The sequence below is a fragment of the Melozone crissalis genome, unplaced genomic scaffold, assembly GCF_028551555.1.
Source record: "Melozone crissalis strain CALT ecotype California unplaced genomic scaffold, PUWL_Pcris_2 ptg000007l_1, whole genome shotgun sequence".
In the NCBI taxonomy this organism is placed as follows: domain Eukaryota; kingdom Metazoa; phylum Chordata; class Aves; order Passeriformes; family Passerellidae; genus Melozone; species Melozone crissalis.
Window position 1 is genome coordinate 4,934,278 of NW_026535785.1, and position 144,179 is coordinate 5,078,456.

At 40.2% G+C, this 144,179-nt stretch overlaps 1 protein-coding gene across 1 annotated transcript; it reads right to left on the reverse strand.

Moving 5' to 3' along the window:
- Positions 1-39,864: 39,864 nt before the first annotated feature.
- On the reverse strand, positions 39,865-96,603 carry CDYL2 (chromodomain Y like 2). Its single transcript, XM_054269489.1, has 7 exons — positions 96,436-96,603; positions 64,227-64,821; positions 55,964-56,181; positions 49,387-49,559; positions 44,714-44,924; positions 43,875-44,018; positions 39,865-41,785 (listed from the first exon to the last, which is right to left on the reverse strand). Exons 1-7 carry the CDS (start codon positions 96,457-96,459, stop codon positions 41,627-41,629), a joined length of 1,524 nt encoding a protein of 507 aa, XP_054125464.1. The 5' UTR covers positions 96,460-96,603; the 3' UTR covers positions 39,865-41,626.
- Between the last annotated feature and the right edge of the window lie 47,576 nt (positions 96,604-144,179).

Sequence of the window (144,179 nt, forward strand, 5' to 3'; positions counted from 1 at the left end):
TGGTAGTTACAGGTGTAAGAGATATTTTAGAAAGAGCTGTGTTGTGCCTTAGTACAGCCACTCCTGTTTTCCATAGTTCAGCAGAATATTGGAACTGGCTGATGCACCTGGCTCTGGAAGCAGCCAGGAATAAAAGATCATCCTCAAAGATAACTGGCATGGATGAAGTTTTGATTTATTAGTGATTCATTTTGTGTAGCTTAATGATTGGTTTGTCACTTGCTCTGGGTATTCTGTAATATTGTAATTATTTATTCAGTGGCACCTTAGACCATGCATGCAATGCACAAAACAATCCACCTCAGCTGTCTGTTAATTGAAAACTGCAGCTTTTAATTCTTAACTTTCCTGTAGCTTTCTGAGCTACATATTTGTGTGGCTTATTTAGCTGTGTTTTGGTTTGGTTCATATTCTAACATTCCTGGTAATGAATATATAAAGTACTTTGTGTCTAAGTGGCATTAGTTAGACAGCTGCGGTTACAAACAACCCACATAATCATACTAAATCAATATTAAATGTGTGCTACTGAATAGTTGTCTTTGGGATGCTGATGGTCCCAATTTAATTTAAACTTCATCCCACTAGTGCTCCAAGAAAACCTCAGAGGAAAACAAATCAAAAATCAAATCCCCAAATGAGTAACTCCGAAGGGAATAACAGATCTTTCATAATTGGTCCACAGTGGCTTCATTTAGGTGGATGTACAAGTGTGTGGTGTGTGGCAGCAAACACTCCAAAACCTCTTGGCTGTTCACTGCAAGAGAGGGAACAACTGTGAAGAATGGGTGTCAAGATGCTTTTTTTTTTTGGTGATAAGTTAGTTTATTTGAACTAGGAAAATAGAAAAGGCTCATTTGAGTTACGGTATTTAATGTGATGAGAAGATATAAATACTAGAAGTTTCTTCAGAAAGCCACTTTGTCCTCAGTGTGATGCAGCTGTGCTGCTGTTGGTTCTGTTTGCAGGATGGCCAGGAATAGATGGTGAGGGCTGGAGAGGGGCAGCAACAAGGAAACCTGACACTTTCCTCTGGAGCTGCTTGGTATTCAAAATGGAGACTCTTAAGTCATCTGGTTATAACAATAGCTAGACATTCTCCCTTGGATTTTTTTTTTTTTTTTTGTGCTGGGCTTGTGTTCATGGGCCTCTGTTTCTGTTCTTGGGGCTGTGTTCAAGGTGAGGGCAAAAATGATTTAGTTGATCTAAATCTCCTGCTTGGGAAATTGCAAATTATTGCAGGGAATGCGCATTGAGTGGAAACCAATTCCAGTGTCCAGTACTCACTGGAAATGTTGCAATCTCTTGTTGTTAATTAGGTGTTAAAATGTTTTAGAAGAGACTGCACACATAAGTTGTGTACTAGATGTATTACAGGAGAACAGAAAGTGAAGATACCTGCAAGGGAAATGAGAATTCTGCCTTTGAACAGAACAGCAGGAGGGGAGCCTGGCAGTATGAAAATATGTCTTTTAATAGATTGAATATCTGAGGAGGAACTTGGGACATTAATCATCAGGACTTTTATTTGGGGCTTGATGTAGTTACAGATCATCAGGCCAGTTCTAGTGTGTTGTGGTGCTGCTAAGGTGAAGTTTCCTTGTGTTCTTACACCAAAAATGATGTTTAAGAGATGTAGGTGATGCCTGGCAAGGATGAGTCAGGTGGACCTGGGTGTCTGCTGTGTCCATTCCTTAGTTGTGTTCCTTCCATTTGTGCTGCTCCAGAGGGTGCCCAACAACCCCTGTCTGGTTTATTCAATGGAGCTATTAAAGAATGGGAAGAGGAAAAGGAAAAGGCAGAAGTGTTGGATTGTTGAAATTATTAGTAGCATCTCCAACTAGATTTGGAGTGGTGCTGTGTGTGTGCCTGTGCACCTATATCTGTATGTGTATAAATGTATAAAAATGGAAAGAAAGGAGATGACCTTTTAGCCAACATTTCCAGTTTGGAAGGGTTTTGGTCCTTGTTCTCTCAAGCTGTCTGATGGATCAAAGCCCAGCAGTAACACAACACTACAGCCTTGGTGAGGGTGTTGCTTTTATTTGGGGATTTTGATTCACCATATGAAAAGTGAAAAAAATACTACCAAAAATCAAGAGTGGAAACAAAATACATTAATCTTTCTGTTGTCTTTTGAGACACTGCAAATAGGCATTTTAATTTAGGTGTGTTTGACTTGGCTTTGACAGTGAGAGAAGCTAAAATAGCTTAGCAGGAGCGAGAAGTTTTGAATTCTCATCTGCCTCTGTGCTAACCTGCATTTTAGAATTATTTCAGCTAAGTGCAGAATTATGTTCTGAATCTTAGCATTCCCAAACAAATCAGATCACTGATGTACTGACAGATGTGAATAGTGTAAAAATACAGCAAATAAGAATTTTGCTGTTTTTCAGCCCATGGGAAAGGATGACTGACTAGTAGATTTGCATCTAGACTACACAGATGCTAAGTTTTTTTCCTTAAATAATTACAATAATTTCTTATAACAAATACCTTTATTTCAATTTGATCAGCAATGAGAAGTAATGCAAGTTATTTTTGTCAATGCTATAAAATCTTTTAAGTTATTATGGCTTACTCTTCAAAATTAAATCGCCATGTTTCATCTTCATTTGAGCTTTCTGCAGAAGTGGGGATGGATAAATACTTGAGCACAGCCCCTTGGGCTCTGTGGTACATTGCAAAGATCCAGTATTTGGCAGATAAAGCCAAAATCAGCCCAGGGAAGCCTCAAGTCTCTTGAGTCCTTTAGATTTGAGCTAGTGATAGGCTGCTCCAAAAGCCATGGTATAAACAGCTGTGAGCCTAAGTTCAGATTCAGATCTGGTTCTGTTTTACAACTTCCTCTTATCTTTGTAAGCAGAACCAAAACCGTGGTTTCAAGTCTCTTTTGTCCTGAAGATTAGATGCATGGGCTTGAAACTTAAATCCAGATTTGGTGGTTTAGGTTTATGCTAATTGGTTTTTTTTTTTCTTTTTAAAATGAAACCAAAGTATGAACAACCTCAGCAGCTGGCCAGACAAGCTGCCATCTTACCATACCTAAATTGGGATTCTCAGTCTAAGTGTAAAATTGGCCTTTAGGAAAGGGAAGAACACAAGGTGCTGCCCTGAGACAGTTGGCAGGTGGCAAACACAGAGAATTTTCCTCCAGACCTGTGCTGGGCCCTCAGTCTTGCCTTGAAGCTGCGTCCTGGAGTGATTGTGTGTCAGTGGTGCTGAGCAGGGAGTGCCTCCAGCACAGAGAGCAGCTGTACACACACAGAGTGGGGGCAGGAATCCAGTACACACACCAGCCATTTTCTCTTACAACGGAGAATGTAGCCAGGGAATTTGTAATTGCTGTTGATTTGCTGCAGAAATTGTCCTCTGCTATCACATTCTTTTCACAGCAGTGTTAGGGAGTTCTTTCAGTTATACATCTTTTGAAATTGGTTTAAAAAATTGTATTCTTCTTAGTTTACAAACAGGCACTGGCACCAGACTAGTGGCTTTGTTTTTTGCATGGTTGTGGGGAATTGTTTCATTCTCCTTTCTGAGTCCTCTTTCTCTAGGTCAGCAGCCAGCAGTGAGGAACATCAAGTAAAAATAAAACTCCTATTTTTAGTTCAGCTACATAATGTCCTATTTATAATTCTGAAATTTCAGCTACTACCTGGTCCCTTTCAATTCAATGAACCATCTCTTCTCTGTTAGCCCTCATTGCTCTTTTGTCACATCTGCCCCTTTTGATTCTCCTGCAATGATTTTTGTAGGTTTGGGGATGCTTTTCCAATGGGGCTTTTAATTCTGCAATTCTGGACAGTGCTGAAGTGATCAGTTCAAGTAATTTGACTAGAAATAAGGGCAAGTAGCAGCTAGCAGGGGATACTCAAAACTTGACATAATTCATCCTCAAAATTTTAACACCATGAAACTCTTGGGCGGGGGGGGGAAGCAGCTGCAATCATAATGGTATATCAGTTGATCCAGATAAATATTTTCTTCTGCTTTTAATCTCTCATGACTATGAAAACATGATACTGTAACTTCATTTTCCTTAGAATGATTCATGACAGTCATTTTCTTCTTTCTCCCCCTTTTGTTTTGTATAAATTTTAACACAGGCTAGTGAGAGCGAGACAGAGAAGAGCACATACACAAACATCTCCTGGCTAGCCAATAAAGTGCCCAGGATCTGGAAGTGAAATGGTTAAAAGTGTGTTGAAAACCTCAGAGTGTAGCTGAAGTCTGGGGTTTTGGCCAGTAAAAGATGGCTCTCAACACAGGACCTTAGGAAAATGCATTTGTCCAAAGGCAGATTTTCCCTGCCCGCAGTCTTGGAGATAAGGGGGGAATTGTAACAGGAATAGTTCCAAAATACATTTGTCAGCTCCAAGAGCAAGAAGGAAATGTTGCTGTGCCACTGGGTGAGGTTCTGCTGCCATCAGAGACTGGGCTTCAAAATGGGGATTTCACTCCGCTTAAACCAAAACTACTGTAGAAAAATTCCCAGTTAGAAGCAGCTTATGAAATCAGATAGACCCTATTATCCACTGGGGACCAGGCACTGAAAACATTTTATTTATTTCCTCCATATGATGCATCTCACTTGAAAGAAATGAAATGACTTGTAAACCTCCAGCTTTTCAACAGGGTTGAGTCATGCTGGAGACTGATGAGAAGTTGGATGGGGGTGGAGGAGGAGGGAAAGTAATTCTGGTAATGTGGAGACCTTGTCATTGTGTGGCAAAGTTGGAGTTTTAAGAACCATGATTATGCTGGAGCAGAATTTCTGCACGATGTGTGTGATACTTGGTGCTGAGCTGTGCTGGAAACTGAATAAATAGATTGAGCAAGTACTGAGCCAGGCACGGTCACGTTGTTGTAGCAGAGGTAGCAAAGTCTGATGGCTGCAAACAGCCGTTCTTCAGGAAAATGGGGAGCTCCTTTAAAAGAGCAAAATAATATAAAAGCACAATTTAAACCCCCGAGCAACAAATCCTGTAACCCACAGCATTCAGTGGCAGAGCTGCAGAACACTTTATGTAATTAGATTCCAGGTACAAAGAGCTCTGCATTTCACAAAATTTCAGTTATCTTCTGAACAATGACAAAAAGCTATTGTTTCTTCTTGTCCTGTTTCATCTCCTTGTTTGAATATAAATCCAAAGAGAGTTCCTCCTTCTCAGACAGCTCTTTTTTTCTCCTTCTTTAATATGCAGAATAAACAATACAAAGTGGAAATAAGTGAGGTATAAATAAAGGAAAAATATCTATCTTATGACTGCTCTGTCTCAAAATCTTCATCTGTATTTGGGTAAAAGATTCTTTTTGGAGAGAAAGGTGATGGTTAGAATGAGGTTAGGTGGGATAAATGTGTAATTCCATTGTTATATTTAGTATTGCAGTGTCTGTGAGCCAAGAGAAAGGTAGCAGGGTGCAGGTGTGCAAAAGAGGAATATTTGAGGGTTGTCAGTTCCTGCTTGAGGAGAGGCCATATGAGTGAATGAGGTCGACAGAAAGGTGAAAATAGGCAATGTGAAAAAGGGATGGAGTGAGAAAAACCCCTTGGAAAATGTCCCCAGGGTGTGAAGGCAGGAGGAGGGAGAACAGGGCACTGAATGGAGCTCTAAAGAGAGGGGCAAGGAGGAAGCCCAGGGTATAAACTGTACCAAACTGAAGTTTTAGGGAGAGATGGGGAATTGTGATGTCCAAGATATCAGTGGGGGTGTGCAAGAGATTTGGAGCAGGCAGTGCTGGGTCTGGGATTTACAAAGGTCAGCAGTGATGCCTGGGACAGCTGTTCTAGCAGAAGCTTGAGACTGCATTTCTGTAGACATGAGGTGGAGACTCACAGCAGCTTCCTGAGTAAAGAGATTCCCATTTTTAACCTTCTTTACTTTTAACAAGTTGTGATAATTTCATGTCTTGTAACAGACATCCTCCAGCTTTTCATCAAGTGACTAATTCTGCACTTTCTACAGTCATAAATGATGTGTGTTAGATGTGACCATTCCTGGCAGAGCTCCTGGTTCTTTTTCCACAAAGTAACATTTGTTTGCCTTTTACCTAATAACAATCAAAGCAATGAAGACACTGCTGCAGTATTTTTGAGGTATTTGGAGTGTATACTGCCACGCAATACATTCACTGCTCATTGCATTCTCCAAATAATTTATTTTAAAGACAAACACCCACCTCTTTCCTGAACTCCCTTCCTCCATTCACCTTTCACTTTGACAAGAATCCTTTCCAAAGCAATCAGCTGGATCTGACCCAAGTACAAAAATGCTAAATTATGCCATTGTTCTGTTTTCCTGAAGTATTTTTTCCACTCCCTGCCCCTTTGTTTAATGCAAACACATTTGATCCTGTCCCCGTGGCTTTGTAGTACACAGCACATACATTCAGTGTAGCCTTGCAATTATTTCTGTGTATTTAATTTCAGTATCACTTTTTGTAATTTGTTTTCATAAACTTTTAAGCAGTTTCAAACTGGTAAACTTTTCAAAGCTCGTGCTCTCCATGTTTCTGGAGCCTGAAGTGGCACCTTGGTATATTTACATCCACACATGCAATTAAACTTCTTCTCTTAGAGACTGGTTTAGGACAGGAGAAAAATAGTTTGGAAAACTTGTCATTCATAGACCCCATGGTAATTTCCTCCATTCATGTTAGGGAAGAACAGTTCATGGAGGCAGTGATAGCTTTAAATATTTTCTCTTAATTAAATGAAAAGCTAGAAATTCTAGAACATAAAATGTGACCACTGCACACCTGTGCTCTGCCTGCTGTGATGAAGGGTCCTGAGAAGTAATGACAAAAGTGTGTGAGAACAGTTCACATCCCTGGATCTTTGATTCTTTAAGGTCACCAGTGCACTGAATGGCAATGAAAACACTCTCCATAAGCAGAGAGGATTTAGGAATGCAGCTGATGAATGATTTCTTATGGTGATACAACTGTTCAAGCCTGTCTCTCTTGGGCAGTAATGGAACAGATTGGGTTTGTTCCCTGGGAAAAGGGACCAGTGCCTGTCTGTTGGGCTGGATCAGCCACAGTTATCAAATAAAACTCAAAGTGAAATTCCACCAGGAAGGCAGCTGATCCTCTTTTTCTGGCATGTGTGAGAATTATGACTGGAACAGTGCTTCAGTTTTTGCCTTAAATGTTTTTTTTTTTTTATTAATATGCAAAAAATCACTAAGATACATGAGAAATACAGATTCCTTTTGATATTTGAATATGTATGAGAAAGAGAAGGCTATTGTAGGGGACATCTTCATATAAGAGAGTCTTATTCACAGGAAATTGGGAGCATAGTTCAGAGAATATACTTAAGAATGCAGCATTGAAACAGCCAGAAGAGGATGTGTGATGAGAGAGTGCTGCACTCATAATAAATAGAAATACAATGCCACTGCAGCCAGTAATGACATGGAAAACAGTATGGAACTGTCTTCCCCTGAGATGGAGATGATGAAGGAGAGATAAAATAGGAATTAAGCCTGAGATACAAACTGTGCCTTCAGAATCCAGAGGTTGTTCATTAAGTATGTTGGGTACTGAGAGCCTTTGAGATACTGTCTCTTCCTTGAATGGTTGAGTAAAAATTATCACCAAATGATTGCAGAGAAAACTGTTCTTCTTATTTTGTCTTTAAGTGAGGAATCTCAAAAATTATTTCCTAGATGGAAAACAACTAATTTTTATTCAATGCTATTCGATAAAGAATAAATGAAGAAGAATGTTGATAGAATTTAATGGTTTGCCAGTACCTAATTTAAAGTCCTGTTTTAGTGTGCATCCTCCAGGTTTTCAATTCTAAATCTGGTATTCCTGAATAGACCTGTTTTTCTGGAAATCTGAATGATTGCTGGAATTTGGCAAGAGCAATTGTGTAATCACATTTTGCAAACTAGGTGGTAAAAATTTGTTTTGTGGAAGCCAAAGCAGAGTATGAGTTTGTTTCAGAAAGGCTTTCTTTCTGTCACTGAATATCATCATATTTGTATAAAAATAACAAAACATCCTGAAGAGAGACCTGCATAAACCTTTGGGCACATACAGAGGACCTGGTTTTCATCTGGGGCTCCATGTAGAGGACTGGGAATCCCAAGGTCATTAAAATACCATGAGAGCTCTGGCTTTGAGTACCATTTTGGCTCCTCTAGAGCCAGAAAAAGAAGAAATATGAGCAGGCAGGACTTGCAAAAGTTTGATCCTCAAATCTGTGTGTGATGGTTTAAACACCAAGCTCTTCACTGGCACATTCTTGCCCTTTCAGCTGAAATGAGGCTTGGGAGAGCTGAAGACTGCTCTGGGATTCCTGAGTGCTCTGCCCTCCAGGACCCATCATGTTCCTTTGTTTCCTGGGTTTTTCTCCCTTTTGGGAGGAAAAAAATCCCCTTAATTCATACTGTGGATTTCTGCTTCCACATGGAGATTTTGTGTGCTTGAGCTCATGTTTCTAAGGGAGTAAACTTGAACAAGAAGAAAGCAAAGACTTATGTATCCCTCTTGTGTCAAAGGCTCAGTCATCAAAATGCACTTAAAACATTTTCTGTGTGAGAATATTGTGATATTGTGAAGCAAGAATATTTCTTACGTGGCTGAAATGACCTATGGACTTAAAGGGTAGAAACCCACTTAACTAGAAAAGCTTCCAGTTGGTTAAAATAGAATATTTTTCCCCTTAAGAGTAGTTGTGAATCTGGTCTGTTCAGCAGATCCTTTTTTTAGCATTAATTCATGTTTTGTGTATGTGTAAGTAGGACTTGTCTGTTCTGGTGTTGGATGTCCCAGGCTCTGAAGGTTCTCACTTCAGTGGAGAAACAGAGAAAAGCAATAAAATTATCAGGTATGTCTCTCCTTGAATTCAGCTCTGGAAAATCTGACTTGTTCCATCAGTCTGAGTGACAGCTTTGGACAAGAAATGATCATGTTTATTTTACTCACAGTCATCTTCCTCATTGTTAAAGGACAGGCAGGGAGATATTGTTTCACTGCTGGTAATGTTCATGGCAGCATAGAAAATTAGCTTTAAGTAGGTGTATTTCTGAAATGAATGTTTTTCAGTCCCTGACAGGGATTGGAATCTATTTGCTGTTATGGGTTTAGTTGCTAGTTAACATATTTTTGTGCTTTATTCCTGGGACCTGTTTCACAGATGTCTGTGGCTCATCAACAAGTGCTCTGTGCATGTTTTGCATGGTAAAATTTGGTACAAAAATTAGGCTTCTCTACAAACTCCCATTTGTTGTGGGGTGTTTTTGGTTTGAAATGAGAACAGAGTCATGGTCCTAATAGTTGTTTTCCTGTTTGCAAATGGTTAAAATTAATTTATTCTACACAGAAATAGAATTAAAACAGATAGAAATCCTCTTCATCACTCCTCCTGTTGAGTTGTCTGTTAATGATGGCACATTAAGAAAAGGAGGAATGTGCTATTCATTGTTTCTTTCCTGTTAACATAAGGCAGTTATTCTTGATGGGAATTTTGAAAAAGCAGTGACATTTCTGGGGAATTATTCCTGAAAATCTAATTTTCATGCAATCTCCTGAATTTTCTAAACTCATTTAGTTTTGACCCTTTCTGCTTTTTTTTTTCTTTTGTTTTGTTTTGCTTTGTTTTTTTGTTGTTTCTCCATTACTGTGTATAAACATAAATAAACACAAATCAGGGTAGTAAGTACTGTTTGATATGGATATGTGCAATAGAAGACTTCCTATGTTCCCTGACCCTTTAAGGATTATATCCCACTCCTGATGTTGGCACTAAAGATTTGGAGAGCAGTGTGATCCATTTTGGTTTTCAAGCTGAAAGCAGTGAGCTGTGAGGTTCCCCTCACTGCTTTTCTTCTGCCTTAGGACCCCTTTTTAGAAAACTATAATTCCCTGTGAAGGAGAGTTTTTACATTCCCCTCCAGTGTGTGCACATTTTAGAGGTTTATGAACCTTCCAGACTGACAGAACTTTTCCAGAGCAATGGAGCACACGGTGTGGAACAGCAGAGGCCAACCTGTGTAAGCTCCTTTTTCTAGGAATGAACTCTAAGGAGTGTTGGCCCTTTTGTCCTGGCTCTTTGTGTTGGTGCTGCTGCCTCTGTCAGTGGTCCAGTATTGATCAGAGCAGCCTTGGAGGCACATGAGGGGGTCAGTGTAAAGTGCTGAGGGCACAGTGTGTGTGGCTGTGTCACTGCTGTCCCTGCTGTCACTGCTGTCACTGCTGAGGGCACAGTGTGTGTGGCTGTGTCACTGCTGTCACTGCTGTCACTGCTGAGGGCACAGTGTGTGTGGCTGTGCTTGTGTCACTGCTGTCACTGCTGTCAGTGCTGAGGGCACAGTGTGTGTGGCTGTGGCTGTGTCACTGCTGTCAGTGCTGAGGGCACAGTGTGTGTGGCTGTGGCTGTGTCACTGCTGTCAGTGCTGTCAGTGCTGAGGGCACAGTGTGTGTGGCTGTGTCACTGCTGTCACTGCTGTCAGTGCTGAGGGCACCGTGTGTGTGGCTGTGCTTGTGTCACTGCTGTCAGTGCTGAGGGCACAGTGTGTGTGGCTGTGGCTGTGTCACTGCTGTCACTGCTGAGGGCACAGTGTGTGTGGCTGTGTCACTGCTGTCACTGCTGTCAGTGCTGAGGGCACAGTGTGTGTGGCTGTGTCACTGCTGTCACTGCTGTCAGTGGTGAGGGCACAGTGTGTGTGGCTGTGGTTGTGTCACTGCTGTCACTGCTGAGGGCACAGTGTGTGTGGCTGTGGTTTGCCTCCATGCCAGGCTCTCCTCTGACACTTCCAGACCCCTGGGACACCAGGCTGGGGAAGCTGTTTTCCTTGGGTACTTGTGCATCCTACCTCATTTTCTCCCTAATTTTCCCTGAGCTGGCAGTGATTCCAGAGGCAACAAAGCAGCTCATTGGCAATCATCCAGGAGGTATTGCTTTGTTTTCTTTATTAAACTGTGAGTTTAGCAGACAGAGACAGGAATGGGCTTAGTTGTGGTAAGTTAGAACAGCCTGGAGGGCTTTCTGTGCTACCCCAGCAGTCTCCTGTGTACCACTGGCAATGTCCCTACTGCAGTGTAAATCACTGGGTAACTCAGCACACCTTTTATTTAGCTGAATATAAATAAACAGCAGGATACTTGAAAGAAATAACACTCCAGAGAAAACACAATCCTAGTGCAATTAGAGCATTTCTATTTAGATAATTGCTCACAGAAATTATAAGCTTGGATCTAATCCTCAAAGGATACAGAAAATTGGCAGTTCCAGGATGATCTGCTTCTTTCACTCTTTTTTCCCCCTTAATGCATTGATATCTTTATTTCTCAAACTGTAAATGCTGAAATTTTTGGCCTTTTTTCCTGCTATACTGAGAGTGATACTGCAAATGACAAAATAGCAAAGGATGCCCTAGAGATAATCTAATTTTTGAGAGAATCTGTGTAGTGAGAGGAGTGATAACAAGCATGGTAATTTACTGCTGCTTGAAAGAAAAACATGACCTCATGCAGTTACAGAGGGGCTTGCCCTAATTATGGGTGCAGACAAGTTGGTCCCTGGGGTGTTGGTGAGACAAGCAGTAATCTCCACAAACAAGTATTTACCTCAATGAGGCTGCTCTCTCCAGTGCTTCCTTTATGGGAGTAGGCTTTTTGTGAATATTTTTTTCCATTTCTAAGAGCTGTAGCTTGGTGCTCAGTTGAGGAGGGAGAATTAGGGCTCTGTTCCTGACTGTCCTGTTGACTTGGGCTGTGAGTTTAGGCAGGTTAGCTCCATCCCTTTGCTTTAGCCATGTCTGTGGAGTGGGGATTACCAGCCATGGGTAAAGTGCTTGGACTTACTTCCCAGGCTTTAGTTTGGTTCTTCTCTCTTCTCTCCTCTCCTCTCCTCTCCTCTCCTCTCCTCTCCTCTCCTCTCCTCTCCTCTCCTCTCCTCTCCTCTCCTCTCCTCTCCTCTCCTCTCCTCTCCTCTCCTCTCCTCTCCTCTCCCCTCTCCTCTCCTCTCCTCTCCTCTCCTCTCCTCTCCTCTCCTCTCCTCTCCTCTCCTCTCCTCTCCTCTCCTCTCCTCTCCTCTCCTCTCTCCTCCCTCCCCTCCCCTCCCTTCCCTTCCCGGAATCTTCCCGGAACCTTCCCTTAAATTTTCTGAGACTGAGACCCTTAAAAGCTGGAAAATTTGGAGTACAAAGAGAATTCCCTGTTACACTACTCAGCAGAGTGCTCCAAAAGAATAGAGCTTTGGCCAGAAACAAATATATAAAACACTGATATATAAAACAAATTACTCCTGAAATCCAGGTCACCCCTTTGTTCAGTTGTGTTTTCTTAAATATCTCCTCAATCTTCTGTTTTCAGTGCATTCTGTGAGACATATTTGTACTTGCAGTTTATGGAAGCATTTTCTGCTTTGAACACCTGCCAAATAGTAGATTTCTAAAGGATGAAACTGAATAAAGATCTTAGTTTATGTTGCAGTTTATCAGATAAAATCAGAAGTTTTTAAAAATAAAAGCCCAACAGATTAATTGTTGAAAAATGATTGACTTCATTGATAAAGCAAAATGGGAAGTCAGTTAAGATGTGTATGAAATACTCTTACTGGTATTGGAAACTGGCTCGGTATTTATACAAGAAGATTTCAGATCAGCAAAATAATATCTTGTGTATGAGTTGGAAATACTTATTGGTTAGAGGGGTGAAATATGCCTTGAAGTAATTTGTTCTGTATGCCATTTTTTCCCTGCATTTTCCAGAGCTCAGATTTTTTTCACAAATACATGAAAAAATGGGTAGGTATCCATATGCAGTTTCTGTGCATGAGGCCTCTTCCTCAGCTCTTTAACATTTAAGGGAAGGGAAAAGTGTGGGTGTGAAAGTATGGGGGCAGATTGAGAAGGCACTCTCTAAATGGTATGGGATTGTGTCATTCTCCCTCATAATTTACATCCTCAAACCATCATTTACTTCTTAATCCTACTTTGAATAATGAATATTCATCTAATCTGTTCTTGGTTCTCCTCTCCTGTTCTTCTTCTCTAACTCCCATTGCTGAGGAACACCTTCCCACAGCCACAGAGAGTCACTCTGGATTTCCCTTGTCAGGACTGCTGTGACTGGGGCTGCAGGGGCTGCTCTGGGTCTGGGGCAGGAGGAGGAGCTGGAGCTGCTGGAGGGAGCTGGGGTAGATCTGTTCCACCCCCAGAGGGAATCAAACCCCATACAGGCTGAGCCTCTGCCTCACTGACTGGCTTTATTGATTCAGAACTGGTAAAGTACAGGGACAGTCTGCTCCCAGTCCTCCCCATTCACTGTCTGTGACACTCCCAAATGGGTGCAGAGGAAAAGCCACAACAATTGAGGATTCTTCTGAGCTGAGGAAATGCTTGTTGACAAATTTCCTTGATTTTAGTTTTGAATCATGCTGTTAGATCAAGGCACAACAGACTTAATGGCTGATGAAGTCATCTACATTCTCCTTTGTTTCTTGTGGTCAGCTGAATGTTCACTTGTGTTGCTGCAGGACACAAGTTTATGAAGTTGATGTGTTGTTATCAAAGCCTTTTAGTGTGGCCATTATACACCTCTTTTTTTTCCTCCTCTTTAGCAGTCAGCCATCTGCAAGAGCTTTTTGTTGTATCCAGATGATTGTGAGAGGATTCAGTGAGGTTATCAACAATGACAGAGCTGGTTTCATTAGCAAAGGCCGTGCAGAATCAGTGTCCAGGTCTGATTTCCTCCTTCCTAAACTTGTATCTCTGTAATTCACATTGAAGTGCTTAACTTCTGATTTACTTGAGCTCACGTAAAAATAGATAGAGGTCCACACACTGGCACTATTCATGTTGATGGGAAACCATTTATATTGCTGCCAAATTGTTGGGGTGTTTTATTACAGTGGCTGTGAATAAAAACCAGAGTAAATTTTGAATTTCACTACCTATTATATGAGAGAAACTGAGCTGTCTTGTAGGAGCAGCCCTAAACTAATTCACAGCATCATTTATCTTCTTTGTTTTCTGCAGAGATTGACTGAACTTTTTAATACACATAGTTTTATATGGGCACTGATTATAAAATATTGTTACATTTCTCATTGTTAAAACACTTCTCAATGATTATGTAGTGTTTGTCCCAGAGAGGAAAACAGTAGAAGGGCTCCCATGTAAAATTTTTATTCCTCTTGCTTCTCAAAGAATACTGAAAAAAATTCTGCTGTATCTGAGCCTTGGCTGTGAAACTTCCACTTTTCTGTGGGGAGTATATAGCAGATGAAGCAGGCATTCTCAGGGGGAATTACACCTCATTACTTGGGAAAGTTAATTGCTACTGCAAACCCCATAGAAGCATCTTAGAAGATACCTGAGCTGTCCACAATGACCTCATTTTCTTGCCTTAAAAAGGAAAAAACCAGAAAGCCCTGTGCGCTTAAATATGATAAATTTAACTAGGATGGTGCTATAAGGTGCTGAAGTGAGTGATCCCACTTGGGGCAGTGCTGGCAGGGATCACATTCCCTGTTCTCCTCATGCTCCGTGGCTGCTCTGCCAGGCAGCTTTCACATGGAATCTCCTTGGGGCAGGGTCACTGCACAGGACTGAGGAGCACGTGCATGGACATTGCATGGGGATGTTCAGGGAGGGAGTCACCACCAAAACCAGCTGCAGGCTTCTCTGTGTCACCAGATTCCTGTGAATTCATGGCAAGGACAGTGGGGCTGGAAGACAGTGACTTACCTGTATGGAACATATTACAGAAGGTGTGAGTCAGAGGAACTCAGACACACCAGCATCCTCTGCCCTATCACAGAACAGGCTGCCTAATACTTAAAACAATGCACCTGATTTTCCATTTGCATAGGCTTTTCTGAAATACAGAAATACAGTTTACTTTTGCTTTGAATCTCCTTTAATGCATATACTGATCTTGTTACAGGAACAAACAGAGGCCTTTTATTTCTGTGTGTCTGTGAGGAAGCTCCCCTTGTCTGTTCAGTGTCCCAGCTCAATGGATGTTAAAACTGATCCTGACAATATCCTGTCATCACCAGTTCTCTGGAACTCACCACAATGTTGAGTGTTTCTTACAGTACTGCATTCTAGAGAGTGTAAAATTACCAGTGCAGGAAAGGGGCTGGATTCTGTGTGAAAATAAAAGCAAGATTGTATTAAAATAACACAACATTTACAGCAGCAGAGGCTTCTCAGCATTCACTGCTGTAGCCATTGTTGCCTCTTAGAGACAAGTGGCTATTTCACACCTGGAAAGTCTGTATCATCCCTCAGGGTTTTTATGGTTTTTCTTACTGCCAGTGGGTAGCACACATCGATACCTAAAGCTGTTCTGAAAATACCCTTGTTCAAACTGTTCAATCAGGAGAATAACTGCTGATTTAGGTACTTCAGACAGGTTTTGGGATACAGGAGATGCTTTTGTGTGAAAGCAGTTTCAGGAAAGTGCCATTCTCTGCCCTGAGTCGTGGTTCCAGCACTGCCTGCTTTGTACCTGTGCAAAGTACAGGTAGAATGTCACTGAATCCAAAGGGCTGCTGCTTCCACAGGGACAGATCCACTGAGGAGGGATTGTTCCTTACCTCCACCTCTACTTGGCATTGCCTCTTTGTGTGCTCTTCATGGTCACATAAGCAGCTGTGTAATTCCTAGATCCACACTGCAGCTGTGTCTGCCTTTATATCATTTCATCTGCTTCAGAGGTTTCTGTACCATAAAATGAAGCTTATTTTTCTGAGCTACAGGGACAGTTTGGTGATGTCAGAAACTTTTCTTTGTCAGAGGTTTCTGTATTGCAGTAGAAGCTGTGTGAACATTCCCTGGATAATTCTTCCTAGAGGTGTTAATCCACCTTTGCTGGAGGGCACAGTCCTGGTGGATATTGATGAGAAGGTAGAGATGGGTGTAGACTTCAGCTGAATCTGGCAAAGATGTTTGTCTGTGATTTCCAGTGGTTTGTGGACAGGGGGCCATCTTCCAGCCCTGCAACCTATTTCTGTCAAGTTAGAGACCTCTTCTACAGCTTTTTCTTGTACCATGTCAGATTTAGTTGAAACATTTGGGGCAGTGCTTGCTAAGTGTGTCTGAGGAGATGGTGGTGCTGGCATGGTGTTGAAGGATGCAAATTCCTTCTAGACATTTGTGTGTTTCAAGGTTTGTGATGTCAAGCCTGTGTATGCAGATGTAGCCTGTGTTGGTTCACACCAACAAAAAATGTAGCCTATAGTCCTGGAGAAGCAGGAAAAACAGATCACAGTGAGGATAAAGGGACTTTCAGTGGTTTTTCTCCTTTGCACCACTTAGGTCAGGCTCTTCTCTGCTGGTATCTATTGTTGCTGTTCTTTGAGACAGTAATGTAGAGAGTTTTGGTGTTAAAATATAAGGTCGGGATTATCCAGGATAGGAAGAAAGGTAATGTTATATTCCAGCAATAATAAGGGGGCTGGAATAGCTAAAGAAATGAAATGCTGTGTCACCTTAGCATCTCTCATCTTCCCTCCTCTCAGCTTGCACTGGCACTCACAGCTGTGGTATAAAGGCTCCAGGGCAGGTTATCCATTGGGAAATGTGAAATACCACCCAAGCTCAGGGGTGAAGAGCCAATGCTGTGCAGGGGGTCTCAGTTATGGGACTTCAATATTTTCTTTGCTCCAGCACCTAAACCAGCTTGTGGTGGGAGAGCTGAGCTAGAGCTGGAGTTCTGTGCTTTGAGGGGCCACAGATCAATACACCAGTGTTGGTGACAAAGGAAGAGCTGACTCTGGGCTGTCACTCCCATCTGGCAGCCGAGGTCAGGGAGGGTTTCTTGTGTGGGGAGGGACCGGTTCGTTCTGTGGAACCGCAGCACAGGGCGGGCTGGCAGCGGTGCTGATGCTGATTTGAGCCACTGCACTGCTATCTCCTCACAGCCACTCCGAGGCACTTTGGCTTCCTTGTTTCCCCCGCTGCCCCTGTGCAGCGCTGGGCTCGCTTTGAAGAGCTCGGGAGAGGAGGAGGAAATGCGCACACGCGCACGTAAGCACGAACACACACGGGGAAATCAGGAGGAGTCAGCACAACAAGGAAGAGTCCCCAGCCAAAAGTCATAGCAGTGAGGAAAGAGAAGCCTCTTGAGGAAGTCTTATAAGGGGTCCTTTTTGAGTCAAATATGTTTTAGTGATGAACCCAGCAAAAGGTTTACTTATCTTAGAACAAAGAGACGGAAAAGGGGAGGATTCTGGATGGTGCTTTTTTGGACAAAGCAGGCAGTATTTGGATGAAGTAGACCTTTATTGTTTTGACAATAAAGTAGTGCTTAAAGCCATATTTGGTTTAGTACTCTTCTCTGCAGTATTAAAATGCCCCTACCTTCTGCCCTGAGGAGCTTACAATTATATAGGCCAGGCAGAGGAATAAGGAAGTGTGTGAATTTGTGAGGACTTATTGTCATTTTTGAAACAGATGGAATAGATCAATAATTTTCAAGACTCTCTATGGTAGTGATTTTTTGAGGGAGGGTGTTGTTTAAAGGGGCTACTTCCATCAGGGCCAAAGAATACATTGTGCCAGGGCACTGTATTTGTGAAGTGCCTCAGCTGCCAGAGATACCTGTTGTATTTAGTCTTTGTTATTGTCAGTGAGCTCAAGCAGACTGATCCTCAGGGATGTGTTCTGCTCTTGTCCTCTGGACGTTATTGATCCTGCTGCAGTGCTACTTGTACTTGCTCTTTTGAGGTATTGTTTGACTGGCTGAATAATGCACTTCTGGCTTAATACTAATATTTTGGCACTTAAAACATTTTAGCTAGCCAGCTTTCAAGGAAGGAGAATGAGCTGATGTTTCTGGAATTGAATACTTGGAGTAAGGATATAGATTAAGCTGTTCTGGGTATATGTCTCAGGAGGAAAGATTAATGTTCATGCTGGAATGAGAAGAGCTTGGACTCCAGGTATGGAGGGAGGGAAGAGGGACTGTGAGTGAGTAACCCTCAGTGCTTTGTTTGCTACTTGAATTCACCTCAGCTGTGCCTGAGCTGTGTGAGGGGACAGGGATGGGCTGTGTGGGGGGCTCAGCTCCAGCTGCCATTTCAGTGTGGAAGGGATGAGACATCTCTTCTTGGTTCACATCAGTTTAATGTCCAACCTGGTGTTTTTGCCATGGGTTACAAACACGATTGCTCAGGCCTTACCTTCTGCAAGAAAAGCTCATATTTGAGTTCTGTGCAGGGCAGTTTAGTGAATGGGTTCAGTTTGTCACGGCAAGATTTTTACTTGTTTCTTTAAAACATGTTAGTTATGACCAACGCTGCTGGTGGGGGTTATCTATGCAGTGGGCAGGAGAAAGTGAGGAGTTCAGAAAGTTTTGGTCTGAGCTTGTTGTCATTGTGTTGCAGAGGTGCACTTGCCATAGCCAAGGTGGAATTAGCTTTTAGGCTAATTTAAGGCTTTTGCATTACCTTCCCTAAAATCCACAACAGTTCTTCCTTTTGTTTTCTCCTTGCCCCAGATTAGACACTGAACATCAAAAAAATGCACTTACATGCAGAACACACATGCACTGTTTTTTCTCCCCCTTTTTTTTTAACCAAGCAAGCACTTTAACTCAGACATAAAATTAAATGCAGGACAAATGTATTTATTATTTGCATAAGCAATAAGTATAATTTTGACTATGACAGCCTTATCTGTTGTACTCCAAAGCAGAGAAACTACATCTTTTCTACTCTGACAGAAGCAAGAGTAAAGGTTAAAACATCATTTCCCAGGTTCTGTAAACCAAACTGACTGATGTGCTGTCTGTTGAAATACACATTGCTTCAAAATTGATGTTGCTGTTAGTTTTTATATGTCTAAACTTTCAGTGATTTGTCTTCCTCAAAGACAGAAAAAAGAGGTGGAGGGAAGAGATTCCTAGCATCTGCCCATAATTTTTATTGTTTTTAATAAAAAGAAGATTCTTTTTATTCTGTATTTCAAATCTTTCTTGATCAAACCCATGCCATTCTCTGAACTGCTTCTCAAGAAGGAAAAATAGTGTTTAGCCTTAAAGCAAGAATTAAACAGCTTGCCCTAGAGGGCCCTAAAGTAATAGAAAGGGTGAACACTTGTAATTATTCATTTTGTGTTTCAAGTTTGAAAAAATGTAAGGTAAACCAATCTGAATAGTCTTTCTAAATGGTGAGCAGTAAAATATTTCCTTGTCATGAGAAGGATTGAAGATTGTGATTCTAAAGTAGAGGGAGACCTAGGATACTTTAGACCTGTCTTGCAGTATATTTAGTTTACACTTTGCTGGCCCATTCTGTGTTTTATCTGCTAAAGAGGAAACATTATGTTTCTCATTAAGTGAAATAAATTAACCTTCCTTCTCCCATTTGTGTACTGGAGATAAAGCCACAGCTTGCTGGTTACTTTAGTTCAGAAGACACAAAGCAGGCAACTGAAGAAGGCTTTCCTACTTTCCCCCTTCTGCTTTTTCTCCTGTTCAATAAAAAAAATCATTATTTGTCTATTTAGCATCCTGTGATGCCTGAAGGGGTCAGTTAAGTGCTGTTGTTTGCATGGGGGAGAGGATGAGTGGATTGCAGGGGGAAGGGCAGGGGGTGCATTGCCAGCTTTCATTGGCATTTTTCTAACACTATTGAGAGGCAGATCTGTGCTAATCTGCTTTGTTTTGGCTGCAGTGGTTTTGGTTCTGGTTAGAGGGGACAGCTGGGAGCTGCTCTGAAGGGACAGAAACCTCTGCAGCTGATGGTGATGAACAGCTGGGGATAAACCTTTTCCACCAATGCAGTCACACAGAATCACAGAATCACAGAATTTCTAGGTTGGAAGAAACCTTTAAGATCATCGAGTCCAACCCATGTTCTAACACCTCAACTAGATCATGGCACCAAGTGCCACATCCAGTCTTTGTTTAAACACATCGAGGGATGGTGACTCTACCTCCTCCCTGGGTAGATGATTCCAGTATTTGACCACTCTTTCTGTAAAATACTTCCTCCTTAATTCTAGCTTGCATCTCCCTTGGCGCAGCTTGAGACTGTGTCCTCTTGTTCTGTCTGTTGTTGCCCGGAGAAAGAGACCGACCCCAGCTCACCACAGCCACCCTTCAGGAAGTTGACCTCACAAGGTGGGTGTTTGTTCACACCCCAGATTCTTCTCTGCAGGGCTGAAGGAAGGGTCTGGTGAAGGAGAGGCCTGCAAACCCTTGGGTGCTCACTTGGTGTGTGAAGCTCTCCATGTTCATTTCCCATTCTCTCTTTTCTTTCCAGTATTATTAGTTCATTGGAATACAGAAGCCAAGGAAGTCTTGCTATGAAATATCTCAGGAAAACACTTGAACATACTGCCAGTTAAAGGATTGGCAGAGATCCTTCTGCATGCTTGCAAGAAAATGTTGAGAATATATTGCTCTTTACTGTCTTTGTTTCCCATTAGTTCAATGACATTTCTTCAGGAATTAACAGCCCCATTTTCCTTCTCTTCTCATCTCTTGGTCAAGGCCTCTGAGGATCTGTAGCAAGGTAAAGCAGGGAAGAGCTGATGGCAGAAGTTGTGTTTTATGGTATTGCCAATCTGGTGCCCTTAATGAGGCATTGATTAAGAACCTGTGACTTTGTTTTTTTTTTTTAAAGAAATGAGATTGTAACAAAGTGTGAATTTTATTTCTTGTCTCCAGCTCTACCACCAAAGTTTTGCAGGGAACTTGGCTATGAGTGAGTGTTGGCTGTAGCTCTCCTCTGCTCTGGAGCAGCAGCTGGGGGCAGCTTTTGGCTGTCCGCAGGAGCACTGGGACACTTTCTGTGTGTCTGCAGAGCAAATCTGTTCCTTTTCTAAAGATTGGGAGCAATGTCCGTAAACAGGAATAAATGACAAATGTTCCTTTATGTGGTGTCTCCTGTGGGTGTATAGAGTGTACTTAAACTTTGAGTTCTTGATCATGTCAAAAGATGAACCAGCATCTGTTATGAACATTCTTATTAAGAGAATAATAAGTAATTGATATGAACTCCTGTCATTGCAGGATTTCAGTACACACAATATACACCACACTTAAGGCAGGTTAAAAAAGATAGAAATATTTTCTTAGATCATCTTCACCATCCTCTTGGTTGTCATGTTTTTGTTCTTGATTTTCATGTTTTGAAAGTACTGTAAAATGCAAAGTACTGTAAAACAGCACAGAGCTTGGAAATTAAAACTTGGATAAGTGATTATCTAGTGCAGCAGAAACTGATGTATTAAAAATGATGGAAGCAAATGTCTTTTAATAAAGCAGAGTCTTTGTGCAGATCACAGCAGCTGAAGTTGGTTATTTAGCCTTTCAGAGAGCTGGTTTATATTTTATGGTAGGAGATTAGAAACGTTATTGAAATGTGATAAAAATCAGCTGCATGTTTTGAAATTAGTGACACTATTTCATCTGGATGCTTTTTTTCAATTCAGTGCCTTCTGTAGTGTAGTGCTCACTAGAGGACCTGCAAAATGAAAGAATCCTAAATTTGATGTTTGTATCATGACCAAGGGACAAAATATTTTAGGAGACATATGAAATGAATAAGATTCTCCATGGATGTAAATTAAGACAGCTCCATACATTTTACTAGATAATCTTATATAATTTAGGACTTAGGGATCTTGTTCTGAAGAATTTCCTTTCCAATATTTGATGCCATGAATATTTGTCTTTCTGGCAGCCATGATAATCTAAATGATTTGCAAATATCTACATTAAAAACAATACAAGCAGAAAATACATTATTTGAGAAGTTTGAGAGAATAAAGAGCCAATCCAAGTTCTGCCTTTGAGCTTCATGCTCCATTCAGGCTGTGAAAATGACAGAAGTCTTAGCTGGGACATGTTGGTTTTAAAACTGAGAAACAAGTTTGAGCAATTGATGTGATCTCAGCTTCCTGCTGTGCTCACTGACACCTGTAAAAGGGTATTGAGTGGTGGTGTGCTTGGATAGATTAGTGTTGTTTTTAGCAGATGATACAAACTAGTAAAAATCTGATATTGTTTCCTAGAGATCAATAAAAAGCAAGAACTGGGTTTAGAATTTATTTTAATATTATATTCTTTAGCTTTGCCTTTCCTTGTATAAAAATATTATGACAAAGTACTGTGGTTACCAAATCCACCAGCTTCTGCAATGTCATTGCCATGTACCCCACCTCTCAATTTCTGAATTAAAACACAAAGAATGAAATAGGTGAAATATGTACAATGAGCTGCATTTTTGATCATGTCAATGCTGCAAACAGCTCAGGGTCTCCCCAGCAGCTCTGTTTGAAAATTGGTGCTTCCCAGTAGGTGTGATGGAGTGCAGCTGAATGGAACAAGAGGCTTTGGGTTCATTCTGAGCACTGCTGAAGACCATGGGGTTGGAATGCAGCAAGCTTCAGGGCATGTCGGAAAGGGAAAGTAAAAATCTTATATTACATGAGGAATATCTCTGGGAGGCTGAAAAAAAAATCAGTTTAATTTTATCTGTGGTTGTAGGCTTTGCTGCAGTAATCCTTGCACATGAATGCATGCATTCACAGCTGGTTTTTAACATAATAAGCTGTGCACATACTTCTTCTGTTCCACATTGTGTTTCTTCCTCTTCTTTTCAGCAGCAGTGGAAACTGTTCTTGCAGATGCTGCTAGTACCCAAATACAAAGACTGGAGTAAGGAAACTGGGGCTTCCAGTAATAAACACATGGTTCTGCAGGAGACTCTGTGTTTTCTGAAGTAGTTATAGTCAGAGTTCAAAAGGAGCAAGTTATTTTTGGAGGCTTTAGGGTTACTTCATGGCTAATTTCTTCTCTCTAACAGCAAGAATTTGTCTGTACTTGAACTGAGTGCAATAGAAAAATAGGTTCTGTTAAGAAAATAGTGATATTGAGGGAGATCTGTGATGTAAAATACTTTGCAGCCTCCTTTGTCATTCTCAGAAAATCAGGGAATTTCAGAACATGCATGACCCCATCAAAAAGCTGAAGGTTTGATTGCTGCTTTCCAGCTCATTGTAGGTTTATATGTCAGCTGAGTTTAATGATGAGTGGTATCCCTTCTGTAAATGTTTTATGCAATTGGTGAAAGCACATTGTCAGATTTGCTGGAAAGGCTGCCCTTTCAAGAGTGAAATTTGTGAATGAACTCCTTGTACATTAAAATGGACAGGAACTTGGTATTTTGGTTTTTTTTCTGATTTTTTAGTTGACCTTTATACAACATTCACACTCAACCACATAGACAAGTAGATTAATTCCTTCAAAGGCTTTCTTGCATGTTTGTTCTTGGATTATCATTTTTATTTCAAAACAGACTGAGATGTGTGTAGCACCTCCATTTTACAGGTAATAGCAAAGGAAATTAATGACAGTTTGTGACTGATTCTGATGGCCTAAATTGTGACACCTAGAACTCAAGTTTCCTGTTTTCAACCCTCTTGTGGCCCATCACTCCATGATCAGGGAGCAGCTTCCAGTGCAGGTGGTCAGAATCATTGTATCCAGTCAGAATCCCTGAAACTGTGGGATGTTTTTGAGTCGAAAGATTTTCCAATGATGAGAAGGTAAATTAGAGATAGGGATGAAATCCCATTCCTTCTGCAATATACAGGTGTCCTACCATGAGACCTGCTTCTCTTTGCTTGCCTTTCTCTGCCCACTTTCTGCCATTTCAAATATGCTCATGACCTTGGACAGTAACATGGGAGCCTTCTCCTCCAAAACCAAGCTGCATGTTTCTGTCCTGAGCACCAGGGAGTGTGGAAAAGAATATTATGAAATGACAAAATCTAGGGCCATGTGGTACTACATAATTTATGGGATGTTTCTCCAAATACTAGTTCTGCTGGCACCTTGCACAGCACCTCCCAAGTTCTCTGCCTTCCCTTCTCACTGAAAAGTCTTATCCTGCCAAATGTGCTTTAGTTCTCTTCTCTATTTATCTGCTGTTCTCCTCCATCCAGACAAACGACTGGCATGGGTGTGTAAAGTCTGGCAAAGGCATTGGGAGCTGGAAGGAGAGCTGCTGAGCTGGGCTTTCCCCTTTCCCTTGCTGGGGCTGCCAGGCCAGGGCTTCCTGAGCTCAGCTGTGGCTCCCTGAGCTGCTGCTGGGCAATTCCCAGGCATGGCACTGGGCATTAGGCTTCAGGTGTAATGATTGGTTTACTTAAAGAATAAAGCAAATAATCAGATTGAGTATCGTTCTTAAATGCACTCACAGTCACTTTGTGTAACCTCTCACTACTTTTTGCAATGAAACCTCTTTAATAGACAGACTTGTTCTGGGAGATCATACCTTGGACCTGGAACAAGAACATTTACCTGCTTCAGTAAAGGTGCTCTTCACTTTGAGTGTGCAAGACAAGTTTGATTTTTGTTCCAAATGTGAAAATTCAGTTTTCCCTGCCTAGTAGGTATGGTTATATGTTGGGAATTTAGCTGACTAGAGACTGGAAAAGTGCAAAGCCGTGGCTAATTCCAGGTCCTACACCTGCAAGATAACATGTCCTTGGGCCTAGCTGGGTATGATAAAGAAATAGACAGCGAGACGTGAGAAGTAGAGAACGTAGGCCCAAAGGAATGAGGAAGAGTTCATGGTATAGTTTAACCAATAGATTGCTTGGCTTACAGAATATTCATAAGCTTATTATTTGCTGTATAAGTGTTTGATGCTTTCTTCAATAAACTGGACCTGTGATGAACCAGCTGGTGTCCTGGTCCCCTTCCTTCCACAGTTATATGTTGTACAGAGTCTCATATGTAGAACGTGCTACCATGTTGACCCTGCAATTGTGTATAAAATAAGACTGTTTTAACCTTTGACTGTATTTATATCCCTCCACTTTCTTCAGTGCATAAGAATAAAGAGGCATCCTAGAATTTTAGTGTTCAACAGAAAATCTCTACTGATTTGGAAGTTTTACTGTGGGTTATGACTGTAGGAAAAAATACAGTGTATCTGTGGGCATTGTATTGCATTGATTGAGGAACTGTATTGAAGCCTTAATCAGTGACACAGAAAAGTGAATTTTTCTACACAAATATCCTTTGGCAATTATTGTTCTCAGAGGTAACAATAGAAAATAATTATATTTTAACAGAAGTTAATATTTCAAATGTATTGAGTATATTGTGGGACTTGTGACTTTCTGCAGTTGTCCCAGAGCATCCCAAAGGCATGGTTAAGGTGCATTAAGCAATTCCTATTTAGTGTTTATTTTAAAACACTTCTGAGAGGTACAGCACAATAGAAGAGAACACTGGCCATGATCTGTGGTTTCATTTGCCGTTTATTCAATGGAGAGTCTGTAGTTTGTGTTACCCTTTTCTAGAACAAATTGACTTTGCTTGTGCTAAATGTGCAAGTATGTGCAGTTGGGCATCTGTAGTCCACAGAATTCCCAGAATTCACAGAATCACTGGGTTGGAAGAGACCTTCAAGATCATTGAGTCCAACCCAGCCCCAACACCTCAACCAAGCCCTGGCACCCAGTGCCACATCCAGGCTTTGTTAAACACACCAGGGATGGGGACTCCACCGCCTCCCTGGGGAGCCATTCCAGAACTTTTCCACACTTTCTGTAAAAAACTTTTTCCTGATATCCAACCTGTATTTCCCTTGGTGCAGCTTGAGTAATTATGTTTTAATTTGTGGACATTTTTACTTGTGTGTATAAGTCAGGAGCTGCAAACTAGAACTCGGAGATTCACGTGCCCAGTTTTGAGGACATGTATCTCCAGTGCTGGTGATATGAGCACCTGAACATTTTAAAGATAACAGAGAGAAGAGGGATGATTGGGACTTGTTGAAATGTGCTGGTGGAAGGGTAGATTGAAGACTGTGAATAGCTTTACTTTCTTTCCCCTGAGTGAATTCTGTACATTGTAATAAAAGGCCAAGTGTGTGTTGGGATGAATGGTTAACTCAGGGAACTGTCATTTCTCTCTTCCACTCACCAGCCTGTGGAATCCACACTCAGGGGCAGTCAGCAGGTCTCAGCTGCAGGGCAGGACATGGGAAGCTCCCAGCTAATCTGACACACACACAGTGAGTTAAAAATGTTTATTTACTGCTTCAAAGGCATCCCAGTGAACTCTCCCAGCAGACATCAGAAAATGTTACTGCTCCTGAATGTGCAAACACAAAAGGAAAAAGGCTCAGTAAATAAAGCACCAGTCTGGCAGGTGATTCTCAGTATGGTGTTTGCTTTATGCACTTGATATTCTCAGGTATGTTCTGCTTGAGTGTAACTTCCTTCATAGGTCGTACCAAAGCCCCTGCAGCTGTTCAGTTCTAAAGTTAAAATAGGGGTTGATGCTGCAAGGAAGCAAAGTTTGAGATCTAGAAAGACAGCCTGGATGGAGTAGGTAACCAGCCTTCCCTGGGTGTGATGTGTTTTAAATGTGCTTGGTATTAAATGCTGTGATTAAACTTAGACTTGCACAGTAAGCCTGATTTACAAACTAATTTATTTTCAGCAGATTTTTTTTCATCCTTAAGATTTTTTATGATTTTAGATTTTGAGAAAGATTGCAAAATCTCTCTTTTCCTTTCTTATCCCCATGCCTCTTATCCATATTCAGACCAAATAATAATTTCTGAGTGCTTTTAATATTCATCAGGTTCACGAGCCAAGCCACATTTCTGATCTTTTTGGAACATTTTGTTCCCCCAAACCTCACCCCATTTCACTCTTGTGGCTTTCTTCCTTGTCCCTGCTTTCATTTCTCTTTCCCCAGGGTGGCCTCTCTCTGTCTTGGACACATTTCTCCCAAACAAGGAACTGCTATTACCCTTCTGGAAAAGAAAAACTGTGGAGAACTTAGAAATTCCTTAGCTATGTAAAAATGCAAGCCATGGACTAGAATGTCTCCAGTGATGTAACTGATGACATTTGAGTCTCTGAAATTTCCTGACAGTGACAGGGAAATGGGGATTTGGTGTGCCAGTAATAAAATAAAAAAAAATTAAAATAAAATAAATAAATAAATAAATAAATAAATAAAATTGGTACACGTTTCCCAGGAGGCTGTGGCTGTGCCATCCCTGGAAATGTTGGATGGGGCTTGGAGGAACCATACCAGATGTAGTGGAAGGGGTCCCTGCCCATGGCAGGGGGTTGGAATGAGATGATCTTCAAGGACCCTTCCAACCAAAATCATTCTGTGGCTCTGTGAAGCTGTTGGTGGACCAGGGTTATTCATTGATTATCTGATTCAGGGGATTGCAGTGAAAAGTGCCTGAATATTTTGCAGACTCACACCAAAAGCAGTTCACATGTCGCACCCCATGTGTGGAGCACCTCATGCTGGAACAGAGGATTGAACCTGGGTTTCATAGAGCTAAACTCACCACCTTGACCCACTTATTTCTCTCTCTCTAAGCTGTCTGATTCATTTGAATTAATTTGAACTTCATTTAAACTATTAACTGATTTACTGGAATTATTTGAATGCACTGATTTATTCAGAAATATGACCATGAGAAAAGGAAATAGCAGATTGCAACAACTGAGCATTGCAAAGAAAGGGAGAGCAAATTCAATCTGCTGTGATGAGTCTGAGTTTAACTGTATTGGCTGGAGTTTAATTTGGGGAAAATATCACAAATATGATGATAGAGCATCTGATATTTTTCTGGGAAATAACTGGTCATGTAGGAAAACCTCTGAGTCTTCCACCCTCACAAATAATTTAAATTCCATTGTTCCTTGGGGTTTTAAAATTACTTCCAGTATGTTTAAAAGGGGCTGTTGGCTAGAGATGAGTAAGCAACCCTTCTCTTGAGATAAAATAAACTTTTGGCTGGCAGCCCCTAATTCATTTGTCTTGCTATCAGTCACAGTGGAAGAAGTATCTTTGTTTTTTGAATCAAGACTTCATAGCAATGAACCCAAAAATCAATCATGTGATACCCACTAACAGCTTGTTTGCTTATTAATGTAATTGTGCACTCTGAGAACACTCCATTTTCAGTATTTTTAAATTTCTGCGGTTATTTTAACAATTGTTGCTTCAGACTTCAGAATGCTGTGTAAATCAGCCAGTGCATTACTCTGTCCCTCATGTTCAGACTAGTCCTTACTTCCCTTCACATCACTGGAGCCCTCTTACCCAGTGCCTGTCACTGTGCAGGCTGACAGCAAATCCATGGAGTGATTCCAAGTCCCCATTTTGAGAGAAACATTTTATTTCCCCTAACTACCTTTATATAAAATGGTCAACCATCCTCTTTTCTTGGAGTGAAGCCCCATTTTCAGTCTCTTCATTCATTGTGCTTTACCCTGTTGGTTTCCAAACCCTGTGTTCATGAAGATGTTTCAGGGTTCTCCTGGAGTTGTAATGATTTGTATCACCTGCTAACCTGTGCTATTTCCTCCTTGTCTTTTGTCTCATTGTCTCTTGATCCCCACCTTCAAACCCCATTTTTACATTTCATACAAACCTACTGTGTCTGTTTCTCTTTTGTATTGATCTTAAAGACCTCCCTCTGAAGTGATGATCGTAATAAATGAGACTGTGCAAAGGCTAGGTAGAGGCTGATGAGCAAAGCTGGCACATCTCCCATCTGTGGGCTTGATCCATTCAAGCTGGTGAAAAATCTCTTACTGTTTTTAGTGCAGCAAGGTCAATATCAAATTTCCATGTATCTGTATTTATAACTGTATTTCTGATGGTGAGTTTTCCTCCTCCTTGGACAGGAACTATCTTTGTCTGCTTTACCACAGCATCTTGGCAGCGGAGACAAATCTGAGTTTAGAATCTCATCTCTGTTTGTAGAATCATGAAATTATTCAGGTTGAAAAAGACTTCTAAGAGCCATAACACCAAACCTAACATTACCAAGTCCACCACTGAAGTGTGTCCCTTAATGCCATATCTGCCAAAGACTGGGAAAGAAAAGGGGAAAAATATTTGGGTGTTCCTGATCACCTTGCTGTCACATTGGAAGCAGTGAATTTGCCCACTGTCTGTTCAGTTTTATAATTCTTAATTCTGTAGATCAGTGAGAGAGAGCAAACCCAGCATTGGGATTTATGGGTCAGGACACTTGTCTGGCAGTGTGGGAATGAAGTTCCTGTGGTGCTTCAGCAGTGTCACTTTGTGCATTATTACATCTGGAAACCAAAGTGCTGTACAAGGGCAGCTCTGAAGAGATTGAGGTGACTGTGTGCAAATGGGTTTGAGCACAGAAAGGTGCAGGATTGAGCAGCAGTAGCTGCAACCTGGTCTCTGTTTCTTGCCTGGTGCTGCTCAGCATTTCCTTGATGACTCAGTTCCATGGTGAAATCAGCTTTCAGAATCCACAGAACAGAAATGCCTTTTAGGACAAGGGAAGGCTCTTTCTTGGTAATCTGTTCACAAAGTAGAACATTAACCTGCTGAATATCTTCCTCCCTTAATACAAATGTCATCTTTCTTAATGTTCAAAGCACAGGTTACACACAGGGAAAATTGGGAGGTCTTGCAGAATAGAAAGGAGAACATTTTAGAGCATTAGTTGGCTTACAGGGTGAGAACCTCACCCCAAGCATGTGGGTTCAGCATTTTGTACTTGCTTGGTTATAATTCCTTTTATATCAGTTGAAGATGACCTATTTTTTCTAGTTGTAAGATTTGAATCTCTAAAAAATGAATCCTTCTTGTCAAATGAACAAGACCTTCCTCCTGTTTTAAAAAGTAGTTATTTAGTTATTTTCATGCATGTAACCTGTGGTCAGCTGCTTTAATTAAAAAAAAACCAGACCAATGGTTTAGTGTTTTTGTAGATCATCTGCAAGTAATACAAAGGCAAAAATAATCCAAATCTCAGCTTGTTTTTTGAAAGGTGATAGGAAGGTTTGTGACCAAGAAAGAATGTTTTTAAACACATGGACATGTTAAGAATGTCTGAAAGGTGCATTACTGAGCACATGCTCTCTGGCCATGCTGGGCTCAGGCAGTGCTCACAAAAGCAGGAGCTTTGGGATTTTAAAAGGGATTATTGGCACAGTTCTAGGTGAGTAAAAGCTTTGCCAAAACACTGAAATCTTGCCAGGGCAGACACAAAAGACAAGTTCTCAAAGCTGCAGTGTGTATTTGGTACCTAGTTTACAATGATGAAAATTTTGAAAAAATCACAGAAGGAGATGCTTGGTCTTTGACTTGGAAGGAGCCCCATGGCTGCCATGATTCATTCCATGGATTCCCTTAAACACAAGTGCAGCTCTGGCCTTGGGAACTCAGAGGGGCTCAGTGGTGCAGAGATGTACTCTGTTAGTTTGCAAATCATAAAATAATTTATGTTGGAAGGGCCTGCCAAGCTTTAGCTTCACAGACACAGTAAAATTAAAATGTTCACAATTATTATCTGTATTTATAAACTATTTGTCACTGTAGTAATTATATGAGTGACACTTAGATTTGATTTAAGAACAAACAGGGTCTGTTTTGGAGCAGGGTCCCATGTTCCTGGCAACCTGTTATTAATTAGTCTGAAAGATACCAATGGCTGTTATGGAGGAACTTAAAGATTTATAAAGAATATAAAGATCCTGCAAGCAATTTTGGGACCTGCTAGATTGTCAGCTACTTACTGCATTTATACACAACTTGAGAACTACTGTCATCACAAGAGGAGTTGTTAGAAAATCAAAATATCCCTGTACTTGGTGTTACTGGTTTTTATCTTCTAGAGATAATAGTGTAAATTATATCTAAAATATAAACATTTGTCTGTGCAGTGCTTTTATTTAATTTCTCCTCTGGTGGCAGTCTTGTGCATTTCAGCTTTACCCTTATGTGTTTTTTCCACTGAGCCTTTGTCTTCATTGACACATTTTAAGGTCTAAATATTTGCATTTTCTTTTGGTTGAAATTCATTCTGGCTATGCCAAGTTCCTCTTGCTTACTGCATGTTTTGCTTACCCATGAAGAATTACACTTATCTCCCCATAGCTTGCTGCAGCAGAACAGTTTGGTGCCTTCTCCACCAGGTGTAGTTTTGAGTTGAGTGCCTCCCCCTTGGACAGTTCCTGTGGGGACGGGTTCCTGCTGTGTCCCCCATGGTGAGGTCAGTGAGATTATCCTTCCTCACAGGCTCTTCCTTCTTTTCCTGCTGGTTTTCCATCATGGCCCTGCAGAAGAGCTGCTGGCCTCACTGTGACTGCATGCTTATTTGTTCCTGGATGTGTTAAGAATATTTTCTTTTAATTTCTGTAGTTTCTGTGAGAGAAACTTAGAGTGTGCTTTTAAATAAAAGCTTCTCCTCAGTGACTGAGAGTTCAAGTTTCACAGCTTGCCTGTGTGCTGGCCACTGAACAGTGGACATGGGAATCCTTTCTGTTTTCAGATGGATTTGTATTGTGCATGAAAACTGAATGTGGTCTGTTGCAGAATGGTTTTGGCTCTCTTTTTTGTAATTATATATCATTATACTGCTATTAAAATGCAACCTGCCTAAACATTTTATTAGTATTTATTACTTAATTACCAACTATTGCTGAAAACAGTCCCCATACTGAGACTTATTCCACTTAAGCATCCATATTAATGAAATGTAACTCCCCTTTTGAAGGAATATATGACATTCTGGGGAATGTTTTTTCTTGGTTGGTTCTTTAAAGCGAGCCACTTATTTAGTGCTGAGTACTGGAAATTATTTAAAACAGTATCTGCTAATGCTTTCTGCTAAACAATTGGTAATTATATAAATAAAATTCTCAACAATTATTCACATTATCTGGGTGAAGAGCCTTCATACAACAAGCCACCAAGCTCTGAAGTGTTCAGGTATTTCTAGTGCTAAATCAACAATTGTGTTAGCCTTGTAGTGTCACTGCATGTGTCATTTCCTTTGCTCTCTCACTCTCCTGGTGTGTTCCATTGGTTCCAAGCAGTGTAGAATGGAATGACATGGAGATATTGTGATTTCCCAAGGAGGTCACAAAGAAAACCAAAAGAGTGTTTGGGTTTGGGAGAAAAAGTTGAAGAATTTCCTATTTGTAAATGGACTCTTTTTAAAAGTAATTTTTAATGGAGGGGTTCTGGCTATATAAAATAATGTTCTAGAGAGTTCTGGAACTCTGCAGGATTTCTGAGAATTAGTGTTATTATAATTATGGAAGATTACTTAGAGCCTTCTGCATACAACAAAGATGTATCTTGATTTTCTTGCATAGACTGCAAGCTTAATACTGCACACTGACAATCTTTTACATTTCTCTTTTTTCCAGAATCTCAGATGGAGGAATTTAGCAGCATGCATGGGGAATTTGCTTTCTAAACTGAAGATCTGCAGGACCTGATTCTCTTCTCACACTTCTGTAGGTCAAGTGCAACCCGTGGCAGAATCCTTCACAGTGAGTGACATTGGTTTTTAATGAAGTTATTCTTTGGTCATAGTTCTGTATTTCCAGTCTGTAAGATGATGGAGGGGAATGTGGTGTTTGAAGAGAAAATCTCCTTCCTGCTGCTGTGTTCTTCTGTGGGACATGGCCATCTTTTCATGTCCTAGATTCTGGTCAACCATTTGAGCTCACTCTCAGCTCAAATTTATCTCCTTTGGCTCAGATGTGTCTGTGTGAGCTGCAGCCCCTGCTGCAGTTGTTAACATCTGGCAGAAAGAGCTGAAGGATGGGGAAAAGTCTCTCTGGCTACTCCAGCAGGGTTTGTCAGGCCTTGTCTCTTAATGCCATAGGTGATGGTTTTTTCTAAACTTTGAATTAGACTTTATGAGGGCCATTAGATGGGAGAAAAGACTTTCATAGATCTCTGAGGGGACACTCACTGTGTTTCCACCCTGGACATAACCAGGTGTCTACACAAACTGATTCTCATCTCTGCCATTTCACAGCCCAGGCTTCATCAGAGCAGGACAAGCTAACACTAAGTGGTTGATAGTGGCTGTGAGTTCAGTTCCTGGAGGAGATGGCTCTGGCCATGGAGGTCAGTGGGGCCAGATGTGTTGAAAAAGCTGCTTTGTGTAGGCATTTGTGGGCTCAAGCAGCAGAGGTGGCTGTTCTCAGCCATAACTGGGAGCTGTATCTGTTCCCTAATGGGGGCAGGCTGGAAATTCACAGCTGCTCTATAATTACCCTTAACTAACGCTCTGAAAGCAATAACTGCAGTCTTTTCTCCCCACTCCTTTCCCCTCCACCCCAGGTGTCCAGCATGGTTATTTACACCTGTGAGGAGTGAGGAAGAAAGGAGGTATAAAATGCTGTCATTCAGGTTTGGCAGTGTTTAGCTACCTTGTAAATGAGTGTTCAGATCTTCAGGTGGATGATTGAGTACTCTTTCAAATATATATATATTTTAATCCTCACATTTTGTGCTCTTTTTCCATCCTGAATAGAGTACCTAGAGTGATCATGCACACTGATGGAATTCAGTGGGGAATTTTTTACGATGGGCTAATTTAAAAATGATTTAGGAAATCTCATGATTTCATCAGCCACTCCACAAGAACACTGTGAAGCAAAGTCATGTGCACAGATACCCCTTTGGGAATAGGACAGATGAGTTGAACTGTATTTTCACTAGGAAAATGTACTCCTTTTTTGTCTGTGAAAGTATTAAATATTACCAATTCTAATGCTCTTGTGAAACCCTTCAGCATTCAGTCTTACCAGGGTTATCACTGGGATTTTAGTCAGAGTAAGGATTTTAGGGTTGCACTGATATGTGTTCATGAACCTCTTTCTCATTAGTTTGCTGTTTGCTATTTACTTAAGTGTTTGTCCTAATTTAAAAGTTGAGAAATTCTGTAAAGTTGGAAGAAAATTGAGACAGTTGCCTGTATTAGTGGTTTAAAAGTTCCAGTAATTTTTTGCATTTTTATGGTGTGCTTTCATTCTGTTAGTAAGAAGAATGTTCTCTGAGTGAGGGTTAAATGCCTTGATTCCCTCCCTGGCTGCTGACTCACCATTTCACTGGCACACAGCCATGGTGCAGTTGTGGACTGTGTTTACCAAGTGCTTGAGTCACAAATGGAGAGCTGTTGGATTTTCTCATACTTGAAATGATTGGGAAAACTTTTAGCCTTTCAAATCAGCCACATAGCAGACTGTTCCTTTAAAGCTCAGGTTTAATTTTTGAATACATTTTCAGATGAAAAGCATTTATTTAAAAAGCATCATTTAGAAGGAGACAGTGTCTTTGTGTTCTAACTGGTTACAGCCATATTTGGAAGGTGAGTCCTACCAGGTCTAACTGCTTTGGGATATTTCTTTCCAACTGGCATCACATTAGCATCCAGGAAAATAAGCCTGCTTCATCCTGCTACATGAAAAAGAAAATTTGCTGTTTTTCTGGTCTGATGAAGGCAGGTGCTGGGGGTGGGGTGGTGTTATCAGCACCATGTCTGGGGCTTTTGTCAGATGCCCTGGCCATGGGCATAGGGAGCTTGTGGGTTGCTTTATAGTTAATAAATGTCATGGCTGCAGAGCTCACTCTGGGAGCAGCCCTGTGCAAAGGAGTGATAAAAGGTCATTACATGAAAACTCAGGGCTGCACCACTGATCTCAGTGAGGCTTGCTCTCAGAACCAAAGGGAAACTGGAGCCCACAGTCCAACAGTGGGATGCTGCTGGAGCCATCAAAGCTGTGCTCCTCTGCCCTTTGCAGCAGGAGCATCCCTCAGCACTGCAGCCATCAGGAGCTTGGAGCTGTTGCTCATTTTGGGTCTAATGGGCAAAAGATAGACTTGAAGGGAATTGTTTATCAGAGTCTGAGCCCCTGACAAAGTTGCTGCAGCTGCATAGGAAATAAACAAGTGAGAGGCTGAAATAATTAGGCATGGGATGAGTTTAGTGTGAATTCCTGTATTCATTCAATGCAAGTGAATTGGTGGGCAGCATTTGGAGTAAGCAGGCATCTGGAAGGACAGCAGTAGGAAATTGTTGATCTTTTTTGGAGTAATAGATAGTGTAGTACTTATTTACAGACACATCAGAAACACATTTCTGGATGACTGGGAATAACTTATTTCTAGATGATAGTAATTAACTCAGCTCTAACGAGTCAAGATTGCTGCTTAGTGTTGAAATAATTTTTCATTCTAGAAACTCCAGTGTTAGATGAAACTTTTTATTTCATCTTAGGAAGCAGCAGCAGCAGTTTTACAGCCCTTGTTTCAAACATGACTCCTGGTTGCAAAGAGCATTTTTCACTTTTCTCTTTACAGTTGTCCACTAATATATTTCTATCTATGACCAATGTATAAAATCAGTTTCACAGATGTGTTACACAGTCATCCACAATTCAAGTTGATAAATGTGACTGAAAAGTTGAGGAAGGTTAAAACACAGCAGGGCATGACTTTCTACTAACAGGAGTCAGCAAAAACATTGAAAATGTTTCTTTAGAAGCAAGTGAAGTCAGGAGGATGATCTCTATTGATCCGTGGGTTTAGTTCAAGTGACACCAGTGTCATGAAGTGATAAGGAAAGGTAATACAGTCCAACATAGAATTTTTAAAGTTACTAAATATGAAATGTTTAATTTTCTCAAAATGAAAATTGCCTTCTTTCTCCCATAGTACTCTTAACTGTTCCAGGTGGAAATTACTGAGTCACCAGACAGACTTAATAATTGGAATTTAACAAAGTTTTTAACAATTCTGTTTTTATTATATATCTGTAATGAGCAAATTTGTAAAACCAAGGAAAGAGTATAAATTAAAGCAAAGTGGTGCTAACAGAGTTCAAATGGTTTGAATTCTAGAGGGGGTTGTAGTCTGGCTTTTTTAGTAATCTGAAACTCTCCATGCTATGACTGGAGACTGGTTTTGAGGTTAAGTCTCAGTTGTGAAGAGATGTGTTATGTTTGATTAAATTTTACTTCTGAGGGGGTTTCATGACAAATAAGACAGACACCCAGGGAGAGGTGAATTCCTGAAGTTAATATGTCCAGAATCAAACCTGACTTTTTCCTTTGCAATCAAACTGTCCCCTAGTCCAACTTCTGACAATTGTTTTGCTTTGAACTCCTCCAGTGTTTAAAATTGTCTTTCTGGTTTTTTCACATGCTATCATTTCCTCTCCTTGTTCTTGCCATATGCAATATTATTTCTGTTATTCAAAATAAGAAGTGGCACATCTTAGTGTATGCAGAGCTTTGACCTGTTTTTATACCTTAATTGGGATTAATACCTTCTTGTTCTTTTATACATGCAATTATTTCTTTATATCTACTTAACAGATTCCTCTTCCATGTAATCTGTGTATTAATTTGCTGCAACAAGGATTGACATTTGAAAAAGCTTGAAACCCCCCTTCTCCAAATATTTGGATGAAGTTTTTAATTTTAAAGAATTTTGCTTTCTTTTAAAAATGAGTTATGTAAAATTAAATTCACATGTTGACAATTTGTGTCAAAACTAAACCAAACTTATCAATAAAACTGTTAGACAGGAAAGGTGTCACACCCTGTTCATCATGTGCATGTTGCTCACACTCCATTGGATGCTACATTAATTCCTGACAAGAGTCACTGTAATAAATAATTGGATTTGTTGATAATGAAGCAAGACTAAATTGCTCAATCCTCTGCTCCAAATAGCTGACCACAGTTTTTTACTAGCAGTGCCTTTAAAGCCAACCCAATAATTGCCAGAACTAATTGTTTCCTTTGAGTGGAGTGTAGGTAATTTTTTCAGACCTTGTTGGATAACTGGGTTGTCTAACCCTGGCTCTCTGTAAAAATATCCTTCCTTTCCTGCCCCAGGCAGAAGTAATTTACAGTTACTCTTCTAATCACAGGAGATCCATGATTGCAAACAGCATTTGTGGATGCTGTGGGCAAAGAATCCCCTGGAACACAAGGGCCCCTGGCAGGAGTGTTGTCTGCAGCCATGGGGGGCCCACAGGCTGACCCACCTCCTGCACCAGGCTGGGGCTGGGCTGGGTCTGGCAAACACCACTTCAAAATCAAATTCCCTCACGTGGAGCCAAAATCCTGCCTGGAGCAGCTGGGTCTGGGCAGGAATGCTTTAGGTGCTGTGCACGTACCAAGTAGTGGAAGTGGTAATGGTGTCCTAGAAGTGCTTTTGTGAGACAGTTCTTGCTAGTTTTCTTGGACTTGATGAAGAAATGGTAATTGAAATGGATCATAATTGATTTCAGAGAGTTCTTCATGCAGTGTCTCTTAGTGCCCTGGGTTTTGCCATTTGAAAAAAATTAATTTTCTTTTGAAAAGCCCGCTGTGTGCCTGGTCTCTTTGGAAAGGCAGGAGCCTGCGAATAGCATTATCATATATAATGGCTACCACTTACCACATTCGTTCTGATTATGTAAAACTGAAAATCACTGCAGTGAAATGAAGTTTCAATGTTTTTATTCAAAGCAGCTTCTCACAATGTATAAATACTGCATATTAACACACATGAAAAATACAACTTCTAAGGCACCCAGAAATGTGTCCATACACTAGTTACAGGACCATCAACAAATAAATTGTGTACAATTTGATCTAGACAGTCAATATTTGATATATCAGAAGATACAAGTCCCTCAGTACTGTACCAGTTTCAGAAAATATTTACAACACTGTGATATAGGGGTGCCTGTACCCTTATAATATTATAATATGTACTCATCATTACAAATATTAGAAACTGTTTTAGTCTGTTCCATGGCATTCTGACAAAATAACTTAAGGGCCTAATTTGCAAAGTTCTATAATTAATTATTTGTGCAAGTTCTGAAAATAAATTTACATTGACATAACTTGTGAATTTTTGGTTCTTTGCTTCATCTCAGAGGTTTGGTAATAAGCCTTACCAATAGACATGCCATCCCAGCTGAACATCACTCCTTTCCCAATAGCTCAGTGGATACATCTTTCCCCCTTACACCTGACATGGATGAGGATGCAGTTTTGAAGCAGAAAGAGACTGTTTGATCTTCGGTACAAATGTCAAACTAGTTCACTGGCAAGGAACTAATGCTTGATTAGGATAATGCAATTCTTTGGTCCTTTGTTTTTATGGAAGGCATAACATTTTTATTCACTAAAAATCGAAATCCTGTCTGTGAGCAAGCAAGCTAGTGACTGACTTTCAGTGTAGTATTTAAAGTAGCAGTAAAGAGATTTAATATGGCTTAAAACATATGGTTAATTGGGCAGACACAGATAACACATCGAGGAGAGCGAGTACCCAAATGTACTATGATAAGATTGTCTATAAGTCTCTTATGTAAACTTCTTTAGTGTCTCCTAAAGAGTGCTGGCTTTAGCCAGATTTGACTTTTATAGACCCAGCCACACAAAGCCTGAGATTAAACCACCATGGTTGGGAGCACAAATGCACAGTTTATATATAACAAAGCCCATGCTGACAAGTCTACCTATGTTGTTCAAAGAAACAACCCGTATTATCCTTTTCACAAGAAAAACTTAAGGCCCTGTACTCTGATTTGCTAACTTTCTTACAGCAATTATTTGGGGAAGTCCTTAGTGCTGCACAAGCAATTATGCAGCTTTAAAGATTTCTTGTACCTAATGGTAAGGCTTATTCACAAATGCAATGCATTTATAAATTATATTTAAAACTGTAAAGGCTGGCAAAATAATTAAAAAACCCAAAACCAAAAATAAAACAAACCCCAACCAAAACTGTTTGTTCATCCCTAACATTAAAAGAGCATTTTATTCTAATGAAAAACTATTGGCACAAAACCATTATATTATAGATTAAAAGAACAGTTCATAGTAGTGAAAAAGATTGCCTAAAACGCATACCCTAACCTACCACAGAAATATAAAAGTTTATATTTTGAAAATATATACTGTATTAAAGTTTGTAAGCTTATTTATTTAAACAGAAATGTACTGAAATAGTAAACTAAGCAACACTTATCTACAGCAAAAATATACATGCAGGACAACACAAAATAAATTGTTTACCTTTAATATCTACAAATGCAAAACTGTAGAATTTTAAAGATTGTACAAAACAATTTACACAAGAATAAAATAACATACTTAAACAACAAATTGCATTTTTAATCTTAAATACTGTGAATATTAGTAAAGGTACCCAGACTAATATGTACAGTACATCTAGACATCTGAATACCTAGTAAGGATAGAAACACAAGAGAAAATTTAGATTCTGATATTTAAATACTGGAAAAGAAGCTTTCAACATTGTTATTACTCTTTTTTGAGGGGAAAATAGATTCCATGAAAACTAGATTGTAACTGTATAGATATGAATAATTAAAAATGTTAACTATGGTTAGCGCTTGCTTTAATGGAAAAATAATTATAGAAAATGTATTTCAACCATTCCTTTGTCATAAAAAATGCTAAGATACAGATATCTGAAAATTCAGATGAAATGGTGCAGTTTTAAAGATCCAACAACATAAGATTCTTCCTTGTTTGCAAATCTCTTTCGGAACGCATTCCTTCACATTGCTGAGCAATCTTGCTATATTTATCTACAAAAACTAAGCATAGTATTGAAATAAACTTCCTAAAATCTTATTAACACATGACTAGGAGTTATGGCTCTCTGGACGGGAGTAAAGGAAATAAAGGAAATTGAGGAATCGTGGTACTTTCCATTGCCTTTTTTCCTTTTTCTGAAGGTGTATGCTGGAGGCCTGACTGTGCAAACTCATGTGTGTGTGTGTGTGTGTGTGTGTGTGTGTGGTTTTCACTGGGGTAACCCCTCTTTTTCCAGGTGACTCTGTGTGCACCTGCCCTGCTGGGAGCCCAGGACATTGATCCAGCCTGCCCCATGGTGCTGCTGGCAAGTTGTGGACAACAGCAAGGGTTGGTATAAACCAAGTGGTGCACCCATCACTTCAAATAGTTATTGAAAGAGTTCTCTTTCAGTCATTTTAAAATAAGCTAATGGTTTCAATAAGTTCCTCTTAAAAACATTTTAAACAGGCTTATTAGAAGCCAGATTCTGTCTTTTTAATGAAGAATTGCCATGAGAACTTCTGCATTTAGAGTAATGATTTCCTTAAAATTCAGTGGTACAATTAGGGCATAAAAACAGCACTTCTAATTATTTGTGGAAAAAGAAATGTTACATTAATATGTTGAAGGCTACTGTTTACTGTAATCACCTGTTTGTTAACTTTACAAAGGCTTTGTTGAAACTCTTTATGGAAATGCTAAGAGAGAGAAAGCTGAGCAGCCTCATTTGCAGAGGTTTAAATCATAATAAGTCACTGAGCTCAAGGGTGGAGAGCAAGTGCACAAATTACAAAGCAAACAAATGTGCAAAGCTTCTGCTTCAAGAGGTTTCAATTTGGGCGTACTACAATGGCAGGTGAAGTCTCAGAGCATGCTCCTGTCCTTTCCACACAAACTGCCCATGGCAGGAAAGAACTGAGAGACATCCAGTGTTCAGAAGTCTGTCAGTGTCACTGAACAGTACTAGGATCACATTCCAAAAGAGCAGATAGGATTTTCCTTCTTTATTGTGGACTGCTTTTATGGATAGCCAGAAGTTCTTGTAACAGGTGCTGGGGTGGCCAGATGTGGAGAGCTGGGAAAAGCAAAACAAAACCTCTGCCTCCACTGAGTTCAATGCCTAGCACCTTGTATAAACTGCTGGCCCACACCCAAAGGCCTCCAGAGCAGAAATTATCTCACACCTGAGGAATCAGGCAGCTAGACTAAGGCTCATAAGGATTTGCTTTTAGACTTCAGACCATAAGGGGTGTTCAACCCTGAAAAACAGTACGATGCCACGCAAGGGCACCACTCACCCTGTTACTGGTATCGGCTAACAGGAGTATAGTAAACTTAAATAAAGCATCTGGTTGGTGAGCCCTTCAGTGCTCCTCAAGAAGGCAGAAAGTGAAGAGAGACTTAAGGGGGACTCACTGTGTCAGAACCCACTTTTTTTTCTCTTAACCCTGGCAAATGAATCTGTTTTCATACATTTTTTTGTACAGTTTTACACATAGAGGAGCATGCACGTGGCTGTTTCATTTACTGCCCACAATATTCTGTGGGTTTTCTATATATTCTTTATTTTTCTACTAGTTTGCTGCTAAAAATGTGTTTGCATTCTCATGTGATACCTTTAATTCAGTCAAAAGGGTAATATGAAAATAAGATCTGTGATCAATAAACAACTGAATATGAACACAAAATAAATAAGTTAAATAAATTTAACAAAGAAAAAAAATTCTAGAAGTTTTTGTAAACTAACTTTACATATTATACATATAAATTATCAGATTTTTCCATTAAACTGTTAGAACTTAGAAAAAAATAATTAACATATTTCTAATGTATGGTTTTTGGGTCTACCAAAGGTCACGCTGACCCGGATTTTAGACTGAGCCCTCTGTGTCAGCCCTGGTGTGCTGCAACAGCAAGAATAAGTTAAGAAGGACAGACAAAATAAACCCTTACAGGGGGGTGAGCCTTGCTGGGCCTCAGTGGTGCTTCTCAGCATATGGAATGTAGAGTTGGATGTGGATGAGCAATGTGAAAGATGCAGCCTCTGCACAGGTTACGTGCACTCAACGCCTGCCCACGTCTTGGTTACACAAAATCAAACCAGCTACGAGCAGCTGTGCAGCTCACACAGCATTGGGATCACTGTCACAAATTCCTCACTGATGCATTGCCTCTGCTTCTCAAACATGGTCATGTCTGACTCTGGTCACTACTGGAGCAATTTCTCTTTAAGTTAGGCCAAGATATCAGACTTCATAAATTTTGTCTTGCAAGTAGCTGAATAATGAATCCAGTCCTTTGGAAGAACTCCACAGCTGTTTTAACATCTGACACTCCTTCTCGTTCACCTCTTCAAGTCCGGATTTCAGGAAGCTCCGCACGAGACATTTGGACTCTTCCAATACCTAAAGCCAAAATACAACTCAGTATTTTATTCTGAATCTGAAAAAATTACTATGGATACTGGCATGACCAGCATTTTTATACTGACTCTGTTTTACGATCTAAATAACTCCTCTGGGCACAGAAATGACATTTGATTTCTAGTCACAACTCCACTTGCTGATAGCCAGCATCTTTAAGAATTGAGGTTGATGGGTTAGTGCCAGGTTTTTAAAAGAAGAAGGGATTCTAAAGTACCTTAGTTTGTTGAAGGAGTGCCATGAAGCACAAGGAGCTGAACTCCCTCACATTGAAATGAAAATGTGTGAGGGACAATATACTGGCTACCTGTTTTCTGGAAGGTGGCTTTTAAGGGTAGACATGTTGGAAACCCAAATGTGGATGTCCATTATCTTTGAGAATTTTCCCTCATGTATTATTTCCTTATCAATACAGAATTTAATGCTGCAAATCCCTTTCTAAGCCTATTTGCTTACATTTTTATAAAAGTGGAATATTTTGTAAAAGAATGGTACTAAGCATAACAAGCATCCTCTGACTGTGTTGTGGAGTTAGATTTACTTGGCAGATACATCAAATCACCTGAGATCTTTGCAATAGAAAGCCCAACCTCAAGCTCTTAGTAATTGTTGCAAGTTCTGAAAGGCACAAACTGCAGGTCCATGGTTGCTCCCATAGTTCAGCTCCTTTCTCCCAGGCCCATTTTTAAACACATTGAGATTGATTCCTTTAAATTAGTTTTTAAATACACACCACCAGTCTGTATCTCACAAGGAAATGAACTGGTCAAACAAACCCAATAATAATTCCTACATTACTGATTTGCTGAGGACAGGAGATTTAATATAACTAACACAGTGTTCTGTGGGAAGGGAGTTGCATTCTCTTCATTCAGCTTTGTCCAGACCTTCATGTTAAGCCCAGTTCCTACATGTTGTGGGTTTCAACACTGCTATTGCAAAGTAGTATTAGTCTTTAACTCAAGTAAATGGTGTTAATAGCAAATCAAGGGCCCTGTGCATTTTTTGTGGTCTGTTTGTGAACAAGTCTTTGAAGGTTTATCTTTGTCCACAAGTCAGCACTGGTCTTTCCAAGGCGTCTTGAGAAAATTTCTTTGACAGCCACTAGCAGTGAGGGAAGGAAGAATTCACAGTAAAGCCCAGAGGTTTTCTCTACTCAAATAATACACATTGTATCAGCATCATCAAATAAAATTCTGCTACATTTCCAGAGAGTTTCATTCTCAATGTCTTCTGTGAGTTCTAATCTACACTTTGTTTAATTAAAATTCTCTTGTGTCTCTACCTACTTTTATAGCAGATCTTTCCAATGAAACTGAAGGATGCTGAGACAGATTCAGACATAGGAAATACAGCAAGAAACTATAACAGTTTTCACTTTAATTACTGCAGTTTTATTGCAGCCAGTATCACTTTCTTCACTGCATGTTTTTTAAACAAGGATGTGCCCAGAATAGGAGTACATCTGCCTGAAGGGAAAAACCTCTAGGAAGACAGGAAAGGATTTTCTTTCAACTTTTGTGTACACAAAAGGAAAAGTTATAATCCACTGTGACCAGAATGTGTTCAACTCCCCCTTGTCTGGATCTCACCTCTCCTTCACAGCAGAGCTTAGCTGGCACTACCCTACCCTTCTGTCTGGAACATTCTGCACCAGCAGTGCAGGTGCAGAAAGAAGGCAGATACAGCTGAAATCCTGTCCTGTAGGCCAGGACAAAGTGAAGGGCAAATCTGTTTTCTTACAGGTTTCCCAGTACAGTTGTAGAGTTTCAGACTGTTACACCTTCATGCAGGAAACCTGTGCTGAAATCCCCTTTCAAAATATGAGGCAAGGAGGTGCCAATCATTGAAAAAATGCCAATATTGTGGAAGGAAATAACTCCTCCCATCCTGATCCCTGAAAAACGAGAGACTCCATGAGCTCACTGATTCCTATCCAGGTTTTCTGATGTCAGCCTCCTTTCACAGGTATGGTTGTGGAAACTGAGGTCCCACATGTGACAAGCCTTGGGAGCTCACCTTACCTCTGTGAAATGTCTGTGAAATTTAATGAGGGGGTTTGATTTCTTACCACTGCACTGCAGGATGCCATTTCTTTCACTCGTAGCATCACTTCTTGGCTAAATGTTGTTGGCCAAAATACTTGTGACACCAGTCCTCTGCTGCAGGCTTCCTGTGCTGTCAGCTTTCTCCCACAGAACAACATTTCATTTGCCTGTGAAACCAAAAGACTCTGGTAATCTTGGGTTATAATTCCCTTCAAATTTTTCTCATACTTGCCTGCTATTTTTACGATTAAATTACAAATGTTCTTCTGTATCTTTCCGTACTGCAAAATACTTTAAAAGGAGTTTCAGTAGCTATTTAAGGATTGTGCAGGTGGCCAGAGCACAGCATGGGTTTAATTTAAGAGAAATGTGCTGGCATGCATGGTGAATCTGTATTGCTGATCTTACAAGAGTAACTATCAGTGATACTGTGTGGAGACTCATGGAACCCAGTAGGGAATATCTGTGAGACAAATTCTGATTTATTATACTGGTAAAAGCTAAGCAGCCTTACTGGAATCATTGTGGATTATCTTTAAAGAGCAGAGAGCAGTATCTGCCTGTATTACTGCCCACTCCTAATATGATACAGACAACTGCTCTGCAAGGTTATTCTGCTAATATATTTCTTCTCTTTTCTACCATGCTGTTGACAATCTTTGCTTTTTCAATCTTTCTTGTGTACAGCAGGTGTTGTATATTGAATTCCAAGATTATTTCATGATAAGAAGTTGGTAGTGATTAGATGAACTTTCCACAGATTTCATTTTCATTAAATTAAGAAAATTGTTTACTTTTTAAAGAGAGAAAGAATCAGGAGTTTATGAAAGGTTCTTCAGCAATTTGAGGTGGAAAACCTTACCAGTGCAACACCCAGAATTTGTGGGAATGTGTATGATGAGCAGCCAGCTGGAGTGAGTCGGATTGTTGCATATGGTGTCTGAAACCAAGCCTTCTCACTTGCCCAAACGATATCACAGAGTGGTAAAATAGAAGCTCCTAACCCCAGAGCAGGGCCGTTGATAGCAACCACAATTGGCTTCTTAAATTGAATAAAAGCTTTTACAAAATCCCTAAAATAAAAAATAAAAGAAAGATCTTGAATACAGAAGTAACACATAAATATCCAAGTTTAAAGTACTTAATCTGAAAACAAATTAGAACCACAGAAGAACACAACAAATGCCCAGTTTTATGAGGTGAGAACTGCAAGATACCTTCTAGTTTGCACATGGAAAAGTCTGCTTATTTTTAGTTATTTAATCTTTCTGAGTACCTGGGCTATTGCATAGTTTTGTGTATGTTGTATATGGTCTGATTAAGTGGATTGCACTGAGTGTGATACTTTTGCAGGAAGGTTTGGTTGGGTTAGTTTTGCTTCTGGACCAGTAACTCCCGAGTTTGAACACACAGCACTTCTTGGTTTGCTCCACAGTGGCTGGGATGGACCTTGCTTGGCTGCTGATGAAATATAACAGTCTGATTTTAAAATTTTTTTCAAAAAGTTTTCCTAAGATCCTGTGTCAAAGGTTACTGCAAGTCCCATCAGTGAATTGGGAGATTGTAATGTTTATGGCACCAGCAGAAAGAACAAGACATGCAAAGAGGAGTCAGAGAAAGTCTGAACATGATGAGTGATCTTCAGTTGGATCTTCATTGCAAAAATCTTCAGCAAAGCCATTACACAGCAGATGCCCTTGCCTGACCACCCCAGTAATGTGATGAGAAATTACAGGGAAGTTAAATGTCATCGGATTCATCTGGATGAATGAACTAGAATATGTTAAATTCTGTGCAATGAGGAGATCTTTTAAATAAGCTACCTACCAGCAGCTGTGGAAAGACATCTGTTGAATGGAACAGCCTTTACACCAATTAGGAAAAAGCAAGAGTGTAATTGTGGGCAAATGATGGGCTCCAGCAGCTCAGTGCACAGCAGGTATATGGAGGCAAACGAGATGCTCAGTTACTTTAGAAAAAATACATGGATAAATCAAATTCCAAACAAAAGAGGAGATTCTGTCCCTGCACTGGGCATTTATTAGATCCAGAGTGCATCTTTGCTGACAGATTTTAGAAAAGAACATTTTGTCAAATGTGCCCTTGATGAGCTGCTGCTCTCCCACTGAGGTCAAAAGGATCCAGGCCTCTGTACCTGAGCACAGGTGGGCCTTGCAGGTAAGAGAGCACATGTGGCAGCTGGGCTGAAGTGCAGGGGCACTGGCTGTGTTTTACATGAGGACAAAGAGTCTGAGATGACCCAGCATTAAATTTTCAATTAATACATTCTGGTTTTGAAGTCCTCTAGTAAGGAGGACCATGGGAAAATAGAGAATTGATGCAGCTCTGTTCACAGTAGTAAACCAGGAGATCACTGTCAAGACAAAGAGAGTGAAATAAGGAACATGGTTTTTGTCTGTTCAAGACCATTTCTGTCTAGAGGAGAGCAGGGTTAAGGAGAGTTGTGATTAGTTTTTGTTGCAGATACAATGCTGTTCCCTTATCTCATTATTTCTTTGGTTGTTTATGACTGAACAGTGACTGTGGATCACTGCACCTCATTAATTCCAGAATTTTGAGAACCTCAGTAGTTACGTAAGTCTTTCAGACAGGACTGCAGTTGTGAATAGGGATGTGATGAATGATAGGTAAAAAGAAAGCAAACCAAGGATAAATGGTGGCAGTAAATCTGAGGATCCTGTGGAGGCAGATAAAACCAGTGTTGTGTAGAGAAGCAGGAATCATGGTGATAAACGGGACTGGAAGTGAATATGGAAAAGCAATTTGGGATGTGGAGAGGAAACATAATGTGGAAGAAGAACAAAGCAGAACACATTAATGGAGGGGAAGAGTTGAAGAAGTCTTCAGATGAGTGAGCAAGGAAGGGAGGACCTGGAGAGAGTGGAACACAACATTGAGAAGACACAGTGAGCCTCTGTCATGAGGGAAGAATGGGGAGCACAGAGGATGGTAAAATGGATGGGTATAGAACATGCTACCTCTAGGATGGAGTGGAAGGCTACAGTACTGGGAGATGATGAAGGGAACAAATGCCTGCCTTTGGTCTCCAGAAGCTGCTGTGACCAGCACTCCATTTGTCTTTGTTTCCTGTTTGGTGCCTTGTTTCAGTGGGTTGTCTCTGTACCCTGAACTTGGCACGTTTCCTTGTCTCCAAACTATAAGTTCACCCAGGGAGTTTCTGGGCTACAGGATCCTTGTTTCAATTCAAAGCAGTCTTTGAAAAGGATTTCACATTATAGCTGTTGTTGCACAGTAGATCCAGATGCTTAAATACAGGAAAACGTGTCTGCAGGAGGCTTCTGGATTTGCTAGAGCATATCCAAAAGGCTGACCATGGAATACCTGCTGGGATGCTCAGACACTTCTGCACTGTTCCAGGCTCTTGCTGCTGGTCAGGGCTTGTAGGCTTTACATCCAGGGCTGTAAAGAAGCTGAGCAAGTAAATTTGTCCTTGTCTGTTTTCTTCTGAGCACACCCAGAATGTTGTGGCTCAGGTCCCACAGCGCTGCCCAGCTGGTGGTGTGAGCCCAGTGTGGGAATGCCTTCCATGAGTCCATCCCAGGGCTCTGCAGGTCACACTGGGCAGCCTCTCTGCCTTTTCCCTGCTCCAGGACAGCTTGTGGAGGGTGGCAGCTCACTGGTGGGACTGGGATGGATCTGGCATGGATCTGGGATGGAGCTGCAGTGCTGCACATCCATTCATTGCCAACACCAGTGGCTGAGGCACCGCACCAGTGACTGATCCATTGATGGGAGAGGAGTCTTGATAGGGATTGAAACTTCAGCTGTAACTTGTGACCGGTACAGGAGAGCCACGCTTGGAAAGTGGAAACACATGGTAACCAAGACTTCAAATTCACTTTGATACAAGTCTAACTTGATGTAAAGCAGCAGAAGCAGAGATCCATGGATGTATTTTAGGACATCCAAACCATTGAAAAAAGCAATGGACATTTTTTCTTCTCTTATTACAGTTTATTTTCCATGAGCTGAGTCCTTTGTTCACAGAAAGCACAGAGAGTGCTAAATGGAAAACGTAGGGTATTGTTTCCAGAAGTACAATAAAAATCTATTTTCAGTGGGCCTGAAGCCGACATTCTTGACAAGGTACAAGCAGTACATTGTACCAGTATTTCAAGAGTGTTCTGTGAGTCCAAGGGTGGAAAAACTGAGTATCACAGTCTGGCTTATACTTATTTAAATGTTGGATTGATAAGTACACCTGTATATTAGATGTATGCAAAGAAATGTAAACTTATATAGCAACACTTAACTGCACAATTTTTACAATAATACTAAATTTGTATCGTTTGGTGGGTGGTGAGTGTGCCTGTGTTTTCAAACAAGAATTGTGATTTTCTACCCTCACTTTTTTTTTTGTTCTACATTGTTAAAAAACCCTCACATTTAAAAAATAAACTTAGACGGTGTCCTTCAAAGGGTTTCTCTTTTAAAAAATATCACTCCGTGATATTTGAGCATATTTAGGGTCTTATAAACAGCTTGTAACTTACTACATTTAAGAAGTATCTTTTAAAGTCTTTCAAAATAATTGCTACTTTGAGAATTTCACAATTTTTAAACCTGGAATCCAAGCTGATCTGCAGCAGTTGTAACCAAGATAATTGGTGGTTAATATACTTTGTGTAATATCTAAACCTGATCTTACATATACTAATAAATCCCAAGTAGACATATCTTGTAAAAAATTCTTTAATATTCCTTCATAGTATTGTTGCATGAAGTTTTAAAGCCCTCAGAAGAATATTTATTTGTAGAAAATGGAGGGAAAAAAGGGACCAAATTGTCTCCAAATTGGTGAAATACCATTGGCTTTAGTGGAATAATATTGATTTATACTGGAAAATCTGCCTAGTGGATAATGGAACATTTGGTGATGTGTTGTGCAGATGATTTGCAGACTGCATGTTATAAACCCTGGAATTCTATTAAGGTGATGTGATATATATATATATATATATAAGGAAAGTTGCATTTTAGTTACAAAAATAAAATTACATTTACATATATATTAAGTAATTTAAATTTAAGAAGAAGAGTGGAGACCCTTCTAGTAAGGTTCTGAAATACAGTGGCAGATTGCTATTTCAACAGAATATAAGCCATGGATTCCCATTTGGACTGAAATTAATTAAAATGATGAACATTAAAACAAGTAAAAGATCTGCCTTTCAGGAACCACTTTAGAACATGAAGCAATACTGAATTTGGAAAAACAACAACAAAGTTGTATTTGATTTTAGAGGACTGATTTGAAATATTAAATACAGAGAATTAGAATAAAATAAATCCCTATGGATATTAGCACTGGAAGAAATGTGCTTTCTTTTCTAATATGGAAAGGTCCAAGTTTCTTTTTACTAAACAAATTTGCAGGACTATAATTGGAATGCAATCAACATTTAAATATACAACATTTTTGGACCTGATAAATATCTTTATAATCACACACTGCATTTCATAATTTAGAGATCATAGGTAAGCTTGGGTCACCTTATAGCTTCTGCAATCCTAGTGCTTTCCTTTCTTCTGTCATTGGATAACCTGCCAATTAAATATGAGTAATCTAGGCCACTACAGAATACACTTCCCACTGCGCTGAGAAGTAAGAGTTTACTGTCATCAGCTGATGCATTGCACAATGCTCTCCGAACTTCCTTCATGATCTGTGGATAAAGAAAAGTAAACAATTCGACATGCATGCCGTGGCAATATCATTTCCCTACTTTTACAAACCTTATTGATTTTGAGAGACTTAAATTTTGGGCGCTAGTAATAGTTACATCAATTATATATAGAATTTTAATATAGAATGATATTAGAATCATTAGAATGATAACACTGAGAGTTTGCAGAATAATTTCTATTTGGCAGTGCTTTGTTGATGTTTTACTAATTGCAAGAGGTTTTAGGACTTGGGGATTCTTTGTTGTATGGGAAATTCTACCCAGCTTATGCTATTTGATTGCAATTTAATAATTTCAAATATCACTTTTTAATTTTCATTGTGTACATCACTGTATCCTCAGGAACATGTTTATCATAGCAAAAGCCTGTTATTAACCTCAACACTTGAAAGCAAAATTTTTAAACCCCAGTTTTCAGTACTTCAACTACTTTGGTTTGTGTGACTACAACCAGAGCAAAGCAGGACAAGAAGACATCATATACATCAACATGACAAATATATTATTCATTTTTACAGTTTACAAAAGTTAAATCGTAGAAGTCCCTTGAAAAAGAGACATTTTGACTTTGTTTTAAAACTGGATCAAGCTATTAATTACACCATGAATCAAACCTAATCAAAATTTATATAGAATTGAGCTGCTGGTATTGTAGGAAAATGGCCTTTCACCTGCACAGAGAATTGTTTCCTAATGATTTTTAAAAGGAAATTTTATTTCATAAACTTCTGATGGGTAACTTCTTGTTTGGTCACAGTTGGGCATGGTTTGTGAGCTGTAATGAGCTGTAACTCATTTCAGGCCCCTCTCCTCTATAATGTGCTCCTCATTTTAAATAATTTGCTCCTCACTGCAAGGGCCCTGATTTCATCTAGTGTGACACCTCTGTCCTTCATCATACCCATGTGCCAAAGTATTTCCTATAGACATGGTCCTGCTGTTTCAAAGCTTTCTCTTTTGCACCAAAAGCTTTGCTGTTGGTGTAAATTTAGGTAAGAGAGAGCTAAATGTGGCTGGGGATTTAAATAGAATTTCCATGTGAGAGAAACCCAAGATTTTTTAGCCTGTGATTATTTCTGTTCACTACTTTCTGTTACCAAAACTTCTTTAGATCTCTGAAGTGCCTTGTTTAAGAAATGTCCCTGAACACTGAAGTTTTGTTGATGCCACCCCCTGGTTAGCCTTTTAATAGAAATCCTATGGATTGTGCTGCTTTCCCTGTGGGTTTGTGTAAGGATGAGTATTACTGGCTGCTGGGACTGGCCATGAGAGAGCAGCTGGTGAACTTTCAGATGCTTCACTTCCACAAGAGCACTTCAGAATGTCTGTAATACTGAGTGTGTGACAGTGGGTGGAAGTGAAGTAATTAAAAGCTGCAGAATTTGGAAGTGTATTTGAAATTCTTATGCAGGTACAAAAATGTCATCAGCAATTTTAGGAGCACTGTTTATTCTGACAGTCTCAGAGGCTGTCTCAGCCCTCAGCTTGGAGAAACACAGCAACACTGCACATAAAATGGGGAAACAAAGGGGAAAACCCCCTAAAACCTTTAATCAGTGTTAAAAGAGAAACTTTAGAATGTGGTAGATATTGAAATTAAAAAAAAGAAAGTATTTTGGTTTTCCTAGTTCCATCTGAATGCAATGTTATCCTCTCAATTCACTGGAAAAAATCTCACAATCTGCTCTTTCTTAGGGTGAATGTATAAATAATATTAGGGAATACATTTTTCTATCCAGTGAGGAATGCTGCATTAAGTATGATGCCATGATGATACCCATTCAGCAATTGTGGAGACAGTATTTCTTTCTGAATGCATTTGATGAAAGTTTCTGAGGCAGTATTTACACAACAGAATGGGCCAGTTATTTAGGTTATGGTAGTTGACTGGATTGTAAATTTAGACCAGACCTAGTGCTTCGCTTACTGTTTTATTGAAACACAAATATATCATAAAATTATCACCTTCTCAGAAGTTGCTTATAATTTTAATCCTGTCAAGTAAATAATCTTGTTAGTTCTTGAACAGGACGTCTTATATTGCAAAATAAACATGAACCAGTTAAAAACTTAATTAAACTTCTAAGAGCTTATTTTAATGCTTTTTGCTGGAAGTAGGAAATTTCCAAAGGAATTTGGTGCCCTTTGCTTTCCATCTTGCTTACATTCTGGGAAAATCAAAGAGCTGGGAATTTATCACCACAATTACACGAAGTATCTTGAACAGAAGTCTCTTGTTCACATAAATAGAAACACTAGTTAATAAAAGTTAGCTTTTCTGAATCTCTGAGGATTCACTGTGATATTCTTAAAGGTAATTTAGGAATATTCTTAGAGATAATTTAATTTATTCTGTAAATATTACTGTAAACCCAAATTTTAAAGCCATTCTGTTGTTCTTAGAACCTCTTCCCCACTTGTGCTTTTTTACATAAATAAATTTTGTGTTACTGATTCTGAGTCCTTTCTGTCCAGCACCTAAAGGACTTGGGAACCTTGAAAGCTGAAGGCACAAACACTGGCCCAAACCCACAATTTACTTTTGTGTAGAGAGCAGAATTACACAGAACAGTAAACTTGTACCTGCCTCTTTTTTATTATTTCCAGGGTAGGAAAAGTGAAGGCAAACCAGTGCTCCAAAATGTACCTGGGAGAACTTTAAACATTGTTATTCACATTGAAATTTGAAACTTGATTCTTGTGTATGAGAAGGTACTTGAGGTGGTTCTGTCACTCCTGGGTGGAAGCACTGGCTCTTTAGAGAATGTTTCACTTTAATTCAGGGGAATATTAACTCCTAGCTCTGTTAATAGTGTTAAATGAGAAGAGCTGATGGGTCTATTTAGTCTGAAACAGAATTTGGATCCTTGAGATGTGCTGAGTTAAAACAGCAGCAGCACCACTGGAGAAAGAACATCAGGAGCAGCAAAAGTCCCACAAGAAAAAAATGCCCTAATGGAATTCATAATTAAATATTTCAGAAATGTATTTAAAAAACAAAAGTAGCAAGCCTAAGCTACTGAAATAAGAACAAACTGTGCTATTTTGTGACAATGTCTTGGAAGTTTTATGAGCTCTTGTGAAAAATAAGAAAGAATTTCTATAGTGCCCTGAACATTTCTGTAGAAAAGACTCAATTACTAAAGAAGCACCAAGCCAACATCAGTCAGTGCAAAGGCTGCTGGAAAGAGCATTGGCACATTTCATGCTAAAATCACCTGCACAATTGGGGTTACCAGTAACACAGGATGAAGAGTCAGGCAGAGTTCTCTAGACTTTATTTTTTTTTTTGGGTATAGATAAGTTCTTTGTTATTTTAATTGGCATAAATACCAGGGGCCAATGGTTGAACACAAATATTAATTTCATCTGAAGATTCCTATAAAGCCCAAAGGGAAGCAGAGCTATTGAGGGGTGAATGGGATTTTGTATAAGCTTAGGTTTAAATGTTTGAAATGATTGTTTGCAGTGCACACCTTTTTTTTCTTTAACACTGATGGCCAAGTATAACCAGGCCACTACTTAAGCACATCAAATAAACCTGCTCTGAATAAATGATTCATTTGCTATTTGGCAAACATAATTTACTGAATGTCTAATAAAGCTTGAAGTTACCACTTTACACAAAGTGAAACACACTTTCTTCATTTTGTAGGAATTGTTTGTTTGTATTTCATATTCACTAGGGATAAAAGGCATCAAAACTGAAAATGCTCTGAACATCCCTAAAACACTTTGTCAGTTTGCCTCACCTATGGCTATGGGTGACAAACTGCAGGAACAAGTCATTCAACACCTTCCTCCTTTCAGTTCCTGGGTTTTTGCTGTAATTGCCAGCAAGAATGTGAAATTGCCAGTCCTGGAGGTGCTGGATTTTGTGGTGTGAATGATCATGGGCAGCAGCCTGGACTGAGGCCAAAGGAGCTGTTTCATGTTTACAGCCATGAGTCTTCCAAGGGCAAGAGCCTGTGATTGCTCTTGGCCTGGATGAGGTTTAAACAGACAATCTCCATGTGGAGAACTCAATACCTGATTAATTCCTGACCATCCTGGTCAGTAAAGTGGTTTTCTAAAATGCATTTCCTGGTTTTCAAGTGAGCTGCAGTAAAGGTTCTAGAAATAGTCTGTGCTGGTGATGCAGGGAGAGGACTATTACATGCTTATCATTTATTCTTCCACAGAGGTGGGTTCCTGGCTTATTGAAAACTCTCAAAGGATGAAATGGATTGGTTTGGCAGATCCAAAGATGCTGAATTAATCCCCTGGTTAGAGCATCTGAACTCTGCTGATGTGGAACAGCACAGCCAGCAATGTAAAGGTACGTCTGCTCTTACTGAACACAGAGAGTCCATGATTTCATATTTTTTCAGGTGCTTGAGCTCCTTCATCTAAATTACCTGCAGTGTCAATTAGTGGTAATGAAGACAGAGATGGAGTGATGGATTTGATGCAATCTAATGCATTTTAAGAAATTAGTGTTAAAAGCAAGTGTTGGGTGTTCTGTGTTAATTACCAAGACAGTCCTTCTAAATATTAGATAGTTTAAAAACTAGGAGTGATAAATGTTGTGTACCATCGGTTTTAGCCAGTTTATATCACTCAGTGCATTACTGCCCATGTGTATGTGTGCATTTGAGAAAGGGACTCATCATACCTGCCCACAGTAGGTAATTAACTTCAGAGTTGCTCCTTTTCTTATTGAATGACATGATTCCCCACAGCTACAATCTACTCTTCCCTCAGGTGCTGCTCAAACTGGCATTTCATACACTCTTGAAGTTGCTGTGTAGGACAGAGGGGGCAGAAAAGGCCGAGATCTCCCCAGTGAGGGCAGCCCCTGGAGGAGCTCTGCCTGCAGGAGCCTCAGCCAGGCCAGGCTGGTGCTGGGAGGCAGCTCCTGCTGCTCCCTCCCTGCTCCATGGCAGCCCTGGCCATCCAGCAGGCCCTTACTGCCTGGGGAACGGGCTCAGGTGTGAACAGGGCTGAAGTGTGAACAGGCTGAGGTGTGGGACAGGCTCAGGTGTGAACAGGCTCAGGTGTGAACAGGGCTAAGGTGTGAACAGGGCTGAGGTGTGGGACAGGGCTCAGGTGTGTGACAGGGCTGAGGTGTGGGACAGGGCTGAGGTGTGGGACAGGGCTGAGGTGTGGGACAGGCTCAGGTGTGAACAGGGCTCAGGTGTGAACAGGCTCAGATGTGAACAGGGCTGAGGTGTGGGACAGGGCTGAAGTGTGGGACAGGCTCAGGTGTGAACAGGGCTGAGGTGTGGAACAGGCTCAGGTGTGAACAGGGCTCAGGTGTGGGACAGGCTCAGGTGTGAACAGGGCTGAGGTGTGAACAGGGATCAGGTGTGGGACAGGCTCAGGTGGGAACAGGCTCAGGTGTGAACAGGGCTCAGGTGTGAACAGGCTCAGGTGTGAACAGGGCTGAGGTGTGAACAGGGATCAGGTGTGGGACAGGCTCAGGTGGGAACAGGCTCAGGTGTGAACAGGGCTCAGGTGTGGGACAGGGCTCAGGTGTGAACAGGGCTCAGGTGTGGAACAGGCTCAGGTGTGAACAGGGCTGAGGTGTGAACAGGGCTCAGGTGTGAACAGGGCTGAGGTGTGGGACAGGCTCAGGTGTGAACAGGGCTGAGGTGTGCCCTCTTCTCTCCAGGACATCCATGCTGATGCCAGCACTCATGGACACCCTTTTTCTTCTGACATGGGAATGGTGTCACAGGGCATTGCAGCCACAGGGAACGGAAGGAAAAGCTCCTCAGCCCTTGCAGTGATCCGTGTGTGTACTGGGGTAGTACAAGCTGCAAGTCTGAGTCTGCCCCTGTGTGTATAATGTTTGGAACAAGGGAATTCATTTCTATCTTTTACATGTTGTATGACTTTATGCAATTCAGCTGAGGATAGAGTCCCTAATTGGTTAAGATTTCATAAATAAATACAGTGATTCAGAGAAAAAGTAATTAGGGATCAAGATGGAATTTAGAAAGGCTGTCTCAGGATATAGACTGAAATTCTCTGTATACAACTGGAGCACTATTTAAATTAGTAAAAGGAAAGAGAGCAGATTTCTCCTAGGATAGTAAATATCAGTAACTTCAATGTGTGAAAAGCAGCTTCACACAATTCCATGCTGGAAATACTAATTCTGCCATTCCTTTAGTTACTTTTATTTTTTTCAGCCATGTGAATTAAAATTTAATTTCCATTGCATTCTTCTGGATAGGAATCCCAAGTGTGAAAGAGTCAGATATGTCTGTACTCCAGACTTCTTTTCTAAGTTCATCAATTAAGGAAAAAAATACATAAAATCGAATTCAAGTGCAGTGTTTGCAAGATAACCCACACATTGGGATGGCTTTCTTTGGCTTTTAGGGCTAAACACTTACCTCTGGGGTCAGTGCATTGTTCTCTGAAGTCTGACTTGACAGCAGAATATGAGTGAAACCATCTTCTTTGCGGACCACAATGTCCCTGAAGCGACAGTTACTTTCATTTTGGCGCACGCTGTATCTCAGTCTCTTATCAAACACATAATCTTTCTCTCCATCAAGTTTCCTTTTCACAGTGCTGTGTAGATTCAAGCTTCCATTGGCCAGAGAAGAACCTTGCAGATGGAAAGAATTGAAGCATAATTACCTCTATACCATCAAAGAAATGGAGTGATACTCTCTATTAGCTTCAATGAAAACAGATAAATATAAAATAACAGGAAAAAATAAATTTTCAAAAAGTGCCTGGCTCGTCAAATGTGGCCTCAAGCCATTGTTCTTATTCTGTATTCCAACGTGCAGAACTTTTTGTTCTCTGATCAGACAACCTCTGGACCCAAGGAACTGATGCCATTTTGGAGAGTATCCAGCAGTAGGGAAAAAAAGAGAACTATGAGAAGAAAGATGTAATTCCTCCTTAAAAACAAGTAAGAGCAATAGTAAGTCAGTTTTAAAAGACAGTTTATTCTGACTTACTCTGTGTATGAACTGCAAACCACTCCTTTGCTGATGTCTACAGTGTTTCTGTAATAGGCAATAGATGATGATTGGTAACAGTGCTGAGTGGGGGTGTTGAAGGAGCTTTATAAGGTTTCTATGTAATAATCCTTTTCTAATTACAGATATTTCACACTATTGCCATTAAAAATAAAGCAGAGACAGGCTGTTGAGGGACAGAGATTAAAGTCACTGGTTTTTGTTTATATAGATACCAGCCCACAATGCAGTATTTTTAAGAAAGGCCAAGAGAGAGTTGAATGAAAACACCTTTGTTTGCTCTGTTCTTTACTCCTGCCAAAGCTGACCTGTTCCAGCTCCTGGTTTCAAATATCCAGGAATTTTTAAAGGGCAGATGACATGAATATCAGAATACAGGTTTAAATTTTAGAGTTTAAGTGACCACCATCCAATTAAAACTGCTCTGCTGGAATAGAATTGAGCAGTGAATTCATGACAGATGCCTCTCAACCAAAATCACTTACCCTCATTTTGGATTAGCTGTGTTTCAGCTGATGCTTACGTAGGTAACTGATCTGTCTGACACCTCCCAGTTGGCAGTGGCCTGTGGAATTGTTCACAGTGTGTGAAATCCTGTATGTGCACTGCAGTCAGGAGATGGGATGTGAGAACACAGCCAGTGCTCAGTGGGGTGTGCATGTGGGTACTCACACATCTACTCACAGGGATCCACCTGGTCCAGGAGCCTGTTCAGTCAATCAGGAAACTCTTTTTTCTTGTTGAATTAAGAGATACCATCTAAAGCATTGCCTGGGTTATACTGAATAGAGGATTTGCCTGGTGCAATGCAAACATGGCAAAATTCCATTAAATCATCACTTTAAAAAAATCATTTGAAACCAAAAGAATTGGAAATTTGTTTTCTTGACAAAAAGTGTCCACAAGTGTAGAAATTACCATGTGCTTGAACTTTAAATGCTATGAATAATTTCTTATGGCATGTTTCTTCTTTTTCCTAATTTTTTTTTTTTAGTGTATTCTTACAACAGAAATCATCTTTTGATATTACTAATAGAACACCAATGTCATTGGGAATAATGTACTGAAACTAATTAACCCTTTGACTGAGGCAAGCTATTAAATATTACACTTTTATCTATTCAGTACTTAACAAGCAATAAGCTACTGAATTGTGATTTCAAACTCCCAAAAAAGTGTAAAGAACTTCCAAAATCAGAGGCACAAATGCCCATAGAATGGAAGTTGTGTCAGACTAACTGTACTGATTATCTACCTCGTGTGGAAGATTATGCCACATCTATTTTAAATACTGATGGTAAGAGAATAGTAGAAGATTAATTCATTCAGATAATCCAGCTCAACAAAAAGCCTCACAGTAATTTTTTTGGTTTGTTTTATTCTTTCTCATGTATTCAGTTTGTAAATGAATGCATGATGTAAGGAACTATAGATCTTATCACAGTATTTAACTATCTGGATGCCAGCTGAAAGAAATTTAATCAGAGGAAAGATCTAAATTCAATATGAAAGAAACATAAATGAAAAAGTGCCATTTCCAAAAGTGGATCATTAAGAGAACAATTTATAGTGAGTAGCTTGTTGTTTCTGTGTCTCCAGCGCACCCCTGTAATCGGGTTTAATCCGATAAACTGGAGAAAATGATCAGCACACTCTAAAGACAGCCCTGCTGTGGCACCAGGCCAGTTGAGCACTGTGGGAGGTGCTGGAGCTCCTGCTCTGGAGCCACTGGGATTGTCCCTGCATGAGGGGCAATATCAGCACACAAGGGGAGCAGCACCTGAGCATGTCAAGGTGAAAAATGACTGTGACAGGCAAAAAGAGACATTCAAAGACACAAAGCAATTTGTACTGCACGTGGAACAAATTAAGGATGTCACCAATTAACTAAGGAAGCTTTAGATACATCTAAGAGTGGTTTTCTGGCTTAATTGTGAGTATTTGGTGCTCGGTCTAAATACAAAAAGAAAACTGAAAAAATCAGAGAAAATGCTCTTTACTGGGAGTTTAATCTAATTATTACTTTGTATTTAATCAGCAGCAGAACTTGCTGAATACCTAAGCCAACATTTATATTTGTAAGAAGCTTCAGTATTTTTTAAGGCAACCTAAGAAGTTCCCAGACCACTGCTGCATGCAGTAATCCTCCTCCAAGAATGGCAGTAAAAGAGGGCAGTAAAGGATGCTATTTAAGGACAAAATGCAAGCTTGGTTGCTTTCTGCAGTCCTTTCCCATAGTATCATCCCTAAATGTTGTATAGAAATATGAGAGGGCTCATCCCTCCTGTTTCCTTCAGTGTTTGCTTGTGGACCTTTTCATGGATTTCTCTAATCCCCTTCTGAGCCTGTTGATGCTGTCTGTCTCCACGCTTCCTGTGGTATGAGTTTGAGAAGTTGGGTAGCCACTACACAGAGAAGAATTTTCTTTCATCTGTGCTTTTATCTGATGTTCCACCAGTTTCAGTGAGTGGTCCTAGTTCTGATATCAAGGGATTTCAGGAGCAGCAGTTGTGCATTTAGTATATCCAAGGCCTTGATGATTTTGTAAACTTTGATTGTGCTGCCCTAAGCCACCCCCTCTCCAAGGCTCTTTTATTCCTGTAATCCTCTTCATTTTAGCTGCCCATCCCTGCATCTTCTACAGTACTGCACCACTGCCAAAGGCTCTGACACTGGGGTTCCATTCTCCCAGGGATTGAAGAAAACACATTAGAAATTTATATTCTAAAAGGCTGAGGCAGACAAAGAGTGGGAGAGGAAAGTGAGGAAAGATTGCACTGACCCTCAGTGCTCTGGGGGAGCTCCACATCTCCTTCACTGCTGCTGCCCACTGCTGGAGGACACCTCAAGCTACTGTAATTTTTTATTTTCAGATACATTTTTTGAGTACATTAATTTTCTGAATGTTTCATCAGAGCCAGTTTAATGGTGCCACCACCCTCCACAGCAACCCCAGTACTGGTAAGAGCAGCCACACCATGAGTTGGTGATGTGTTCTGCCTGAAAACTCACCCTGCACAACTGGTTAATTTTCAAACAGATGCAGTTCACCTTGTAGCCTCAAAAGTATTAAAACTGGTGCAGAGGGAGGGATGGGAATAACAATCAGGGTGTCATGGGAAGGAGAGCTGGACTGCTGCTTTTATTAGCAGTATGCATTTATGCTGGATGGAAAGGATGATGGAGCTGAGGCTTTAAATTTTCTAGGTGAAATAAGCCATGCTCCCTCACTCTCCCTGGTATAAAGCAGTTTGGCATTCCTCAGCCTTCCCAACAGCCTCTAACTGCCTCTTTTCTGTCTTTCTTGTGGGTAATGGTTAATACTGTACATACTTAAAAACTGTGCTCTGTTGATAATTTACTAATAATTTCTGACTTCTCCAGCTAAGGGAGCATCTGTAAGATATCTAAAAGCAATGAGTTTTTATCCAAAGTGAGAGAGCAAGCCTATTTGCTTGTCTTTTACTGCTAGTATTCTTTCAGAAGAAATAAAACAGAATGAACTAAAAAACCAAGAGGAAGCAGTGACTAAGTCACAGAGAGTATTTAAATCAAGGGCACCAGGAGACTACAAAGATTTTTGTAGCGGAGAAAAACAGTGGTTAGTGATACATGACAGGCAGAAATTCTTCAGCAGATGGTACACAGAAAGAGAGATGTAGAAAAAGGAAAGATAAAATTAAAAGGGGATTTTTTTGATGCTGTCAAGAAACTTGACAAAACAATAACTCTCAATTACAATATCTGGAGAAAAACAGAAATGTGATAACAGAAGACAACAAATATCATCAGAAAGACCACTGTTGTTAGCTCCTGGGAGCATCAATGGATGCTGTTCACAGAGTTTTTCAATATTTTCCAATTTGCAGACCCTTAAATAACTGTCAGTAAAGATGATTCTGCTCTCCTTATGGCAGGATGTGTAGAAGACAGTTTTTGGTATTAAAGATCTGTCCCTATTTCCACAAGGTCCCAGGCCTCCACTGGGACATTTTGTGCACACACCTGTAGGTACACACTCATCCTTCTGGGGTAAAGAGCTTCCTGATGGGAGTTTGTCTAGAGCTGAAGAAGAAACACTTGTACCCAAGTGGATTTATACACAAAACCAGAGAGACTGGTGGATATTCATTTAAGGAGTCATCAAAAGCTGGTTTTCAAAGAGTGTTATTTGTTTGAACAGAACTGCCATGGACAGACAAACAAAATACCTATTATTTGATTATTTCTAGTTTTAATATTACTGTCTATATTGCTTGGTTCAATGCATTGGTGGTTAAACATTATTATAATATGAAACAATACTGGTTGAGGTTGGTGGGTTTGGAGACCTTCAAGCACAGGCCCACACTGGTAGCAGAGCTGGGCCTACAGCCAGGTTTGCAAATTGTAGGGAATTTTTGACTTTTCCAAATCTAGGCTTTATGTCATGACAAACCTTAAATTTCTATACATATTTTCTGTGCAGTCTTACACTTAGCTGAGAAATGAATCTGACATTCATTTGGGTTCCATACAGGCAATCTCCAAGCTGACACAAATGTCTGCTCGCTCAGATTCTGAACGGGGCTGCCCAGGAGCCACAGCTTCTGGGAGGCAAACCAGGTCCTCCAGGCTCCCTCTTTGTTCCACATCTAGTGCCTGGGAGCCCTGCAAGCACTGATGGAGCATGCCAGGCTTTCAACTTGCGGACTCAGTGGCAGACTGCCTGAAACCTCTGGCATAGCTGGCTGCCTCCAAGCTAAACGTGGGAGTCCTGCCAAGCAGACTCCACACTGCTCCTGCTCCCTAGGGACACAGCCTTAGGACCTTGGCTCAGATTTGGAGAAAGTTTTGAAACCCAAAATGTTTGGAACAAAATTTCAGTTATTCAACAAATTGGGCATTTTTCTCTGAAACTTTCTTCATTTGTAATTTGTAAAATTTCAGCCTGGTTTTCGTGTGGGTTTCTGTGATAATAATGGGACACAGGGCAGGATCACACTGGCATCCTCTGTGTGAGTGTGAATACTGAGGGAGTTGAGGAAATTGTTGGACTTGGTGAAGAGTAGTGCAAGTTACTTCCACTTGATGTTTCAGACCCCTGGATCAGGAAATGTGGCTTCTCTCAAGCTTGCAGGGCAATATTAAGAAAAAACCTAGTGATTTGATTTTGACCCTTCTTCACCAATTTCTGTCTGCTATTCCTCAGACAGTCTCATCTCTCCTCTCTGTAGCCTTCTCCACTCTGCATGTGCTGGGTGTCCCACAGCAGGACTCGAGGGATTCCTGACCTTGGCAGAGCTGCTGAGTTTGGGCTTTTCAGAAAAGAACCAGACAGAGATTTAAAGATCTTTTCCTTTTGCCTACAGAATGCAAGGGGAAGAAAATACAGAACACAAGTGATGGATTTGGAGAACACAAAAATTGTAATGAAGAGCTGTGTGAGAGGAGCTGCAGAGATCAGCTCTTGGGCCAGGAGAGAACACCTGGCTGCTCAGGAAAAGCAGCTTTCCCCTGAACCAGAGCTCTCTGCCAGAGATTATTCAGTCAGGGGTGATGGAGGCCACTCCTTAGCTCTTGTGGGGACAAAGGAGAGGCTCATTTGACCTTACAGTTCTTTGTGACCCTTCAGTTCTTCATTAAACAAAAAAATTTAAAATATGGCAATTAATGCATTTCAAAGATACATATTGTATCAGAACTTCTCCACTTATAAAATAAAATATTAGAAAAACTTAATTAGAAACAGTAAAAAAAAACCCACCAAAACTTTATACACATGTGTAATTAGATATGCAAATTATCTTAAAGAAGCAGGTAACTTTTAAGCATTCTTACATGAGCTCAAACTCCTCACAATGCAAAAGCCAAAATACACTTTTAAGTGATTTAACTTCAATTTTCATTGGCTTCATCAGGAGTACTTATGCATTTAAATCTGACCATGCATTTTGCTGGTTTGGGAGTTTTTAATAGCATATTTGATGCCTGGTTTGAAAGATTCCAGTAGCTGTCACATAGAGCCAGTAAGACTGGGCAAGGTCAGTTCTCTTTCCCAAATCAAGGAGCATTTGCCAGGCTGCCAGTAGGCTGGAAAATGGAAAGCAGGGTGATATAATTTATGTTGACTTCTGAAAAGTTTTTGGCAGGGCAATTCAGCAGAAGCTGTTAAGGAAATGAGTACTATCATGGGCTATAGAAAGTAGCTAATAAAAATAAATAATTGGAACAAATGGTTACTTTTCATCATGTCAAGCTGGCTGTCCCAAGGACCTGCAGGAGGATTAGTTTATTTAATGTATGCATTAATGAGCTGGGAAGAGAAATATGAGAGGAAAACTTGAAGGCAATACAAAATAAGTAGAGTGAAAACTAGGAAAGATTTTGAAGAGCTTCACTGAATCAAAATAAAAAGGTGAATTGGCAACAGTAAAGCAGATTAAATGCATAGTGAAAGGGATCATACATAAAGCTGTGTTCTAAATTAACTGTAACAAGGAAGGAAAAAAACCCCAAGAGCAACTGTGGATCACTCAATGAAAACCTTTATGCAGTGTGTAAGAGCAGAAAAAATAATTCTCCAAAGGTTCTATCATCACTGTATCAGTAAGCAGTGGGAAATCATTTGGAACAGCTCCTGCTGTTTTCAAAAGGTATTAAAATCACCCCCCACACCAATGGCACAAGGAGATACTCAGAACTCTCAGGAATCAGCAAAGCCTTCCAGGTGGCAGGGAGGCTGAAAAGGCTGGGGCTGCCCACAGACTGACAGGGCACCCTCCACCCCATCCCTTCATAGAGGGACAAGAGGCCACTCAGTGAAAGGAAAGGTCAGCTCCCCCCAACAAAATCCCAAATCCCAAAACCTGATCAAATAAAATGTGCATCTTATTGTTAGCTCCTAAAAATAACTGTCACAAAGCACCATTGAGGCTGTAAATTTGGTAGGATTAAAAACAAACCAAAAAGATTGGACACATATAGATAATGAGAAGCTATTTAATTTCCTGTAAGTTGAATAGTTTTTATAGAGAATATAAACCTTATTCTTGGAGAACTAAGCCAGTCAGTAACTATGATGATTAGAGAGAAATGTCTCTTATATCTTCTTGTTCACTTCAAGACTGTTTCTACCTTCCTCTAAAGTCTGTCTTAAGACTTGTGATGTGTCCAGTCACTGTCAGAGACAAGGACCTGGCTGTTCTCAGTGTTCCTGATTATGACAAGCATTAATACTGAGAACTTGAATGTTATTCAGCCACACTTACCAGGGGACTTTAGCAAGGGTGGTATTAATTCTAAAATAATTCTGGTTTCTCTAGACCACTGGGTGTGAGCACACCTGAGTAGTGATTTGTTAGGTGGTGATACACAAACCCAAAGCTGCAGCACTATACACATCTCAGTTGTCATTCCTACTCCATGCCCTGTCCTCACTTCCCATGGGGATTTACACTGCAAATCTCGTGACAGAGCCCACACTGCTTCACCATCACTCCGTGGGAAAGGGAAGAGAGAAGCCAACTGATAAAAAAAGTGTATAATATGTAGGGAAAGTGTGGAACTTGTTTGTGTGCTTCTCACCATAGCACTTGTGTGACAACAGTTTTTCCACGAGTGGGCCCTACTTGCAATGAACACCCCCTCCCTCCCGCACAGAGGAGTTCTGTAAATCACATACCAATTCCATTCACCACAGGGGAATTGTTACTGACTTCCAACACGCTGGGCAAGTTCTGTTCTCCTTCGTGATCATTTAAATCCACGTTTTGCTGCTGTGAGCCATTCCCAAAATGTCTAGAATCTTTCTCATGGCTGCCATCTCCATTCTGCAGACCATTGTGTGGCTTTTTCAGTGGCATAATCTGTAAACCGCTGGGAGTAGTTCGGTAAGTCACAGTTTTAGCAGCCCTGTCATTTGCAGATCCTGGCTTTGCTGCATATCCTCGTTTCTGTTTTTGATGAGATGGATTAATTCTCTTCCTTTTGTGTGTTGATCCTTTAGACTTCCCAGATTCAGAAGGTCTGTGTGATATTTTCTCCACGGACGAGCCTCGGCTTTCTCGCAGCAGTTTGGGAGCACTGCCCTGTTTGCCGTGCCGGGATCGCTTCTCTCTGGTAACGTGCAGTCTGTTGAACTCATCAATAAATTCCTCACAATGGAGCAGGTGGTGTTCAGGTTCCCAGGTGTCTTCATTGCTCCCATAGCCTTTCCACCTAATCAGATATTCCCATTTGCCCTTCTTGTTCTTCCTTTTGTCTACAATCCTCTCTACCTAAAAGGAAAAACCAAAACTGTGTTAGAAAGAATTCCCATGAACAGACCGGGCAGTACAGGAGTGAAACACAGAGCCCCAGTGGTATTTTGACAGCAAGGCCACTGCCCCTTCTGAAAACATTAAAAGAGACATAAACACATCCCCAAAGCTGATCTGGGCATTTTCAATAGCTCTGATGTGAAGAAACAAGAGAGAGTCTGAGATCATTAATGAAAGCACAATTTCTTTGAAAATCTGGTTGCAAAATGAGACTCTTGCTTTACATTCCTCAGCTACCTCTTGTTTCAAAGAGCCAAATAAAGTGGCTTTTGCTGCTTTGTTTGTTCTGATCCTGAATCCACACATGTATTTTGTCCCTATAACATTCCCCAGTCTTCTTTGTGCCTTGAGACTACCTTGAACAGAAAACTAATGACAACAAATTGCAGTATTTTACAGCAAAGATCTTGTCTGCAGTAGTGTACATCCACTTTGCTGCCTCCAACTTACACAAATTTTTGAATGCACCAATTAAAAAAAAAACAAAGAAAGGGCATTAAGTCAGGATTCTTACATTGAAGGAATGAATTTTATCAGCCTGTGCTGGAGAATGTCATTGTAAGGAACATTTCTACACCAAGGGCTAATGGACTGTATTGGGAATGCACCCTAAATGTGAATTAACAGCAACATTATACTGTGCAACTTGGATGCTGGTCAAGCCTCAAGTAGAGGGAGAATGCAGAGAAAAATCCAAACACCACACCAGTGGTAGCAAGTAGGGATTAAACTGAACCAAGTGAAATTCAGATCAAGTCATTGGGAAAAATGTTGTAATGGCAGTAGGAATTAAGTATTGGAATAATACTTGGTAATGTGGGAAAGGTAGGGAGAAAAACCAGTTTTTGTTACATAAATCTGTCATGAAAAGTCAATGCTGGAAGATCAGTTATGATAAGGAAAATTTCAAAGACTCTCCCAGGTTTTCTTTTTTCATTGTTTAATTTTTAAATTTTGTTTTTAATATGTGGTTTATGAAGGATAAAGATGCCACTAATGAAAAAAAATCATTATCATTAACCCAAAGCAGTATTGTTAATTTAGAAGAATAAATAAGTGGACAGATCATGTAACAACTTTCACTGCTCCTCAATGAAAAATCATCTCATGTGAAGAACAACAGTGGAATCTGTAAGGAGAATTTAACCTTGAAGGAGGGCAATCACAGCAGTGTAAGTAATTGTTCATTTTGGGTCCCTTGTTAGAGCAAACCAATGGATTAATTCTGTCTGTTCACTGCCTGGAACTGTACATTCATAGAAATCTTGGTGGGTTCCCCAAAGGAGTCTAAATGTAATTAGCAACTAAACATTATAGTTCTATCTCAGTTCATTTACATGGGAACTGTGCTGAGATATCTGTCTCTGAGTCAGAGTGGGCACCTTCCTCCATCTCCAGGGCTCCCACTGCAGCATCTCAAACAGCTCCTTCCTGTGCTCTGGCTTATCAAATATCTACACAGAACCACCTCAGAAGCAAAGCAAGGCATCCTCTTTACTCTGAATTTAGCACAGTCCCCTTCAGGACTGCTCAGAGAGGCAAAACAATTAACTGAAGCTCAGGCTGGGCAAGTTTGAGATCATTTGTCTAAAAAGAGGGAAAAGGCTTCAAAATGAATGAACTGGCATTTTTTTTTCCTCGTGTGGGATGTGTGGCTTTCAATTGTCAAACTAATAGCAGACTTATTATGATCTGGTTGACTTTATAGAGAGCAGCTGTCCAAATTAGCCTTGGCTTTAAAATACTTTCATCTTCCTATCAGGGACTAGCCAGAAAAACTGTACATTGAACCACGGAACTCTGTGTGGGCTGCCTGTGGATTTGTTACCTTAATTACTGCAGCTTGCTAAAGCAAGGAGCAAAACACATACATGTGTGTCCTGGGGAAAAAATGAAATTGCTGCTAAACTTGGTAGACCACAGCTATCAGTACTGGAGAGTGTGGGTTCCTGCTTTTCTGTCTGCACCAGATAAACAGTGTACAGGCATTCCCCTCCCTTTTGATTCAGGACTTTCACTTGGAACACAAACTCTGTGTCAGTTTGGTGCAGCTTGAGAGTTACTTGTCTTTGTTTTGGGGGATTGCACCAGCTTTGTTCCCCAACTTGCTCACTAAGGGAAGAACCTCAGAAAGGATGGACAAATACCTTTTTTGGGATCACATACAAAAACCATCTCTCCACCCTCACCTTGTTTCACTTGGGCACATACACAGATTTCTTATTTTGACATTGTTGCTCTATGTGAAGAGGTTTTGTGGAGGGTGTTGTTTAATATGGAACACACTCAAGTATTTTGGTGATGAGGCATCCTGCATTTCAATTAGGAGGATAAAAGGAGAAAATATGAGTAGTCTTTGTTCCTGGGAAATAAAATAATGGCAATGGAGGATGTGATTAACCACTTAAACACATCATGAAGGGAGAATAAAAGCAGTCATGAAATTGGGTCAAATTTAATAAATAGTTTCTGAAAAAAAATGTTCAGAAAGCAAATATATTTGGGTAAGACAACATTTTCAGAACAAAACTATCAATGTTCAAATTTAACTTACTAAAATGAAGACTAAACAAACTGAAGACAAAAAGTTTTGTTTCTGGTCAACCTTCTTTTCAGTTTATTGTTTTGCTGAAGAGGAAATGAAAAAAATGTGGTATAATCCAAAATTAGTTTGTTTTCCTTGATTTTTTTAGTTCAACCATAATACCCAGTGGCTTGACTAATGATGCATAAAAAGTCTGAGTAGATATTTTCCTGTCCTCATTACTGCCTCATTGTTCACTGAATGCATCTGAGGGGTAGCATCAAATATACTTGACCTCTCAACATGGTCCTTTTTCTACCACAGGGCTTTAAGTTCTTCAGTAATATTTATCCCCTTTAGGTGCCACTGGGAAGTGCTTTAGTGGAGGCATAAATATCAGGGTTTGAGCCACACCTGCTGCTGTCTGTCTCATTTTCCTTCTATCCCGTCCACAGTAACAACAAACATCACTACTTTGTTTTTTTAATGATGTGTATTTGTTTTAACAGATACTATGTGAAATAATAATCTGATTGTATTTACTTAAGGTTGCACAAATCATATCAGTTTTCTTAATGAGAAATAATTCTGTGACAGCTAGTGATTAATAGAAATAATACTTTAAATCCTCCCCTAGAATAAGCAACACATTTCTGAGAATATGCCGCAAACATCTAGGGCTTCAGTGTCTGATTTTCCATTTCCCCCCTTAGTTCCAGCTTTAATCAGAACTGAGTAACATGTTCCCAAAAGTGACCCTGGTAGTTAAAGTTGCCAAATCCACGATTTCGCTATATTTGCTTTGGAAAACTAAGGAGTTAAATTTAATAAAAGTGCAATGACTACAAACAAACCTTGTAGAGGTATCACAGTTAAAAGATCTTCAGAAATGTCATGTACCATCACTTCCCTGGATTCTCTCTCTCTCCCTGCCCCTGCTGGCCAATTCTGGATGAACTGAGGTTCTGATATGTTACCATATAAATACTTTTAAAGAGAACAAATAGAATAAGAACAAGGCATCTGTGCAAATGCATTTGCAACAAACTTTTTAGCTTCCAAGTAGTCTTAAACCTTTCTCTATACACAGCTGCACAAACTAGGATGAAAGTCATAAATAAAAAGCCTTTAAAATATATCTGCATTCTATACTTCATGTGAAATAAAATAATACATTAGTGGATTAAAGTACAAATATCTAGAGCTTCATAAACTTTAGTGTTTTGTTTATATATGCAGAGTACAACAACCCCACCACCCTTCCTTCACAGAAAATTCTGGATCAAAATCATTTAACTACACAAAGTTATTGTTTGCTTATCGAAAAAATTAAATCTAGGCTAAGTTTAAAAAGGGCAATTCCTATGGAATTATTTCTACAGCTGTAACTATAATGCCAAAGCACAGCACACTCATCTCAGTTCACAGCTCTGAAGAGCATAAATAAAAATCCTTGTGTTCCCAGAAACACCTTCTGGGAGATCAGTAAACTTCTAGAAACATTTGGAAGGTTGCATACACACTTAGTGATTTCCAAAATAAACACATGTCATCTCCTCTTCTTGCCATGCACATGCATGGAAGCAACTGAAACTGTAATCCCTGGTGTTCAGATGGTCTCTGGTAGTGAACTCCTCAGAGCACCAGAGCAACTGCAGGACAGACACTAGAAAAACTGCCTTTCATTACTAAGATTACAGGACTTGTACTGGTTTATGTGGGTTTGTTTCATTGGAGGTCTTTGTCCCATGTTGTGCCTGAGGGTGTTGGAAGTGTGTTTGAAGAAAATGCCAAAGAAGGAAAGGCAGTAAGATTTCTGAGAGAGATAAAGGCCATCTGATTCAACATGTTTGTCTTTTAAAAATTCAGTATTGCCCTAACGTCCCCCTTGTTGTTACCTTTGCTTTGAGAAATACTCTATCACATTAGCAGTAAATCTTTTGCCTTCTTGTCTTTGTAACTTGTTTTTGTTTTTCTTGTTTTTGTATTTGATTTCACAAAATCTGGTAATTGGAGCATTTGTTCCAGATGTACAAAAAATATGGCAACATATCTTCTGAAGCAGCCAGTATTCATGTTAGAAAAATAACAGTGGAATGGCTGCTGGGACTCTCTTCAGAATCTGACCCATGGAGTAGGTCCAGCTAAGAAAGCCCCTCAGTACTAAATCTGTGCTGCTACCTGGAAGGTCACAATGAAATAAAAGGGCTAGAGAGTCTTAAAAACAAAGGGGAAGCCTTTCTTCATTGGAATTACTCTTAGGCAAAACATCAAATGACCTCTTCCCAAGAAAACCAGTGGACACCCCATTAATCTCAAAAGACACTGCTACACTGCTTTTCATTCAGTTCCTTTTTTTTTCAGCATATGGGGTTTTTATTTTCTGTTTTCCAATTTCCTTAGAATCAGAAGAGATCGTAAAACTTAGTAAGGAACTCCTGGAACTTCTGCATTTTCACTGGGAAAAGCCTATCATGGTATGGAAACCACTGCACTGGGTATATGTGTCCTTCAAAACAGGCATGGGAAGACTCAAAACAGGACAAATGAATGCTGTGACATCTCCTGCTGCTCCCTGTCCTGCACCTTTGATGTTCCCCTCCTGAGAGACAGAAACACTGCAGAGGTGTCCTGCTCTGAGATTCCATGGTTGGGGTTTAGACAGAAAACCAGGAGTGCAATGCCATCAGTTGTATTTACAGTAGTGGTGCAGCCATTAGAAGTTACTGCTCAATGTGGTGTTCTCACATTGCTCTTTTCTGGACCCAACACTTTGCTGCAGAAGTACAGTGTGTGAGTTACCTTCCCTGAGCAGCATTTGTCTAATGGGCCTCCTGGCAGAGGGAGTTTCCCCTCATTAGCAGCAGAGATCCAATCTGAGGGCCTGAACCAACCACACTTCCAAGAACACTCATATCTTCAGTGGCCTTATGCCAGCTTCTGGGAAGTCTCATCTTTCTGTGAACTTCAGTCTCATTGAAACTGAAATTCTGCTCTGGTCTCTCTTGTTCTTTCCTGACTCTCTTCAACCCTGTCCTAGTGCTGCATCTCCACTCCCACACTGGGGCCCTGGTTCCCCCTGGTCCCATCTGTCATGCTGCTCACTCTACCAACAGGACCCATTTTCACAGCCCTGTCCTCTCTTGTTTTGTTTCCAAAAGATTTTTCCTGGTCAGAACTTGAGTGCTCAAATATCTCAGTCTGTTAAAGCCATTTCCCTCTCCCACTATAAATTTAAGGATGTAATCTACATCACTTTCTTTTCTTAGGATATGGAAGTGTATATCTGTGGGGGAAGTGCCACAATCATTGTGGGTTTTGGAGCAAACAGGAATAAGAATATACACAAGAGTCTTGCACTGGAGGGAAGGTGTTTTTGTACAAACTGATACTGTCCCCTAGAACAGAAAACTTAACAGATGACAAAAGGATCAGAAAGAGACTTTTTGGTCAACTGGTGTAGTCCCTGTCATTGTAGGCAATTGCATCACACAAACCCTTTCATACTGGACATGTTTGTGATACAGAACATATTTCTGTCCAGGCTTATTGCTCATAGGTTGCACAGCAAAGAGCTGTTTCTTCCTAAATGCATTGATTTTGTTAAAATGTTTTAGGCTTTCATTTGGCAGGCAAGTATGTTTTCAAAGTTGCAAAAGAAGTGTATGAAAAAATCAAGATCTTTTATAGCAGCAGGTTAAGTAATCTTGAGAATATTCTTTATAGAGAGACAGAACAGGAGTTTTTCCTTTGCAATCAAAGAGTGCATCCATGTCACCAAAAGCTGTCATGCAATATGGGGGAGACCTCTCTGGATCTGTTCCTCCATAGAAGGTTTAAATACTTTTGACTTACAGGCATTATCACCACATACCACATTTTGGAAATCCAAAAAACATGGTTCTGTTTATTTTAAAGCACAGTGACACATTTTATTTATCAAATCTCTGTTTTCTTTTCTACAATAAATCAGTTTGCTACTGTATTTCATTGGTAATAGTCGAAAAGAAAGCAAGAAGCAGGGCATTCCAAATTCTTGGTGTTCTTTATGCTAAAAAGTGGTCAGTTCTGAACACACCCACAACAAACTTGCTGGAACAACTAATTTCTGCCAAATTTACTGGGAATCTCCAGTTTTCTACTATCTGAGAGCGTGTGTGGGAAATGTGTGCATTTATCAGCAAAGAAGGGCTCAGCACAACATAGTATGGTTCTGATTCTGCCTGTACTTCCTTTAAATACTACAGGTCAGCACAGTTATTCCCTATTTACTTACATGCAAGTAAAATCTAAGTAGGAATCCCTGGGATTTAAACCATGAAGATTTTAGGTTTTTTATTTTAAAACAAGTTTATAGGAACAGGAGCATGATTTGAAGAGACTTCTAAGCAAACCAGTGTTTAGATGAATAGATCCCTGTTCTCTCAATAGAACTGCTTGGAATTTGTTAAAAATACTCATGTTTCCAAACAGATTTTGAAATGTGTTAAGTAATACTTAAAAAATAAAAATATGACTATCACTAAAGGTGCTCCTCAATGTTAAAGCAACTCCAGAAGTGCAGGAAGCAATTATTAATTTACATGAAAATTTTACCTGAAATCATTAGAAAAAGATTAATTCTGTTTTCTTTTATATTCATTGGCAGTTTTTTCTTCTTTGTCTTGTTCAGTTATGGCTTTTTTTGGTTTTTTGTACAGTTTACACAGTATTTTTCTTCACCATATGGGCTTCATTCAGATTCAACTCAAGGCCAGTACTTCAGTTCAACACTTTTACATCCATCTCAAAGCTTAGTCAGAAGTGAAGATTCCACATTAAAAAAACACAAAGGTTTAGCTATAATACAGCATAAACAAATATTTGAACTTTTTGCTGTACTGCCACTCAGTGAGTCATTGCTTTGCAAATGCTACTGGTACGACTGTCATAAAACAAACCCCATGTTCTTGTGGGGTAGGTAGAAAAATATTTTCTTAGCCCTTTTACAGCAAAGTGGTAAACTTGAGCACAGATGTGAAAGCCTTGGTTTTTGGGAGCCCTGTGTCACTACATGTGTCTACAGGAGCTGAGGATTTGGGATTTCAGATGTCCAGAGAGGATTTACAAGTGAACTTGCTGGCTCTGCATGGGTGACATGGCAAAGAGGAGATGAGGGACAAGAGGGGGCTACAAGGGGACACTGGTCAGTCCTGTATTAAAGGGTTTAAAGTGGATTGTACAGGGCTATCTATGGGAGGGTAATGCAGGAGTTTTGCAGAGATTTTCAAGGATTGAAATGCAAGCTTGGTAAAAATGAAGGCTCTGGGTTGCAAAACAAGACAAATGGACAATGAGATGTAGTTACTCTAGATTCAGGATATGAAACAGCAGATTTTGTGTAAAGAATCTCCAGTGGCAGTATGCATTTTGTAGCTCTTGCACACAGGGAGATAGAACTATTTTTTAAATTATTGTCATGGCTTAGAAATGATATTCTCCAATTTAGTACTCTCTTTAAAACCACCCCTTGTTCTCCCTCCCCCTCCAACTGGAGACACAAAAGGCAAAGACCATGGGTTGAGATATGAACAATTTACTGGAAACTACAGTCAGATAAAAATTAACACTAACAACAACAAGAGGTATAAGAAAATAAATAATTCACACGGAAAAACTCCCTGTAAGTAAACAACACCAGACAGCTCCCTCTACCACATTTGCTTGACTGGAAGAAACCCCCTCTCCCTGGAAGAGTCCCTTTCCCTGTCCCTGGCAATTATGTGAGGAAATAACAGAAAAACATCAGGGTCCTGGCCATGCCCCTTCTGGCTACCACAAAAAATTAACCCCGTCCTGGCCAGAACTAGGAGAACAGTAATACATACCTGACAGAGAAATCAAAAATAATCCCTGGATCTGCATGTGAAGGAGGACAGTAATCTCTCCCCATCACTGACACAGAAGGGAGAAGAAAATGCAGAACCTTGTCCATGTTATATGAGCGACTGGACAGGGATAGGGTGATATGAGAAGAATAAATCATAAATCCACTTCATACTTTCTATCCAGACTAGAATAAGGGGCAGCTGGTTTGGAACATCCACATAGCAAAAGTAGTAACAGTCAAATTTGTGAATAATACCATGCAGGGAAAGGTTTTAAAGGGAAAGGGCTAAAAATAGATGACTTTGTACAATGCAGAAGGCCGAGGGGTGATCCTTTGAGTGAAAAGCTGAAGTAGCAGTTTGGAAAGTAGCAGGATAATAAGGGAAGAAAACTCATGAAACACAAAGGTTTCTTTCAGAATTCAGTAGAATTCTTCATTTTTGTGGTTACACAAATGAAGTTAATGTGGTGGCAGAATACAGGAAAGAGCCAAAAAGAAAGGTAGAGCAGAAAAAGGAATAAAGAAACATGCTTTAGGCAACTATAATGGCGTGACAGGAGCACAGAATATTACAACCAAGTGTCCAGGATACCAGAGCAACATCACAGAAAAATGGCACAGAAAATTTCAAAAATTATCTGTGAAGAAGTAATTGTCAAAAAGGAAGAATAATACACCATTATCCCCATAGAAATAGCATTCAGATGAGCAGGGTCAGTAGGCCAAGTTTTGGCCTCAATTATTGCATTGGTTTGCACTGCAGATTTAATTTGTGTTTGGGATTTGAATTCTGCCCAATGTAAAACCAACTTCTTACTGGTGCTTGGAAGGAACAAACTATCTTATGGACAGCAGCAAAGGCAGTTATGAAAGCTGTCAATGTGCATCAGTCAGATGCATCTTAAATCATCTGAGTGTGCAGCTAATGAGAAATAATCTGCATTTAAAATATGGGGACAATGCTCTAAACACAGACACAGGGTGTGAAAGCATATCCACTGATTTGTGTGCTTTGGAGCTGGGCTCTGAGGAGGCTGTTTGCTTGCAGGGTGGGTGAAAGGCACTGACACATGTGGGCTTGTCCCAGTGCCTGCAGTGAGTCAGGCTGAGCACAGCACACTGCAGGGCACGCTCTGGCCACAGGCTGCCCTGAAACTCCTCCGGCAATGCAGAGTCCCCAGGAGCTGCCATCACAGCCACTGATGGTGCTGCCCAGGAGACAACCACAGCTTACCCTCCTGCTCTCCTCAGGCCCTACATCTCTTTAAAGCTGCCTTTGGACAGATGGACACCAGTCCTTGATCTCAGTGAGTCCTCTGTCAGCCCTGGTCATTCACTCAAGCCAAGGACCTGTTAACTGATGAGTCCTGAGTTCTTTCAGGTCATCATGATTCCTGATGATAAGGTTTCAGCCAAGTGTTGGCAGTACTTCTAGCCAGGCAGTACTTCTAGTAGTAGGGGTTGCACTAGATTGGAATCCATTACTCCTTTCAGGGAGGTCCTAAGGAACAGCCCTGGGGTTTCTCAGGTGGCAGGGCACAGATCTTGTCACCCTGCTCCAAACTCCTGCCAGATCACTCCAAGGGTTCCTGTGGAGGCATGTGCACATCTCCATGCTGCAGCTACCTCCTGTTTCTGTTCAGAGATGGTGCAGACCCATCAAGCATCAGGGTGAGACTGGAACTCTGATGAAGCTGAGGAACCATTAGAAATGTCTATGCTGGAAGCACTATTGAATATGTAAGCAGTGAATATATTACTGAGGAAATTTTCCATGTATTTGTTAGTCAGATTCCCAACTTGGCGGCTGTGTGAATATCTCAGCTGCTCCTGGATGCATTTGCAGCAATGTGGCAAAGGGCTTTGTTCCATGTCCCTCCACAGAACAGGGCAATTACAGAATTATGTTTTTATAAATGTAGGTTTTTCTAAGATTGATTCCCTGTATTTGTCTCACTGGGACTGGGTTAGTGTACGTGCTTTCTGTGGCACTATGCCAGTCACAAACTGGAGCTGGGCAGGGCTGCAGCTGTCTGCTGGTTATTAACTGAGGGTTAGTGCAGAGACCAATGCACACTGGTGCTGCAACACCCAAACTGTTTTCCAGATACTTCATGAATGGACACTTAAATTCCCACTTTAGTGTAACAAACCTCTGAGTCACTTTTAATACTAAGATCCCACTTGCAAATGGTTTATGAGCTTACAAAAAGGACTTTTAACTTCTAGGACTCTAACAAATTGGACAGCTAATTAATCTGATTCTAATGAGTCGGTCAGAATCTTCTGCTGCCCTCACTGTCATGCCCAGCACAAACCATACATGTGGTCACATACCGGGACAGATGTCCTGAGAGGCTGTGGGATATCCACTCAGAGATATTCAGAACTTGACTGAGCAAGACCCTGAGCAACCTAATTAAGTTGGTGCTGCCTTAAGCAAGGGATCAGATGATTTCCAGAAGTCCCTTCCAACCTGCATTATTACATGATTCTGTAATATATTTTGCCTAAAATATTTAATAATAATTTACTAATTCTTTATTCATTCTTTTTCACTTAGAAAGGCATCTCCATTTGGAAGACTGAGTTCTGTGCAACCTGTGGAAGTTTGTGTGGATGTGAATTGACTCAATTAATCTGAGTTTAGATTGACCAGGCAGCTGGAAGGGAGCTTCCTACAACCAGCTTTGAACTTCTAACTTTCTTTGACCTGGTACCATCAGGGTTTGTTTGCCTTCAGTCAAAGAGCAAGAGCCATCCACTCTTTGAGATGTACAAAAAGATGGCTTTGAAGACCTAGGTCAGCTGCTCATGAATGTTCCTAGTCATTAAATGGATGCTTTTTAGTGTTGAGATACATTGTGAAGTCATTCCTCAGTGTCTTTTCAGTGTTAAAATGAACATTGAGTATTCATGGTATAAGGAGAAGGAGGAATGTGGGGTGTGAACATGTAACATGCTCCATGGCAACAGCTGTGTATTTGCTCTTTGTTCAACATGATGGAATCAAAGGCTGGGATAAGAGGGATAAGTTGCCAAACCTTTACCACAAAGCTAAGAGGAAATATGTTAATCAAAATATACTTGTGTTTCCTGTGCCTGTCCTGGAGGTTTGTGCTGGAGCAGTAATAGAGTGTTCTGCAGGGTAGGATGCTTAGGTAGGGCTTCAAGGTCAGAGTTTGTGTTTCTACTCATCATCATCTCAACTGTTCTCTTTGCTTTTATCTGCCTCATCCAAAAAGAAAACCCACTCTGTGAAGTAATTTCAGACCTGGTGTGGAAAATGGGAAAGGTGCATTGAAATAATTAGTGTGTAGAGCAGTGTACAAAATAAAAATTTTGGTGAAGCAGATCTGTTTTGAAGCGTAGTGAAAAAAAAAAAGGGAAAAATCTCAAGGTAACTTGTTCTGTATATATGCATTTTGTACTGGTGCTCACTGCTTTCATCTCACAGTTTGGGGGCAGAATATGCAATATAATGGCCTGATAAGACCAAAATGTTCCTGGCAAACTTGGGAGGGGTAAGAAACTCCCAAGAAAAAGACTACATCTGGATTATATGGCTCTGCAATAACATATGGAATTTCTGATCACACTTCAACCGTTGTTTCTCTCCAAAGAGCAGTTATGTACAAAGGCATACATAGAAAGAATATCACAGAAATAAACAATAAGACCCACAATGGAGAGGCGCTATATTCTTAGTACCTCAGCAGAAATACAAAAATATTGTGAAAAGTTTTGCTTTTATTATGCTTATAATCCATTATATGTGCTTATATGCTGTAATCCAATGAAGGAACAAAAACCTCACCCTTTTGGAATATTTTTAGGGCTAATAAATAATGTAAGGTATCTGGAATAAGTAATATTGCGGTCTAGATAACAAGAAAGTATTTAATGTTTTGACGATTTCAAGATGATGTGCACATGTTCAATTTTTTAATTTTAATTCCAAGGAAACAAGAAACTTTTGTGGTCATGCTAGAAGGATTTAAACAAACCAAGTTTGTTTTTAGATAATCACAGGATTTCCCTAGACAGTATATAATTCCCCAATTAGCACTCTGAAATGTTATTTTCATAGTTCCAAAGCACCATGTAAACCTATCCTACTACATGGACACTAGTGCTCATTACTGTTATTTAGCAGCATCACAGGTGGAGCTTGGAGCAGTGAGCACTTTCCTGTAATATGTAGCGTGCCATAACGTTTGCCTTGTTCTTGAAATGAAATGGTCACAATATGTTAATCACAAAATCTAGTACAGAGTGTCTGTCAGAAAAGTGCTAATGATTGCCCAGTGTGCCCCAAAGACAGAAATGTTAGTTTTGCTGTGCCAAAATTCGGTGTTATTCTGGAAAGGACCTTGCCCTTGGCTGCTGAATGGCACATGGCCTGTGCAGTGCAGGCACAGGCAGCACCCTCTGCTCCAGCATCTTTACAGTTCCTGCCTTGCTGTTTCCATTAATGCAACAATCATAAATAGTTAGGGCAGGTTTTAAAAGGCAAGTTTGCACCTGTGAATTACTTCTAGAGGGAATCACAGATATTTTATGACACATGTAAGGATAAATACTGGTTAGATGACTCTGGGGAAAAAGGGATGGAACAGTCTCCGGTTTCTCTATAAATGGCTGGAAAGAGTCTTCTGAAGGTGACAGTAAGAAAAAATTGTCTGAATCACCTGTACATCTCCAATATTTTCTGGAAATATTCCTCACTCAGATGAGCACTGTGAGGTGTTTAATAAATTTCTCTGATGGCCACAGAATATCAAATTTTTATTCAAGATAATCTGAATATCTGAAATGTTTCTACTTTCAGTTGTTTGGTGATGTACCTTCTCAGTTTTTAAACTTTTCAAAATACTATACGTATCAAAATGGTCAGTCCTGTCCAAGTTAATCAATAAGCCACTTGAATTTTTTGGTAAGAGTCAGAAGTGCAATTTATCTTCAGCAAAAAAAAAATCTATTTGGCTTCAAAATTTTTAAAAATAGTCTTTAGAAAATATGATTAAGAAGTTAGATCTTTAAGGAACAAAGATATTTTTCAGGCTCTCTTTATCCCAGAGATTTTGTGCATTTTATGATTTTGGTTTGTCTCGGTTTCAAGACAAATTTCAGGAGAAAACGCCCTGGAATGAGTGTTTCCTCTAAGGAGAAAAGGGCTTCAATAGCTCCCTTTTCTTCTGTCAATGCGAGAAATAGATACCAGGGGGTGAAAGTGAAAAAAACATGTTTATTTAAAAAAAAAAAAAATGGAAGAAATATTGAATAGTGGAGCCTTCCCCCCAGAAACCCAACCACAGCCTCTCAGGGCCGCAGGCGCTCTCCCCTCAGTGCAGTTCCGGGCACAGCCAGCAGGGGCGCTGCTGGCTCCCAGCGGGCAGGGCTGCGATGATTCCCCCGGGGCTGCAGGGGGCGCTGTGGTGCGGGGTCCGGCCGCGTTTCTCCACACCGTAATGGCGTGGGATGGGGAAGGGAAGGGGCTTCCTTTACAAACCCATGTGTGTGGGTTTGTGAAGGATGTTCACTCTAAAGAGTGAAAGGAGCTGTGGCAGGAAACCTCAGGAGCAGCAAGCTGGAACAGCAGGGCAGGCACACCTGGGGCAACAAGCAAGAGGCAGCAGAAACTCTGCAGCTGTAGCTGGACCACGGCACCGCCCAGACAGCTCCAGTGCAGCACAAACCCTGGAGCAGCACGGCAGGGACTGGGCAGCAGCAGCCTGGCCCCCAAACACATCAGGAACAGAGTCCCTGGGATTGTTCACCAGCATCAAATGAGGGTGTACCCAGTCCTGGCGGGCACACACTGGCTCTGGGGTTCCCAATGGCAGAGCAGCAAGAGAAGCCAAGCTGGCAAGCTCAGTTACAGTGCCGAAGCAAAAAAAAGAACCAAACCAAAAAGAAGCAGGCAAAACCCACAGAAACAGCAGGATCCCTGGTCAGAGATACTGGCTGCATATATCCAGTTGAAGGGAATGTGCTGAAATGAAAGGGCTGCCTCCCACCTCACCCCCAACTCCCTCTGGAAACCCCATCTTGGCTCCCAAACATCGAGACAGACAGCCCAAAGCTGGGGCAGGGAGAGCTGCCACTCCGGACACAAACAGATCAAGAACCCCAAAAATGATATGGGGTAATAAACCATCCCCAAGACATGGCTCTTTCCCTTTTCTCGTGTCCATCTAGTCACAGACTCCTAAATCAGCTACATTAAATCTAATTATGTAAGTGATTGTAGGCATTGTTCAATGAAGGGCTTCCAGATAATCTAAATATCCTGTGTGTCCAGTGAAAAAATGTATAATTCTAGAGAATTAGAGTCTGAAATCACTTGTTATTTGAAACAGCACAAAGTACTGCAAGTTTCTGCTCCATTAGAGCGATCTGCACTTTATAGTTTATTCACACACTAGAACTTATTCTCCAACAGTTGGTCACCATGTCTTTCCTCAAACTATAGATTTTTAACCACTGTTTAACATAAAAAGCTAATAATATCCTGTTCATCAAATGTTCTAAAAATAATGGTGAGACAGACTCTGCATATATGAGCTTGAGGTTTCTAGCATTTTAGGTGTTTAGTGTCTAGCACAATCTACACTGAAAACACAAAGCTATGTAAAATAATAGTGACTGCTGGAGTAAATGACATATCACAAATTCTTTTCAATGTCACCAAAGTTTTCCTTTTTTGACAACTGTTTATACTGTGGCTATAAACCTTTGGAGATCTAATGTCTTGATAAAACTAAAAACCCAAAGAAACATAAATTAAAACTCAAATACAGATCTAGAACAAGTTTTGCATACCAGGGCACCAGAGAAGTCCCAGAGCCACTCTGTTAAGAGGAGCCCATGTTTCTTTTCAATATGAAGGTCCAGATTTGCTTATTTGTGTGTCATGACATTAGTTTCAGCTTCACAGTTACAGATTGGAACACCAAAAGGGACAATTATACCCACTGAACCCACCCTGGGCTGCACAGGAATGTTCTTCATCCATGTTCTGCACGAAGTCCCAAATTCTGATTTACTTAAACCACATTATTCCAAAGTCATCATGCCTAATTTGAAGTGATTCACAGAAAGTACACCATTGCTGGTAGTGAATCCAAGTCCCATAAATAGAATGCTATAACCTTAATGTTAAAAAGTGTGTCTCAACTCTGATTTTGAAGGGTAAACTTCCAGCCACTGGCACTTTTTATATCTCTTAGTTAATTTAATTTTCCAAACATTAAATCCCACAAAGTGGTTTGCAGCTTACTGAACAGATGGTCTCTGTTTCTTTACATTTTTTAAAATTTGGGAGCTAATGTGATGGCTCTGTCTAAATTTTTGTAGCTGCTTTAGAGTCATATTCTGAAACTTCATCCTAGATGTTAGGGTTCATCACTTGTGTTTAAAGTTCAAATTCATGTTAATTTTTATATTATTGGGAGAGAGCACTTTTATGAAGTGTGTAACTATAATAACTGCATTCACCAGATCAATATAAGTAACTTCTTTTCTTAGTTTTATTCCTTAGAAAAACAATGCACTTCCTCTTAAAATGGCAAATTTTCAATAACAAAAATGGAAAAATTAAATGCAAGGAAGATGTGCTCACTTCTGTGCCCCAGTTTTATTTCTGGTAAAAGAAGTTTATTACTTATTGTCTTAAATCTGTAGCCATGTGCTCAGTCACATGGCCAAAGAGAAGTCTTCACTGTGCTATACTGGATCACTGCAAACAACTGTATAATTACCCACATCTGTCGACAAACTGCTTTACATCTGCACAGATCTGTACCCTGCTGGAAACAGGAAAACAGCCTTGTTTGTCTGCAAAAAGTTCAAGTGCTAAAGATGTATTTGGATCCATTTAGAGTCATAATACTACCTAAGTGCAGAAGCTTAAAAAGAAGTAATCTATGAAAAATGCACAACTATAAAAAATTAACAATTTACAAAAAAAAAATTTTTTTTCAGTGTTTGGGTTATTGAAAATTGTATGCCATGAATTCAAAAATACCAATTAAACAAACTGAAACAGAACACTCTAGGAGTGTTCTGAAAGCAGACACACGAAACATTCATAAAGTGTAAGGAGTTAAATAACTTGAGTTAGTGTCTCATGTATTTTCTACCATAGTAAAGTACATTCACATTTTTTATCCAAAGAATTAGTGTCTTTTGGAGATATCTGCCCAAAAATAAGAAAGGTGTTGGTTTTGCTGACCTGACAGACCATTCACTAGGCACAAGTGATTCACCATCAGCTGTATTTGGGAAATGAAGATGTAACAGTGTTTTCTTCTCAATCTCAAACTGACTAAATAGTTTGCTGAGCCTGTTGGAGTATGTAAAAGAGCTGCTGCCACTTTAGAGCAGACAGTGAACCAAAAATTACATGGTTTTCTCCAATGAAATTCATGACTAGTGAATCAGTTCCCACTGAAATAACCCAGTTGTGCCTCATCAGGGAACTCCACAGGATAAATGCAGTGAGTGTTTGCATCAGTGGCACATGAGCTCCCTGGTCCAGCACAGCCAAGTGTGAGGAGACAGAGGGAGCACTTCAGCAACACTTCCCTGTCCTTGCAGCACGTTTGGAGCCTACGTGACATTCAAAAATACACCCTAAATTTAGTTTTGATGCCAAGTTCTCTGTGGAGTCAGCTGTGCCAGCCTGTGTCATCCTGCAGGCTCTCCTGTGCATGGGGGCACAGAGAGAGGCAGGGGCTGCCAGGGAACCTCCCAAAGACAAGGCCAACAACACCCAGGGAAATGCCCTGGCACCACAAAGGGAAGGCATGGGAAGAGCAGGGATTGGAGAAGTTCCTTACAGAGCCTTCAGAAGAGAACCTTCAGAAGGTTTGGGATTAGGACTGATCTGGAACTGGCCGTGTGCATTGCCCAAACTGTACATCCCTGCTGCTGAAGTGACTGCATTGTCCACATGGGAGATTTACTGCTTGTCTGTGCTACACTCACACAAAGATGAGCAGCACAGATCCACCATAAAGAATGATGCAGCAATCCTGTTGTGTTCTGGGATGCCATCCTTCTCCTGGAATAGAGACACAACCTTTTGCTCCAGGAACGTTCTGGAAAATTGTGAATATTTTCACCTAAGGGCCAAACCCTCAGGCATCTTTTGGTTTTAGTTACCTGAAAACCTTTTCAATGGCATGTTGGACATTTCCCTAATCATCTCAATCAAAATTTGCAGACTTTTTATTAGAAGTCACAGCCTTACACCACTGGCAGATTCTGATAAGTAATTCAAACAGTGTTATAGTTGTGCAAAACTAAAGCTCTCCAGCACTGTAACAACCAAGGGTCAACTTAGTTGGTTGAAGTTCTGTTTTTAAGTGACCTTTATAAAAATATTTAGCCCTAGGGCTTTTAATTTTCTTGGTATAGCTACCATATTTCTCAGCATTTGGTATTAAACCACACTGAAATAATTTTATAAAAGTGATTTTTTAGTTTGACTGTTCCAAAGTAGACTGTCCAAGGATAGATAACTTACAATACACATCCACTAATGAAATTGTAAGGTAGCCAGAAAACAACTGTGATAGTATTTTAAAAAAAAAATTATACTAGTTCATCACCCCGCTTTGCCAAAAGTGAGATAAACGCTGCTGCAATGAATTTTTCCTTTTGAAGGTCAGTGTCCATACTGTACATGGAATGAATCCTTGCCATTCATGCTTTACAAGAACAATATTAAAATTCATGAAGATTTCAGCTTTAATCATGTGATGAGTTTGGTTAACAAAATTCCAATTCCTTATCTTCTGTACTTCTTACACAAAGCAAATAATTTTGTTTTTACATGAGTGTGGATCTCCTGGACTTCAGTGAGTGTCTGTGACTATGGTGAGCTGTGGAAGCCCTTTGCAGTACAATGTCTGATCAACTTGATGCTGAGAACAGCTGCTAAAGTGGGTGAGCTACTTCCACTGGGGTTGCTGATGTTGCTGAAATTGGTGCAGAGTAGAACTGGTGCAGCTTTTCAGAGCTCTGCAGTGTACAAAGCTCAAAGGTCAGGCTGAGAGCGCTGCTTTGCAGGACTGAGAACTCCAGAGAAACTTTCAGTCCTATATAGGATTTATTAAGCTCATTAAAATAACACCCAGTCCTAGATGAGCCACAGCTTTAGTTACTCTCTGTTGTGGCTCTCGAAACTCAGAGTGTGATTCCCTCACACAATAGCAGCGAGAAGCCACAGATCGAAAGCAGCTGCTGCCATGTTTGCAGAGGGGAAGGTGCTCTGAGCACTCAGCACTTTCTGTCCCACAAGGGCTGCAGCCACCGCTTTACCCCGTTCTCAGATGTCTCTGTTTGAGTCACACGTTCAAGTACCCTTCTCAGAAATGGAGTTGCAGACTAGTCACTTCAAAAGAAAAAAAAAAGCCTCAAAACTGTAAATTAGCTTTGGTTCGTGCTCTGCCTCCCTCAGTTAGGCTGTGTCTGTCTCTGCAAAGCCATACTGCACTGCTGTGTAATCAGAGGGGGAATGAAAAGGTAGGTCTTGCTATCAGTTCTTCGGTGAGATCTAAGGCTTATCACACAGCTCCTCTGCTAACCCTGAGGCTCACTTCTCAAGTACTTTCCAAATCTTGAATAAGTGATATATCAACTACTAAATATCTGTAGGCAATCCCCAGATATCCCCTCAATGCCTGAGAATGTGTATGTATTTAAGTGTACATCCAAAACATACCTTGGTGATTTCTCAGCACTAAACAACATCCTTGGTGTCTAACCCAGCACTTGGAAAGATCAGCTGCTATTACACTGCAACTTTTAAGACGCTGGTTATTGTGGAATGGCTGCCTTTTGGTGGTAACAGGAGCAACAGCAGATGGACATGAAGTAAGAAAGATGTTTAGAAAAAGTTATGTTAAAGCTGTTCTGTGCTCCACAAAATCCTAGAATTAATAAGGGAATCTGGACATCTTAGAAAAGTTATATTAAAGAAGAATTTATTTCAGTTAAATAAAGGAATTCTGCCTTGTAGCAAAACTTTAAAAAATATTGTCCTTGGTTTGTAACCTGTTCTTTGGACACAAATCTTCAAATGGACTGTAGAAAATCAAGGGTTGTGTAAGCTAAGATATACCAGCAAAGCAAACTGCATATCCAAAACAAAAACTATATCTAAACTACATCTCTTATTGATCAGTAAGCAAGACTTCTTTCCCCTGTAAACTAAATAGGCTACAAGAGTAGCAGTTAATAGCAGGGGAGGAAATTGCATCATTCATGGTACAAACAGAAGGTTCACTTCATGTTAAAAGGAGACTTGCCTTCCTCCTAAACAGAGCAGGTTGTCAGTGGTGTTCGACATGAGTGGATGAAGCACAAAAACTAACAGCAGCACAGCTGCAGAACAATTTGAATCACAGCCCACAACAGCTTGTCAGTAAGTGGTCACCCTGTGCCCCTGCAATACCTGATACGCTTCCGAGAGGCACTCACAGAAATACTCAAAGTGATGTCATGTCAGAAAGCCAAAGCACAGCATGGTCAAACAGTGCAGGAAAAAGATCTGTCATCCTTTGTGGTGCCCATGACAAAGCTGGGGAGATGCTATTCAGCTGGGAGAAAGAACAGTCTTCCATCAGTTCTGGCAATTTCTTAATGCTTCTTGAGGCAGCAGGAGGCAGCTCACAGGAGATTATGAACTGTAACTGGTAGTCCACATGTTGAGCCATGCTGCTCTTCAATGAAAGCACATTCTCAGTGTAACAAAGGATTGATGAGAATAATAATGCAAAGCTTGGGATGTGTACAATGAAAAAAAAGGGGTGTCTTCCTTGGAGCTTGTAATTTTTATTATCTTGATCCATTTGGTAAATGCCATACAACAGACTGTTCACACAGGCCTTAGTCAGCCAGGAGAGATGACAAGGCCACCTTGGCACTCCTGCTTTAACCCACCATCTGATGCAATGCATAGGAAAGGCAATGGAATTTGCTGCTGGTGAAAAGTCTCCTTCCAATGGCCTCCAATGCTGAGTGAGGCCAGGGGAGGAGCACAGCTTTCTGGTGCTCCTGAGCTCCACCAGGCCACACAGGCACCCTGCTTGCTGTGTATTCTGATGGTGTATTTACACTTCAGCTTCCCTGAAAGCACTAACACATCACTGTTGTGTGCAGAATGCTGCACAAGGTCCTAAACCAGCAAAAAGTAGAGGAAGGAGCTGGTCCAAATCACATGGGCTCTGAAAGTGTTGCTCAGCACATTGATACTCAAGTATTTTCCTCTGAGAGAGCCACATTTCCCACAGTTAATTGACAATCACCATTTTTGACACCAAGAGACAAATAAAATGCAGCACTGGGAAGGCCAAAAAAGCTGGCCAAGGGCCTCACCCTTTTCCTTTTCTTAAGAAACCTGAGGGTTTCTCTGTGTGTAGGGGGAAAGAGAAGCTATTTCATTGGTAGATGTTAGAACAGATTATCAAGCACAACTTTCTCTGGTGTTTCTGTTACACCTTCTGTGTATCATCAGTGCACAGATGATTATGGCTTCTACTGCACATCAGACATTAACAGACCATAAAGGTAAGTTAGAGGAACATTCAGTCTTATTGAATTTTGCTACCTGAACTGCCTGTCTGTTTAATTACCTATTTCACACTGTTTTTATACACAAAGACAGAGAAGTGGTCATTTTGCAGTTCCACTGTAAAAAATGAAACAAACAAAATACCCTAAAAACCACACACAAAAACACACCCCCAGAAATAATTTCTTTTTCATTGCTTCTTTCAGTTTCCTGTCACTTATCACTGTTTCCATACCATGATGCATTTTGCTGACTGTACAAACACTGCATGTATTAATCTGCAGCAAACAGCAGCACATGGTCTGTAATAGTGACCACATGAATACAACACTGTCAAGTTCTTCATCATCTCTACCATGTCCTTTCTGACTGTTGTAGTACAGTACATTGGTTCTCACTTGTCAGCACAGCAGAAAATGATGAACCAGTGCTAATATTTACTGAACACAATAGCACAAGTTTTTTCTCAACTTTCCCAATTTTCAGATTGTGGAAAGCTTGCATTTATGCACCTGGACCCTATTACAGACTCTTGCTTCCAGTTACTGCAGACAAATCACAAAGTTCTTGCCCCTCCTCAGCCAGTATTTATCATTCCTTCAAGAACTTTCAGGTTATTTCCTCTGGAATCATGTGAAGTAATTTTTGAACATAAATGTAGTTTTCCCTCTAATTCCTGGTACTTAATTTGGGATCTAAAGTTTTCCTCCTCTTCCCTGTATAGCTTTTAATATGTGAGTCATATTCCTGTTTCATTTGAAACTTTGCTACGTTGCACCATTGCTGAACTTAAGTTTCCTACTTCCTCTGCTTATGTAGAGATAAATTCAGTCACTTCACATCAACCATGGTCTTCCCGTGCTGTGTCATCCTAAATTCATGCACTCCCATTTGCAGTCTGCTATTCCTCCCTTGCATTAATCACCAAAACACTTTGTGTTCAACATCTTTGCAGTTTCTCTCAGAACCCATTTACAAGCCCTGTAAGCATTACTGTGCCTTTTCCTTCTTGTGAACCCAGCATTTCTCCAGCACCTTTCCTGTCAGATTTCCTATGCTAAAATACCTGAAACTTATCGCAAAAGATTTCTGGAAGACAAATTCATTAGGTGCATTAATGTAATTTCATATTTTGCAAAACTGTCCTTTCCCAAAAAAAATGAAAAATAGGAGAGCAGATTTCAACTGCGTAACATTTAAAGGCAAGTGCATTAGCAGAGTCAAACAAATTTCACAAAGTAGTCTTCAAAAAAATTATGCAACGTCACACTTTATTTTCTCTCATATTACTAAGAATAATAAGATTCACGAGCAATGCTCTTTCCTTTGTTGCAGTGACTGCCAAGTGATGTCACAAAAATGTTCATTGTATATGTGTGAAAGAATTTGACAGGTCAGGCTGGTCAGTTAGAAATGAGATTGTTTATATATCAGTATATTAATAATCACCATTTCTGGAAAAAAAACCCTAACAACAGAATAACCACTTGATGGGTTTGTTAGAAGCTAATTAAAAGTTAGTGGCTTTTTGATGTATATTGAGGTAAGGCAGACTGACAATTCTGTACAGTATTAAGGAAGTCTATGAATCCCATCCAAAACCATAAATGTGGGAAAGCTGTGGATAAACCCTTTTAAATGCTGAAATGCTTTTCTCATAGGAGAAACCTTGTTTTGTTCATCAGAAACATATTATTCCATTAATGTGACTTTCCAGTAACACTGACTCAATCATTTGCCTCATGCCATGCGTTTACTGGAATGTTTCCTAGTTTTAACCCTTTGGCCCCAGTTATTAAGCAGAGCTACAACAAGGAGCCAAAACTTCATTTTTATTACATAAGTTTGATTCGATGTTACTTTATCACCTCCTCTCTCCTTCTCTTTTGTTGGTTTGTACCACACACTGCAACTTGTTAGAAGTCTGGAATAGGCTGCCCTGGGCAGTGGTGGAATCACCATCCTTGGAGGTGTTCTAAAAGTACTTGGGATCACAACTTAGAGGTGAAGATGGTGGTGCTGGGTTGATGGTTGGACTCATTGGTCTTAGAAGACCTTTCCAAACTTAATGGTTCTATGATTCTACAGCTAGACTGTGAGGGCTCTAAAGTAGAAACCAAACCAAACTATTCTGTTTTGTCTTTTGCTTTGCAAAGATATTAATTCACAAGGGTTAGGAGTTAGAATACTGGGATACAGCTTGTAAGTGTGTTTGTGATCTCCGCAGACCATATCAACACCTTAGTCAATAACTATGTTTGTTTAATGACTGAAGTAAGTACAAAACTAAGAACTGCCATACGAGGTCAGACTAAAGGTCCACTTAGCTCAACGTGTTGTATATTAAAACAGAAATTAGTATTGGATGCTTAGGAAACAGCATCTATAGAGTAAGTGCTGCCCTTGTTCTGCCCTCACAGCTTCTCATGATTAGCAGTTTAAAGATTGGTTTGTGCTGAAAAGTATAAAGGGATCAATCTGCCAAGAACCTGTTTTACCATTCTTTGAAACCTTTTACAATTCTGATTTCCACCACATCCCATGGCAAAGAGTTCCAAGATTTAAATAAAGTACTTCCCTTGTCTCCATCACTTGCCTAATTATTTCCTTTGCTGCACATCTTTTCTTGTGCAATGAGAAATAGCATTCATCTCTGACTTAACTGAATATCCCCCGTCTGTCTTTTCTATACCATTCAATCACTTCTTTACCCAGCCAGAAAGTTTTCATAAGGTGTCATTTCAGTGACAGCCAGTCCATCCCCTGATGGCCTTTCTCTGCATCACTTCTGGTTCTGTGTCTCCTGGCAGTGGGTTCACTACTGCAGAGGTGGAAGCACCATGTTCCCCAGGGACACAAGGATGATCATCTTCTCTTTCATTCTGAGTGCTTTTTTAATAACATGTAAACTTCTGTTTGCCAGAAGTCTGGTCCCTTTGGACTGGACACCCATCAGGAGCTGAAACACATTTTCTGGTTTGGTTTCACTGGAAGGGAGTGTGGTCACTGCTCTCCAGGACAGTGCTGTGATGCAAGCACAGGTGTGGTAACTGGGGATCACAGGGAGATTCACTTCAAAAGCATGCACGTGATCCAAATTAAAATACTAATGTGGACACACCCAGAAACCTTCCACGATGATTCCAAGATTTCTCTAGAACAGTAACATCTTCTTCAGGGCTCATTTTTATGCATGAATAGTCAGGATTATTTTTCCTTTGATCATTAGCTTGCATTTGTAAGCACTGAATTTCAGTTGCTGTCATTCAGCTCTTCACTGCCAACTTTTGTCTTGACAATTATAATAATAATAATAATCTATAAATTATCAGGAGTAAATGTGATTATTTTCAAGTAATTGATGGCTCTGTTATACAACACAGGTCCCAATAGCAGTGTTTAAAACCTCTTTTCACAGACACCTCTCTGTAAGCCAGGTGGTCTAAGAGATGACTAAACCTTCTGGACCATAGTTTGGTTTTGTTACCAGCTGCTCCTGTGGGATCGTAGAAAAAGGTTTTTTGAAAAACTCTTTACACCAGCCAGAGTCATTCTTCTCTAAATATTGACCCTAAGATCTGTGAGATATCCTATAAAAATGTTAACTCTTGTCCAAACCAAGACATGCTCACGTGTATCTGCTAATTCTATTTCTTTTCTTCTATTCTTCTCTTTTGACAGGTGCTACTAATCTGTATGCAATGGCTCTCAGCACTGTGCAGTCCCTCGTATTCCTTCTTAATCCATTTGGTATGAGCACATATAAGTGATTAATATAAGATGATTTCACCAAACCCCCAAAAAATCTAAATAAATGCATTGAAGAAGCTGAAGGAAGAAAATATCCTCATTGTTTCTGGTTGGCTCCTCTGAAGGAATGGGGTGCAAATTTTGTGGATATTCTATGAGACATCTAGGAAAGCTCAAGTAGGGGAACTGCTATTTTCAGACAGAAGTGCCTTTCTGACAGATGTTTTAAAATGATGGTTTTGTTTTAGTGTTTTGTTGCAGTCTCCTGCTCATACTACCCTTTACCATTTTGCAAGAGTCAGCCTAATTCCTCTTTTTGGTGAGGCATGAGAAGAATCATTCTTTTCTACACAGGTCAATCATATCAATTTCTTGTGAAAGTCTTTAGAGACCCAATAAATTTGCAGCAATATTTTATATCAGGACTTGTAATGAGATAGTATTGAAATAGTACTGTAATCTACATTTGTTCTGTGTAATAGAAGAAAACAGACTCAAGTGTATTTCTTTTAGTGTTGCAATATTACCAATGTAAAATTTTAATAGTAAACAAAGAGTGTGGCATTGTAATTCAGCAGGCAGAAAGGATGAATTTCCTTTTGTCAAAGCAAAAATATTTGTATTTGCATGAATGTACATTACAAACATTTGACATTAATTATATTCTTCTAATAGTTTGAATACAAGAAACACTTAACTATTTAATATTTTTTTTGCCCGTGTCAGGCTGCCAGTGCCATAAAATGTGCTGCAAAAACGATCTGAAAAATATATGGATAAGAAGGAACAACAAAAAGGGATTGCACTGATGAAAATGTACAGAGCCAAGAAACTGTACTAATGCTAGAAGTCAAATGAATGGACAAAGAAATGCTATTTACAACATAGCTGGCCATCACAATCACTCCATTGATTTAAAAAAAATAATTAGCCCATTTCCTTCAATATTAGACCACATTTAAATTTTGCCATTATTTGAGCTGTCTCTCTCAAAATATTTTAACTTTCAGAAGCAATTACTAAGCAATGAGTTTATTGCTGGATTTCAATATTCAATCAAAGACCAGCCCAAAATAAAGCACTGTATTTGTCATTCAGGAAGTGTTACAAAAAATGATGCAATCTGAATCTTTGGATAGTTATGGGCACTGAACCTGGACACTGAAGGGAAGGAAGATTGTTCAGTTCAGTGGCTTTGGAGGTACCTTCACTTCCAATGTTCAGGCTTTGAAGAGTGACAAGGGTGTATTTCAGTGTCCCTCCCAAGCAGCAGCACACTGAAGACTTGTACCTTGAAGCAAGCTACACTTGAGCCTGATAAAACACTTTATCAAGATTGTAACAAGAAATCAATTGGTTTTGGGTGTCCCAAAATATGCTCAGCAGTTTACAGTGTAATGAGGAAGTTTGGCTTGTGGTAGCAGTGATGATGTAGGCAAATAAGACAGTCATGGGCATTGCAATGTTCCAAATGCAGCTCTAAACTGGAATTTCTTAGTAAGACAATGAATATTGCCAGAGTTACCCAGGTCTGCTCTTGAACCTTGCTTGGTAACTTCAATTTAGAGAAGTGCCATGACGTGGGCAGAGGGGACCTCTGGCTAACTCTTTGTTGCCATCTTTATACCTCAATTTGTACCTCAGATGATTGCCCAGTTTAGGATTGAGGAATACAGTCTGCACTGCAAATCACACCACATTTGGAACAGAGTCCTGAAAACTTTCATCAGGCAACAAAATTCCTGGATTTCTACCTACTGAAGTTAATACTGCTTGGAGGTTACTTGATTTTGAGGACAGTTGTCTTCTAAACACTGATTTTGAGAACAGAACAGTGATAATGTATTGATAAATAGCTGATTCTTCAAAACAGTTGTTAGTAAAGCTTTTGCACTAAAAAAATTGAAAAGGTGTTACTTACAGACAACCAAATCTTATAGCTTGTGAGTGCCAGCTCAGTATTACTGAAATCAGCATTGCATCCACAGCTTGCCAGTGTACAGGAGGAGGTGCTTAACTGTTCTATGTTCCCCAAATCCGACTTCAAGCCACTGTTTTCTGCTTGTGCAGTCCTATTCCTTCACCACAGAGCAATTGTATCAATACAGAGGCTGATTTGAGACATAATCTTTACTAAAATACACCATCTTCTTCCAAGTCACCTCTGTCTTAGAAAATACACATGTGAAATAATTAAAAAATAGATTTCTGCTTTTCAGTTGAATAAGCAGGTTTGAGTATGTATCTCTGCTAAGTGACTCCATTGAAAGAGATGCAAGATGGAAGGCACAATGTTCAAAAACTTGCATTTCCTTGTAAAGCAAAGATGATTTTCTAAACCCTGCATCTCAAGCCAAACCTTGCATCCAGAAGCTCAACCCTGTTCTCTCCCATCTGCATGTCTCCACATGTCATAGGGATTCAGCAGCCCAAACAGTGCCATTATTATCTTCAAGTTTTGACTTTGCTGGTACCTGAGTGCAGGTACAAATGGGAAATGTTGCAATTACCTGGAAGTATCTTATCTTTCTAGTGGATCATGTGAGCTGAAATAAACTGCAGCTCATTCTTACACTGCTGATGAAACAGGCTAAGATTGAATTGAAATGTGTCACTGTGGTGGACATGCTCCTAGCCATGGGCATTGCATCACTTCAGTGAGAAGATGCCATTTTTAAAAATGTCATTCTTCCCTTTAATGCAGTAACTATTGAGCTTTAAAGACTGGTTTTATTATTGTGATACAGAAGCATGTACATGTTAAGTCCCTTTCAGAGAACTGGGTGTAAACTTTAGGTCACTTATCAAAGGTGTAATACAATCTGCCACAATGGTAAAATACCACTTCAGATTTCAACTTCACCCCTGAAAGTCTAATGGTGTTCACTGCATACCAACCCTCAAAATATTAAATAAAAAAAAAGTACTGAAATGTGTTTAAAGAGCATCTCTGTAACACTGATAACTGGCTCACATATTCATCAATAAAGGAGGTTTTTATTGCAGTAAAAAGGATGCTCCAGGCTCGGGGAAAAAAGTTAGGAGCACAGCTCATATGGAATTTTTTTCCCCTCTACAGCCATGTCACAGACTTAAAATACCAGAGTCTGTGAGATAACTGTCTGGGTTCAGGTAATGTACATGGAATTGTACATGAAAAATGTTACTTCAAGTTACTGAAAACTTTATTGTGAAATCAACAGAGTTGGTGTTTAAAAGTAAATACATTTCCCTTTCTGACTGTTGCTGAAATGAACGAGTATTTCCTGTCCATGCATCCAGCAGTGTACTGTAAAACACAAGGCAAACCAGGGCAGCCTTACTGAAGGCTACTCTGAAGACCCTTTTTGTCAGTCCTTTATTTTCAGATTATTATTTCTAAGGAAACATGCACCATAGGTCTTTAGTTACCTCTTAAGAGGAAAAGCAAGGAAAAAAAAAAGGAATATTCCATGACACTTTCACCCACTCATAAAAGCTTGAAATCATAAGCACATGGAAGTCAAGCAAAGGCAAACCAGTATTTCATATAGCCTGAGAATTACACTAAAACATACACAACATCCTTTACTGGTAAAGGAAAAAATGGACTTAAAAACATCACAACTAACACCTACATTTTACCATACAATGGAATAATTATCTTTGGCTGTAAAGTGTCTTGGTTCTACCACACAGGTCTAGAACTGACTACCAGGAAACACAGAACCCTATGGGTGTTCTTTTGCTTCTAGAATAAATTGGTGCCTGTTTCCCACTCCTAACCTAAATGTAATAGGAGGCATTTCAGATGATTAAAAGCCATTTCTAACTGGAAAAAGGCACCTACCTAACCAAACACTGAGGTTATTTTATCTGTGATCTTATTTTGCTTCATTATAAAGGCAGTAATTGAGTTTATCTTTAAGTTTAAAAGGTTGAAAAGCCTTTTAAAATGACATGACAGTAGAAAATGAATGAACTGACAGGATAAATATGACCATCTACTTCCAAAACTTCAAAATTTATAAAAGTTTCTTGGGTACCACCAATGTGTGATGAGTTCATACAAGCAATATACACCCTGCAGGTTTTCCATGTGCTTTATCAGGGCTTCTATGTCATGACTGGCTTTAAAAATAATTTTTCAGCCAGTATTACATCCTCCAAATTGCATAGTTAATTATTGGTGTTACTTGATGAAGTTCAATAACAATTCTTGAAAGTTGTGGATATTACTAATCAGTGAAAGGGGACTCAAGAGTGCACTATACCTTTGGAATGTCACCATAAGATCCAAATTATTTATTTACACCCACAGTCCCAAATTATTTCAAGGTAAAATCCTGAAACTGTTTAATGGTAATCTTGTGGTCCACATAATGTTTTACTTGTTCAAGAACTTGGACTGCTCTGAGGGCATAAAGCACTTCATCTCACTTGCAAACTGGTGTGGGACATCCAAGCTCTAAGAGCTTCTTTCTAATAAATCCCCTGGATGCAGCTGCTTTTTTGGGAAGGGGAAAAAGCAGAGAGGCAAAACTGAGTCATTTTAAATGAAGCCACTACCATCTACACAATTGCTACCTATTAGATATTCAAATTCTTCAGCTTTCTAGACATTTCTTCTGACCTCTGTCATGGAGAACTTCCCAGTGAAGATACAAAATGCAAATGAAGCCCTGCACACATTTTTGCCAAGTGTCCATCATGTGGATGAAGATTTTACAGTATGACCACTTGAGGTCATTTTCCAAACACCTCACACAACAAGAAAGGAACAGCCACACTTCTTCCACCTACCTCTTCTGGTGGAGACAATTCTTCCATATTGTACAATGATAAGCAAAAGTATTTCGAGGGGAGTAACAAAGAAAGGAAGTGATTCAGAGGCTTTGAACCACAGTACCAAAAATTCATTCCTCCATGCAGATGCCTGCAAAGAAACTGCCTGCAAACTGGGCTGTTGGTCTGCTCCCTCACAGAACACACCAGGTGACCACTTGAGCAACCTCACCTGATGTCACACAGTGACACTGCCACATCCAACTACCAAACGTCCTCATCATACAGCACAAGGATCATAAAACAGCAGAATTTTTAAACGATGAGTCAGAGCTAAACCATCATGGCTACCATTAGCCTAAGACATACCAGCTTCATTTCTTTCTAGAACGAATCCAAATGTCTAAAGAAAACTCAGACAACACCAGGCAAAGATCTTCTATGCACCCCAGAAACTACTAATCCTAGAAGTGCATCACTAACTTTTTTGGGTCAAAATTGTTCTTCACAGAACTCCCACTGGCTATTCTGGAGTCACAGCAGCAACACAGCTGACTTACAATATCCTTAAAATCACAAGTTAAATGACAGATACTGCAAAATGGGGTGGGAGGGGGAGGTCAATGACACTATCCAGATCATCATGTACTTCCGATAATTTAACACCACGTAGGAGAGTTTAAGTGCTGCTCACTTCAGAGGAGGTCTGTGTCACACACAGTAAAACACCATCCTAATAGAGCAATGTCATCCCTTAGCTGTGACCTCTGCTAAAGACTTTGAAAGACAATGACAAAGTGAAAACTGTCTACGTGAAACCTGTCAGATCCTGCACTGCTTGCACTTGAGACCCTACAGTTGATCATCAAGATCATCAAACAGAGAATAAGTCCAACCACGTCCAACCAACCACAGCAGCAGTTCTACACCCAAGCACACCCTGATGGTTGAGCAGTACCTATCACTGACACACAGCTCCAACTGGAAGGTGATGTTTTCTGTCCTAGGTCTTAAACTGTGCACTCCAGAGAAGCTCAATGCAAACGGCCATTTCACCAGGAAATGTGGAGCCTCAGGAGGTGCTCCAGACCAAGAAGTGTAGGACATCCAGTCATGTTTGGTGTTTTTAACACTTCCACCCTGATTCCACTTACTGGAACTGGATATTTCTAACACCCATGTCCAGTCTGTCTTATTTTTCATTTCAGCTTTCTCCCTTCTTCTTCTCTGGCGTGGCAAGAGTGGCTAGACTCATTCTCACTTGGGGGATTGGAACTGGGTGCCGGAGGTCAAAATTCGGCTGGGTCTCACCCACAGCCCGCCGGCTCCTTTTTCCCTGCCTGCCCCCGACCCGGCGGCCGTCGCCCGATGCTGCCCCGGCGCTGTCGCCCCGCCGCGGCCGGGGGGCAGCGCACGCCGGGCTGGGGGGCCGGGGGCCGCCGCCCGCCCCACCTCACAGCCCGGGCCGCCCGGAGCGGGGCCCCCGCCAAACTTTGCGGCCCGCGGGGAGCCGGGACCCGGCCCGGCCGCCGCCCCCGCCACCCCCGCAGCACCCCGGGCAGGAGGTGAAGCAACCTGGCGCCGGCTCCTGCACTTTGCACAGCGGGCGCAGAGCCGCCTCCATCCCTGCGCCTCCCGGCAGCGCTAAGGCGCATTTTTTCGCACTAATCTGCACATTCAGCACGTCCAGAGCGCCTATGACTTTACCTGGACTTTCTCCACTCTCCGGGCTCATCACACCGCGATCGCCTCCCCATCCTACCGCTAACTCTCGCTCTCCTTCACTCCTTCCTCCTTCCCTCTTGCAAGGCCTGCTAAGATCAAGCCCGATGGAAAGTAGAGAGAGAAAGAGAAAGAGAGAGGCAGCGGGAAGGGAGGGGAGCCGCTCCATCCCTCCCTGCCCCCCCCGGGCACACACGCCAGCCCTTTTCCCCCCACCCCAGCCCTTCCCTCGGCGATTTCCTCCGCTCTTCGGCAACTACGAGGGCTCGGCGGAGCGGCTCCGAACGCGCCCCCGCTGCCCTCGGCGGCGCCCCGGCCGGCGCCCCCCCCGCCGCCCGCCCGCCCCGCGGCCCCCGGTACCTCGTAAAGGTCCCCCGAAGCCATGCTGGGGTGCGGGACTGGGCTCCTCCGCGCCGTCTCCCTCTCTCCACCTCTCCCGCTCCCCCACTCGCTCTCTCTGTTGAGTAAACTGTGTTTTGCAGAATGACAGGCTTTGGGGCTGGCTGTGCGCAGAATCAGAGGCGAGGAGAGCGGAGAGGCAGGCGGCGGGGCTGGCGTAACCAGCAGCAGCAGCAGCAGCAGCTCGGGCGCACAGCGCCGGGAGCCGCGTCTCCCCCGCGGCGGCGGCGGGGCCGGCGCCCCCCGCCCTCCCCTCACACCCCGCCCGCCGCTGCCGCCTCCCGCCCCGGGCGGGGACCGGGACCGGGACGGGTCCCCTCCGCGCCCTCCCTCCGGGAAAGTCCCCGGGCCGCTCTGACGGCGGCCTCCTCTCCCTCCTCCTCCTCCCTCCCCCCGCCCCCCCCCCCCCGCCCCCCCGCCTCAAACTCTTTCCGCGGCCAAAATAAATAAATAAAAAATAATAAGTAAAAAAAAAAAAAAGAAGAAGAAGCAATACAGGGGCGGGCGGGAGGGGTGGGTGCAGGAGCGGGCGCTCGGCGGGGAGGGCCGCGCCGCCCGCCCAAGGTCACCACGGGGAGAGGCGGGCGCGGGGCCTCGGGCGGCCCTGCTGGCACCTTCCGCCCCCCCGGCGCCGCGTGGCCGCCCCGCCGCCCATGGCCATCGCCGAGGGAGCCGAGCGGGCGGCAGCGCCCCAGGAGCGGCGGCCCGGGCAGCGCGGCGGGGCTCGGGGACACCTCTCGCCCCCGCTCCCCGCCGGGCACGGCGATGCCTCTCCGGCTGTCCCCCAGCCATTTTGCAGGTTCGCCAGCCCACTCGGGGATGTGAAAGCCGGCGGCCTCCCGCCACCTGCCCTTCACGTGGAGGCGGTGGTTGGAATTTTGAAGCTGATCGGGGATGCGCGGCCACACGCAGCCACCGACCATCGCCACTTTAGAGGCGTCCATGCCGTTTCTTGGAAGAGAAATGTCGCCCCATGGCCGCTGTGCTTACCTGAGAGACGGGGAACGTGTGAAGGTGATGCCGAGTGAGCCGGGCAGCTCCTTGACTGACCAACGGCCTTCGCCGGCCATCGCTGCAGAGCCTGAGGAGCTTCTCCCACAGGAACCCGGCCCTGAGCGACCCGAGTCCGGACATATTCAAGAACGGCCTGGATGCAATCCCGCGCCATGTGCTGTAGGGTGAGCCTAGAGCAGGGTGGTTGGACCAGATGACCCACTCGTGTCCCTTTCACCATGAGTGATGCTGTGAACTGGTGATTCCGTGAAGAGGAGTGTGCTCATGGTGATGGGAAGCCGGACATTGCAGCAGTGATGGACTCCAGAGGAGGCAGGAGCCGCGGTGTGGAGAAGCCTGAGCAGGATGCCGGGGCCACCGAAAAGGTAAGGGCTGCTCTCTGTGGAGGCTGATGAGCACCATGTCGTGTTCCTGCGGCTTCGGGCTGTGGAGGATGTGCTTCTCCAGGTAAAGTGTTGTGTCCTTTCAATATTTTATTTGTCGGTAGGAAGGAGCACCATGAGGATGTTCTCTGAGCAGCTCTTCACACCTCGGCTCTGTAGCCAGCCAGCTCCAGTTGTTACTGAGTTTCAGACTCATTGTTCTCACCTCACAGCCATTCCCTGTAACCTGGGATCAGTAGTGGTTGTATGGTCTGGCTTTGCCACAGTTGTGGCTTTTGTTCATCGTCTTGTGTTTGTTGTTTTTCCCTTCTTGATTTTTCATGTGAATGTGAGAGTTGCACTGCTCAGAGAACAAGTTGGAGAGGGTTATTGAATGTGATAATGGTTAATAAAAGTCGCTGGTATTGAGCACTGAATTATTTCCAAAATTTTATTTCTGACCAAAAATCCTACTGTGGCTCAAGTGATGTGAAGCCAAAGACTCTTCTGGCTGAGAAGATTCCTTTTTAAAATATCAATACTGGGTATTTTGAAGATTGTCACTTTTTATCATGAAAGTAGGAAATCACGCATGTACATCCAGCTCTTGCTTGACCCCATCTCCTGAACTGTGAATATTACCTCTGGTGATTATGAACTTGCCAGCTAACCAGTTTAGTATTGACTGAGAGTTCAATAAAAACTATCTAATGATAGTTTGGAGCTCAAAGACGTTTATGGTTTGTGTGGTCTGCAGAGGTGTGTGATGATGTTGGACTCCTAAGGACAAGACTTTTTTTTTACCTGACTGTGGTAACTGGAGAGTTGTCCTCTGCTTTCCAGTTTGCCAGCAATATTTGGATTGGTGAGATTTGGTATTTGAAGAGTAAAATGTTGAAAAGATAAAGAAATACTGTAAACTACCCATGTGTAGTAATTCCAATAATTAATGCAGCAAGTACTTTTTAATTGCCGAGCAGTGCATGCATTACTTAATAATCACACCCCGTGGTTTCTTCTTGATAAATCAATTATTTTGTTTTATTGTAAAGTGACATTTATTGTTTACAGTAGCAAATCAGCTCATTGAGTTGATAAGAATAAGATATATAAGAATATATCCATCAATAAGTAGGTGTTTTAATACATCTCTTCAATGTCTGCTTTATTACAACTACATTTTGCAGCCTTCCACAGCAGTAAACAAAATGGCAGTCAGAGCTGGTGAGTAATTTTTCAGATGCATACTGAAGTATTTGTTCTCTGAATCTGTTGGCCTCTTTCATAGTATCAACTCTTTCCAAAGGTCTCTTGATTGAATTAAAAAAAAGTCCCTTTCCAAGCTGTAGAAGAGTATAAGTCTTTTATTTTGAGACAGGTCTAATAATCAAACTGTTCTTTCTGGGCTTTGCTGTTCCTGTGTTCCCAGACAGATGAAATGAGACCAACTCACCCTGTGCCATATTGGAAGAAGTCTCCATGACCTGGTCTATATTTTTGACAATTTCATTTACATTTTACAATGTTTACAATAACATTGTCAATATCGTTGCTGTAAGATTTACAACCCAAACAAATAGTAGCTTGGAAGTTTTGAAAGGATGAATGCTTTAGTGGATACTTTGAAGAGGGGAAACATCTTTTTCCTGATTACTCACTCCTCGTTTCAGAGGGCACAGTCCCCTGGGATGCCGTGGTTTGTGAGTCAATAGTGAGAGAGAGAACTTAAAGAGAACTTTTGTGATTGTCAAACCCAGGAAAAGTTGGTTATGGTTTTGGTGTATTTCCCTCTGAGTGAGCAGAAGACAAAGTTTTAAGTTTTAAAAAATTCAAGTGACCTTCATTTGCCCAGCAGGTCTTTATTGTAACTAGACAGGGCAGGCAGTGTTCCTCTGAGTCTTGTGTAAAAAATAGAAATGCCTAAATTTATGATAATCTTTTAGGGTTTCTGATAATAGATTTTCTGGGAATACATCTTTTCCAGTTTCATTTGCCTTTCAGTGGTAATATCAATGAAATTAAATTGCAGCAAAATCCAGATTGTTGTACAAATTTCAAGCTCTAAACTTAATGGTTTTGCTAAGTATGTGATTATTCATTACTCTTATTGTTTTGCTGCCTTCTCCTATTTCCCATCCCAAGAGAGTAATGCAGGCAAGAGAGGCATTCCAAGCAAGATACATCACATTTGAACACTTTTTGGATTTGATGGATGCTCTGGATTCCACTACTTTATTTGAAGGAATTATCTCTCAGTCTGAATAAACTTAAAAGCAAAAGTATTCTATTCCAGAAAGCAAAAATACTGCTGTCATAGCTGGGGTATTGATTTGGTATTGACTGCTTAGTCAATCAGTCCAGGGCTATACAAATATGTGGGAACTGTACAGCCACTGACACAGTTCCCTCAAATGAGTGCAGTTGAGTATTTGCAAACAAAAAATTGCCATGAGGGGCTGTGTTGGCTCTTGAAGAGGAACAAGAATGACGGGCAAGAATAATTAATAAATGGAGAAATTGAGAGAATTCCTGTGCTAAGGTACGAAAATTATATGAGAGAATGGGGGAAAACAAGGCATGAGTGAAGAATAAGGAACCAAAGGCAAGTGCAAGGAGAAGGCTGTGCAAAGCCTTGGTTGTGTGAAAAAATGGGGGAGGCAAAGGAATATTTTAGCAGCAGTTAACTGAAGCAAAAGCAGGGAACAAGGTAGCAAGATGTCTATCGCCAACCTCAGAAGGGAGGATGATCAGAACATGGAAAAAGTCAGTGAGTGAAAATGAAAAAAGTGTCTCAGTGGGTTCACAGAGTAGCAGATGACAGGAAATGGGGAGCAGCTACTGCAGGAAAAGGAGAATTGCTTGTGGCACCACTGACCTGGATGGGAGACAGGCAGGATCAGGGATTCCCCTGGGCTGGGGCTGTGGTGGCTCCACACTCACCTGGTAGGTCTGAGGGAGCACCAGGATACCACAGGAAGCTTATCACAAAAATTATCCAAGATGTGAAGTCAAAAAGGAAGTGCAAAACAAGAGGAGGGTATCCTTGGCATACAGAGACCATCTAAAAATTAGAAATGAGCTGAACATGAGAAAATTAAGAAAGCAGCATGGTTTTTTAATAATTGATTTGCATTATTTTGTGAGAAGAACTAGGCTAGGGAAAAGCCCCATGTACTTTGCTTTGTGCCATGCTGTCTTTGGAAGCAAACAAGTAGTTGTGATCATTTGATTCTGATGCTAAATTAATGTCTTCCTCAATACCCTTCTTTGGATCTTATAACATGCCATTACTTATCATCAAGAGGAAACATTTGAAATAGAAGCTGAAATACCACAGTATAATGAAACCAACAGTAATATATGGAAAACAAAGTAATGTTTGTTTGTTGCAGTACATCACACACCATGGAACAGAACTTTTCTAGGGTTAACAGTACATTTTAATGACTGCTGTTCTAAAAAGTGGCTTTACTTCTTTCAACTTTATGAGTCTATTTTGTTCTCTTTAGTATGGCCAATACCATTTTGCCTTAACTGGGGAAGGGGGAAAAATCTTTGTCCAAGGATAAAATGATGATAACTTTGTCTTTCTCTGAACACATTGAGTACCTCCCAATATAGCACCAAAACTAGAATCTTTGCACGTTCTTCTCCCTCTTGTTTGCAAATGCTTTTTTTTGCCACTTGACATATTGTCAGAGATAATAAGAAGGTGCCAAAGCTTTCCTGTTGGACAGTTTGCTGACTTTCCAACTAAGGTGAAAAAAAAGACAAAGTGTAGATCATGGATGTAGAAGTCGGTCTCATTTGGGAGCTCTTGTGTGCACGGAACCTTCAAAATTGGAGCTGATTTAGGAAATCATGATGCACATCTAACAGGAGCAAATGGCACACATTGTTTTTCTATATCCCTGTATATCCTTAACATCAGGAAAGAGCCCAGTATTAGAGATTTTGGATTATGGCCTTATTTTTTAAGTGGGTTGAGACTGAAGTGTGAGGTGGAGCTCCAGTGGCTTCCTTTGTTAAGCAACAAATAACAATGTGTGAGCACCTAAGAATGTTGTAAGTTGTAGTAGAAGATGGGATTTGAAACTTGAAATTAAAGGAGGTTGGGATATGTTTCATTAGTTTAATTAATATTATTTATTTATTAATTTTTTTAATATTATTTATTTATTACATCTGGGTGAGATGTATTAGAACTGTTATAAATAATCTATAAACAGCAAGACAACAGGAAACAGATTAATCTGAGTGATTCTCTTAAGGGAAGACATCTGACATGTTCAGTGTGGTTTACACATAGAGTGCATGTGATATTCAGAGTGATCACAGTGTATTACAGCACATTAGTAAGCTAATTTTTTAAGCTGATTTTTCTCCCTGAATCTTTGCTGTATAAAAATTGCATTGAATTAATGATACCCAACCTACAAATATGCAGGGTTTAAGATCTAGGTGTATAAATGGTATATGTTAAGCAATGCTGTGTTTTGTGGTTTTTAATCATGGACTCAGCTTGCACCTCTGTATTTGCCTCTCCCAAACCCTTTGTGCATAGCAGGCTGCTCATGAGGGTTGCCCAAGAAAAGGAAAATCACTGCATGATTTAATAATGACTCTGAAACTATGCAAGGACACACAACACTTCAGAAAACTAAAAGAATTATTCCTTACTAATGAGAAAAAGTATGGGGCTGGATCCATCCATGAAAATGATGACATAATGCAATTATTTGTGTGGATGGAGAGGTTGAAACCACAAGGTACCTTCAAGTCTGTTTTTCTGGGCTTACAAGCAAACACTGCATGATACACTGAAAGTGTTTAAAAATACATACAATTATAAGAAAATATAGAATAGTGGTGGTGCAGACAATCTCTGTGGCTTGTCCGCTCCAAGCCTGCAGCTCATCCTGGGTCATCTAGAGTTCATTTGCTCATGACTGTCTCCAGTTGGGTTTTGAGTATGGCTGCATAACCAGGGATGAAGTCAGTGCCCCAGCTCTGAGGCCCTTTCTCCAGCAGTTCATTGGCATTTCTGTGCTGCTGTTTCTGATGACATCCTTTAAGGAGAGACTTCTTGTTGTGCTTATAGGATTCTTGGGCCTTTGTAAATTATGTTGGATTTCGCTCAGGAAAATGAATACATGTTGTATTTGAATATCATAGCACAGCCTAAGATATTATTATGAGCTAGTCAAGGATTAGCTACTCTTTGCCTGGAAAGCTAAAATAAGGGCTTTTTGATCTTGGCAAAATGGGAGAAAGCAAATGTAGTCCAGGGAGAAGCAGAATTCATTTTGTCTGCTGGTCATTCAGAAATTCATTCTGTGCCAAGTTAGCTGGAATTCCTAATGGCACACTTTTTGAAAGATTTATATATTCACAGGAGGTTTTTTTTTTTTTAGAAGTGTGGAAACTAAATTTTAAAGGAATATTTTTCTTTTTTATTTATTTTGTTAAGACATTTTATGTTTTAAAAGAATATATGTTTAATGGTGCCTTATTAAAGTGTGCACTTTAAAAATGTGTAAATATACTGCACATGTTAATTATTTGTTATTATAGATGCCTTTAAATACAAGCTAGTGGAAGTCTCCATTTACATACAAGGGCTGCTGGTGGTTTGGTTGTGTCTCTAAGAAGAGAATTATACCCACTGTGAATGAATATGCAACAGGCCCTGCTTGTTACAGTATTTTTTTTTTTACAGTATAATTTTGTTGTTATAATTGTTACAGTATTTTTTAATTACAGTATAATTACAGTACATACTTAGCTATGCTAATCATTAGGACTGCTTTTTAGGGTAAGGGCTATAAACTTGGTCTTATGGGACTTAGTATTTGCATTACATTTATTTGCAGGAAAAGTACCCTTCCAAAGCATTACTCACACAATTTTTCATAAAGAACTTAGAAACTTGTAATATCTTGTTATTAGACGTTATTCTAAGTTTTTATATTCTTTTAAATTTTTTAGACATTAAATATTCTCAACTTCAGAATTGTCAAGAATTTAACTCTTTTTAGTTGTTGCTAGAGTGATTTTTAAAAATAGTAAATCCAGTTGTAATACTGATTTCCAAATAACAAACCATTTAAATTTCTTTAGTGCCTGTACCAGTGTGTCAGTACAGGTGAGATGGAGCCAGCCCAGTTGGGAGAGGCATGAACTGGAACACAGCCTCTATAATAGACTTTCTTAAACCAGGATGGACTGTCTTAGAGTGAGGGAACTCAATGAAAAAAGGCCTAGTTTTAATTAGGAAGACTAATTCATTTATCAGTGTGGATTGAGAGTAATTCTTGAAAAATCAGGTAACATAAAACCTGAGGAGATATGAGAGTCAGGTCTGCACCTTTACACTCAACCCTAAATTTCCTGGTGGTCTTGTCAGAACAAAGCAGGCTGGAGTGTATTAAAAACCAAAACCTGAAATCTGAACTTCCAGTGAATTTAAGTTATAATGTCAACATAGCAAACAGCAATTCACCTTCCCTGAAATTCTGGACTCTTTAACTGGAGATAATGTTGGTAGGAACCAAGGACTACTCCCAACTCACCTCTCACACTTTCTCTTGCTCAGTGTTATTCCAGTTCTATAACAGTGCATTAATTTTACTTCTTCATCTGCTCTCTTGGCAACATGTTACTTCTTACTTTTCAGAGTCCCCTGAAAGCAGAAGTTGGGACTTTGTTTCAGCCTGGCTTTCTGGTCAGTTGTAGTTGTACTTCTCACTAACTTATATTGCTGTGTGTTCCCTCTGTTGTTAACCTGTAACACCAAGCCAAATCAGCCTGCCTAAATTCACTGTATGGAAATGAGTCCTGAGTTTTGTTTATTTGTGAGTTTGTGCAACTTAGTGTAGCTGATACAGATAATTTTTTATTCAAGACAGTGCAGCATATTGGTGCTGATATCATCAGATGACAGATTTGGTTTTCTTTTTTTGTTATCTTGAACAGTCTCTCAGTTACACTCTCTTTTGTGCACAAACCAGTCCATTCTCATTCTAATTCTGGGTAATTAAACATATAATCTTCTGTTCTAGTTTTAATAACACAGTTTCAGAGCATGTGTCAACTAAGTATCCCCGTGAATATGGCTACCCAATTCCTTAGTGGTGTTTTAGATCATTTTTGCTCTTTAATGCAGGAATCTTTGACTTGTGTTCTCTACCCTGTTGACCCCCTGAACTGAATTTGGGTTGCAGTAAATGCAGAGGTGAGCACCTGGCTTCACTGTGAACTTTAAACTGATGTGGGACTGGGACCTCCCACCTGATGTCCCTGTCCTGGGTAGGGATGATTTTCAGCCCTCCCAGCCTGGTTGGTGTGGAGAGGACAGTGAGTCTGTGCTGTGCTGTGCTGTGCTGGGGGAGCACTCAGGGCATTAAAGGGCTGGAGTGACTGAGACCCTCACAGGAGAAGGGGCTGAGGGACAGAGGTTTGTTTAGTGCAGGGAAGAGAAGGCTGAGGTGGATCTGATGTGGTCCTAAGGGGTGGTAATAGGGAGGATGTGCCAGACCTTTCTGAGCAAAGCATAGTAAAAGGATGTGGTGCAATGATCAAAAGTTGTAAATGGGGAAAATATGACTGGACAGAAGGAGAAAAAAATCATAATGAGAGAGATTGAGTGCTGGAACAGATGCCTGGAGAGTTTGTGGGTTCTCCATCTTCAAAGGCTTTCAAGACTCAACTGGACAAGGCCTTGGACTGCCTTATCTAACTTTGAAATTAACCCTTTGACAAAGAAGGTGAACTGGATGACCTCCAGAGGTCCTTTCCATGCTCAGCTATGTTATAATTTTATGAAACCAGAGGGAGAGATCTGAGATTTTTCTCCTTGATCTGTAACTTCAGTTCTAAGGATTTTACTCCTTGAAATTGCAACTGTTAACATCGTGTCAGTACATAGTTAGACGAAATAAAAGTGTTCAAATTACCTTGTGTGGGTGGAGGTAATCTGTGCAGCCTTGAACAGCAAATAGTAATTAAACCAGGGTGGTAGCAGAATGTATCCTGTTCTGGAGCTCCTGCTCTCTGCTCTGTGCTCTTTCTTTCACTGCCTTGTGTGTGAGTACCAGGGTGGCTTCAGCTGAAGGAAGGCAGGAAGCAACTGTGGCACTTGTGAGGGGATGATGGTCTGCCAGTTATTGTTGTGATGCTGATGCTCTACTCAAATGTGTAGTCAAACAAACAAACGAAGGTTAGTAAAACATACCTGAATTTGGGTATTTGGCATTGCCAGGAAAGTATTTTCTACATCTATGTGATGCAGATTTCATGTTTTGCCTTTATTTTTTGGTTTTGGGCTATTTCAGAGTCTGACCCATGAACTTTTCCAGAATGTCAGCTCTACAAGGCACTGCAACCCAGGGACATGGTCACTGATGGCTGCTTGATGATTCTTGGCTGTACCTGCCAACATTTGACATTCAGAAAGGGGTAGGGTTGGCTGATGTGCCTGGTCACTCTCTGCCTTTGCAGCCTGGTGCTGTTGGTTGAGCAGAAGCTGCAGCCTGAACCAGAGTTTCTTGGAGGGTCCAGTACTGTTACAGGGGGTGTTTCCTTGGCTGCCCAGAGCAGCAGAGACAGTGCTTGAAAACAGGGTAAAAAGTACTTACAGCCCCACTGGTAGCACATGCCAGCAACAGCTCCTCTCCTGTCCACGGTTCTCACTCCCTCCTTGCCTGTGTGAATTCTGCCTGACCCACCCGTGCTGTCTCACCATGGCCACGGGGGTGTGTTGTGCCGGCTGCTGTCATGGACTTCTCACAGGTCATGGACAAGCTGGGCCATGGACTCTGCTTAACTCATGAGATTGCTTCAGTGGCTCTGCTGTCACATGGTGGTGACAGCAGCAGAGGCAGGAGCTGCCTTTGGCTCCTTCTGGTGCAGCCAGTTGTGCTCAGGAGCTGCCTCCTTGCTGACTCTGTCGCTACAATTGAAAGACAGGAAAAGCAGCTGAAGTGAAGGAAGGTCCATAAAAACAGTAGTCTGCTCTCAACCAGAAAAGGAAAATATATCTGTGAAATATGTTTGGAATCTTGAGTTTCAAGTCTAATGAACTGTTATTCATGTCACAAAACCAGCAACTTTTTTTATCAGTCTCAAAAGACTAATGCTGGTGGGTATAAACCCAGAATGTCACTGTCATCTTCAGATGTGGTGTGCTTAGCCCAAAGGTTATGTGTATCAGCTGCCTGCTCCCAAGAAATCCATGAGTACACTTCAGACTTTATGGCTGTTAACTGTCACCTTTCCTGGTAGTAAAATTCCTTACAGAGCAAACCTTGCCTCTACTTTCTCATGATTAATAGGATAGAGGTAACTCAGTCCATGAGCAGGCTTTAACAGAACACTGAGGACACACTACTGATGTTAATTGAGTTGGAAGGTGGCACCCTAAAAACAGTATTTGTTCTTGACAGTTAGAAAATTTATTTCTTCAGATGTGTAATGAGGAAGAATAATTTCAAAAGTAGAAGATTAATTTCAAATTGAACTATTTGTCTTCAGATGGAATAATATTTCTTTCTCATGCGTGAGGGCAGACATGGAGGAAATTTCATATATGGACAGAGAATATGTGAAGTTACAAAAAGATACTGTATTTCTTATAAGAGGACAGAGACTACTGTATCAGGAGCCACTGAGTAGTTGCTGTTGGGATCTACAGCAAAATTGAGCAATAATAAATAAAACTGACTCAGGAGAACTTGTGAATCAAATGAATAATCAGTTATGATATCAACTGCTCCTTTGACCCATGGTTACTCTTGAAAGCTGTGTCTGATGGCCTTAAAGACTCGTGTGATATATTCCCACCTCTCTTTTCAGTACATATAGCTCCTTTCCTGTTTTTTTAAGGGGTTAATTTGCCTTGCTGCAGATTTCAGAGCTGTCCAATGAGGGCAGAAAAGTGGTGAGCTGTTGAAGCAATGTACCAACCTTTCCTTCAGCTAGGCTGGACTTTGGAATGTGATATTGAAGCCACAAGTCTCCTGCTTGCTAAAATGTATTGCTGTTGTCCCACTGTGGCATCTTCAGAATGTATTTTGTAAGGTCAGGCTGACACATTGTGCTGGCTGAAACGACATATAAAGGATTAATTTTGTGGTTTATGTGTCTTTCTTTGTGTGTGTCCATGGTGGATGCACAAGAGTGTCCCAAGTGCTCTCTGTCATTCATAAATGCTGCTGATGAGTGTTCATCTTTTAGGCTGGCAAATGATTCCCTTGCTCTCAGTGCCCTTCTCCAGAGCTTCTCAGCCCTGGGCTTACACAAAAGGAATGGTGGAACAGTGGTGGGCTCCTCTCTCTGCTCTGTGGCATCAGGTGTGTTCACTGTATGAGAAATAGATGTGGTGCCATTCTGATCCATCATCCTGAAATTCCTCTACAGAGAGAAATTCAGGGTGGAATTTAGAAGGAAATTTATTGGGTAGAATACAAAAAAAAGCCAAAAAAACCCAGCAAAGAATGACCAACTCAAACCCTGAGAAATAGAAGACAGGAAATATAGAGCATTAAAATGCTTTCAGATCAACTCTACTTTGTTCATCCAGTGGTTTTTGGTACAAACTTTAAGATTTTCACTGTTTTGCAGTTTCCAAGCTCTACGAAATTATAAGCTTTTTCTAATACTCAAGCTAATTTTCCATGTGTTTATTTTTTTTCTTCATCAAAATCAACATTGACTCACCAAATATGATTATATAATCTCTGTTTTTTTCTTTCCCATTTTTGATGCTGTATTTCCCCACTTCTTTTTCAAGAACTACGTTTATTACATCCACCAACAAGTCCACAGGCAACATAATTACACCAGTCTTTGTGTATTGTGCTGTTGCAAGGACCTGTGTCCCATTACTTCTGTTGTCTTGGCAGTCACTAAATGTTTAAACCTACCCCCCATTGGTTAAAAACCTTCTGAGAGCTCCTAGAAGATTCAGACTGATTTCAGTGGCTTTTTATACAACACTTTAAAACCCTTCTTGATGTTTCTGGTTTCCTCCTTAGATCACATACTTCCAGAATTATCAATTCCAAAAGAACCTGAGAAATAAAAACCCTAAGCTTGCACCAGTGCTGTCTTCCTTTTGTTCCGTGGTGGTGCTGAGCTCCAAAAAGGAGTGCACTGGAGGAGTTTTGCTTAATCCATTTCTTTACTGAAATTGTTGATGAATGCTTAATGGTTTGTGTTGGGGAGGAGCAGTGTGGCAGCTCTGGGTTAGCCCTGCAGACCTGGCCCATGGATGCCCATGGACATTCATTTTTGCTGTGCTCCTGAAGCTCATTAGGAGGGTGAAAAGACCTGGTTTAGGATAAGGGACTGAAAAAGGCTTGGCTTGTTCAGCATTGGAGGGGAAAACCAGAGACAATATGAATACCTGAGGGAATAAATACAAGACAAGGAAAAGAACTATTGTGCTAAAGGGCAGTATTTGCTTATGGGGGAAAAAAAATGTGTCTAAAGTGACTGGGAATCAGAGGAAAGCTTTTTTATTTTTATGAGGTTCTGGAACAGCCTGAAAATGAAGAAGTGAGTTCAGAAAGAGAACAGCAGCTTTTAAGGTGGAGCTCAAGACTTTTATGAAAAGAATTATATAACATGGTGCCTACAGACTGCATCTGATGACTCAGGAGATCCCTTCCAGTCCTATGTTCCTAAATTTTCCTGAGCAATTCAAGTATAAGAAGAAAATGTCAATTTTAAACAATTTGTAACTGGGCTCAGCTTGAGTGCAATTCAATGGGATGAAGTAAAGGCTCTTTTTAAGCTTAAGGGCATTCTGCCTTCTGAATTTCAAAAACCTGTGGCAACCATGGTAGCCTGTCAAAATGGTTTTAAGAATCTTTTAAAATACAGGGTTATAGACATTATAAATCTTGGACTGGCCAATAACAATAATGACCAATAACAGGGTTTTTTTTAAACTTTCTAAATCCTTCCCTCTAACCTACAAGAGGAGGAAGAAGAAGCTCCATTTTCATCAAGGATTGGTATAATTCTTTCAAGGGGAAATTATTGTGCTGTTCTGGATTAATTGTGGCCCAAGACTGGTCTGTAGCAATCACAGGTCTGACCTAGACAAGCGTTGTGGAGACTGGGCAAGAAGTTTTAAGAAATGTTCTTCATTAATTTGTTGGTAAAACACTTCCTATATTTTCCAGAGAAATTTTGCTATGTTTACCAGGTCTGGAGCACTGTTTCAGTAACTAAATTCTCCATGCCCATTACTCAGACTTCCTTTATCAACACAGCTATCTTGTTGCTGATTGGAAATGCTGTAGAACTCTGGAGTAGGACCAAATAAACTGGGGGTGATAAGATGTGTATCAAGCCATGTTCTTGTTTGCAAGCTTTTCCTTCAGCATTTGGGATTTTCTTGTGCATTAGGCTTACTAGAAACTCTTGCTCTGGCCTAGATTAATCCCTAAAAACAGAACACAAATTACTTTATACTTGTGGATTAAGAGTCAGTTAATGAGGGCAGTTGGTATTGCCTCTTCAGTTTGGCTGAGTTTCTTACGACCCAAAAGCCTCTCCAAGATTGCAGCTCTCACCTGCAAAAACCTATCTGGGAAATGACTAATCAGTGCATTTTTTTCCTGGCCTAATTGTATTTCTCATGAATCAGCTAAACCCACGGTGGGATTTTGGCAGCTATTTCTGGGTCCCTGAAGGGAGGTGGGGATTGCAGGAAGTTTGCAGCATTGCTCTGCTACTGCGAGCAAATTTATCAGTGTCAATGGTTTCCAGACTCTTAGGCTGAGCATTAAAACCAGTAGTTGCAAGTAGGAATTTTTCAGCAAAAATTTTTTTTTTTGCTGGAAAGAAAGTGGCTTTTCAATTAAATACCACTTTGGGGATGGAAGAAGAACTTCTGTTGGGACATCTATTTTTTTACTTAAAATCTGAAAACATGCAAATGTTCTCAATTCTGATAATCAAGAACATGTTTTATACAGACTCTTTCCCAAATTTAATGAAATATTTTTGTTGCTGCTTAAAACTTTCCATGAAATAAAAAATATGGCTTCCCAGCTGCCTTTGCTCTACACTGTTTGGGTTTCCACAGGTGGAGTTTGTCTGTGGGAATTTTGAGTCACTTACATCTGCAATAAATAGGATAAAAAGCACTTGTAATATTTGCTGAGTGGCTCTCCTTCACCATTAGTCAACGCTTACACAGTCGCATTTCAAAAAAGCCCCAATAGAAATGTAATATTTCTGTTGTTCTGTAGTTTAGCACTGACATTTCCTGCTGTGAAAAGGTTATCATTTCTTTCCTGGTATGTTTCTATGCGAAGAATATTCCAATTTTCAGCTAAAATGCACTGAAAAAACTCCAGCTTTTCTTTTAACATCCATTACTAAGCATTCAAATTCTCCAAAGTGCAGGATCATGCTTTGTGCTGGTAATGACTGACTGACCTTTCTATTAACACCACTTCGAAGGCAGTTTAGTGGCTTACCTCTTTACCAAAATTAATAAATTCAGGGGTTCCATTAATGAGTGTTTGGATTCATAGTTCTGCTTTAAAACATAATTATGTGTTACTCATAATATTGCTCATACTTCTCTATATTCTGCCTCTTCATTTAAAGCTGCCCTGTGATGTAGCTGCATTTCCATTCTTCCTTTTATCCCTAAAGCCACATCTTGGAATCACTGGGGCCACATCATGGCAGCAGAGGAGGATTTGGCACTGCCTCATCTGAGAGTCTCGTCTCTCCACACATTGTTCTTGTTGTAGCTGGAAAACACATGTCCCATTACTTCTGCTGTGGAAATATCAACTTAGATGTAGAACATCAACTGCAGTTGTTCATGGAGACCATGAAGGCGGGGAAACCTCTGGAATAAATGCTGGGAGCTCAGGAAGAGCTCCCCAGATCATTTACTCCAACATGCAAATGATGGGAAATTCTGAGACCAAAACCACGGTAGGCATTGGTTGCTTACTGGTACAGAACTTTGCACATACTAAAATGGTGAGATTTATGTCACCTTTTCTGTTTAGAAGCCTCTTGTTTGAGAACATAATGAATATCTTTCCTTTTTTTTCCTGTCAGCAAGCAAAGCTCTTATTGAGCTTTCAGGTAGGCAAGAAGGTAGTTATGCACTTAAATATAATAATTATTTTTATGTGAGTAGAACCAGGATAGGAAATTTAATTCTGCTGCAGCTACTTAACAAAATAATTTCTCTCAGGCTTTTCTTCACACAACTAAACTGAAGCAGTCATGAGTCAGCAGTGCACGCTGAATGACTCAGCAATTTATGTGATTACAGGTATTTGAGTATGACTGGTAGAAAAAAAGAAAAAAAAGAAAAGAAAAGGCAGAAGAAATTAAGGTGTATGACTCTATTTTAGTATATCTTTTGTCAGTGCAGGCAGAATGTTGTCTGTAAGTTCACTGCATTCCCTAAAAACTGCAAGGACCCAGGTATTTGGGTGTTTTTTAATCCCTTGTGTGTGGAGGTTCCAGCACTTCTATCTTGAGATGTGTTCATGGTGGAAGGTATTTTATGTCTGCAGTCTGGATATGGCCTAGGTGGAAGTTGGAAACTAATTTCATTACAAATTTCATGTATTTTAATCACTGTTTCCAACAAAGACATGATTTATTTTAGATTTACCCAAGTATTTTCTATTTAAGGTTGCTTCTTATTACCATGCTAAATGATGCTGATCCATGGTGCCTCTCTCTCCTGTTGCTCTGTCCATGATTCTGATATTTGGCATCCAGCATCACAAACACTTGCCCAGTGTCAAAACAAAGGCCAACTGCATGAATCTGTTACAGAACAGAGTTTTGTTTAAGTCCACGCATTTTCATTTAAAAGGTCACATGATGACATCAAAGTTCAATAAATGGTTAATGTCCTATATTTGTGTGGTGAGGAAAGAGCAGATTAAGAACTGTTATAAAAGGCAATTGTACTTTTTCAATGGTTACAGCTTTGTATTTTGACTTTTATTTATGCAATTGCCATATTCCCATGACTGCATCATAAACGAGTTGGGAAATTCAATAGTGTATCCTGGCCAGGTAAATAAATGGGAACAAAACATGGTAATGGCTTTCACATTTTGTATCCTATGTGTTTTATCTCAGATAAATAGACTCAATAAATGTTACAGTATATGCACTTGTGCCACAAATATTGCATTTGATTCCTAATGGGTCATAAAGTGCCTTTTGCAAACCTTCAAAAACTTGTCAGCCTGTTATATGGAAAATATATTTCAGTACTAAATTTACTTTATACTATTTTGCCCTACTGAACTTGTTCCTGTCTTATGTTTCTAAACTATGTAGATAGTAAAATTTATGTTTGGGTTTGATCTGCCTCTTGGTTACAAAGATCTTAATTCCACTGAAGTGGTACAAGCTGGAGTCTTTACATCCTGTTGTGTTTTAATGTGTTCAATATTATAGTAACATAAGAATAATAATGCCAAAACCTATTATAAGCTACATGAATTTTACTATCGGAACATATAAACCAAAAGTAATTTACAATATTGCATCAGAGTAAGTCTAAATTATGTTACAGAGGGCTGCATTATATAGAATGAATCCTCTGTTGTGTTTAACATTTTGACCTTGTGGGATATGACTCATGGCATAAACCCAAATGATGATGGGGAAATAGAGGATAGATGCAGCATCAGCTATAGTCTTGTGACTTTTGATCACTTGGGGGAAAACTCAATGAAAATTTTGTGTTAATGTGGTGGTAATCTCTAGCTAAGGTTGGTTTTGATGAATTATCTGACCATCAACACATTTCATGCATTAATGGTTGAGTCAACTTGGGAAGTTACAGAAAAGCTGAAAATCTGTAAATTTGTGAAGTAATATTCTATAACTGGTAACTTTGGAATAAGCTTGTTTCATCTAAGACCAGAATTTTATAAACGTTGTTCACAAAAATTGAAGAGCTATTTATTGTAAGTGGAATATGGCACATACTGATAGAGCTAAAAGTAGCTACATCTAGATGGTAATATTTGTTCCACATTTATTTTAGTATTTAGGATGATGCAGTCCCAGATGATTCCATTTATGTATAATGGGAAGTTACTGTAAGTTACAGAGACAAGGCTAATATACAGTTTCTCTTAGTAGTTCCATACAGGCCAATACCAGAATAACCAGTGAATGGCTGCAAGATGTCAGAAAATCTGGGCCACAGGATATTAAAAGTGTAGAATCTGAGTTAATGAAGATCCAGCATGTTCATATTATTACATATGTGTCACTGAGGATTCTGTGTGCATTATTCCTGTGGTCTCTGAAACATTTCTGGTCATCATAAATCTTTGAGGCAAAGAAAATGGATGGCTCAAGTGGCAGCATAGTGAAGTGGAGCTAAAGCCTTCAGCTCTACTCTAGCCAGAATTCCAGGAAACTCCAAGGAAGTTTTCTTTAACTTTTATTAGTTTGTAGAAAGTTATGTAATGTTCAGGGTGTGTTGACCCTAAGGAAGAATATAAAATGTATATTGGCACTTAGGTAAATATTTGTGAAAAAAGGTCACTGATGGCCACTCAGCTGTCCCTTAGACCTGGTGTTCCTTCAGGCACCATTAGCAACCCATCCACTTCCAGCCAAGTCTTTCAATGACTTCCCATCAAATGAGATGGGAGTGAGCCAGACCTTTTGGCTGAAATATTTAAGTGTGCTCTTCAAGCAGTAAATTTAAAAAAATTGACAGGAGAATTAAGTAGAAAAAGGAATATACTTGGGCAAATAAATGTATTCACATTCAAATTAAATTTTTGATCAGAATATTAAAGCCTAAATGAGTTAATTATACTGGTAAATCAGCTCAGGTGTCCAAAAGGCTCTGAAACAAAATCAGTTAAGCAATTAAATGAAAACATTAAAAAAGATCCACAAGCAAACACTGACAACTGAGCTTACCTTGAACATGTTCACCCCTGCTCTAATCCCCAGGAGCTCTCCAAAGGAGGTTTGCAAGGCAACTGCCTTCACTATTGCTCCACAGCAGGATGGTGATTGATTGGACTGGCTGTCCAGATGTGATCTGTTCCACCACACAAGAGTAATTTGTTTAAATCTTGTCAGAAGTTCACCACTTTAATAAGAGGGAGATTCGTGTAATCTGCAATAATAGTAATTAAAGATTTAAATGTTGGGCACTTTTGTATGTCTTATGTCCATAGTCAGAAATAATTTATGTACAAAAAAGTGTCTTGAACTGACTCTCCTGAGGCCAGTGATGTATGTGCCATTCCCTTAGTGAGGTCAAGACTTGGTAAGAGAGAGTGATTAAAATGAGAATTAAAATGTGAATTGTAGGGAGTCTTGTGTTCACTCCAGAGATAATGTGATAATGTTGCTCCATCAAAGGAGGAGTAAAATGATCCTTAGAGATGCTGATATTTGTCTAAAAACTGGAACAACATTTTTTTCCCGTTTAAAATTAAAAAGTTAGAAAAGCTCTGTTGCTTTTTCTTTGTGAAACAAACGGATCTCTCACCTGAGCTGATCTTTCCCTGCATGTGGTGCTCCCCAAAATAAGATGCACATGTGTGTCAGGGTGGGCACAGCCTGGGAGGAGGGAGAGATCTTACCCAAGCTGTTTATGAGTAGGCACAAACCCTCTTGCATGGTGTGACAGACCTTTTGTTGTAGCAGCAATGCCCTGGACATGCTTTATGTACTTAACTAGTCCTGAAAAAGTCAGTGACTCAAAGTCTTTTGTGTACAATGTCTGACTAGAAGAGTTGATGAGGTGTATAATGTCTCATGCTCTGCACTTCCTAACTACCAGATTGACTTTTGCAGGTCAAATAAAATCTGACATGTGGCTCCTCTGCCACAGCAGCACTGAACAGCTCTCCAGGGCTGAGGCCAATGGGTTCCCAAACTCTGCCCCACCTCTGTGCAGCTTAAATGCTTCATGCACAGGGAGGTCAGGGAACATGAGGTTTTAAAAAGCAAGCGTAGAAGCCTGTTCAGTTTGATTACTTTGATTGTGCTTTCTTCTCCTGTTTTAATAAGCAGAATATAGGCTGTTGTCTTGAGTTTTCTGACCTAATGTCCTAGGAATTTGTTGTTGTTTCCAGTCATTAATAAGGGCCTTTATTTGAGGTGATAGAAACATTGCTGCTTTAGCTCGGTAAACATTTGTGACATCTCCTTAGAAAGAGTTAGCAGCAATAATTTCTAGGTCATTAATCACCTTTTCCAAGAGCTGTATTTCTCTGGGCTTGTATTTCTCTTTTCAATATAGGCAGTTCTGAGACTTTTGAAGTTTTTCCTCATTATATTGTTAAGAATTTTATCCAGAATTTGTGGAAAGCCTCTCTCAGACTTGTTGCTATAGCTCATAGATTCAAGCTGCATATATTGCACTTGAGATAGATGTGGATAGAGAAATTTCAAGTGTCATATTCCATTACAGTCTGAAATTTCATGAAAGCTAAAGCACATTGTAAAATTACATTGTCTCTCCCATCACTTAGTTTCAAGAAAGAAAGAGCTCACAAAAATGTCAAAACTTGGTAAACTCAATATTAAATATAATAAGCTTTTGATTTTGGTACTGCCAGAATCACTGGCAGATGAAAATGTTGTTTAAAACCTTCACAGAATATTTCTTCTATTTTCTAGCTTCAGTTTTTTTGAGAATGGTTCATACACCTGGACAATTTGTTGTTAATTCAGTGCTGTCATATAGCTAAAATAGCCATTCAATGTATTTAGCTCTCTCATGTACTTCAGACATCAATCATAAACCTTTGCAGGCTTCAGTTTGCTAGGCTGAGCCTAAGTTCATTTAGTTTTCTTGTGGAAGATAAGCTCTGCCTTTCCCATTCATCTTAGTAATGATTTTCTGTGCTTGATCCAGTTTGTGTTCATTTTTCTCCAGTGGGGGTTGCTGAGGCTGTGCTGGGACAGACAGGAGTGATTCCAGTGTCTTGGACAGTGGCAAAATAGAAATCTTTCATCTGCCATCCCCTAAGCTTGAATCCCAACTCACTGAGTTTTTGAAATGGAAGAGACATCTAGAGAATTTATACTGCAACCCCCCTGCTCAAAGCAGGGCCAGGGCATCACTCAGTTGAGTCTCACTCACTTCAGTTTCTCAGTTTAATACCCAGGATTGGTAAAAAAAAAAATTGGATATTGACAAAAATCAGGAAAAATGCAAACAAACCACAAAGCATTATAAAGTTGCTGCATGTTATGTTGTTTAATCCATAACAATGAATACAATTTTTGGTTCTGTGCCTCAAAGGAAATGCAGTAGAATTCCAAAAGATGGAAAATTTTGGAAACAGCATTCCAAATCAAAGGAGTGATGCTGCATCCTCTTGGATAATGAATGAAGAGTGGCACTTTTTAGCCTGTAAATGAAGGATATGATAGATCTCCATGAAATCAGAGTGGCATGGGAAAAGTGAGGAGGAAATTGCTCACTGTGTCTCCCAACAAAATGTAGGGTATGAAATGAAAGCAGCATCATGCAGGTTCAGAACAGCAAAAGTTTAGAGCCATGGGATTCACCTGTGGAACTCTCTGCCACATCCTGTGGAAAGGAAAAATTGTCATGATTTTAAAAGCAATTGGAAAAAATTATGAAAGAAAAATCATTCAACAGCTGTTAATTAAGAGACAAAATATTTGGTTTAGTATTGTGGAAGAGCATTCTGGGGGAAATATCATTCCCTGCTAGGCTTGTTCTTTGCAGTCTTTGTGTGATAGTGCGCACAGTTTTTATAAGCTTTGGTTTTTAATTTAGAATGAAGTTAAATTTTAAAATCTCGAAGTCCTGTGTAAATATTTTTTTCTCCTTAGAGGTCTAATTTCTAGAGACCAGTTACAGTGAAAAGTTCTATTGAAGAATACTGGTTTTTTGCAATGCAAGAGTATAATGGGCCTGGTACTTGTTCCCTTTTACCACTATTATTTTATTGAGTTAATAAGGGTACCTTTAATTTACAGGGGAAAAGAAGACTGCTATTATCTCTTAAGAGGGTGAAATTACAAAGACATCAGCAGGCACAAGAAATATATATTTCCTCCAAAAGATACATGTTTTCTGAGATGTTTCAATTAGTTCACATCTGTGTCCTCTATAAGAACTAGGAAAATAGTATGTGCATTTCATGCACTGAGTTGGCCTGAAAAAAGCAGAATAAAAGCTAATTATGTTAATGGCTGAGGGCTAAAATCTCCTTCACTTGAGTGTGTCTTCATGGCTGTTACAAAGGATTAATATTGTAATATTTAATGACCACCCAGAAGTCAGACTTGCCAAGAGTGAGGACTGAATATTTTTATATTTTTATGAATTTCTCAGTGCTCAGATACCCCCACAGCAAGAGTTCACTCGAGTCGGGCTCTGGGGTGGGGCAGGAGCCACAGCCTGGTTCACACTGCAGTAACTCCTCAGCATCCTCCTGCTGCTGACTCTAGCTGACCTCACAGGAGGGAGATTTTAGCAACTGTTTATGCCTTGTACTTTGATAAATATAGTGCAGTAATGGCTTCAGCTTCTTAAGAATCTTTTGGGAGAGAAGAACATTTTTTTTGCCCAAACCCAGTTAGTACAATCTGATCCTCCTGCTCTTTCTCAAAGGCATGCCCTACTCAACTGTTCTTCATTTATCAAGCTAAGTAAATATCTGTCTGTTTAGAGATAATTATTCTGAAAGTTTGCCTTTAAAGCTAATGGAAATACTTTTTGATTCTGTTTTGTAAAAAAAAAGAGTAAACAGTGAAAACACAAATTTTTTTGGTTTAGAATCTCAAATTTTGAATTTGGAAATGTTTGCAGGGTGTCTTATTTTTGCTATTGTCTTTTCAGAGTTACAGTACAGTTTTCCTCTCATGGAAGTACAAGACTCAAACTACCTGTCTGTCCTAGAACCTTAATACAGTTTAAAGCCCTCTGTGTATTTCACAATGATTTTTTTTTCTATTTTAATGAATCAGCATTTTACCAAGAAAAGCCAACACTTTATGGAAAACGAATTTTTTTTTTTTTAGTAGGAAACAAAAAAGGACTCAATTTAAAACCAGATGTAGCCATCCAGTTTATGGAAGGAGAGGGGAAAGAAATCTTTTGCTTCCAGTTTAGGGATTTTAATGTCACCTTTTGACTTAGATTAATTCTTTCCAAGTTAATTTGTGATTCTTAGGATCAGTGTTTCCTGTAGCCTGTCAGATCAGACCATTGTGGTGTTACATCTCACAGTGAGCAGGAGTCTCTTCCCTAATTCCTGTTTTCCCCGTTTTCTGTTAACCTGCATCACCATTGGGATTGTCCAGAGCCAGCCCAGCAGCTTCTCCCGAGCCATCCTGCTTGTTTCCTGCTGAGGGTCTTGTAATGGCTTTTCACTGTTTGCCTGTTCCAGCAATTATTTCCTGGTTTCTGGCCAAACAGTGATTCACCCAGCGTATAAAGGTTTCATTCCACTTCTTTTTTCGGTTTCCAACTTTCTGGTGTTTTCCTGCAATTTCAGTTCCAGAAGACATACTACCTTTTTTCTTCCCTTTTAACCTCCTACTTCATTCAATTTACCATCATTTGTCTACTCCCCCTCTTCCTTTCACGCTGTTAGAACTGAGCTGTGCTGCAGAGTTCACAGGCTGCAGCAGCTTGCATGTAATTCTTCTTTGCTCTTGAAGATTTTTCACATTCATCATGGAGTTTTAAGTTTCACATATTCTCTTCTGTATGGAAAAGACATTGCAGTAGAAGACATTCTTTTGATGCATGGTCTTAGCTGAGCAGAAGAACACAAAGAACAGCTCAGCTTTGCAAGGTCTATTTTATGAGGCCTTATGCCCAGCAATGAGGGCTGGAGCTGGTGATCATAAGGAACAATACTGCACACTTTTCTCCCTTCTCTCCTTTGTTTTTGAGAAACAGGACTCCACTCACATGCAAATAGCAGCTGTTTGCAAGTGAAAAGCAATGATAATGATGCTGATCTGTTCAGGAAACAAAATTGTGTTCTAGAATTGATAATGAATCACAGAAGAGATCTTAATACACACATCTGCTTTAGTGTAAGGCCAGAGCTTTTAAATGCATGACCCTCTAGTCAGAAGTAACATGGACAAGTATCAAATCCCTGTGATTTCCAGACATCAGGAGGGATTTCTTTCCCTCATTTCAGAGTTCTGCTACTGCAGGTGGCTTTCAGTGGGCCCCACTTCATCTCTGCCCAAGTAACTTTTGAGGAGAGGAAGAAGCATCATTAAAAAGTGGGTCCAGATGAGTATTGCCTCTTCTGACTGAGAGGATCTTAACTTTGGGTCTTCTTAACAAAGCACCCAGGACTGAGGGCTGTTTTGGCACTCCAGCATTAATTTAAAAACTGACTCCCCCCTGCTGTTGCATCAGTGCCGGTGTGTGTCTCATCTCAGGGTAGTGACTCACCTCCTTTCTCACCTTTCTGGTCAGATTGGATGTGCTGGAGCAGCTGCTGCCATGTGAGGGCTGATCGATAACAGAAATCAGCCCCATTTTGCCTGCAGCAGGTGGATAGTCAGGAGCAAAACTTGTTGATTCTGTCCTGAAAGCAGGCTCAGATCTTGAGGGGCTCAATATCATTTGTACCTTTGCTGCATTTGCAATTTCTTCTTTCTTCGCAGTAAATATTTTTGCTTTCCTCTGAGTTAGAGCCTAATGCAACAACTGCTGGAAGATGGTTTTTAGAGCTTTGGTAAGCAGAAGCAGTTTATCAACCAGAGCAAGTGCTGGTGAGGATTCAGTCCCTCACAGAATGGTGGCAAACCAAGCATGGGCAAGGGGGCCTCCACTGCAGGAGCAATCCTTCCCTTCCTTTGCAGGAGCAATCCTTCCCTTCCTGTGAATGCCCTTCCTTTTGTGCACAGGAGTCTGGACTGAAAATGCACTGCTTAATGAATTCTTAAACAATGCTTTTCTTTTAGGATTGAAGAGCAAAACTGACTTGCATATGACGAGAACCACTGGAATTATTTCCTTCCAAAGCAACACACATGTACAGCCTGCAAGTTTAGTGGCATTAATTATGTGGTAGTGATGTTTAGTGTGTGACAGAAGAATGAAATCACACTTTTATCAGTGGCATTGATTTTAGTATTCTTTTTAATGGAAGATACATGGGTGATAAAATGTTGGTGTTGCTTGTTGTTTTATTATGCCACTGATTTTATTAATATACTGTTGTTATGCTAATGAGTTATGAGTGTTTGTGTCTTAGAGGATTGTTCACAAAATGTACCCAGAATGGAGAAAGTGCATGAAGTACAAAATTGTCATATATGAACTTCTGTATCATTAATGGGAGAAGTTGGTTTTATAATATATATGTAAAAAAAATATTAAGAAAAGTACTGTGAAGTGCTTACTCAGCCGGTGAACTTTCATACTGAAATGTATTTTTCAGTAACATAACCTCCTCATTTGCCCCTGCTTGTTATTTTACAGTAAAAATATTTATTTTCAGCTGTGTTACAAGTTAATAATGAAAACCAAGGGTCACTGGAAGACTTTCTGATGATTTCAATAAAAAGTTTCTTAAAGTGTTTATTAATTTTGTGTTGTAAATGGTGAGACTTTGCAGAGAAGTTTCATTGCAGCATCTTCTACAAAACAGTTCCAATGGAACTGCAGTTCCATTTTCTGGTACAATTCTGCAGAGGGTCTTATTTGTACCTGGAGATATGGTGGTATGGCTTGCCCTGAGAAGTACATTGCAGATCCCTTCTTGGTTTAATTTCTTACCACCTTTGGAAACTGTGATCCTGATATCTGAAGAACAGGAATATAAATCAGTAGTCACTTTCATCTTATTTTCATTAAATGTTTATTGGAAATCTTTAATATATACATTTATATGTGTGTGTGTGTGTATGTATTTTATATATATATATGTATGTGTGTGTGTGTGTATTCAGCATTAAATCCCTGTAATTTATATGGCCTGTGAGGCCATTCCTGGGTTATTGTGCTGAAGGTGGCTGCCTTCTGTGATCACTGCAAAGCTGATTATGCATAATGCCTGTGAGTTGGGCTTTATCTACTTACTTTACTATTATTATCAATAATAATGGATGTATATGAATTTTTCCTTCACTTGAAGTACTGAATTAGTTCAAAATGTGAATCCTGAGTTCACTTTCATAACTTCTTGCTGCTCATCACATTATTTTCACAGTATCTTTCCAACTGCCATTTGAAACTCATTGGGTCCGCCCCCTTAGGATGCTCGTGTGCCAGTAAAGAGAATCCTATAAATTCCCTGCTCTTGAGGCAGGGATGGAGCCAATTAAACAAAATTAACAACATGATCAAAGGGGCTGGAGAAGATTTTAAATACTCTCATCAAATATACAGCTTTCTGCATGAAAGGGAGCAAGCACAGAGGAAATACAACTTTCTCATCTGCTACATATTTTTTAGAAGTCTCACAGTCCAAGATAAGCCCAGTGAATTCTGACCAGCAGACACACTTCTCTCATTCTTTGAGATGTTCCTTGTGAAGTTGCCAGAAATGCAAAGCAAGAGTGATAGAATAATGCTGTAATGGAAGATCAAACTCATTCTTTCTGCTACATTACTCTAATTTTTGTAATGCCCTCCCAGGAGCATAAAAGATCCTTGATGCATGGAGCAATGCTGGTATAAATTATTAGCTCTCAGCTCCAATTTGTTCATCCTGGATAGTCATAAAATGTGTTTGTTTCAAACAAAAACCTCTGCTTTCTAATTAGATAACAGTAAACCTTTTTCTGTTTGCTTCTTTTTATTTTCTATAAGAATATCTGAAGGCAGAAGCTAAGTTATTTTGAATTTTAAATTTATATTTTCAAGGATAGGGGTTTAGGATCCAGCTGTCTATATCAGCATGAAATTATTGAGATTGCTTGTTTGTGGTAGTAAACCAGTTTGTAAAAGACTTGGAGCATAAGCTTTGTGATAGATATTTCCAAAACTATGGTGATAGTATTTACTGTTAAGTTTGGCAATGTGTTGCAAATTAATGATGACTCAATTTTCCCCTTTAAATTCATTCATCAGAATGTCCAAATTAAATTATACTGACTCCAGGCTTTTACTTTAACAGGCTGTGCAAACCCCTGTGGAAAAACAATAGGAAATTTAATAGGAGCAAGTATAGTGGGATTCTACAAGAATTTAATGAAGTCCCACCAAAACTTTGAAGATTACCCCTAGAACTAAACAGTAAGTGATACCTCAGACAGACTTTTGCAGTAGCTTGTAAAATTCAATAGCAGGGACACAGCTTCCTAGAAAATTGTATAGGATTTTTGAGGGGAAAAAACTCTCAAAGAATCCCAAGACTATGATTTTTTAATTTCCAAAAGAATGTTTCCATGCAGGACTTTTGAAGTCCAACCTATCATTAAGATATCAGATCTGTAATGGAAAAACCCCAGGTAGAGCAGAGTCTGCTCTATTTTTACATTCCAGGCATTGCCACCTCTTTTAGAACAAGGCCACACCCTGTGGCCAGCTGGAAACGTGGAACCAACCTCTGCCTTCAGCTGAGCCCTCAGAAAAGAATTTGATGCTTATCACTTCTGCTTGAGCTATTTCCCGTTTGTGAGGAGATTTCATTACCCAGCCCCTCCTTTGGATGGGATTGGGACAATTAATTTAGGAATTATTCGAGGAATAAGAAGGTTTAATTGGAAAAAAGAGATGGAGCTGCACTGTGAGAGAGGTGCTTCCATGGAAAGGGTTGGCTCCAAATAAAAGTGAAAGAACATTTGTATGGGGCAATGCAGGTGGCACCAGAGCACTGGAGTTTGGTTCTGAAGACACAGCATTCCACTCCTTGGTGGAATTCCTCCTCCTTCCCATGCAGTGAAAAATCCCTTCTCCCTGGCTGAGCACCTGTTGTGCACTGGGATACCAGCAGTGCTAAAGACATGAGAAAGAAAGCAAAGCAAAAATCTTTCTATCAAATCACCTGTCTGGGTGTGGAAAACTTCCTCTGACCTCAGAAAATGAGGCAAAATCTCAGTTTTCATTTAAGTTTCATTACTTAGGGGTAATTCCTATAAAAGTTAATAAATGAAAGGTAAGAAATTGCATCTTTCCTTATAGTACATGAACTTGTATAGTTTATAGATGTATTTTCCAGTCATATTCCATACTGGTGTAAAGGAAAAGTGATTCATGAGCTGTGTCATCCTTTCAGAGGTACAACATGGAACTCAGTGGGTAACTGATTCCAGTCCCTGCTGCCCTGAGCAGTTCCTTGGCCTGAAATGCTTTTTGAACATTCACAAAAACAACAGTGATGTTCCTTTTAGACACATCAGAAGAGTTGATCCTCCCCTGGAGCAGCAAAGACTTCAAAATATTAAAAACTATAAAGACAGAGAAGGTGCAAGGGGATCTTAGATATGAGATCAGTGATGAGAGGGGAGGGAAGAACTCTGCCCATAAGAAATATCTGTGTCCATTGGAGCAAACTTCCCTCCCCAGCACAAGATCCAAATTTGGATATTGTCTTCAATTTGGACATTGTCTTCAATTTGGATATTGTCTTCACTGCACAGCCATCACCCAAACTGACAAATTGCTGCCCTACTATTTCAACATGAGCAGTGGGGGCAAAAATCTACAAAAACCAATTTTCTTCTCCCCTTCCACTGCCTTAGGAAGAATCAGTCAGATGCCAAGCAAACAAAAGAGACACAAAAATGAATGGGCGTAGGTCATCACTGAAATACTCCAAAATGTTTGGTCAGCTTCACCTGGGCGGGCTCAGAGGGCCAGCAAAGCCTCTGCAAAAATCATGTGGGTGTTTTGCTCTGAAAACACCTTCATAATTATAAAAAAAAAGCCCTCACCATTGCCTGAGGAAATGGGACACTCTCACTGATAGCAGCCACTCACTCCAGCTGCCCTGCAGGAGGGGGTTTGCACACTCGGCCCACTCTGCTTGTCCAAAGGCTGCCACTACTCTGTGGCTTCACAGCTGGAACTTCAGCCCAGCTGAAAATTCCTCAGGTGGAAAACATAAGTCCAGAGTTCCCTGCTTATTAGCACAGTTCCTGATGAACTGGATCTATAAGGGAATTAAGGGGTTTGATCACACAAGAGGTATTTAAAGTGTAAAGAGTCATTTTGAAGTTGACTTCTAAAATCTTGCTTTCAGTGTTTCTTGGGAATGGTTGTTGATGTGTTTTGGGGTCAGATTTCTGGTGTTCTTTTGGTGTTACAGGAGTCATAAATACCATGATTTTTTAACTTCATCATTGCTCATATGAGATGAGTTTTGCCATCACATTTTTAGTTTGCAAGATGTTGTTGTGTTCTAGGACATGAATTTTATTTCTCATTTAGTTCCACATCCCTGTTTTGAAAGGTCTTTGAACAACTGTTCTTAAACTTCTTTTTTGCATATCCATAATCACCTTTTCCTTGCTATGATTTTTGGATTTTTTTCCACTCTTTCCTGTGAACAGTTTGAATTCTGAGGAGGTATTAGAGTATTTTATGCTCATTTTATTTTTATATTAAACTACTTCAGTAGGGCTGTGGTTTTTTGGTTTTTAAATTACAGCATTTTCTATTGTTAATATTCAGAGAAGATGGTTTGACCTATAAGTTTGACTTTTGTGATTGTTTCTGGAAACTTGTGAGCCATCTGTTAGGTACTTTAAAGGAAAGTAGATGTCCATAAAACTTATGGAGGCATCACTGATGTGTGTAAATCTGTTTCTTTACTTCTGTATCTTAAAGTTCAGATGATTCAATATTCTGTATTTCCTGAAAGAGAAGCTGCACCTGAATTAAAAATTTAACATGCAGCAAATTCAGCAAAAATTGATGAAGTCAATTATGAAAACAGAAGGTGCTTTGATAAAATCACTCTGCTGCCAAATGGAATGTGATTGAGTTACCTTAGGAAAGGTCAGCCTTGGGTGCAGCTGGTTTAAAGGGTGGCTCTGCTTTGCAGGCTGTGGTGTCAATAAAGGCATTCTGTTGTGTTTTGCCTGATGTTTTTGTGCTTTGGAGGACGTTATGGTGTAACCACGGTTTGTGCAGGAATTGCCTTCCTTGGGATCGTCCCAGTGTATGAAGCACATTGCTCACAAATAAGGGTTTTCACATGCTGAGAGGAAATTGGCAAACACTTTGAATGCATAATAGGAGCTATACTGAGGTTTCCATTAACTACTCCAGAAGAAAAATGTTGCAGTGGTCAAGTATTTTACTATTAAAATGCTGACTAACAAGAAGGAATGTGATCCTGTTAGATATGACATCTATTTATATCTGATAAAAAAAATGAGGTGCCTGCTCCAAACCAAGTGTAGGGGGTGGCATTTGCCATATATATTGTTTTTAGTTTAATCTCCCCATTTAAGTCAGTGGTAAAATACTGAGTACTTTAATGCTAGTAAAATGCTCCAAATATGGAATTCCTTTAAAAAGTTACTAAGAAAAAATGTTTACTTCCTCAAAAGATGCAGCCAATCTGAAATTATTTTTAATATTAGACTAACTTTGTGAGGAAAAATATGCAGCATGAGAAAAATAAGATCTTATATAGATAATCTATTAATTATAAAAGGTGAAAACAAATTTAAATTATTTAAAATATCACAAACAGGTTATTGCAAGTAAAACATTCAAGAAAAGTGGTGGAATACTCATATTCTCACATATACTGAGAATAATATTATTGGTATTTCTAAAAGTGTGGTAGAAATTAATATTTAATTGTGCACAACTTACCCTTTTATCTTGACTCTGCTGCAGTCCTGCTGCTTGGAACTAGAGAAGTAACCTCAGTGGAGGAAGTAAAGTAGACTCTTTCATACTCATTCTCCCCCAAAGCCCAAAGCCTTCATATAAAAGCCATCAGCTTTTATAAAATATGTAAAAATGAGTATCCTTGTTAACTGTTATCTGGCAAAATCCTTGGAATGGATTCTGACATCCTGGTCTGTGTGTTCCATTATGCAAAGGACATGGGGTTTAGCCACAGCTGGCTGGGATAGAAATCCTTTGCTGGAGGAGCATTCCCTGCTGGGGCTGCAAAGCTGGAGCTCAGCCCAGGAGCTCTGTCCTGACTAATATCTGCTCTGCCTCCTGCAGCAAGTTCAGCTCTGACAAGGAGAGGATCTGTTTCTGACCAATAGTTTCCTTACTGTGTTCTTAGTCTCCAATACAATTGGAAAGCTATAAAAAAGGAAAATGAGTTCAGAACAATATGTCTCCTCTGACCTTTTTCTTTGTCCAGTTGTGAGTATTGAATATCTTATCCAGAATTCTCATGCCAAGGTTAAAATAATTTCTTCTTGAGCTAGTCCACAGTGATGAAGTAGAATTTTTCAGGAGACTGATTGCTCTGAGAGTGGAAGATTATTACATGCAATTCACTCTGTTCAACTGAGCAATAAGCATTGCTAAATTGAGCTTTCTCAGTGCTGGGTGGTCATTCTTCTAGTTCTATGGTGAAAAAAAAGGGATTGGAACCAAGTTCCCTGCTTGGATCTCTTCATCATACCAATCCCTGCCATCTGAGCTCCTAATTATGATTTACTAAAAACTTGGCATGAAGCCCAGATCTGCTAAGGAACCAGAATGGAGAGTCCCTGCTGGAATCAATTCACATGTCAGACCATGGAGCAGTTGTGGATCCCAGGGTGTGACCCTGCTGGGGTGTGACAGCAGCACTTTGATGCCATCATCGCCATCCCTGGCCCTGCTGCAGCAGCAGCCTCTGCTGGGGTGTGGGGTGCCCTGCTTGGTGCACTGCCATGGCCACCCTCCTGCCCCACAGCCCCACATCCCAGTGCAGCCCAGGGCTGACAGAGGTTCCAGCTGTTTATGGCATCTGGGAGCAGGGAAGGAGCAGGGATATTGACCTGAAAGTGTGCATAGGATAAGCAAGGAAGCATGAGACAAAGCCCCAAAGGTGAACTATGTATTCTGTACATGAAAATTGATGTCTATAATTGATGTCTAAAAATATTGTAAAAGGACTACTTTCTGCTGTTTGTGTTACTGATAGAGATATTTCACTTCAGCAGGTTTCTGGAAAAATGAGAGTGAATGCTAAATTGTGTTATATTATCTGGTAACAATATTGATGTTCAGTCAACTCTGAGTCATAGAATTATGGGATATCCTGAGTTGGAAGTTGGGACCCACAAAAATCGAGTCCAACTCCAGGTGCTGCACAAGGCAAGAATCCCAGTGAGAGTGTCCAAGTGCCCTCAGCCACTCCTCACGCAGCTTCCACTCCAGACTTTCACCATCCTCATGTTCCTCCTCTGCACACTCTCTAATGGCTTTGTATCTTTCTCTTATGTGGTTCCAAAGCTGCACTCAGGGCTGAGGTGAGGCTGCACCAGAGCAGAGCAGGGCAATCACCTCTTGCCATTCTTCCTCCCAGCAAAATGAAGCGACGTTGTGTTTTTGGAGAATCTTTTGGTTTGTTGTTGTTTGTAAACAGCAAGGTTGGATGGTTTTCAAAATATTCCTCAGTCAGACACCTAGCAGCTCACAGAACTAAAGAGTCATTGTCCTCATTACTTATTAAATTCTTAGTTACAGTGTTTTAAAATTCCTTCCTTCATTGGTATGATGATGTTCACTTGAGCTTTCTGGAGTTTGTTCTGGGGACAGCACCATTAATGGTACTCTTCCAACCTGTGTCATGCTTTCTCCAGTTAAACAACGTCCTTTATAATTTCTGACTGCATTTTTAACATGTATTTGGAAAGAGAAGGACAAAAAGCTTACTGTTATATCCTTTATGAGAGAGAAATATCAGAGTTCCTTTTGGCCTAGTGTCAACAGAAGGAGATGACCGTCTGAAGGAGTGGCTGTTCACTGATCTAAATATTAACCTACAAGGCTTGGCAGCACAAGGAGAGTGTTCAGGTGCCTGATTCAGGACTGGTATCTTGCACTGAACATATCGAGAATCATTATGTATTTGAGGTAACTTATGGCTTTTGTTATGCTTCAACTTCATCAACCTGTAAAATAATGAAATAATTTTAGTTGCCAGAAAATATCTTGATGGGCAAAGCTTGCTAAAATTTCCAAATACCTGCCTTCTTTTATGGTTGTAGATGAGTTCTGGAAGACTCTTCAAAGACTAGGCTCCTCAGATTTATAAATCTATACAATAACTTCAGTACAATCATGCAGTAAGTATCCAAAAGCTGATGAAAAATCAGGTTAGAGGTATTTTCTTTTCCTAGCACAGGGCCAGTTCTGCCCTTTATATGAAATGCAGGTGACTTCTATGCAGCTGCAGTGGAATTTGACCTTCAAGCAGTGTTTTCCCAGCAATGATCAGGCACCTTCTTTTGTTTTCCATACAGTCATATAAAATTATCACCTTAATTAAAAGGAAGACTGTAAGCACTCCACCTTCTGCCTAATTTCAGAACCCTCTTGCTCCCTGCTTTGTTGAATGAAGATACTGTGTTCCTTTCATACTGCAATATCCTCTGTATTTAGTAACCCTTCCTGTTCCCTCAGACTGGAATTATTCAGCACACTCAGAATTAGGGCTCACTCATCAGACAACATGGATTTTATAAGTTCATTACATTTCCTTTCTCAGATATGATTACATACATCTGTCTTAATAAAATCTTCAATGTGTAGAAAGAGTTTCAATTGTAATTTGTAACTGTAAAAATGGCAACATTTAACATCACTGTAAAAATCCCTGGATGCAAAAAGTCATGAACAGATAGTCCTGGGAAAGGCTGGTGATGCCTACAAAAAGATCCTCAAACTTCACAGTACTTCTTTTATCTATAATGACCAGCATTTTTGTAGAAAGTTCATTTAACCAGACTTTTCTCTCTGTTGCCCTGTGAGATTAAAATGTGGTAAATGGAGAAGAAGTTAAAAGATTATGTAGCAGGAGTAGACTAAATTTTTGAAGCATAGCCAATAAAAAATAGAAGAAGGAATGTATTGACACTATTAACAAAGGCATTTTGGACACTGGCTCCTAGATAAGCTACAATTTGATTTTTCCATTTCAGCATGAGAAACTGAAAGAGTTTCCTGCATTCTTAAGTGCAGGTTTTGATATTAATTTTCAGAACCTTCCGCCACTTACAACATGCTGTCCTCCTCCTACACAATTTAGTTGTTTCACAATTGTATTGCACAGCAGACAAATTTCCTGTAAGTTTACAAATAATGCAGGTCTTTGGTGCTTTTAGAAAGCACCTGGAAGTCTGAGCTTACAGCCCATCTGACGATTTCTTTTTTTGTGGATGAAAATTGTTTGTGGACTTTTCCCTAATTTGTCAATGAGATGATCAAGTAAATGGTGTCAAAAACCCAGCAACCCTAGAAATAGTTTATTTCACACATTTAATTGCATTTCTTGAAACACGTTTGTTGGCAAAATCTGCATTTGGGGGCTTTGAATAGGTGAAGATTAAAGTCATGCAGAATGATCATTGCACTCTCCTAGTTTCTGTTTTGTTTTTCCTTTTGAGCAATTTTTTGTGTTAGAAATGTCAACATTGAAATGAGATGTGGCTGTGCCTCCCTTTCTGAGCAGGTGCCAGGTGCAGAGGAGCCTGTCCCAGGGGAGCCTCTCCTCTCCTCTCCTCTCCTCTCCTCTCCTCTCCTCTCCTCTCCTCTCCTCTCCTCTCCCAGTGCTCCCAAGGAGGGGCAGAGCCAGTGCCTGACCCAGCCGCCTAAAATTAGACCCTGATGTCACCCCCAGAGCTAAGCCCCAACTACTCAACTTTCAGAAAACTGCTTTTGTTGTTGCTTGATGCCTGCTGGTCCACTGAGCAAGCAGGTATCAGGGCTAATCCTAAAAATGCATGGTTATTTTTACAGTGACCTTTCCAAACAACCTGGAAGTGGTGTCATTGGGATCAGACCAGTGTTGGAAGTTCATTCGGCTCATGTCACTCTGCATTTGCCTCCAAAACATTTCATCAAGTATTCCAAGAACTTGTTTAATACAATTAATTTAAGTCAAGACTACCTTTTTTTCCATTTGGAAATAATATCATCATATGTTTTGGCTTTGAAAAAAACAAAGAAAGGAAATGTTTAACTATTAGACTTTTTAAACTATTTTGATTTTTTAAGGGTTGACATTACAAGGTCTATCTTAATCAGAATGGAAAAATCACTGTTTAGTTGTCACTTAAACTTTACCCTTTAAACTTTAAATATCCCAGTGTTACTTTTTCTGATGCTGTAGTTCTTTTCGAAATACTTCTATGGGACTTGAAATGCATGTAAGAAAAACATGTATTATTTACAGAAATAACTTAAAACTAATAGTATTCTGAAAAAAACCCCAAACAAGCTACCCTGTACTTGAAAGCATTTTGATAATGAAACAGAACAATTTAAAAACTAAAAAAAAAAAAAACAAAAAACAAAAAAACCCCACAAAACAATTTGGAAAGGAAGTAATTTGTATAACTAGCAAATATTTAAATAGAACAGGACTATTTCCTGCAGCGTAGGATCCTTTGCAGAGTGTTTCAAACAGTTGAACTCACAACAGGAAGTAATTTGCTGTTGAAAATAAGATCACATGAAACTCACTGCCTATAGTGATAAAAGGGAAGTGCCTCACTTGGTGGAACTTCTGGTTAATGTGAGGCATCAGAGCAGGTTAGTGGCACTGTGTGTTTTAAATTAGGTTGGGATGTCTGAAACAGGAGCAGAGTAGATATGACAATCCCATGGAGCAAGCATTAAATGAACAAAGGTCCCACTGGGCATCAGATTATGTGAAATGGCTGTTTGAAAACATTAAAACCCTTATAGGGGCTGGGAGTGTGGAACCAATCAAACAAAGATGTTATAGATCTCTGCACTGTCACACACAGGGAAATAATTGATGACAGTGAATAAAATTCTTTCTAAGTTCCTGAGCAGGCCAAGGTGTAGGTATGGACCTTTGAGGAGAAAAATTAAACAACTTGATAACCCTTTACTTATTTCCTCTAAAGTAGCCACTGTCAGGATGATGTTTGAGGATACCTGATCGTGCACTTGGACAGAGTAAACCAGGATACTTCTAAATTTGGGATACTGCCCTTTCAGGTGGCAATAGGGCAGTCTTTTTCAGAGGCTGAAGAAAAATTAAATTCTTAATATTAAACAGTGCAGAAGGATTAACATATTTTTGGAGGTGATGCACAAAGTCACTCCTGTCAGCTGTATCAGCTGCTCCTTGTGTCCAATCTACAAATTGCTTCTATAACACAGTGTACTGCAATAAACCTCAGTATATTTGATGCTGTGCCTGTTTCATGGGCTTTTTTTACTACATTGTCACCTTTGAAGGACTTCTGGGACTTTCAAGATTGGAGCTGCTGCTTAACCCACCATCCTTACATTCCTAGAGAGTTTGAGGCAGGGTTACTGCTTTTCCAAAGCAACTTCTTTTCTTAAGGTCTAATGCCAAAATCAGTAGGAAGTTTTGGGGTGATTTTGGTAGTGCATGTCTGAGACACATTTGATCTGTTGGTCCATCTTTGTGAGGAATCACTCTTAGGAAATGCTTACCTTTATTTATTCATTCTCTGGTACTGCCAGGAATCTTTGACTGGGTTTGGATGATGTACTTGGGCATTCAACAGCAGATTCAAGAATGTGGTCATCTGCTCCAATCTGCATCTAATTCCCCAGTGTGATAGTGTGGTGTTTTCCTGACACATCTGTCTCTGCTAATGTACTCTTGAATTCAGCAAAAGAAATTTAGCTCTATGCTCCTGTGTTAAATTATTATTATAATCTGAATTTTAATTAAATCTCTGCTATATAAACATGACATTTTAATGCTCTTGGTAATAAAATAGTATTTTATTTTAAGTAAGTCACTAGAAAGATGTTATAATAGTTAATATCAAGTGTATTTGCACTCATTCTAGGGGGAGAAATGATATAATACAGTGGTATGATTTATCTTTTTTTTTAATAACTATATCCTAGTATGCCCATACATATGTAAAATAAATACATTCCTGCATTAGTCACAAGAGCTTTGTGAGTGGAAATGGTGCTGCTTGAGTCATGTGGGTGATTTTGCCAGGAGACAGCCAGTGCCTTCCCTCCCTGCTCTCACTGAGATCAGCTGCACTCTGGAGTCCCCTGGAGTTACCTGGCCCTGAATTAGCTGCTCCCTGGTTTGCCCAGGGTGTCAGCATTGCCCTGCTGGGAGCTGTGCCTGCTCTAAAAGATGAGGATCTTCAGGGGAAGTGGATTCCAGCCCAAGCATGAACAGTTTGTGCAGTTTAAGAAATTTGTCTCTTTTTGTTGCTTTGCCCAGAATCCCAAAACAACAAGCTTGGATTTTGCTACTGGGACCATCTCAAAACACACATGATGAAATGGTTTAATTCCCAAAGTCCTGCACACTTGAGACTCTCATTAAAATGGAGATTACCAATAGAGTGAAACTAGTTGAAGTTTTGCTTTCCACAACACTTGTTAATTTTGCAGTTTCTATTCCAAATCATCATTGTCCAAATACTTTCCTTTAATCACAACATGCCATGCTGACACAGTTATTTACTTAGTAATCATGCCATACCTCAACATTTATGCATATTCATGGCACCACAGAAAAAATTATGGTATAAAAGTTGCTTCAGACCAATGCAATCACATACACTGAAAATTTAAATGGGTATTACACAATTATTTATTCAGCCTTTAAAAGGGGAAAAATCAGTTACCAAAGCAACTGCTATATTGTGTGTAACTAATGCTATTTTTAAGATAAAGGACATTGGTAAGGCACACATATCAGTATCTTTAGAAGCATGTATACACTTTGCAAAGAGGAAAAACAACAGGACTATTATAATCACTGAATTTGTAAAAAGAAGAAGTTAGGACCTGTTTGCTGAGTATTTCCTTATGACTGAGTTTTATCACCATGCTTTTACAGCATTTAAAGTCTTCTGACAAGACTTTTAAGTAATATTCAGGGGAAAAAAAAAAACAGAGAGAAATAGTAATATGCAACAGCAAGAGAAATATATTTGTGTTCAGGGTAACTCTAGCAGATCAAACAGCATTTGCAATCCAAAGCATGCAGCCAAACACACAACATTTATACCATTGCAGAAGACTCTCCATAAATACAGGCTATGTGGAATCATTTTCTTCCTTTCTTTTCTGTTCCACCAGTAGAATACTGCCCTATCCCTGCTCTGAGAGTTGGGAACATAATGTGTTCTGTATTCCTTGTCACAGAGCAAATGCTTGAGGCTGAAGATGTTTGCATATCACTGTTATGGGCTGAACAACCATGATTCTGTGTCAGAGTGGAAACTAATAGCACATGACGTAAGCTTCAGTAAGTCATTTTTGTCCTAAGTGCACTCATAACCAACTTACAGACTTTTAAAATGCCTGGTTTTACTTTTTGTTCTGGCAGTCCAAAGGGCACACAAGGATTTTGAAGAAGAGCAGGGTTTCATTAATCATATTTTAAATTTTTCTGTTAACATCCTGTTCATGAATAGACTGACATTTCCTTGCACTCCAGAACTGTTTACAAAATAAGTTTCAAAAAATATCCTGGTCCCTGGCTCACTACAGCTGATACATTGTGAATGTTGATCAAAGTCCTTCAGGTGGGATAAGTGAAGTGATGCTGTGCTGGATGTTATGGCTTGCTTCAAATGCCTTTTGTGAACATGAAGGGTTATGAATATGAATATATCTTTCTTTTAGTATTAGACAAAAATCTGTATTCAGAAACCTTGGAAAACTTGGCTTGAAGAATGCCTGCAACTTGAACCTTCTGTCTTTGAACATTCAAAATACAGCAATAGTGAAACTGGAGCTAGTGGAGATACTCTGATGGTCTAAATTAAAGTTATCATGTACTGGAACAAGTGTTTTTCTTATGGGGAAAAATTAATTATGAACAGTTTGCCCAAAGTTAAATGCTGCTTCACCTCTTTGAAAGATCAGACCATTCAGAGTCTGGGTTACTCAAACAGTTGCTGCTGTGATTCTGTAGCTGAAGAGCAGGGCCCAAAATGAGCCCCCAAGAAATGCTGAGCTGATGCAAAGGAGGGATCCCCTCTCCCAAAGGAAGTTTTCTGGATTTTATTGTAAAGGAGCATTTTCCCAGCCCTGGGTAAGAAATTCAGAGCTGTGTAAATAAGCCAACTTGCAATGAAAGAAGTGCACCTGGGTTTTTCTGCAACTCATAGTGATCCAGTCTGTTCAGTTAGAAATAGAGTTGATTTATGTGATATTATCAATCTATCCAGTAAGTTCTTCAGTCATTTCTGTTGCTGGCTGAATAAGGCTTCCAATCATCTGCTGTCCAATTTGATGAATAACAGCAATGTCTGAGCCCGTGGCTAATCCAGTATTAGTCATTTCTCTGCTCAGGTGTGGTATCAGTTCCTCAGTTCAGGGATGGTTGTCTGTGGAGAGGTATTTTGCGAGAAGCACGAGCCATGGATCAGTGCATGCATCCTTTCTGTGGCTCAGCTCTGCAGAATACTGCAGCAGAACTGGTGTCCCTGATATCAGGATCAAAATCCACAGCAGGCAAGTCATCCAGGTCCATGCAGAACTCTCTGTTTTCTCTACAAATTGGATAAATCCTGTTGGTCTCTTATAGAAAGTGAGTTGAAATATTTGAAGATGCTTCATTGCGTATAATATGCCTCCACAGGACTGGAAAAGGATAATCTGGATTAGGAATCCAGGAGTGTGAGACTTTCCCCAGAAAGAGGAGGATGAGAGAAATAGTGTTAGAAAAGATGCATCTCTTTTAATTTGTCTTTATTCCCTAACTGTGGATATTAAGAGCTTTTCCTGGCTCCCTCTGCTGGCTATGAAGCTGGTTCAGCTTTTTTTTTTTCTTTCCTTTCATTTTTTTTTTCCATGACAGTATTATTTTTGCTGATTAAAATAGCTATGACAGCTTTGTGTCTGTCTCAGCCTCCCTCCCTCCCCCCCATGTTGTCTTACACATTCTTCTCTGCTTAAATACACAATTGTTTTTATGACTAATTCCTCTTTTCCCCTCTAAGATTTTTGTGATACATGTTTAAAAATGAACCAATCCTTTTAAAAAGCATTAATTACTCCAAGTACATAAACAAGGGGAAAAAAAGGACAAAAACCTGTGAAGTTCATAAAATATTAAACAGTAATTTCCAGCATGACCTAACTTTTTGTTAATGCTGAATTTAAATAATGAAAGAAAATAATAACAGCAACATAGCAGCAGCTGCCCCAAACATGAAATGTTTGTATTATGCTTTATGTAATGCCTGTTTTCTAATCACTTGAGATTTGAAATACTGCACCTGCTCTGTAGTACTTAAGCAACAGTAGTACTTTGGCCTGACATTGAATTTCCATCTCTAGAAAATTTAGGTATAAACTGATGAAATCTGACAGTTCTCCTGTAGAGCAGGTAGTAAGTACCACACAGATGGATCCCAGAGCATCCCCAGCCCACAGAAGGGGACACTACTCTGTTAAGGTTTAGCAAAATATCAAGTCAAAGCAAAACCCAGCACTTGCTCAGACATTCATTTTTCCCTGTGAATTCCAGCATCTAGGTGTAGTTTTGGACTTCACCTGTGACTGATCACAGTTATTATTGTCTGGCTGGGCTTTAGCACACTCAGAGGCACAGGGGGTCTGCTTGGGTTTTGAGTTTGCTTGGCCACAGCCCCAGCCCTGTTTCAAGGCTCTGCTGAAGCAGCACCAACAGGGGCTGACCTTGCCTGGAAAACCTTGCCTGGAAAACCAGCAAGAACTGCAGCAGCTGCATGCCCCAACTTCCTCTGCTCCCACCTGGAAATCATCCTCAAATTAACGTCACTCTTCCCTTCTGAGAGTCACCTCCCCAGAGATGGGCTCCTGTCTGTCTCTGCCTTTGGTGAAGCCCTTTGTGTGGGAAACAAGCTCCTGGGCTAAAGTTTTGTTGTCTGCCATTTTTAACACTCCTTGGTGACTCAGCCCAAGTCCTGTGGGAATTCTTAAACCACTCTGAGGGTTTTGAAAATGTTGCCTTGTACCTGTGAGGCTCCCTGTGTTCCCAGAGTTAATGGGCAAATCTGTTAGCAGTAGGCAGAAAATTCTATTAAGATTCTTGTATTAGTCTTGCTGTTATAATATATGGATGCTGCAGGATCTTGAATGTGTCTACACTTACAGCTTCCTGCTGAGATGATAATATTGCTTGGGTTAAAAGCTAAGTGGCTTTGTGTATGTACACACTCCAGTCAAATATATGGTTGTTAATAATCTGTGTAGATGAATGGAAAAGAGTTTCAAATGTGATCATGCAGAGCATCACTTTGGTGAGAAATTCATGTTTGGCTTGGGATTCAACCTGGGTTGAAGATTCCACTTTTGTCTTAAATTTAGGCTGCTGTTCACTTAGCACTTTTTGGTTGTTTTTATCCTCATTAACAAGGGGATATAAACTCAACCTTGAAAGTATTTCTTGAAAATTTTATATAAAATACTTTCTTAGATGTAAAATTGAATTTTTTACTAAGTGAAAATATTAAGTTTTTCATAAAGTAAAAGAACTGCTATGAAAATGATAAAAATATAGAAAATTGATGAAATAACTTGAGAGTTTTAATTTTTTGACAGAAAATCTACATTTTTAGTGATTGGGGAAGAAAGAGAGAAGACAGCAAATGCTGAGCTATTCCAACTCCTCTTCCACCAGCCATGGAAATTGACTTTGGGTGTTGCTCTTTTTCATGAGTGGTGTCCAGGCATAAAATCTGAGATCCTGACCTGATCCTGCAGCCCTGGTGTGAGAGCTGGAGTGGTGTCAGCTGAGCACTGCAGCCCAAGCTCACCCAGGAGAGTTTTAGAAAAGTGCATGCTAATATTGAGTCAGGCTTTGCCTGCTAAAAAGAACTTGATTTCTAGATTTTCACCAAGAGGACAGTGCCATCAGACCTTAATAATCACTGTCCTTTCTAATTGAATGTCAGCTTCCCTTATCTGACCTTTTACAAGAACAGATCACACAGTAGAGGAGGTGAGTTTATAAAGTCCCCTAAGTATTGAATAATTTCCCAAATTCACTTCTGCTTGCATACAAGGAATGATTTTAACACCTCATTCGGAACTTGATAATAATTGATATATATAATGCCATAAATCAGTTCTAAGATATCAAACCACAAAATTAAATCAGTGAAGTTACAGAGCTGAATTGTTACTGCTGTACAGATGCTCATGGTTTGGTCAGGTGTCCATCACCCCACCTGGTTTCCTTTGCCCCTTTCTGTCAGGCATTTGCTGCACTGACTTTTGCTGGAAAAGCTCCTGAGTTTCCAGAGCCCAGGGCAACAGGATCCTGTCTGCTCAGGTAATGAAAAGCTGAAGCTTGATGACAATTTACATTCACTTCAGTCTATTTGGATAAAACACCATAAGTGGTGTGAATTTCATACAATATATTTCCTACAAAGCTCAATAAAGAGAGATTTAACCTGCTCATATTTTAGCAAGTGTTTCCAGTGCATCTTATGCCTGATTCTGCTTACAAACTTTCAAACACTTATCATTGCATTTTCTGTTCAAGCCAATGCAAGGAGCAGAGTCTGTCACTCGGTTGAAGATTTGTGTCTGATTCCTCACATTTTTTTGAATTATCATTATCATATTAAGAGCATTTCTGATGGAAACAAGATGGCTGGTCAGGGTCAAGGGCAACAATAGGCCAACCTCTCAGAAAAGTGATTGCCTTTAGGTGTGTGTGTGTGAGATTTTTCCTTGTAACTGATTTTTATTCAGAAGGGGAATCTTTGAAATATTAAACCACAGTTCTTCCAGCTGCTGGGCTTTTTCTGCTTTTCATGGGTGCTGTGTGTGATAGAGCTGTCTTTTCACCAAGGCTTCTCATGTGACAGATGATATCTCTGTGTTGCCCTGCTGTTTAATGTGAAGCAAATGGGATGGCTTATCTAATGTGACAGGTACAGTGGTGTGTTGTCAAAGCTGTGACAGGACTGACCAGGATTATCTGGATGAGCGGTCATCATGATGCTGCAGCATGGAAGGTGTGGGCCTCATGGATAAACTGCAGTACAATGAGATCTAGGGCCACTGGAGTGGAAAAGATGAGGCTGGCTAGATGCTAATGTGCTCTATAAAGACATCAGACACTGAGGAGTGGAATTAGGATAAAGGTTTTGGGGGTGGTGGTAAGTAGTGGAGGAGGTATGAAATTCATACCTCTTGGAAAATCTGGTAGGCATTATTTGCAATAAAACAGGATGCAAGTTCATTTTTCTGCAGTTAGGCAGATGTCTGTGCAGACTGCTGCTCTGCATTTTTGGGACTCAGTGGAGGCTTCTCCCAGTGCTCAGGCTGATAAGGTGCAGAGGCAAGCGACTGAGCAGCCAACAGGATGAGATATTTTCACTCAATATAATTGCAAGCAAATGAGCCAAGCATGTCCATAGTTTAAAAGTTGGTTTGTTATGTGGCTGCACTGTCCAGTGTGAAATGAGAGTGACATTACTGTAGCACTGATAGAACATAAAATTTTGCTGTTACAGCTATGATTTTCACAAGGGCCTCCCAGTGCCACATTATGGGCATTCATTGGGGAATGATTTTTTCAAATTGTGGTCTGTGTTTCAGCAATAGAAATGAGCAGAAAGAAGGAGCTGGACATGCTCAGGAGCATTTGAGTGTGACAGCCCAGCAGGCTGCAAGGCTTTAGCCAGTGTTTCACAGCATTTTCTTGAACCTGCATCTTCCCAAGCCAACAGATGGACAAACCCCAAAGCTCTCAACTGCAGGAAAGCTCACAAGGCTCTTCTGCAGGAAAACTTGCAGCATCCAAGCCATCAGGTGTCTGTCATGAGACAGAAGCTGAACTGGCAGCCTGTCTCACACCTTCTCCAGTGGCAGCACTGCTGCTGTGGTGTGATTGGAAGGGTACATTTCAGTTTCTTTCCAAAGAGCATCTCTGTGTCACAATGTAGAGACTTTTCATGGTTTGTAAACATGGAAAGAGTTTACATCTTGGGTATTCAGAGAAATGGTTTTTCTGCCTACTCTCTCTGGCCTGAGGAGAATTTATCTACATCACAACCTACTTGGCTTTTCTTGCATCCTAGTGCTTCTGTCTCACTCTGAATGATCTAGCCTTGTCTTTAGTCACTTCTGTTTCTCTGTTTCAAGGTCATTGGCACTGGGATGTTGTGGATTTCAGTCAGTACCAGCTTGCTGTTCTGCTATTGAGTTCATTTCCCAATAAAACCAGTGTAATGATTAAATACAGCTTCCTTATACCTTAGTGACCAGAATGATGTCAAATGTGCTGTGATTATCCACAGGAGCATCTGTGGGGTCTGGGAAACAGAGATGAGATGGCTCGCTGCTATTTTTGGCACTGATGCTTGGTATTTCTTCCACTTGCAGACCCTCTGTGCCATTTTCTGATGACAAAACTGATCCCTGAGGGCACAATTGATATTAATGAGATGTAAATGGCAGATGAGGTGACAGATGACAGTGTCATCAACCAAAGAAATAAAGAACAGTATCATGAATAAGCACAAAACAGTCAGAAGACATAAATGAAGTGTATATAGTATTGTTGAACAGGGTTTTTTTGAAAGGTAATGCATTGGAAAAAGAGATAATCAGAGCATGAAATATTAGCATGAAATGACTCTGACTATTGTAGCCCTTAGCAAACATTTTTCGGGGTATTTATTGTAGGAGACTGAGTAAAAGAAAGATTATTCATTTATTTATTTAAGAGTGACAGTGACAGAAGAGGTGTGACAATGGAAACAGGTATTATGCACTTGCTGGTTAGGAAAGAAAGGTTTGATGTTTTCATGGGTCACCACATGAATAAAAGAGGAGAACGAAAGATGATATTTAGCAAAGGTCATGAAAGCTTTAATCTGGGAGCCTAAGACATGTGTCTTGGCATGTTAAATAATCCTGAAGCCTGGTAGAAGATGAGATTTTCACAAGGACTCTGTCTTGATGTTTACAGACTGATTCACACCTGTCCAACCACTGCCAATCCATCTAATTTTTTTAATCACTAAAACATGTAAAAGCTGCTGTCTAACTGGTGCCCTTAGAAGCCCAGATTTGAGTAATGGGCTGAGCTTATGAAGATTCCATATGGATAATTTATTTTCCCCCTCATTCTCACCTATATACTCCAGACATTTTGTCTTTTTTAATTTTTATTTTTTAATACCCCATTGGGTTTCTATAGATTTCTGGCTCCAGCTCTGCCTGGTCAGAGCTGTTAATCCTCCCTTCTGCCCTTGCCACGGTGCCCTTTCCTGCAGAGAGTTATTTTGGAAGCACAGCTGCAAAAAGCAAACAGAAATTTACCTTTGCCCCACACTTTATTTAAAATGTGCTGTTCTGCCTCACTGGGGCACAGGAGTCACTTCTCTGGGGTGACATGGAGCCTTTCCAGCTCCGCAGAACCTCTGCAATAACATCTCTGTGTATTTTTTCCCTTCTCTGTCGTCTCCTCCTCTTCCTTTTTCCTCTCAGCTCAACCTTGGAGAGAGAAGTTCCAGTGAGCCATACAGGAGGTTAATGCTCTTGGCTGTACATGACAAAATGGTGCTGTTATTATTAACAGGAGTGGTGTCAAGTTTATAACATGTTCCTGTATCAATTAGATGATGTATGGGATTATCATTAAGTTCTGTGCACATGTTCTCTTTATTATTTCCTTAATTAATAATGACTGTCTTCAGTGCCTCATTGATGCTTTTGTAATAGCTCCTGAAATTTAGATGGTTAGCACATTTGATTGAATTTCTTTTCAGCTGGAACTTCTGTGTAGTGTAACTTAAAATGTAGCTTTTTTGGTTAATACCTATATTTTTTGTTGTGTATGATACCCAGTAATTTTATGTTGCAAAAATATCTTGCTAAGTTCCAGAGGGGAGAGATTGATACACTTGCTGTCATGTGGGTTTATGACTCAGCTTCATTAAGGCCTGGTGAAGTTTGGACACCCTTTGTGCCTCAATAGAAGGAAAAATTCCCTGTTACTGGATTTAGCCAGGGAGCTGCATTTCTGTTATTTCTCCAGGAACGGTATCAGTTGGATCCCTCTCCTCTTAAGTCACTGGCTTGAATCAGCTGGATCAACTTCTTTTGGTATAAGTGGGAGTTAGAGTGGGTTGGAGTTGCATAAATTACTACATGTGGCTGACAGTAGACTATAGAATTTGAATTCTTTTTGTATTTTTTTTCTGCTAAAAACTAAAAAAAAAAAAAAAGATTGAAAAATACCATGTCATTAAAATTCAAATATTAAATATTTTACTGTCAGGAAAAATACAAGTCATGTCTTATTAATTCTTGGTCTGTTGCTTGTCAGGAGTCATTGTTCTTATTTGGCATTTGAGATTAAATCTCTATTACTTGCTCTCACAGGTCACACCAAGTATCTATTTGATTGGAAGACCCAAAACTTTTAGAGGCTTGTTTCTGATGTGGATGCTTAAATTAAAAATTCATAGTTCACTTTCCTCAGCTGCTGTGCAACATTCCTTTAAAATTTAGTGTTCCAGTGAGCAATCTTCATTTGATACAATATTCATGGATGGTAATCACAGAAGGTTGCAATGCAGTCAGAGCAGATTTGTTTGGAAGTTCAATGGCATTTGTTTGGGAGCCTTTGCTGAGTGCTTGTTCCTCACTCCCTGATGCTCTGTGGTAAATTCCCCACTTCTGTTCTTTGGCTTGGGGAGTTTCCCCTGGGCTTCTTATTCTGGCACAGATGTGTTACTCAGCATCCTGAGAATTTGTCCTTTAAAACTGGGGAGCTGGAGTGGTTTGGCTTTCCTTGTAGTGCCTGCAATAAAACCTGTTTGCTTTGGTTTGATAGCACAGCATTGCATTGGTAATCTGATTCCTGATTCAGTCAATGGATCTGTCACTCTGTGGACAGCAAAATTCCTTAATTTAGTTGTCATGGCTTGGATTAATTCAACAGGCTTTGGCATTAGTGCTGGATTCAGGTGCTACTATTTATCTAACTTGTGTGCTCTGGAAATCTCTACTGGCACAAGTAGGAAGAGATGAGTACAGCAAAACACTGTGCTTTTTCCAAACAGCCCTTGGTCTTATGATTTGACAAAATTCATTTTGAGAGAGTTTTGTTGCAAGCTTACAGAATGAAATTGGCAACTCATCCTCAGTTCCCTTAGGGTGATATCTTCAGTGATTTATGTAAAAGTCTGTGTAGCTGAATATGTGGAGAGATTATTTTTGACATTCCTGCCTTGGATAAATGATGCAGTTTGAATGGCTGGGTACACCAGTTCTCAGGTGGCACAGATTTTTGCCATGTAAAGAATAACGATAGTTAATACACGTTTTCACAGTTAATTATTTTAAATGTATTTCTATTTGCTTTTCTAATCAGAAGTATCATTTTCTTGCATCTTGAATTTAAGTGATTGTGAGGAGTTTCAATCACAGGTGTTTAAAGAACTGTATAAGGTTGAAATAAATGAATAAAATGGAAAGATTTATTCTGTTCCCCTTTTTATTCTGTAGGAACTCACCTGTTTCAAGTGCTGGGGTTACACAGAGATTTGGTTGGGAAATTCTGGCAGGACATATAGGTACAGACCTGATAAGTATCTAGAAAATCCAGTGTGCTTGCCTAAAACTTCCTAAACCAAGGCTGAACACAAGGGCATTTTTATCTCTAGATTTCTCCCCTCTATAAAACTATTCATAGACATACTTATCTGAAGCCAATATTTACCCATGTCCTGGTTCTATTTTTAAAAATTATTTGTTTCTTTTCTATTTCCTTTTGGAATATGTTGCATGGACTCTCACCTCCCTCATCACAAGTGATTCAGCAGGACTCAGTGTTTTCACTGAGCACTGATACATGTTCTACACACAGGCAGCTGGAAACTCTCTCTGCTCTGCCTGCTTTCTTTTGAATTTATTGTCGAGCCTCTTTTTGCTGCCTTGCTCACTAACTGAGCCCTGCCCCTGATTCCTCAGGGGCTCCTTGCCCTAATCAGGTTGATTTCTTGATCCAATTCACTTAGTGGAGTTGCCAATAATGTCATTTAATTTGGGGCACCAGTACCGTGTTCCTTTCCCTCTGACACCCTTGTTTACTTTTCTTCTCACCACTGTGTCATGAGTGGGGTCTCATGGCTGAGGAGCAGCCAGCTCAGCTCCTGTCCCAGTGAATATTCCAGAAATATTGGTTTTCTTTGACACCCACCTGCTACTCCACTCCCTCGCTGTTGTTCCCTCATCATGTA

Bases quoted from the DNA above. Each gene is read 5' to 3' on its own strand.
- CDYL2 (XM_054269489.1), bottom strand. From the start codon at position 96,459: ATGGCTTCGGGGGACCTTTACGAG. The intron at 64,822-96,435 runs GTACCGGGGGCC...TTTTCCTTTTAG, and splicing joins CTTCGGGGGACCTTTACGAG to GTAGAGAGGATTGTAGACAA. The intron at 44,925-49,386 runs GTGACCCAAGCT...TTTTTATTTTAG, and splicing joins AGGATTGCAGAAGCTATAAG to GGATTTTGTAAAAGCTTTTA.